Genomic DNA, 116,207 nt, shown 5'->3' on the forward strand with positions numbered 1-116,207 from the left:
TAGAAAAGAATGAATACTGTACATGCATATGTGTAACTGAATCACTTTGCTATACACCTGAAACTCACACAACATTGTAAATCAATTATATTCTGATGAAATTAAAATTAAAGAAGAATTGATAAAGAAGAAATTAATGAGCTGGAAAGCAGAACTAATAAATGAATACAAAAAGTGCGCCTTAAAAATGAATAAACTAGCAGCTAACTTAGTTAAGAAAAAGGTAAAGCACCAGCATACATAGAAAGAAATAACTTTTTATGAGAAACCATCACACATAAATAAGAAATTAAAATAATCATAACAGTCTACTCCACTCAACTCTATACAAATAAACTTGAAAATCCAGACTAAAAGTATAATTTTCTATGAATATATAATTTAATAAAATACCCCAGATGATATGATTGTTTATTTGAAAAAAAAAAAAATACAACTAACTGTAAAACCATGATAAGACATTTGGTAACATAGAGAGGTGCTGAATGCATATGTAGAAATCAACAACTTTCATATATGCAGATGATAAAGATCCAGAGTATAATAGAAGAAAAGAGTCCATTTTCAAGATCAAGAAAGTAGATAAAGTATCTGGAATAAACTTCATGAGAACTGTTTAAACATAAACAAAAATTAAACAATAAAGAAAAACATCAAATAAAATATTTTTATTGAACAAATGAAAAAACATTAATTTGTAAGTGTAACTAATATGAACCCAATTGGTAAATATACCAAAAGAGTTTTCTCCTTTTCTCTCTCTCTCTCTCTTTTCTTTTTTTCTTTTTTTAACTTAGGCTAATTATAAAGTTCACAAGGAGAAAAACAAAATTAGAAAAGTTAAGGAAGCTCTGTGAAAAGATGAGCAAATACCCCTATTAGACATTAAAACATAAGTCTCAATAATTTAAAAAGTGCTGCTTTGGTATATAGACTAATGGAACAGAATAGGAAGTCAAGAAATACATTAAAATACATACAGGAATTTAGATTATAATAAGAGCCATCCCAAATCAGCATAGGAAAAACAAGCTTTCCAAATAACAGCTTTGCCATCTGAATTCCAGATGGATCCAAGATTAAAGTGATTAAAAATAATTAATTAAAATACTAAAGGAAAATATGGAAAAATTCATTTATAGACCTGTTATTTAAAAAGGCCTTTTTCATTTGAAAACTAGAAGATTTAGAGAAGATTGATACATCCTGCTAAATAAAAATTAAAATCCTATAGGGAAAAAAAACTACAAAAATTAAAGCCATAACAAAGTCAAAGACAATGATAATTTGGGGAAAATCATTTACAACTCATGTCACAGAAAAAAACTGATCTCAACTCATAAAATACTCCTAGATTTTGATAAAATGAAAACAATCAACATAAAAGTACACCAGTCACAGAAAATAAAATACAAAAAAAGCAGCTCAATTTTATTCATAATCAGGGAAATATACATTAAAACTGTGCTGAGATAATATTTATCACTTTTGATTAGCAAAGATCTATAAATTTGACAGCACAATGTATATTTTCTGTTGCTATTGTGGCAAATTACACAAACTTGACTTGAGCAACACAAATTAATATCTTATGGTTTCATGGGTTAGTTTCATAGGTCCAGCATGGGTCTTACTGGGCTAAAATGAAGATGTCAGCAGGCTGCTTTTCTTTCTGGAGGCTCCAGGAAAGAATCCATTTTCTTGCTCTTTCCAGCTTCCAGAGCTGCCAACAGTCTTTGGCTGGTGGTCTCAAGTCAGGATCTGCAAAGCCAGCAACATTGTATCTCTTTCTGACTTTCTTCTCTGGCAGACTCTTCTGCCCCTCTCTTCTACTTTTAAGGTCCTTTGTGATTACATTAGACCCACCTAGATAATCCAGAAAAATTTCCCTATCTTGAGGTCTGCTAATTAACAACTTTATTCTTCTTTGTTACTTAACATAGTCATGGGTTCCAAGGATTATTTCTCTACTACACACACTACAATTAGAATGTGGGAAACAAGCACTCCCATAAACACTGGCAGAAGGAAAATTGGTACAAGAACTATGTAATTTGACAGTGTGTCTCGAGATTTAAAATGCATATAACCTTCTAATATATACACACATCAAATCATTATAGTGTATACCTTAGTTATAAAATGTAATATTCAAGGGAGGCGGTCCTAAGATGGGCAGAGGGATAGGACGGGGAGACCACTTTCTCCCCCACAAATTCATCAAAAGAACATTTGAACACTGAGTAAATTCCACAAAACAACTTCTGAATGCCGGCAGAGGACATCAGGCACCCAGAAAAGAAGTCCATTGTCTTCAAAAGAAGGTAGGAAAAAATATAAAAGATAAAAAGAGAGACAAAAGAGGTAGAGATGGAGATCCATCTGGGGAAGGGAGTCTTAAAAAAGAGAGAAGTTTCCAAACACCAGGAAACACTCTCACTGCCGAGTCTGTGGCGAGCCTTGGAACCACAGAGGGAAACATAACTGGGAGGAAAAATAAATAAATAATTAAAGCCCACAGATTACGTGCCCAACGGTAACTCCCCCAGCAGAGAAGTAGGGCAGACGCCTGCACCTGCCGCTAGCAAGCCGGGGCTGGGCAGGGAGACGCGGGCTGCATTGCTTAGAGTAAGGACTGGGCCTGAATGTCCCGAGGGCAATCTGAGGGAACTTACATGAGATAGCAAAGCAGACTGTGGGATAGCTACCCCACGAAAAGGCGAAAAGCCCTAACCTAAGACATCGCCAGGCCTGCTCACAGAACAAAGGACTGAATAGAGCTAGCCGGCTGCAGACTGGCCCATCCCCTGCCGGAGACAGGCAGGCAAGGGCAGCCAGAGCCAGGAGGGGGCAATCACAGCCCCAGAGAGGCATCCTCTACCAAACTGCAAGCAGGCTTCATTGCTAACCAAGACTTCTTGGGATTCTGGACGGTTGACATCCACCTGAGAAGGTGTGCCAGTTGTGCACCCAGAAATGGCAGGGGTGGGGGAGGTGATAAGTCTCAGTGACCACACTCGCCAAACACCTGGTCACCTGAGCTGCTCAGACCTGGGAAGGGCACAAAACGCAGGCCCAACCGAGTCTGTGCCTCTGAGGACTACCTGAGTACCTGAAACTGAGTGGCTTAGACCAGGGAAGTGCATACAACCCAAGGCTGGCCTCAGACAGTTCCTGGCAGAGCAACCTAAAGCCTAAGCAGTGTAGACAGGGAAAGCACACACGCCATGAGCGAGGGCAAACCCAGTGTGGCCGAGACACTGTGAGCACACAACAGTGTTATTTGTTTGCAACGTCCCTCCCTCCCCACAGCACGACTGAACAAGTGAGCCTAAAAAAGTGTCCACCACCACCCTCTTGTGCCAGGGTGGAAATTAGACACTGAAGAGACCAGCAAACAGAAGAAGCTAAAACAGAGGGAACTGCCTTCTAAGTGACAGATAGAGAAGTCTTGAGGCTACTGTAAGAACAAGACTGAAAACCAGAGACTGGAAGCTTAACTCCAAATCCTGAGAACACCAGAGAACTCCTAACTCCAGGGAACATTAATTGATAGGAACTCATCAAATGCCCCATACCTACATGGAAACCAAGGGTCAACAAGTTCCAGAGCAAGACATACCACACAAATTCTCCAGCAATACAGGAACATAGCCCTGAGCTTCAATATACAGGCTGCCCAAAGTCACTCCAAACCCACTGACATCTCATAACTCATTACTGGACACTTCACTGCACTCCAGAGAGAAGAAATCCAGCTCCACCCACCAGAACACCGACACAAGCTTCCCTAACAAGGAAACCTTTACAAACCACCCATCGAACCCCACCCACAGTGAGGAAATTCCACAATAAAGAGAACTCCACAAACTGCCAGAATACAGAAAGGCTACCCCAAACACAGCAATATAAGCAAGATGAACAGGCAGAGAAATACCCAGCAGGTAAAGGAACAGAATAAATGCCCAACAATCCAAACAAAAGAGGAAGAGATAGGGAATCTACCTGATAATGAATTCTGAATAATGATAGTGAAAATGATCCAAAATCTTGAAAGCAAAATGGACTTACAGATAAATAGCCTGGAGACAAGGATGAGAAGATGCAAGAAAGGTTTAACAAGGACATATGTGATCACTCACCTAGAGCCAGACATCCTGGAATGTGAAGTCAAGTGGGCCTTAGAAAGCATCACTACGAACAAAGCTAGTGGAGGTGATGGAATTCCAGTTGAGCTATTTCAAATCCTGAAAGATGATGCTGTGAAAGTACTGCACTCAATATGCCAGCAAATTGGGAAAACCCAGCAGTGGCCACAGGACTGGAAAAGGTCAGTTTTCATTCCAATCCCAAAGAAAGGCAATGCCAAAGAATGCTCAAACTACCACACAATTGCACTCATCTCACACGCTAGTAAAGTAATACTCAAAATTCTGCAGGCCAGGCTTTAGCAGTACATGAACCGTGAACTTCCAGATGTTCAAGCTGGTTTTAGAAAAAGCAGAGGAACCAGAGATCAAATTTCCAACATCCGCTGGATCATGGAAAAAGCAAGAGAGTTCCAGAAAAATATCTATTTCTGCTTTATTGACTATGCCAAAGCCTTTGACTGTGTGGATCACAATAAACTGTGGAAAATTCTGAAAGAGATGGGAATACCAGACCACCTGACTTGCCTCTTGAGAAACCTATATGCAGGTCAGGAAGCAACAGTTAGAACTGGACACGGAACAACAGACTGGTTCCAAATAGGAAAAGGAGTATGTCAAGGCTGTATATTGTCACCCTGCTTATTTAACTTATATGCAGAGTACATCATGAGAAACTCTGGGCTGGAAGAAGCACAAGCTGGAATCAACATTGTCAGAAGAAATATCAATAACCTCAGATATGCAGATGACATCACCCTTATGGCAGAAAGTGAAGAGGAACTCAAAAGCCTCTTGGTGAAAGTGAAAGAGGAGGGTGAAAAAGTTGGCTTAAAGCTCAACATTCAGAAAACGAAGATCATGGCATCCGGTCCCATCACTTCATGGGAAATAGATGGGGAAACAGTGGAAACAGTGTCAGACTTTATTTTGGGGGGCTCCAAAATCACTGCAGATGGTGATTGCAGCCATGAAATTAAAAGACGCTTACTCCTTGGAAGGAAAGTTATGACCAACCTAGATAGCATATTCAAAAGCAGAGACATTACTTTGTCATCAAAGGTCCATCTAGTCAAGGCTATGGTGGTCATGTATGGCTGTGAGAGCTGGACTGTGAAGAAAGCTGAGCACCGAAGAATTGATGCTTTTGAAATGTGGTGTTGGAGAAGACTCTTGAGAGTCCCTTAGACTGCAAGGAGATCCAACCAGTCCATTCTAAAGGAGATCAGTCCTGTGTTCTTTGGAAGGAATGATGCTAAAGCTGAAACTCCAGTACTTTGGCCACCTTATGCAAAGAGTTGACTCATTGGAGAAGACTCTGATGCTGGGAGGGATTGGGCAGGAGGAGAAGGGGAAAACAGAGGATGAGATGGCTGGATGGCATCACTGACTCGATGGATGAGTTTGAGTGAACTCCGGGAGTTGCTGATGGACAGGGAGGCCTGGCGTGCTGCAATTCATGGGGTCACAAAGAGTCAGACACGACTGAGTGATTGAACTGAACTGAACTGAGAATAAATAAAAAAGACTCAATATATAATAAATAATGCAATAAATGAGATCAGAAACACTCTGGAGGAAACAAATAGTTGAATAACAGAGGCAGAAGATAGGATTAGTGAGGTAGAAGATAGAATGGTAGAAATAAATGAATCAGAGAGGAAACAAGAAAAATGAATTAAAAGAAAAGAGGACAATCTCAGAGACCTCTGGGACAATGTTAAACGCCCCAACATTCAAATCATAGGAGTCCCAGAAGAAGAAGACAAAAAGAAAGACCATGAGAAAATACTTGAGGAGATAATAGTTGAAAACTTCCCTAAAATGGGGAAGGAAATAATCACCCAAGTCCAAGAAACCCAGAGAGTCCCAAACAGGATAAACCCAAGGCAAGATACCCCAAGACACATATTAATCAAATTAACAAAGATAAAGCATAAAGAGCAAATATTAAAAGCAGCAAGGGAAAACAACAAATAACACACAAGGGGATTCCCATCAGGATAACACCTGATCTTTCAATAGAAACTCTTCAGGCCAGGACAGAATGGCAGGACATACTTAAAGTGATGAAAGAAAATAACCTACAGCCCAGATTACTGTACCCAGCAAGGATCTCATTCAAATATGAAGGAGAAATCAAAGGCTTTACAGACAAGCAAAAGCTGAGGGAATTTAGCACCACCAAACCAGCTCTCCAACAAATGCTAAAGGATCTTCTCGAGACAGGAAACACAGAAAGGGTGTATAAACTTGAACCCAAAACAATAAAGTAAATGGCAAGGGGATCATACTTATCAATAATTACTTTAAATGTAAATGGGTTGAACACCCCAACCAAAAGACAAAGACTGGCTGAATGGATACAAAAACAAGACCCCTGTATATGTTGTCTACAAGAGACCCACCTTGAAACAGGGGACACATACAGACTGAAAGTGAAGGGCTGGAAAAAGATACTCCACGCAAATAGAGACCAAAAGAAAGCAGGAGTAGCAATACTCATATCAGATAAAATAGACTTTAAAACAAAGGCTTTGAAAAGAGACAAAGAAGGGCACTACATAATGATCAAAGGATCAATCCAAGAAGAAGATATAACAATTATAAATATATATGTGCCCAACATAGGAGCACTGGAATATGTAAGACAAATGCTAACAAGTATAAAAGGGGAAATTAACAATAACACAATAATAGTGGGAGACTTTAATACCCCACTCACACCTATGGATAGATCAACTAAACAGAAAATTAACAAGGAAACACAAACTTTAAATGATACAATAAACCAGTTAGACCTAATTGATATCTATAGGACATTTCACCCCAAAACAATGAATTTCACCTTTTTCTCAAGCACACATGGAACGTTCTCCAGGATAGATCACATCCTGGGCCATAAATCTAGCCTTAGTAAATTCAAAAAAATTGAAATCATTCCAAGAATCTTTTCTGACCACAATGCAGTAAGATTAGATCTCAATTACAGGAAAAAAACTATTAAAAATTCCAACATATGGAGGCTGAACATGCTGCTGAATAACAAATAAATCATAGAAGAAATCAAAAAAGAAATCAAAATATGCATAGAAATGAATGAACATGAAAACACAACAACCTAAAACCTGTGGGAAACTGTAAAAGCAGTGCTAAGGGAAGGTTCTTAGCAATACAGGCATACCTCAAGAAACAAGAAAAAAGTCAAATAAGTAACCTAACTCTACACCTAAAGCAACTAAAAAAGGAAGAAATGAAGAACCCCAGGGTTAGTAGAAGGAAAGAAATCTTAAAAATTAGGGAAGAAATAAATGCAAAAGAAACAAAAGAGACCATAGCAAAAGTCAACAAAGCCAAAAGCTGGTTCTTTGAGAAGATAAAATTGACAAACCACTAGCCAGACTCATCAAGAAACAAAGGGAGAAAAATAAAATCAATAAAATTAGAAATGAAAATGGAGAGATCACAACAGACAACACAGAAATACAAAGGATCATAAGAGACTACTATCAGCAATTATATGCCAATAAAATGGACAACTTGGAAGAAATGCACAAATTCTTAGAAAAGTACAACTATCCAAAACTGAACCAGGAAGAAATAGAAAATCTTAACGGACCCATCACAAGCACGGAAGTTGAAACTGTAATCAGAAATCTTCCAGCAAACAAAAGCCCAGGTCCAGACGGCTTCACAGCTGAGTTCTACCAAAAATTTAGAGAAAAGCTAACACCTGTCCTACTCAAACTCTTCCAGAAAATTGCAGAGGAAGATAAACTTCCAAACTCATTCTATGAGGCCACCATCACCCTAATACCAAAACCTGACAAAGATGCCACAAAAATAAATAAATAAATAAAACTACAGGCCCATATCACTGATGAACATAGAAGCAAAAATCCTTAACAAAATTCTAGCAAGCAGAATCCAACAACACATTAATAAGATCATACATCATGGGCTTTATCCCAGGGATGCAAGGATTATTCAATATCTGCAAATCAATCAATGTAATACACCACATTAACAAATTGAAAAATAAAAGCTGTATGATTATCTCAATCGATGCAGAGAAAGCCTTTGACAAAATTCAACATCCATTTATGATAAAAACCCTCCAGAAAGCAGGAATAGAAGGAACATACCTCAACATAATTAAAGCTATATATGACAAACCCACAGCAAACATTATCTTCAATGGTGAAAAATTGAAAGCATTTCCCCTAAAGTCAGGAACAAGACAAGAGTGCCCACTCTCACCACTACTATTCAACATAGTTTTGGAAGTTCACAGCAATCAAAGCAGAAAAAGAAATAAAAGGAATCCAAATTGGAAAAGAAGAAGTAAAACTCTCACTGTTTGCAGATGACATGAGCCTCTACATATAAAACCTTAAAGACTCCACCAGAAAATTACTAGAGCTAATCAATTAATATAGTAAAGTCGCAGGATATAAAATCAACGACAGAAATCCCTTGCATTCCTATACACTAATAATGAGAAAATAGAAAGAAAAATTAAGGAAACAATTCCATTCACCATTGCAACAAAAAGAATAAAATACTTAGGAATATATCTACATAAAGAAACAAAAGACCTATAGATAGAAAACTATAAAACACTGGTGAAAGAAATCAAAGAGGACACTAATAGATGGAGAGCTATACCGTGTTCATTGATCGGAAGAATCAATATAATGAAAATGAGTATACTATCCAAAGCAAACTATCAAGCTACCAATGGTATTCTTCACAGAGCTAGAAAAAATAATTTCACAATCTGTATGGAAATACAAAAAACCTCGAATAGCCAAAGCAATCTTGAGAAAGAACAATGGAACTGGAGGAATCAACCTACCTGACTTCAGGCTCTACTACAAAGCCACAGTCATCAAAACAGTATGGTACCGGCACAAAGATAGAAATATAGATCAATGGAACAAAATAGAAAGCCCAGAGATAAATCCATGCACTTATGGACACCTTATCTTCGACAAAGGAGGCAAGAATGTACAATGGAGAAAAGACAATCTCTTTAACAAGTGGTGCTGGGAAAACTGGTCAACCACGTATAAAAGAATGAAACCAGAACACTTTCTAACACCATACACAAAAATACACTCAAAATGGATTAAGGATCTAAATGTAAGACCAAAAACTATAAAACTCCTAGAGGAGAACATAGGCAAAACACTCTCTGACATAAATCACAGCAGGCTCCTCCATGACCCACCTCCCAGAATATTGAAAATAAAAGCAAAAATAAACAAATGAGACCTAATTAAAATTAAAAGCTTCTGCACAACAAAGGAAACTCTAAGCAAGGTGAAAAGACAGCCTTCAGAATGGGAGAAAATAATAGTGAATGAAGCAACTGACAAAGAATTAATCTCAAAAATACACAAGCAACTCCTGCAGCTCAATTCCAGAAAAATAAATGACCCAATCAAAAAATGGGCCAAAGAACTAAACAGACATTTCTCCAATGTCTAACAAACACATGAAAAGATGCTCAACATCACTCATTATCAGAGAAATGCAAATCAGAGCCACAATGAGGTACCATTTCACACCAGTCAGAATGGATGCGATCCAAAAGTCTACAAGCAATAAATGCTGGAGAGGATGTGGAGAAAAGGGAACCCTCTCACACTGTTGGTGGGAATGCCAACTAGTACAGCCACTATGGAGAACAGTGTGGAGATTACTTAAAAAACTGGAAATAGAACTGCCTTATGACCCAGCAATCCCACTGCTGGGCATACACACCGAGGAGACCAGAATTGAAAGAGACACGTGTACCCCAATGTTCATCACAGCACTGTTTATAATAGCCAGGACATGGAAGCAACCTAGATGTCCATCAGCAGATGAATGGATAAGAAAGCTGTGGTATATATACACAATGGAGTATTACTCAGCCATTAAAAAGAATACATTTGAATCAGTTCTAATAAGATGGAGGAAACTGGAGCCTATTATACAGAGTGAAGTAAGCCAGAAAGAAAAACACCAATACAGTATGCTAATACATATATACGGAATTTAGAAAGATGGTAATGATAACCCTGTATGCGAGACAGCAAAAGAGACACAGATGTATAGAACAGTCTTTTGGACTCTGTAGGAGAGGGTGAGGGTGGGATGATATTGGAGAATGGCATTAAAACATGTATATTTTCATATGTGAAATAAATCGTCAGTCCAGGTTCGATGCATGATACAGGATGCTCAGGGGTGGTGCACTGGGATGATCCAGAGGGATGATATGGGGAGGGATGTGGGAGGGGGTTCAAGATGGGGAACACATGTACACCCATGGCAGATCCATGTCAATGTATGGCAAAACCAATACAATATTGTAAAGTAATTAGCCTCCAATTAAAATAAATAAATTTTTAATAAATAAAATAGAACATAATATGCAAATTCTATTTTAATAAAACTGGAAAAAATTTTATAGAAGTAAAAATTTAAATAAATAAATAAATACACATTATCTGTGACCCAGCCATTCCACTTTGAGAATGTACTCTATAGATGTACTTGCATGCAGATGAAATCATGGATGTCCAAGATTATCTACACTACACTTGATCTTAGCCAAAAGGCCGAGAAACTACCACACAACTGCATTCATCTCACACGCTAGCAAAGTAATGCTCAAAATTCTCCAAGCGAGCCTCCAACAGTATGTGAATCATGAACTTCCGGATGTTCAAACTGGATTTAGAAAAGGCAGAGGAACCAGAAATCAAAGTTCCAACATCCATTGAATCATAAAAAAAGCAAAAGAGTTCCAGAAAAATACCTACCTCTGTTTTACTGATGCCAAAGCCTTTGACTGTGTGGATCACAATGGACATGAGTTTGAGCAAATTCTGGGAGATAGGAAAGGACAGGGAAGCCTAGCATGCTGCAGTCCATGGAGTGGCAAAGAATTAGACACAACTTGGTGACTAAACAGCAACAAAAAACAACAGCTCCTTTCCCTACTCACAACACTTCTGACACCAGATATGTGGGTTTTCAGACACCAAGCAATTTTCCAATTTTTGGCAGACACCTTCTGGATGTCCTAGAGTTTCATTCAGTTTTTAAACTAGCTTCCTGGAGTTCATGCAGACTCTGTAGGTTAAGGGCTCAGTCTCATTAGACTGCCCTCACTTCAGAGGCCCATCACAAGTCCCAGGTAGTCACCTGTACATCTGACCAACAGGTAATAAATCAAGAGTTACTATGAGCCCTTCTTGGATTTAATAATTTGCTAGAATGTCTCCTAGAACCCAGGGAAACAGGTGTAAAGGATTCAACTCAGGAACACCCAAATGGAAGAGATGCACAGAGCAAGGAGAAGGAAGTTCCCACACCTTCTTTGGGGCAGCACCCTCCTAACACTTCAATATGTTCACAACACTTAGGCTCTCTGGATCCTGTAGTTCAGGGGTTTTTATGGAAGCTTCATCACACGATCAGTCAGCAGCTCCTCTCCCCTCCCTAGAAGATTAGGAGTACGGCTGAAAGTTTTCACTCATGGATCAGTCTTTCTGATGACCAGCACCCATTCTGAAGTTATCCAAGAGCCCATCAAATGTCACTTCCTTAGAACAAAAGACAATCAGCATCCAGAAAATTTTAACAGATTTAGAAGTTCCGTGCCAGGAACCAGGGTCAAAGACCAAATATTAGAAAGAAAATTTGCTGGGCTTATAAATACAAGAAAAAAAAAATTCTCCTGGCACCCTGAACACTGAGGAAATCACAAAGATTTTAGAAGCTCTGTGTCAAGAATCAAGGACAGATGCCAAGTATATATTTACTATGTTGTGATGCTCATTCTTTTCTCCATTTAAGAGGCAGCTCACGTAGCACGTTTCACCTCTGCCTCCCCATAGAATCCTCTTCCTTTCCTCCTTCTCCTAGAGTAAGTGTGCCCCTGGCCCCCTGTGTACTGTGCAGTGGGGCTCAAACCACCAGGTGGCCTTAACTTCTCCTTGCAGCCCTCACTCATAAACAGACATGGAAATAAGAACGGCTTGGAGCAGAGTGTGCCATGCTTCCCACCTTGGCAGGCCTGCTCTGGGGTCCCTCCCACTTGCCTTCTGCACCCTCACCTCCACCCTGACCACCTTACAGCATGTTAGTCATTGAAGCCCCTGCCAAGTTGTCAGGAGATACCCAACCCATGCAGCAGGTGCCCAGTTCTGGAAAGAACGGGGAAGCTGATTTAGAAATGTTGTGGTTGGGAGTATCTGATGGGTGTTCCCCATACAAGATAAAGGAGACAAATACTCATGGTGCCTGTGTTATGTTGGTTTGTGTTTATTCTACCTAAACTTACCCTTGTTTTTCCCTTTCTTCTGAATGGGCTGCTCCAGACCATAAGCAGACCTTACTTCAGCCCAACAACCTGCATGACAGGACATGTGCCGTGTTTCTGAACCCACCAGCAACTGAAGCAAACACAGGCAAAAACCACATCCATCTGCAACAACCATCCACTCACATGTGCAGAAGACTTGTTTCCTTAGAGTAAGAAAACTGACAGTTGGGGATTTCTTTTTTTTTTTAATTAATTTTTTAATTGAAGGATAATTGCTGTACAGAATTTTTTGTCAAACCTCACAGCCATAGGTATACATATATGCCCTCCCTTTTGAAATTCCCTCCCATATCCCTCCCCATCCCGCCTCTCTAGATTGATACAGAGCCCCTGTTTGAGTTTCCTGAGATGTACAGCAAATTCCTATTGGCTATGTATTTTACATATGGTAATGTAAGTTTCCATGTTACTCTTTCCATACATCTCACCCTCCCCTCTCCTCTCCCAATGTCCATAAGTCTATTCTCTATGTCTGTTTCTCCATTGCTGCCCTGTAAATAAATTCTTCAGCACCATTTTTCTAGATTCTGTATATATGCGTTAGAATACAATATTTACCTTTCTCTTTCTGACTCACTTCACTATGTATAATAGGTTCTAGGTTCATCCACCTCATGAGAACTGACTCAAATGCATTCCCTTTTATGGCTGAGTAATATTCCACTGTGTATATGTACCACAACTTCTTTATCCATTCATCTGTCGATGGACATCTAGGTTACTTCCATGTTCTAGCTATTGAAAAAAGTGCAGCAATGAACAATAGGATACATGTGTCTTTTTCAATTTTGGTTTCCTTGGGGTATATGCCTAGGAGTGGGATTGCTGGGTCATATGGTGATTGTATTCCTAGTTTTTTTAACGAATCTCCATACCACCTTCCATAGTAGCTGTATCAATTCACATTCCCACCGACAGTGCAAGAACATTCCCTTTTCTCTACACCCTCTCCAGCATTTATTGTTTGTAAACTTTTGATGATGGCCATTCTGACTGGTGTGAGGAGATATCTTATGGTGGCTGTTTTTTCTTTTTTCTTTTTTCTTTGCATTTCTCTAATAATAAGCAATGTTGAGCATCTTTTCAAGTGTTTGTTAGCCATCTATATGTCTTCTTTGGAGAAATGTCTGTTTAGGTCTTTTTCCCACTTTTTTGATTGGGTTGTTTGTTTTTCTGGCATTGAGTTGTATGAGCTGCTTATATATTTTGGAAATTAATCCTTTGTCAGTTGTTTCATTTGCTATTATTTTCTCCCATTATGAAGGTTGTTTCCTTTGCTGTGCAGAAGCTTTTAAGTTTAATCAGGTCCCATTTGTTTACTCTTTTTATTTCCATTACTCTAGAAGGTGGGTCATAGAGGATCTTGCTTTAATTTATGTCATCGAGTGTTCTGCCTATATTTTTCTCTAAGAGTTTTATAGTTTCTGGTCTTACATTTAGGTCTTTAATCCATTTTGAGTTTATCTTTGTGTATGGTGTTAGGAAGTGTTCTAATTTCATTCTTTTACATGTAGCTGTCCAGTTTTCCCAGTACCATTTATTTAAGAGGCTGTTTTTGTCCCATTGTATATTCTTTCCTCCTTTGTAAAAATTAAGGTACCCATAAATGCATGGCTTTATTTCTGACTTTCTTTCTTGTTCCGTTGGTCTATATTTCTGTTTTAGTGCCACTACCATACTGTCTTGATGACTGTAGCTTTGTAGTATAGTCTGAAGTCAGGAAGGTTGATTCCTCCAGCTCCATTCTTCTTTCTCAAGACTGCTTGACTATTTGGGGTCTTCTGTGTTTCCATATGAATTGTGAAATTTTTTGTTCTAGTTCTGTGGAAAATGCCATTGGTAATTTGATAGGGATCGCATTAAATCTGTAGATTGCATTTGGTAGTATAGTCATTTTCACAATATTGATTCTTCCTACCCAGGAACATGGAATATCTCTCCATCTGTTTATGTCATCTTTGATTCCTTTCATTAGTGTCTTACAATTTTCTGTATACAGTTCTTTTGTCTCTTTAGGTAAGTTTATTCCAAATATTTAATGCTTTATGTTGCAATGGTGAATGGGATTGATTCCTTAATTTCTCTTTCTTATTTTTAACAGTTACTATATATGCAAGTGATTTCTGTGTATTGATTATTGTTATATAAATGCAAGTGATTTCTGTGTATTGATTTTGTAGCCTGTGATTTTGCTAAATTCACTGATTAGCTTTAGTAATTTTTTTATACTATCCTTAGAGTTTTCTATATACAGTATCATGTCATCTGCAAACAGTGAGAGCTTTACTTCTTTTCTGATCTGGATTCCTTTTATTCCTTTTTCTTCTCTGATTGTTGTAGCTACTTCTTCCAGGACTAGATTGAATAATAGTGGTGAAAGTGGACACGCTTGTCTTGTTCCTGATTAAAAGGGTAATATCTTCAGTTTTTCATCATTGAGAATAATGTTTGCTCTAGGCTTATCATATATGGCCTTTACTATGTTCAGGTAGGCTCCTTCTATGCCCATTTTTTGAAGAGTTTTAATCTTAAATGGGTGTTGAATTTGTCAAAGGTTTTTCTGCATCTACTGAGATTATCATATGGTTTTTATCTTTCAATTTGTTAATCTGATGTATCACATTGATTGATTTGCATATATTGAAGAATCCTTGCATTCCTGGAATAAACCCAACTCGATCGTGCTGTATGAGCTTTTTGATGTGTTGCTGAATTCTGTTTGTTAAAATTTTGTTGAGGATTTTTGCATCTATGTTCATCAGTGATATTGGCCTGTGGTTTTCTTTTTTTGTATTGTCTTTGTCTGCTTTTGGTATCAGAGTGATGGTGGCCTCATATAATGAGTTTGGAAGTGTTCCTTCCTCTGAAATTTTTTGAAAGAGTTTTAGAAGGATAGGCATTAACTCTTTGTTAAATGTTTGATGGAATTCTCCTGTGAAGCCACCTAGTCCTGGGCTTTTGTTTATTGGGAGATTTTTGATTACAGCTTCAATTTCAGTGCTTGATTGGGTTGTTCATAATTTCTATGTCTTCCTGGTTCACTCTTCAGAGATTGAACTTTTCCAAGAATCTGTCCATTTCTTCCAAGTTATCCATTGTATTGCCATATATTTGTTCATAATAGTCTCTTACACTCCTTTGTATTTATGCATTGCTTGTTGTAACCTCTCCTTTTTCATTTCTAATTTTGTTGATTTGATTCTTCTCCCTTTTTTTCTTGATGAGTCTGGCTAAAGGCTTGTCAGTTTTGTTTGTCATCTCAAAGAACCAGCTTTTAGTTTGATTAATCTTTACTCTTATTTCTTTCATTTATTTTTCATTTATTTTTGCTCAGATCTTTAAGATTTCTTTCCTTCTATCAATTTTGGGGGTTTTTTGTTCTCCTATTTCCAGTTGTTTTAGGTGTAAAGTTAGGTTGTCTATTCTATGGTTTTTTGTTTCTTGAGGTAGGATTGTATTGCTATAAACTTCCCTCTTAGAACCGTTTTTGCTGCATCCCATAGGTTTTGAGTTGTCATATTTTCATTGTCATTTGTTTCTATACATTTTTTTAATTTCCCTTTTGATTTCTTCAATAACCTGTTGGTTGTTTAGAAACGTGTTGCTTAATCTCCATGTGTCTGTGTGTTTTGTAGTTTTTTTCTTGTAGTTGATAACTAGTCTCATAGCATTGTTGTTAGAGAAGAGGCTTGATATGATTTCCATTTTCTTAAATTTACTGAGGTTTGATTTGTGACCCAAGATGTGGTCTATCTTGGAGAATGTTCCATGTGCACTTGAAAAGAAAGTGTATTCTTCTGCATTTGAATGGAATGTCCTGAAGATATCAATGAAATCCATCTTATCTAATGTATCATTTAAGACTCATGTTTCCCTACTAATTTTCTGTTTCCATGATCTGTCCATTGGTCTGAGTGGGATGTTAAAGTCTCCTACTATTATTATGTTACTGTCAATTTCTCCTTTTATGCCTATTAGTGTTTGTCTTATGCATTGAGGTACACCTATGTTGGGTGCACAGATATTTACAATTGTTGAGTCTTCCTCTTGGATTGATCCCTTGATCATTATGTAGTGTCCTTTCTTATCTCTTGTAATCTTCTTTATTTTAAGGTCTATCTTGTCTGATATGAGGATTGCTACTCCAGCTCTCTTGCTTCCCATTTGCATGGAATATATTTTTCCATCCTCTCACTTTCAGTCTATATTTGTCTTGAGGTCTGAAGTGGGCTTCTTGTAGGCAATATATATATAGGTCATGTTTTTGTACCTATTCAGCCAGTCTGTGTCTTTTGGTTAGAGCATTTAATCCATTTACACTTAAAGTAATTATTGATATATATGTTCCTATTGCCATTTTATTAATTGTTTGGGGTTTGTTTTTATAGATCATTTTCTTCTCTTGTATTTCTTGACTATATAAATCCCTTTAACATTTGTTGTAAAGCTGATTTGGTGGTACTGGATTCTCTTAACTTTTGCTTGCCTGAAAAGCTTTTAATGTCTCCATCAATTTTGAATGAGATCCTTGCTGGATACAGTAATTTTGGTTGTAGATTTTCCCCTTTCAGTACTTTAAATATATCCTGCCACTCCCTTCTGGTCTGCAGAATTTCTACTGAAAGATCAGCTGTTAAGCATATGGGGTTTCCCTTGTATGTTACTTGTTGCTTCTCACTTGCTGCTTTTAATATTCTTTCTTTGTGTTTACTCTATGTTAGTTTGATTAGCATCTTGGCTTCTTTCTGAAGAGTTTATCAGAAGACTTGTTTCTCAAGGGTCTATCATGAATGGGACTCTTTGTGCCTCTTGAGCTTGATTTACAATTTCCTTTTCCATATTGGGGAAATGTTCAGCTCTTCAAAATTTTTCTCATACCCTTTCTTTTTCTCTTCTTCTTCTGGGACCCCTATAATTTGAATATTGGTGCATTTGATCTTGTCCCAGAGGTCTCCAAGACTATCCTCAGTTCTTTTCATTCTTTTTTACTGTATTCTGCTCTTCAGAAGTTATTTCCACCATTTTATCTTCTAGCTCACTGATTCGTTCTTCTGCCTCAGATATTCTGCTATTGATTCCTTCTAGAGTATTTTTAATTTCAGTAATTGTATTGTTTGTCTCTGTATGTTTATTCTTTAATTCTTCCAGGTCTTGGTTCATTGATTCTTGCATTTTCTCCATTTTGTTTTCAAGGTTTTTGATCATCTTTACTATCATTATTCTGAATTCTTTTTCAGGTAGTTTGCTTATTTCCTCTTCATTTATTTTGGACTTCTGTGTTTCTAGTTTGCTCCTTCATTTGTGTAGTATTTCTCTGCATTTTCATTATTTTTTTTTAACTTATTGTGTTTGAGGTCTCCTTTTCCCAGGCTTCAAGATTGAATTCTTTCTTCCTTTTGGTTTCTGTCCTCCTAAGTTTGATCCAGTGGTTTGTGTAAACTTAATATAAGGTGAGATTTGTGCTGAGATTTTGTTTGTTTATTTGTTTTTCCTCTGATGGGCAAGGCTGAGTGAGGTGGTAATCCTATTTGTTGATGATTTTTTGTTGTTGTTGTTCTGTTTGTTGTTTAGATGAGGCGTTCTACACAGGGTGCTACTGATGGTTGGGTGATGCTGGGTCTTATATTCAAATGGCTTCCTTTGTGTGAGTTCTCACTACTTGATACTCCCTAGGGTTAGCTCTCTGGTAGTCTAGGGTCTTGGAGTCAGTGCTCCCACTCCAAAGGCTCAGGGCTTGACCTCTGGTCAAGAACGAAGATTCCAGAAGTGGTTTGTTATTGTATTGTGAGATTTAAACAAATATCCAGAAACAAGAAACAAAGATGAACCCCAGGCAAATGGATGTTACAAAATCAGACAAATAATAATTAAAATAATGGAATATATACATATACATCTATGAGCAAAGTCAAACTGTCCAACAAAAATAAAGTACAGTAGATTGACCAGGCAATCAAAGGAAATCAAAAATTATATTTACCAATTAAGAACAAAACTGACTAAAGCACAAACTGGAAAACAAAACTAGAGCAAGGTGCCAAGTGGGGAATAAAGCAATGAAAACAAAACTAACAAATATGTTGAGAGGAAAGGAAAGAAAGAAAGAATAGACAGAATAGACATGCAAAGTTAAATAGAAGTAGATGAAGAAGATTTATATACATTAAAGATTAACTGCAAGAGGGAAAAACATAAGGGAAGGCAAACAAAGGAATAAATGTAGAAAAAAATAATAGGTCTTTAAAAATTAAAAAAAGAGAAAAGAAAAAAAAATGGAAAAAGAAAGAAAAAAGGGGGGAAAAGGAAAACTCTACATAACTGCAAAAGCCCAATGTAGAGGTAGAGGTTTATAACAACAATGAAAAGTGTGACTGAATATACACATATACCCATAAGCAAAATCAAAACAGTCCAACAAAAATAAAATACAATAGATTGACCCAGCTAACAAAGGAAACCAAAAATGATATCTACCAGAACAAAACTAACTAAAGCAAAAACTGGAAAACAAAACTAAAGCAAGGTGCCTACTGGGGAATAAAGCAATGAAAATAAAACTAACAAATATATTGAGAGGAAAGAAAAGAAAGAAAGAATAGATAGGCAAAGTTAAATAGAGGTAGATAAAGAAGATTTATATACATTAAAGATTAACTGCAAGGGGAAAAGAACAGTAGGAAAAGAAAACAAAGGAATAAATGTAGAAAAATAATAATAGGTTTAAAAAATTTAAAAAAAGAAAAGAAAAAAGGGGGGACTCCACATAACTGCAAAAGTGGCAGAGGTTTATAACAACAATAAAAAATATGACTGAGGAAAATAAAAGCTCAAAAGCTTAATTAGATTTCATAGCGCCAATAAAATGAACAACTACAACAGAGTGGGAGGAAAGGAAGAAAAAGAAAAAAATCCAAAAGAATCTACAGAACAAGTCAAAACATAAGAATAACAAATGTTTTTCTAAGTCACTGCTGTCAGAGTCCTTTCCCTCCCTGGGAGTCACAGTACACCTTGCCTCCCTAGGATGCCCTCCAACACTGTGCTGATCTCTGGACCTGCTGTGGGGGCAGCTCAGATTCTAATCTGGTCCTATTCCTATGTGTTCTTGCCTCCAATGTCTACAGCTATCAAAAGTAGTGTGTTTTCTTTTGTGGGAGCTCTAAATAACCTTTTATATAACCCATAGACACAGAGTCTGGTGAGTTGGTTGTGTGGATTTAATCTGCAGCTTGCACAGCTGGTGGGAAGGTTTTAGATCTTCTTCCTTAGCCACACTGCCCCTGGTTTCAATTGTGGTTTTATATCCACCTCTGCATATGGGTCGTGCACTGGGTTTGCTCCTGAGGCTGCCCTGGAGGACTTGGGTTTGCCCCTGTGAGGGCCAGGTATGGAGGTGGTGCAGCTGCTTGGGTTGCAGGGGTTCTGGCAGCACGAGGTACTCAGGGGAGTTGGTGGCTAGGGTAGCAGGAAATACAGTGCTCTAGAAGGGTATGGAAACCACTATTGGCCAATATACTCCAGTATTCTTGCCTGGAGACCCCCCCTCCCTGACAGAGAAGCCTGGTGCGCCAGTCTACAGGGTCCCAAAGAGTTGGACACTATTGAAGTGACCCTGAGAGCATAGATGCAAGACTTTTTTAGCCTGTGGCAGCTCTGCCCCAGTGACAGTTGAGCGTTAAGATGGTGCAGCTGTTTGGTTTGTGGGGACTCTGGCAGCACCAAGTGTGCTGGGATATGGACTGCTTCTGCTGCAGGAGTTATGGTTCTCTCAGAGTCTTTTGTCAAGCCTCTTGTAGATGGCAATCAGAAGGCCTCTTTGGCCAGTCTTTCTCTGTAGCTCCACCCATTCAAGCACTTAGAGGGCCCCCTTGCCTGGGGTCCTACTCTGTAGTTCAGTGCACCAAGCACTTAAGGGAGCATCCTGGCTGGGGTCCTGTTCTGTAGTTCAGTGCATCAGGCATTTGATGAGCCAGCTTCTCTATTGTTCAGCTGCTGATGCTGGTGTGTGGGGAGAGAGAGGCTATGGTGATGGCTCCACCCCCTACATGTGACTCAACAGTATCACCTTGCTTCCATGGCTGCCTGGCTTTCCTCCACAGTCATTCCCACCACAGCCTCCTCCCTCATATCCTCTCAATTCATCTCTCTGCAGTCGACAGCAGCCCTCACCCTGGGATTGCTACACAATCCCTAAATTCTAGCTCCCAGCCACTGTGCCTTCCAGGGGACCTGCATCCCTGTCCAGGGTATGTATGGCTGTGGCGAGGACTGTCTGGTTCTCATTCCATTTAGGCTGCCACAGATCAGCTGTTACCCTCTCAGCCTTAAATGTTTCTCCTCTGACTCAGACAATTGCCCTGATGTGGGGATTGGATCCCTGCTTCAGTTCCGGGAGGGCAGGTCCAGTCCTACTAACACTTCTGTTTTTCCCCCTAGTTCCTTCATTCTACTGAGTTTTGCGTGGTTCTATATATTATTTTCCTCTGGTGAGGTACTCCTGTCCACTCTCAGCTGTTGTTCTGCATGCACTTCTGTGTCTGAAGGTGTATTCCTGATGTGCCAGTGGAGAGAGAAGTACTCCACGTTCACCTACTCTTCCGCCATCTTGTTCTCTCCAGGGGATTTCTTTTTAAATGTATCTAATTCTATGTAAACAATTCTGGAGTTCTATGCAAATACAGCAAGTGTACTACAGCGTACTTTTAAAGCTCAAGCTTGTATCGATTGCAAATCAATTTCTCAACTTCAGTGCATCTCAGGTCTCCCAATGATGTCTAATCTCTGAAATATTTCTGCAGTGTACTAGACATTTCTGCATTAAAATTCTAGAAAATCATCATGACTTTGAGCTATAGATGCAGGAGCAGCCTACAGGAAGATGGTTACAAACTCTTTGGTGCTGTGTTCAGTTGTGTTCAGTTTGTGGAAAGAGAAAGGTTATATAGGGTTGGCCAGAAACTTCATCCAGGTTTTTCTGCAACATCTTATGAACTTTCTGGCTAACTCAGTACTTGTGATAATGTTTCTCTACCATGAAAAATAATGGAATTCCCTCTGCTATGCTTTATTTCTTATTGCTACTTCTACCCAGTAACTGTCATCTCTGATGCATTCTGTAGCAGAGTTCAGCATGGCAGGCACTCGCTGGGGACTTCTAGGTGCACAGCACCATCAACACAGTTAAGAGCAGAATACAGAGCAGAAGGGAGAGGCATTCTGCCTGGGGATGGGGGGGTGGCTACGCCAAAACCATTGACCAGAATAGAAAGCAGCATGAAATCAGTGCCATTAGAGACTCAAGCAAGAAGCACCATGAAATGGGCCACTGAATCCATCTTGATGAGTATACAGGCAAATTGCCTGGAGAAGGTAGCATTTCTGCTGAATCTTGAAAACCACTGAGTGGTCAGTTCTAGCTAGAGCAAGCCTTAACCTTCAGTATTTATTAAGAACCACAATTATAATGTACAATGCAGATTATCTGACAGGATGGCCAGATTTATCCTAGATTCAGTAAATCTAAGATGGACTGCATTGATTGAGTGTTGCAGGTAATTCTGAGGCAGGTCAAGGCCCATACTGTGCACTGGGGTGGAGGTTGTGCTGGGGGAAGAAATGGTAGACAGGAAGAAAGATAGAATGGGCCAGACCATAGAAGTGCCATGCTGAGGAGGTTGAGCTCTTTTCTTTCAGCAGCGGGTGCTGTATGTATGTTTGTAAAAGGTTCCATTCTACTTGAAAGTTTTATAATGTTCCAGCTCTTTTAAAACTATAGCATTGAGAAGAATATACATGTTAAAGGATTGGCTGTGGCTTAAATTTTTATATTTTATTTTAATATAGAGCTATTGGTTCAAAGAGTAAGCAAGAATGAATTTGGATGCCCACCAGGGCACTCCTGCTTAAAATAGGGTCCAAATCACAGGCTCTAGGACCAATGTGGTTATCCTCTCTCTGTGTCCTCTCATTTGCTTAAAAGAGTAAAGAAAACAGGTGCAGGAAACTGGAAAACTGAAATAAATTTTGTCATTTTGGTTTTCTTATAGAAATGTGGAGACCACAAAGGGGTTTTCTATCAGTAAGAGAAACACAGACACAAGGTTCTTAAATCTACTGTGAGTTAGAACATTCCAGAAACTCATTTGAACTACAGATGTTCTTCCAGAGGAGAGTTTTCAAGCTATTCAGTCTCAGACCCCCTTACTTTTTTACACACTGTTGAGGACATCAACCAGCTTTTTATAGGACTTATAATCACATATATATACTACATTGTAAATTAAAACTCAGTTCAGTTCAGTTCACTCGCTCAGTCGTGTCCGACTCTTTGCAACCCCATGAATTGCAGCACGCCAGGCCTCCCTGTCCATCACCAACTCCCGGAGCTCACTCAGACTTACATCCATCGAGTCGGTGATGCCATCCAGCCATCTCATCCTCTGTTGTCCCCTTCTCCTCCTGCCCCCAATCCCTCCCAGCATCAGTCTTTTCCAATGAGTCAACTCTTCGCATGAGGTGGCCAAAGTACTGGAGTTTCAGCTTTAGCATCATTCCTTCCAGAGAACATCCAGGACTGATTTCCTTTAGAATGGACTGGTTGGATCTCCTTGCAGTCCAAGGGACTCTCAAGAGTCTTCTCCAGTTCAAAAGCATCAATTTTTCGGCACTCAGCTTTCTTCACAGTCCAACTCTCACAGCCATACATGACCACTGGAAAAACCATAGCCTTGACTAGACGGACCTTTGTTGGCAAAGTAGTGTCTCTGCTTTTTAATATGCTATCTAGGTTGGTCATAACTTTCCTTCCAAGGAGTAAGCGTCTTTTAATTTCATGGCTGCAATCACCATCTGCAGTGATTTTGGAGCCCCAAAAAATAAAGTCTGACACTGTTTCCACTGTTTCCCCATCTATTTCCCATGAAGTGATGGGACCGGATGCCATGATCTTCGTTTTCTGAATGTTGAGCTTTAAGCCAACTTTTTCGCTCTCCTCCTTCACTTTCATCAAGAGGCTTTTGAGTTCCTCTTCACTTTCTGCCATAAGGGTGGTGTCGTCTGCATATCTGAGGTTATTGATATTTCTTCCGACAATCTTGATTCCAGCTTGTGTTTCTTCCAGCCCAGTGTTTCTCATGATGTACTCTGCATAGAAGTTAAATAAGCTGGGTGACTATATACAGCCTTAACATACTCCTTTTCCTATTTGGAACCAGTCTTTTGTTCCATGTCCAGTTCTAACTGTTGCTTCCTGACCTGCATATAGGTTTCTCAAGAGGCAAGTCAGGTGGTCTGGTATTCCCATCTCTTTCAGAATTTTCCACAGTTTATTGTGATCCACACAGTCAAAGGCTTTGGCATAGTCAATAAAGCAGAAATAGATGTTTTTCTGGAACTCTCTTGCTTTTTTGATGATCCAGCAGATGTTGGCAATTTGATCTCTGGTTCCTCTGCCTTTTCTAAAACTAGCTTGAACATCTGGAAGTTCACGGTTCACGTATTGCTGAAGCTCGGCTTGGAGAATTTTGAGTATTACTTTACTAGCGTGTGAGATGAGAGCAATTATGCGGTAGTTTGAGCATTCTTTGGCATTGCCTATCTTTGGGATTGGAATGAAACTGACCTTTTCCAGTCCTGTGGCCACTGCTGAGTTTTCCAAATTTGCTGGCATATTGAGTGCAGCACTTTCACAGCATCATCTTTCAGGATTTGAAATAGCTCAACTGGAATTCCCTCACCACCACTAGCTTTGTTCATAGTGATGCTTTCTAAGGCCCACTTGTCTTCACACTCCAGGATGTCTGGCTCTAGGTGAGTGATCACACCATTGTGATTATCTTGGTCATGAAGATCTTTTCTGTACAGTTCTTCTGTGTATTCTTGCCACCTCTTCTTAATATCTTCTGCTTCTGTTAGGTCCATACCATTTCTGTCCTTTATTGAGCCCATCTTTGCATGAAAGTTTCCCTTGGTATCTCTAATTTTCTTGAAGCAATCTCTAGTCTTTCCCATTCTGTTGTTTTCCTCTATTTCTTTGCATTGATCACTGAAGAAGGCTTTCTTATCTCTCTTGCTATTCTTTGGAACTCTGCATTCAGATGCTTATATCTTTCCTTTTCTCCTTTGCTTTTTGCTTCTCTTCTTTTCACAGCTATTTGTAAGGCCTCCCCAGACAGCCATTTTGCTTTTTTGCATTTCTTTTCCATGGGGATGGTCTTGATCCCTGTCTCCTATACAATGTATAGTATTTAAAATATTTATTATTCATTTAAAATAGTTGTGATAAACCATAACATGTCAACATAAATAACTTTTAATTAAAATAGCTATGATTTCCAAACCGCAAACAAATTTATTGAAAAGGGTAAGCACTGCTTTACAATTTTACAAATGGCCTGACTGCCTGGCTTCACAAAAACAGCTGGACTCTATCTGCTTCTCCATTCAATATGCTATAGTATCACAGTTCATGTAGCTTCTAGAAAACTCCTCTGGGCAGTCATGAGAGAATGAGAGAATAAAGGGCAGCTAATTTTTTGTTTTTATTATGAAATCAATTTCAACTATGCTGATCTCCTGAACCAGTCTCCAGGACCTCGGAAGATGTCCAGAACACACTTTGACTAAAACACAACCACTGTTGTCTGGATTCCATCTGTCTGAAATGCACATGTGATGCAGAGCTGGAGAACCACTTGTTGTCACCTATTTGAAGGCATGAAGTGTTGGTCGCTTAGTCATGTCTGACTCTTTGCAATCCTATGGATCGTAGCCCTCCAGGCTCCTCTGTCCACGGGGATTCTCCAGGCAAGAATACTGGAGTGAGTTGCCAAGGCCTCTTCCAGGGGGTCTTCCTGACCCATGGATCAAATGCTGGTCTCCTGTATCGCAGGCAGATTCTTTACTGTCTGAGCTGCCAGGGAAGCCTGAAGTCTTGAAACACCAAGTGTTATACAAACCCAGAACAACCAGGAACTATCTTTGTCCAGGCCTGGGAGACCAAAATTAAGCTACAATAGTGGGTAAAAATAATGAAAATATCAGAAAGGACCTCAAATTTGGTTTCTTTAAATTTTGATCTAGAAGATTTTATGCTGACTGTGCATTAAAAAAAAAAAAAAAAAACTTTTTTAAACTCAAAAAAATTTGTTTCAAAATATAGCTCTCTGAGCCCTAGTTCAAATGATTCCGAATTAGAATTGGCTGTGTGGTTGGGCAAAAGTATTTTGTTGTTGTTGTTGTTTGTTTGTTTGTTTTGTTTTTGTTTTATTTTTAAACTTTACAATATTGTATTGGTTTTGCCATATATCAACATGAATCCGCCACAGGTATACATGTGGCGAAAGTATTTGTAAAAAGCTCCACTAGTGATTCTGTATTACTGCCAGGTTTTAGAAACCTCTAATATAGATATTTATGCTTTATATATAATAAAAAGGCTATCCCATTGTATTAAAGTGACATTCATTTTTCTTTTTATTCCTAAACAAAAACAACTTCCTTTCTGAATTCTATCTATATCTAAAAGATACCTAGCTTATAAACATCATGTATTCATAATTACAGAATTAACAGTATAATAACTATATTCCCTACTGGGAAATAGGTTTTTTTCATGTACAGTATTTTTCAAAACCGAACTCTATGTAAAAAGGATAAAAAATTCCACAGCTATTCATAAAACAAATAATAGATTCCTTGTTTCCATAATAAATGTTTAAGAGAGTTTGTTCCTAATGGAAACTCATTGTTACTGAATAAAAATCTACTTGGGGAGGGAAAAAGTACCTTCATATATAATCTACACAGGGGATGCAAATTGTAGAGAAACAGACACCAAAGGATTTGCATTTAATCAAATCTAAAGCAAGTCATTTCAGAAGCATCATTACCATGTACAGAAGCCTTTCCCATCAGAATCAGGCTGACCTTTCCAGAAGACTGGCTCCCTTGTCAAGGAAAATCCACCATTCACCTGAAATCCTACGTTGCCATTAAGAAAGAAATTTACCAGAACCATCCAGAATGGAAAGTGGTGAGTCAATATCGATTATCTAAAACTTTTTTTAAAACTTGAGAATCCTAGTGTTTATTTTTGACATCACAAAGCTGTAACAGAAAGCAAAGGACAAGAAGAAATATCCCTAACTCTAGCTAGAGCATGAAAAGCTATCAAAACACAGACCAGAGATCAACAACTTAAAACTCTTGATAATATTTTCACAATTCTGTTCACATTTAATTACTAATTGTCGGATTTATTTTGCTGTATCAAGTACATGAGAGTATGTTTTCTGAAAGATCAATTATGCTGAACATTACTTTTATAAAATAAGAACCTGGATATTAAAGCATTCTTTTCCAGTATAGCCATATAGTATATCAGATGTAACAACTTCTAGCAAGTTTTCAACTGTAAGGAAAATGAAGGAGAAGAATCCACATTTATGGACAGCTTGAAATATCTTTTATTCATGCATCTTGCTTTTAAGATTAAGGATGAAGGGCTTTCCACGTACACATGGTAAGGAAGAGCTGTTATTACACGAATTCAAGCTGTATATAGATCTTTCCCAGATTGTTCACTCTGAGGATACAGATATTAGTGTCAACATAACAGTATTAGTCTAATATTAGTGTCAAGTTTGTGTTTCAGACACAAACTTGAGATTTAAAAGTTAGCATTGTAAATGTTAATAAATGATAATAGAAGAAATATTCTCTAAACACTTTGTAAAGTAGCTTGAAAGAAAAATTAATATTTTTTTAAATTCTACTGCTCCTCAAAGACTGATCCCAAAAGATTTTTTAAAAGCCTTAAGAGCATCTGTCTCCTGCAGTACAGAACTGGTTATAAATGGAAGTTTTAAGTTTTTGGATCCAGTTCTGAGGCTTAAAAAGTGCCAGGGGGTGACTACTGGGAGGGGTTCGTGGGTGCCTACGGTAAAGGGTAAACCAAACTTCTACAAAATCCTCACATGTTAACTAATTTAGCTCCACTTCCTTAAAAGTTTTCATCTTTATTTCAGAGTGAAATTTCATAAGCAGTATATATAAATTAACATACTGAACATTTCCCGATTAGTTGCTGAACTTGTTTTTCCTTGTGTTCTCCTGGAGGCTTCCCATAATAAACTAGTATAGTATCATTTCCCCAGACCAGGAGCAGAACCACAGACACTGAGCCTTGAGTGGGCATGGAGGTAGCACTGTATTCCTACATGGGGATCTGCCTCCTCTTGGGGAGAGGGCTCTTGTCCTGAACAAGACAGGCTGAGGTTGGTGGGGACTGAGAGGGGTACCCACAGCCCCAGAACTGGCACCTGAGCCAGACTGTGGGCCCACTCACTGTATTGCCACTGGCCTGTCCAAGACCTCACTCTTGGCACTTCCCTGACAAGCAGAGAAATGGAACCACTGTGGATGCTGTTCACCAGTAATCCATCATTCAGGATGTTTATTCTGTTCTACTTGAGTGAGAGTGTACCTGCGTTTCATACCATCAGGAACTACAATTCAGAGAGACATCATCTCTTATCTTAACTTTACCATTGTCTAATGCTGTAACTCAAAATATGAATTGTCTTCTAAAGTTATGGAATGGTTTTTTGTTTCATCCTCATTTTGTTTCAAACTCTCTTTTTATTCCCTTACCTTATGTAACACACACCTGCTTAGAGACTCTAAAGAATTTAAAAGCAAGAAAATGTATTCCAGAGACTGTCATCAAAAGTAGTAAAATAAGGTGCTTCAAATGTCATAAATGTATTTTATATTTCATAACTAAAAACAATTGAGGAATATCCTACATTTTTAATAACAAGTTGCAGAATGTATGAGTTTGATTTGACAGGAAAAAAAACTTAAATTTTCAGAAACAATATTAAAGCAATAACATCATTAAATCTACTATGGACCAAGTTCTTCTTCAAAGTGAACAGGAATTAGGAAAAGGCGTGACTGAAACAATTTGCTAAGTATACATAGTCACAATAATAATGCAGAAATTTTTCCCCAAAATTCGAAAGGATGCATGGATTCTTATTAACAAATTTGCTTGTGCTTTCTCTCTGGAAACACGTCTTTGTTTTCTCAACAACTGATCTGAATGTATCTAGAATATTTGAATAAAAACTCTTCAGCATCTCCTGGTTTATACAGGTGTGCATTCTTTAAATAGACACAGTATACAAGGGGGAAATGATTTGGAAGTAGGAATATTGGCAATATTTTTAAACTCTAAATATCATTCCTCTTTTAAAAAGGATAGGGTAGGTTAAGGAACTTTCAGAATTCCCCAAAACAGGAAAAATAATCTAGGTAATAAGTTTAAAGAATTGTAAAGTTTCCATGTTTTAATAAGATGTATTTTAATTAACCTTTGTATCCCCTCAGAGCCTGGTTTATCCCCATTGTCCTTGTTTTCTTAACACCCATGCTCCAGATGAAACTGATCTGCCCCACATTCTAAAGATCTCCAGCCTTCTTTCTGTGCCCCCATTTTCCTGAGATTCTCTAAGGCATTTTATTTACTCCACAAATAGTTATTAAACACCTACCAAGTACTCTTGCCTGGAAAATCCCATGGATGGGGAAGCCTAGTAGGCTGCAGTCGATGGGGTTGCCAGGAGTTGGACACGACTGAGCAACTTCACTTTCACTTTTCACTTTCATGCATTGGAGAAGGAAATGGCAACCCACTCCAGTGTTCTTGCCTGGAGAATCCCAGGGACGGGTGAGCCTGGTGGGCTGTCGTCTATGGGGTCGCACAAAGTCAGACACGACTGAAGTGACTTAGCAGCAGCAGCAGCAGGTGCCAGATACTTGACACCACTGATTATTCCTCTTTCTCTACACTTCCTCTTTCCATCATGCCCCTGTTGCTACCATGCCACAGCATCACATACCTACATATCTGCCCTGTCCCCCACCCGCATCTGCCTTGACCATCCCCATCCCCTCCCTTTCCCTGGGCATCAGAACTATCACCTTTTCCCAGGGCTTGGATTTCTACTCCTTTTGCTAAAAAGTCTTCTTGAAGAACTTTATTTCCATAGTTCTAGTTAGCATAGTTTTAGAGAGGTTTCTTAGATATACAATTCTAACCCTGGTCAAAGTTCTCATCTATCCAAAGGATAATTTCACTTTATTAAGCCACCACAACCTCAGAGTCAGCATATTCAAAACGGAACTCTTTTTTCCATGTCAGAACCAATCTTCCCTGGCTTCTTGGGTTCTCTTCTTAATCATAGTAATATGTGTCTGTACATGTGTGTGTGTGTGTGTGTTCTTTTGAAAAAGACGTTTAAGATTCCTTAAACCTGCCCTTTCCTGTTCATTTCCAAAGTTTCTGGCTAGCCTGTCACTGTGTTATCATTTCCCATCCTCTCTGCATCTGCATCATAACCCATCCTGAGGTGTGCCCTTAGATTAATCTTCCCCCCAGAATTCCAATTCTTTCTAAATATGGTAAAGTCATAATACTCCCCTATTCAAAAGGATTAGTGATGTTCACCATCTACAACCTAAAGAATAGAATTTTACAGCCTGATTTTCAAGATATTCAATATTTCCATTATTCTCAACCAAAAAAATATATATATACTTTCAACAGATATTTACTGGAGGGCTACTAATTGCCTTTCCATTACTCTGCCTGGAGAATTCCGTGAACTGTATAGTCCATGGGATTGCAAAGAGTTTGACACAAATGAGCAACTTTCACTTTACTAAGTGCCAAGTACTGTTCTAGGCAATGGCACTTAAAATGTTCCAATGAGTTAAAACAAGCAAAGATTCCCATCCTTGCGGAACTTACACTTTAGCAAGGAAAAGGAAGACAATTAACAATAAACTTAATAAATAAGGAAAGTACATAGGATATTTAAAAAGTGACAAGTGCCACATAGAAAAAGTAGAAGAGGGTAATTGCAACTTTAAATTAAATATGTTCTCCTTGAGAAAATGACATTTGAGCCAAATCTTGGGGGAGACAAGGGCATTTAGTCATGTGGGTGATGGAGGGAAGAATATTCCAGCTAGAGGGGACAGCCTCTAATGCAAAGGTCCTAAGGCAGAAGTGGTGTGGTTGATGTGTTTCAGAAACTGTCTGGAGTACATATAGTATCAGGAGCTGAGATCAGAGGTGTGGGGGCACAAGTTTATGTTGGGCTATCGTGAGGACCTTGGCTTTTACTCTGAGTAAAATGGAGAGCCATTGTGTGGTTTTAAGAAGAGAACTGAGGCAACTGGAATTTGTTTTAGAAAGAATTACTTTGGCTGCTGTGTTGAGATAGACTGGGGATGGAGGAAGAATACAAGCAAAGAGATGGGTTGGAAGGCTACTGCCATATCTTTATGAGAGATGACAGTCACTTGTACCTGGATATTAGCAGCAGGTGGTGGCGGGGAGCCGGGGGAGGCACTTCCCTGTGGCTCAGATGGTAAAGAATCTGCCTGCAATGCAGGAGACCTGGGTTCAATCCCTGGATTAGAAGATCTCCTGGAGAAAGGAATGGCTAACCACACCAGTATTCTTGCCTGGAAAACTCCATGGACAGAGGAGCCTCATGGGCTCCATGGGGTTGCAAAGAGTCAGACACAACTGAGTGACTAACAAACAGATTACCAGTAGAGCTGGAGGAAAATCTGCAGATTCTGGTCTGTTTCATAGGTGGCACCATCAGAAACTCCTAAAGGATGGATTGTGGGCTATGAGAGAAAAGAGAGGAACCAAGAGTGATTCTATAGCTTCTGGGCAATCAGAAGAATGAAGTTGCCAATCAACTGAGATAGGAAGGGGTCTTCCCAGGTGGCACAGTGATGAAGAATCCACCTGCCAATGCAGAATATGCAAGAGATGCAGGTTTGATCCTGAGGTTGCAAAGAATCCCTGGAGTAGGAAATGGCAACCCACTCCAATATTCTTGCTTGGAAATTCCATGGACAGAGGAGCCTAACAGGCTACAGTCTATGGGGCTGCAAAGAGTCGGACACAACTGAGCCCAGCACCGCCACCACCACCGAGACAGGAAGGTTTCAGATAAGCAAATATAGAGGGAAGAACAAAGTTCAGAGGTGGGTATCTGGAGTTTGAAATGTCTACTATACATCTGAGAAAAGATGGACATCGAGGTCTAAAGTCCAGGATAGGTCTGGGCTAAGGGTACCCATTTGAACTTCATCTACATATTGATGGCATTTAAATCCATTAATTCCAGTGACCTTAGTTTGTTCCCTTTATTTCCACATGCCTTTCTCTTTCCCGCCTGCCTCTGTCTTTGCTCATGCCAAGTCTAATATACAAGACCCTTCTCCCTCCTCCTAACCTATCCACGTCAGTCTGAATCGAGCTTAAGTCCCACCCCTTCCCACAAAGTTTTCATCAACAAACCAAAACACACTCTTCCCCCTCCCTTAATCCCTCACAAGTGAATGTCTATTTCTCTCACTAAAATAAGATGTCTTTGAGGACATCTGTTATAAGTTCTAAATTTATTTTGCATCCCCTGTGGCATATAGCCCCATATTTTGCACTAAAGTCAGTGCCAACCAGCACATAAGACTGATTTTTTTATGGCAAAACTTCAGACGTTTTGATCTGTTTGTTTGTCATCTCGTGAATTTTATCCCTCTATTAGTCTCCATGTGGTTATTTGTTAAACTTATTTAGAGTAGGTATATTTCCTCTAGGCTTTTTGGCATACATATAAAACATAAATAAATAATTTAGATTGAACCCATCAATTAATCGCTTCTCGGCCTTTTGGCTAAGATCAAGTGTAGTATCTGAACCCATCAATTAAAAAGCCCTTCCCAAAAAAAGTAAAAACAAGACAGTCTGCAAACACACAAAGGGTCAGCCTCGACCTCTTCAACATTCACCCCAAACTTCTCAGACCCAAGTCCACACCTCCATCAATCAGCCAGACATTCCCCTTTTTTCTCAGCTGGGAATGCCTAGGTTAGAGCTGGCCCCCGCCTCCACAGAAAACTTATAAAACCCCTCCTGCTGCTGTTAAGTCGCTTCAGTCATGTCCGACTCTGTGAGATCCCACAGACAGCAGCCCACCAGGCTCCTCCATCCCTGGGATTCTCCAGGCAAGAACACTGGAGTGGATTGCCATTTCCTTCCCCAATGCAGGAAAGTGAAAAGTGAAAGTGAAGTCGTTCAGTCGTGCCCGACTCGTAGCGACCCCATGGACTGCAGCCCACCAGGCTCCTCCGTCCATGGGATTTTCCAGGCAAGAGTACTGGAGTGGGGTGCCATTGCCTTCTCCATAAAATCCGTACTCATTTGTATATCTTTGGTTCTCAGACTTCAGAGAACGTCAGAATCACCCGAAGGGCTTGTTAAAACACAATTGCTGGGCCCGCCCCTACAGTTTCTGATTCAGTATATCTGAAGCAGGACCTGAGAACCTGCATTTTTAACACATTCTTAGCTAATGCTACTGTTCCTGACCCAAGGTTCACACTCTGAGGATCACTGGTGTGTACTCTCACTTGGACTTCTCTGTCTTGCTTTGACTCCTGTTTTGTTCTCAATTTTAGTGCTTGAATCACTCTCATATACCAGGCTGCTAGATGGGCACCAGAGGCATCTTAGTTACTGACCACATGCTCCAACCACCACCCCTCCCCTGCCCTTCTTTATTCCAGGCTCAAAGATTGAAAGCCAGTTTGTGCCCTTGACCCCAATTTCTTGCTTCCTCTTGAAGATCTCCTTCCATCATTTTTCCCCTTTCCTAAATTTTCAGTCCCTCTCTCTTCCTGTTCAAATTCTCAAATATCTCCTATCCAGGAACTCACTAAATGGATAAAAAAACATACGCAAACCTCTCCTTGACCCTGTAGTTCTCTCCACTGATCATCCAACCTCTTGTTTCCCTTTCTACTTCAAACTTCAAGAAGTAGTCTCCCTGTCTCCCCCTCTGCCTCTGACATTAGTACCTGGCTTCTGGCGGCCTCACCCTCCCAAAACTGATCTTACTAAGTCAACACCAACCACTGGAGTGAAAGCAATGGATGTTTTGCAGTTCTTATCTTCCTGGACAATTCTTCTATATCTCATTCTTTTTCCTTCTTTCTCAAAATTCCTTCCCTCCAATTCTGTGACGTCTTATTCTCTTCTTGTTGTTGTTTTTCTGGTTCTTCTCTGACCATTTCTTTTTCACTAGGATCCCCTTCATCTCCTCTGACAACTCTTCAAATGTGGATATTCCCCAGGCTTCTATCTTTGATCATTTGGTCTACAGCTTCCCAAACAGTGTGTCAGGAATCATCATTGTAGGAGTTCCCAAAATAGTGATCCTCCTGAACACCTCTTCCACCTCCCTCCCCATCCCATCCCTCTGGTTGGCTGATTCATGTCATGAATGGTGCACATGTGCTAAACTGCTTCAGTCATGTCTGACTGTGACCTGTAGCCCTCCAGGCTCCTCTGTCCATGGGATTCTCCAGGCAAGAATATTGGCATGGATTGCCATGCCCTCCTCCAGGGGATCTTCCCTACCTAGGGATTGTCTCCTGCATTGGCAGCTGAGTTCTTTACCACTAGGGCCACCTGGGAAGCCCATGCACAATGGTATGGTTCTAATTTGCAAACACTCCAAGAAAGTTTATTCTCTTTCTTGGTTTCATTACTACTGGCATTATGATGGCTCTGAAGCTTGTATACCCAGACCAATCCCATGGTGGAAGCCTGAGAATCACCCTTGAATGTTCCCTACCCTTTCCCTCCTACATATAAATAATAATTTCCAAAGCTGTCCTCTCCTTGCCCTCCTATCAACCCTTACTCAGACCCCACAATCTCTTGGCTGAATTATCCTGGAGTCCTGCTGACTGTTCTTCCTGTGGCTCTGTGATTCTTAAATCTGAATCCACCCTTCATACAGCTGTTAGAAAAGTCTATCTCAAATGCAAATCTAACCACACTACCCCCATACTCAGAAGCCTCCAATGGCTCACTGCCGACAGGATGAAGCCCGAACTCCTTTACCCACGAGAAACTTTATGACTGAGGCCCATTCATTTCCTTTCCCCAACCTCATTTCTCCCTCCTTCTGGTCTTGCCTCCAGGCCTTTGTCCTGCTGCCCTCCATACCTGGATTGTTCTTGCCCATTATCATCATACCCACCTCTACTATCGCCTTGCCTTCCCTAAATCCGTCCCCATACTCATGAAGAACTGACACGCTCTGTTTTTCTGAGTATTCTGTTCGTGCATATTTCTGTACTTGTACTTAGCACATTTGCCTTATAATTGAGTATTTCCTGCCTCCCACAAGATAGCATGTTCTTTTGTATTCCCAGCTCTAACACAATGCCTGACACATAAAAAATACTCAATAAATTATTGATGAATAAATGTACCCTTAGAGTTTTCCCCCAAAATAAGGCCTCAGACACAATTCTAAGAGCAATACTTAGATTCCTTTGGAACAAACATAAAATCCTTAAGCTTTCAATTTGAGGCTGATTTGAAAGAGATACTTCAAGCCTCTTTAACTAATACAATTATGTAAATTTAAAAATTAAATAAAATTTAAAAAAAAAAGATACATAGACAAAATCCTGTCAAAATAAGACCCAAAGGATCAGTTAAATAACTTTGTTTTGCCAAAATCAGATTGCATGTGAACTTTATTTGAATTGAATGATAAATTGTCTTGGAACCTAGTTTTTTTTTTTTTTTTTTTTGTCTCCCTCATTGTGTACAGACATTTTGTATTTACTTTGGTACTTTTTGTAACATTTTCATACGCATATCTTATAAAATTTTGCAGTCAGTTTTAGAGAGATTATTATACCCATTATACAGATGAAAAAAAAACAGGGCTGAGAAATTGTAATTTTCCCAAGTCAGTGGCTCATACGAAGTCAGCAAGCACTGATCGCCAGGTCAGCAGCCTCTTTCACCCAACGGTCCACTCTACCTCTCATTTTGATTTGGGTTTCTTCTTTCTTTTCTTCTTTTTATTCTTTTTGTAATAAGATTTGACTCATAAGTCAATCCTAGACTAGAGAAGATTTTTTGGTTCTATGCCGTACAGACTAATGCGGAGTTCTGTGCCTGCTGAAAGTGCTGGTAAGCCAGCAACACCTCAACTAAAATGAATTGAAACCAACCAACCTACTATAGAACAAGGAGTTCAGAGTTAGAAAACATCTTGTAATTCCTGTAGTCCAACTGCTAATTCAGTGCTTAAACGCTTTCTATAACACTCCAGACGAAAGGTGCTTCTGTCCCTGCCTGACCACCCTCAGTGACAATGAAGTCACTGCTTACAGCAACAGTGGCGCCAATTTCAGAACATCGGGGGAATATTTTTGTCTATTGTCTGTTATCTCTCTGTCGTTTCATCGCGGTGAAAAGTGAAGATTTTTTGGTAATTCGAGCTACAATATGACCTAAATCTGGATCCTAGCTCAGTTTACTAGCAGCTATGAAGCCTTTCAAATAACTTAGCCCCAGACCTCAGTTTCTTCATCTGTGAAGTGAATCAAATGAAATAACACAAGTAGCCTTGTATTTAACTTCAGAAATTAAAAATACATTAAGTAGGGGACTTCCCTGGTTGTCCAGTGGCTAAAGCTCCACACTTCCTATGCAGGTGAGCCAAGGTTCGATCCCTGATCAGGGAAGTAGATCCCACAGGCTGCAACTAAGACTAGTTGCAACTAAATAAATAAATTAATTTGAAAAAATAAAAATACATTAAGGATTAGCACCGTGAAGAGATTAAAAATAACTTCCTTCTTTAGAACATTATTTTCTTAAAACAGTTCAATTGACCTGTTCACCCACATCAGGTAGGAAGATGATGCAGCAAGAATGTCACTCTATAATCTGAATTATGCAAATCCAACTTCTGCATCATATGCTAAGCATTATTTCAAGTTGCATCCAATCCCTGATCTTGTAATTAGAGCATAAATTATAATCTTTCAGGAGTAAATCTTGGCAAATTAAGAATACAAAAAAGAGGACACTTTGAGGAGCTGTTGTAAAAAGGAAGGAGAAGTGTTTCTTTCACTTAAGCAAATCTTGGATCGGTTTCTATCAGAGACCAGGCAATAGGACTAAATAAATGACCTCTGTTGAAACCACTTCAAATTCAAGTCTACCATTCTAATAAGAAAATAACATCACAAAAATTAGCCCTTGAATACATCCCTAGAGAGGTTAACCTAATTATACCATCTACATTTGATTCTTACTATTCCATTTGCTTAAGTCCCAGGAGACTACAGCAAACGAGTGTATCAAGGAGTGAGAGTGAAGCACACAGTGAAAGACCTACTGGCAGAAAAACGATCCAGGCAGACAAGTAACTCAAGATTTAATGTAAGTCTCAGTCAAATACGTTCTAAAGTCTTTGGGAACTAAGTCCTCTATTACGGTTAGTTATCTCCCCTTCCTTTTATCTTCTTCACACCAGTCTCTCACCTCCTGAGTCTGATATTCTCCATAGCAAGTGTTAGCCAGGGTTTCCCTGGTGACTCACAAGGTAAAGAATCTGCCTGTAATGCAGGTGACCTGGGTTCGATCCCTGGATCAGGAAGATTCCCTGGAAAAGGGAATGACTACCCACTCCAGTATTCTTGTCTGGAGAATTCCATGGACAGAGGAGCCTGGTGGGCTACAGTCCACGGGGTCTCCATTGAACTGGCACACACTATATAATGACTATTATTAACATTATGGCACATCTGTCAGTCTATGAGCAAAGAATCCAAGAGCTCTATGAATCTATAGGTTGCCCACTTCAGCTCATGGACATGAAAGGATGATGTATCCTGACATTTCCATTTACTCCAGTCAGGAACTAGCAAAGGTTCATTTGGTAGAAATAATGCTGACCTTCACCCACAGCAGGGGAAGTCACTCATTCGTGTCCAACTCTGCGACTTCATGGACTGTAGCCTGCCAGGTTCCTCCATCCATGGGATTTTACAGGCAAGAAGACTGGAGTGGGTTGCCATTTCCTTCTCCAGGGGATCTTCCTGACCCAGGGATTGAACCCAGGTCTCCCACACTGCAGGCAGACCTTCACCCCCATGTTATTCTAAATCTGATAGAGGCAACTTATGAACAAACAACTTCTCTGTAACATGCAAAATCAGATTTTAAAATCCTGGTAGGAATTGTCTTAAGTCTAAAATCTCTGTCTGTCACCCTTGTCTTCATAAATAGCTCTGCTCTATACCTACAGTGTTTAAGTTAGTTACACCCAAATCTCCAACAATGATTCTTGAATGGAGATAGCAGTTGGGTATATAATCACTCACCTTATTGGGTGAAACATAACAACATGAATATCAGACATCCCCCAGGGCATTGCTAGGGTCAGGACGTGGGAACAGATGACCAAGAATAAAGGAGGGTCCACATACAGCACCAAGCACAGGAGCTGAGACGCAGTGCAAACTGGTTCTTCCAGCGTGTTCTACTCCGAACATCAGCACCAGCTTCAACACTGCTGCAGAGTGAAACTTCTGGGACATGTTTCAAGTGAACTGACTCCAGATTCAATTTCCTGCCATCTAAGAACCCCTTTTATTTTGAGGTCTTCATTTCTTTGGAACCTCCTCTTATCTTCTAGTTCAACAAATGGAGCTTAGTTGATAAATAGAAATCTGAATAATTGGCTTCTCGTCTGCTCCTAGTACCATGTTTCTTCTAGAACTTCCTCAGGATCATCTGGGATGTGAGTTAAAAGTGTCCCTATGAATCAAGTCTTTTGAGAGACAGAGAGAATTCAGGGTCTACTCTGAGTGAACCACAGCTGCATGGATGCAATGTGGAGTGCTTGGCCACTGCTACCGCTAGGGTTGTGAAACTTGCTAAAGTCCCAGGTGCACGGTCAGTTGGGAAGATAAGAGTAAAATGAGCACGATGCCATAGACAAGGAGCTGATAGTGTGTCTACCCCGTGAGTCAGGGCATGACTCCCTCCTCGACATCGTCATGGATACACACACACAACGATAAGGCGCTGTACCAGACAGAATTATATAACAAGACAAAGAGGTTCCTATTCAAATGGTGGAGGTAAATATATTTTTATTTAAAAATTCCCTAACATGATTTTTTTAAGCTCTGTGACTGTGTTTTCTTCATTTTTTTTGATGCGTTAGCTTTTTTAAAAGACATAATATAAACAATAATAAGTCATATTATATTGTAATTTTAAAATTCAGACTCCTTGTCCTTGTACCATGTCTATGAACATAGAGTTATTACAGGGCTGGGGCCAGGGAATGGTCATTTTTAACAAGCTCCTTGAGTGATTTCTTTGCACATCACAGTATAAGAACTTCACCACAGAACAAAGGGCAACTATCAAACCCCCTCCCCCCAGCCAAGTTTCTTATCTCTACCCAGATAAGAATTTTCTGAGCTATTGTCACTGACCCGGTGACACTGTGAATGTTATACAGAAGTGGGTATAGGCACCATGTAATACATGGTCTGTGCCATTAAACATCAAATAACCTGGTGGAAAGGAAAAATGCGTATATATTTAAACAATATAAAACCATATAACCAAGCACTACACTGAATGCTCAAGACAGAAGATCAGGCAGCATGGCCACGTGATATGAAGACTGGGACACTATTTACATAAGCACAGTTTAAAGTGCACTTCCTGTGTGTTATCTTATTTGACAGACACACTAGCACTGCGAGACTGATATTGACGTGGTTTTCCATTTTATAGCTGAAAACGTTGAGGACAAAAGAAGGGAAGGGATTATTTGCAGGTTACAGTTAGCAAGTGGCAAATCTTCTGTTACTCAATTCCACACCATTTTTAAAGGGAAAAACCAATGTGGACTGGAGTAGAATCATTTCTGATTCATGAAGTTTTCATCCATTTGGACTGTCATCCCAAAATACCATAGATGAGATGGGGTAGCTTGTGTGCATATGTACTCAGTTGTGTCCAACACTTTGGAACCCCATGGACTGTAGCACACCAGGCTCCTCTGCCCAGGAGATTTTCCAGACAAGACTACTGGAGTGGGTTGCCATTTCCTCCTCCAAGGGACCATCCCAACCCAAGGATTGAACCTGAATCTCCTCATTGCAGGTAAATTCTTTACCACTGAGCCACCTGGGAAGCCAAGCTTATGAACAGAAAACATTTCTCACAGTTCTGGAGGCTGGAGGTCCAAGTTTTGGTTGCAGCATGGTCAGGCTCTGGTGAAGGCCCTATCCCTTTTCCGGGTTGCAGACTTCTCACTGTGTCCCCACTTGGTGGAAGAGCACAGGGAGCACTTTAGAGCCCTTTTATAAGGGCACTAATCCTATTCATAAGAGCTCCACCCTCATGACGAAGTCGCTTCCCAAAGGCCCCACCTCCTAATACAATACAATCACTTGGGACCTTAGGATTTCAAAGTGAGTTTGGGGAGGACACAAACATTCAGACCATAGCACATGCAAAGGAAATCAAAGCGTAAGAGAATATATCATATAGAAAGGACTGGAAAGGGGCAAAAACAGCTCTGACTCTGGTCATTCTTCTCAAGCATCAGGTACACAGGCATTATGAACTCAGCCCTAATTTCCTGTTGTCATATATTACTCAGTGTCTCACTGCTAGTAACTTACTCTCATCTTCATTTCAAAGATATTTTACATGTGGATAATTAAATGCACACAGTTCTAATATGTGACTATTTGGACTTTAGGTATCTCCATGAATTAATTTTACCATCTACTTGCTCACATTTCACCTCAACCACTCTTCCAAAATATCTGTATATTCCAAGAAAGATAGCATAATAATTAATCACCAACTCTTAACTTTTTCTGTCCCTGTGGTAAACACAACTCAATGAGCAGGAAACATGGAGAATCACATTACTGACAGCACCTATGGGGCTCTAATGGCTTGAGTAATACTGACACTCCATCCTCTTTTTCATCCCAGTTCACTAGGTGACAATGAGTCTGATATCTTAGATAAGTTCAGATAGGAAAGTCATCCTTACACGTGTTCAAAATTTGCTACTGATAATGTGGGTAATAACCAGTCAAAGGTTAACTTGAGGAGATCAGGGGCCCTACCATACTGTTTTTCTGTATATATCATCCAAGATCAAAAAACAGGGCTTTGCAGGTGTCAATAGTGGTAAAGAACCCACTTGCCAGTGCAGGCAATGTAAGAAATGTGGGTTTCATACCTGAATTGGGAAGATCCCCTGGATGAGGGCACAGCAACCCACACCAGTATTCTTGCATGCAGAATCCCATGGACAGAGGAGCCTGGTGAGTACAGCCCATAGGGTCGCAAAGAGTCAGATGTAACTGAAGTGACTTAGCACACATGCAGGCCAGAAGACAGACCCAAAAGATTCTACAGCAAATCCTGTGGAACCTGTGAATGCTCACTTAAGTGGCAAAATATGGGATTAAGCAAAGGATCTTGAGTGAAGGCACTTACCCTCTTAGGAAAGAGGTGATCCCTAAATGCAACCCCATGTACTCTACAGAAGGGAGATTTGCGAGGAACACACAGAAGAGAAGAGACACAGGAGAAGAAGTGGCTTGTGACCAAGTAGGCAGAGTTGGAGCCCTGTGATCACGTAGCAAGGAAGGCAGGCAGACACCAAAGCTGGAGGACCCAGAGTGGGTGCTCCCCTCGAGGCCCTGTAAGAAGCAAGTCCCACCAAGACCTCGATTTGGACTTCCGGCCCCCAGAGTATGAAAGAATAAATTTTGGTGTTTTTAAGCCACCCAGGTAGTGATAATCTGTTCCAGGAACTCTAGGAAACTAGTACACAGATACGAAAACTGTGTCCCTCAGATAAGTACTCTCTAGGAGGCATCTATTTGATGCCCAAATTGCTTTTCTGCTCTCTGTGACAGCCCTTGGATAAGTTCACATGGGTTATGTTGACTCATCTTTACCACAGTTTCCTTCACAAACATCTGTTTTTGATACCATGAAATATTTTCACATTTTTGCAGTAGGAATCAAAGAGGAAAAAAAATCTCTTGCCTCAAAAGAGACTTTCACCAAAGATTGAACTTAAAACCACTTCTGTTCATTTTAGCCATAATCCTGTGGTTTCATAACTATTATCATGTATATCTGTTTTTAAGTAATTGCTTCCTTTTTTTTTTTCCAAATTTTTTCTGGATTACTCCTTACTACACTACTAGATTTTCGACTAGAACACTCAAAATAGGAGCCACTCACCACCTCCTAGCACAAAGTTTATATTGCACTGTTTTCAATTACACTATTTCAATGACATTTCATAAAAACTGTTCATTGAAAATTTTTAACAATATCAACAAATTTCAGTAACTCTCAGTTATCATTAGTAAAATTTAAAAGAAGAAGAAGAATCAATAGATGAATGGATAAAGAAACTGTGGTACATATACACAATGGAATAATACTCAGCCATAATAATGAGGTGGATGAACCTAGAGACGATTATACAGAATGAAATGCCAGAAAGAGAAAAACAAATATAGTGTATTAATGCATATATATGGAATCTAGAAAGATGGCCCTGATGAACCTATGTGCAGGGCCAGAATAGAGATGCAGACAAAGAGAACCAACTGTGGACACAGCGGGGGAAGGAGAGGGGGAGACGAATTGAGAGAGCAACATGGAAACATATACATTACCATATTTAAATTAGAGAGCCAGTGGGGATTTGTTGTATGACACAGGAAGCTCAAACCTGTGCTCTGTGACAACCCAGAGGGGTAGGATGGGGTGGGAGGTGGGAGGGAGATTCATGAGCGTGCAGATATATGTATACCTATGGCTGATTCATGTTGATATATGCAGAAACCAACGCAACATTGCAAATAATTATCCTCCAATTAAAAATTAATCAAATTTTAAAAGTACACCTGGCTAAAATAAATAAATAAAACTAAAATAATCAAATATTTTTTAAAAAAGAAGAGGTAGTAAATCTAATAGCCACAATTTTTCATTTCATTTTGAACTCCGCTGAACAGTTTGCAGGCTATTGAACTGTCTAATCAATTTTTCCTCAAACTATGATTAGGATTCATTTAAAATTATTGAATATACAAAAGTTGCAAGAGGGGAAAAATTCTAAACTTGATAAGTAGGAAACGGAGCTCAGCTTGGAGTTAAACCTGAGTAGTGGAATGGGGGAATACGGTGCAGTATGGGGGTTTATGAATGGGCTTCGTAATCAGGGTCTGATGTTTACTCTATTTTATTGGTTTATGGACATCCTAGTAGTTATCCTGTTCTGCTCATTCATCAAAATGCTATAGTGATGAACAATAAGGAAATAGATATGAAAGTGATTTTAAGTTAATATTCTACATAAACCAGAGGAAAAACAAACGATGACTCCTGGTGGTTGTTAGAAGACCCAAACTGAGAAAAATGTTGAGGAGCTATATCCCAAGTGAGACAGATATTTGGATTAGACCAGCCTTGAATTATATATCATATACATATACAGACCAAAATCTATTTCCACTTGACATGATCCTTTTTATATTAAACTCAAGTATCTGCTTTCCAAATAGTAAGCATCAACAGTTACAGTTATTTTCTTTTTCTATATGTTCCTGAATCCTTACACTTAAATTAGCTGCTAAAATCTCTACATCAAGAACATACAGGATAAGGCTGCACTGTCAGCTGGGTATCTTGGTTAATCACCCTTTCCTGATTATTTTTGGAAGTAAAACATTGTAAACGCAAAAAGAAGCATGACAATAGTAGATACTGATGGAAAAAACTGGAAGAACAGAAGGTGAATGGAAGTCATATAATACGTTTATGACATAGATTATATGAAAGTGTTTGATCTTCCTTAAGAGGTCGGCGACCTCTAACTGTAGAACAGATGCACATTGTCCAGCTCCATCTGTAACAACTGTCTTTCCATCAGGACTGCTAGTTAGAGATTTGTTTTGTTCTATTCCCAGCTGCTGTTTTGTGGCACCAGTCACATGCGCATTTCGGTTACCACCAAATGTAAACATGATGTTCGTATCTGTGATTTGCATTTGAGTTTCTCATGAAGTATTAAAAAATGAAAATAGGCAATTAAAAATTGCATGTTATAGCATCTCAAAGTTTCTTTGATTTCCCTGAAACTTTGGAAAACACATCTGAGACTTCTCTTTGGTGTTAAACAAGAAATTGCTCCCTCCTAGGTCTGTTTGAATCCCCTCCTTCTGGCCATCAGTGGTCTCCAGGAATTCCTCTCTCCTCTCTGGGCCTCTGTCCTTGTCAATAAAAGCAGAATTTGGTTGGTCCTATTTCAGTATTCAATTTTAATACTCAAATTTTTAACAGTTTATCCCGTCCCCTTACTTCTTTACTATTTGTATTTCAAATGTTCCCATCTCGCTATGGTTTGAAATATATCTCAATCTCTGAGAACCAGCTCATATTCCAATTCCAGCATCCTTGAGCTGAAGTTTCAGATCACTCTGTCATCTGAGAACGCTCAGTGCTTAGATTCGCAGGGGTTTCTCATCTAAGGCACAGGCAGCATAGCATGATGAAGAGTTTGGACTCTGGATCCAGATGAGCTGAATGCAAATCCCAGCACTGCCATTTGCCAACTGTATGATGACTGTAAAAGTACTTTAATCTTAGTGTCAAAGGAAGATGATAATATCTGCCTCCCAAAGTTATTGTGTTAGATTTAACATGTGTCAAGGGCTTTGCACTTAGTATGTGTTCAATCAATGCTAGAGCATCAAATACTTCATCTAATGAACATTAGTATTCAAATGATATAAGAAATTCACTGAACTGAAGAAATGTACAGTCCAGCTTAGAGAAGGAATTACGCATGAAATAAGTGATTAAAAATTAAAAGACAGCTTTGGTATCCAAGTGCCAAACATGACAGTGACCATTGGAGAGCAGGACAGAGGTCGCAAAGAGGGCGAGCAAGCCATGGTCAGGGTAGGTGAAAGACTTCTTGGAGGAGCGTGAGCCTTGAGCTGAGCTGGGAGAGAAGAAAACTAGATAGGCAGTGAGGAGCGGCAGAGTTCAAAAGAACGCGAGGAGGGGTGACCATCCGGAGGGAGAGGAGAGACTCTGTGATATGCAGTGGGTGGACCCTCTTGGTCCAAATGGTGGAGAAGTGAAGTGGTGTGTGACCTTTCAAAATTTAGTTCTAGTCTTGCCTGCAGAGGTCTCCCAGACACTCCCCTCTATGCCCATAGCCTCTGGTTGGCTGGTACATGGTGCATGGTATGTTCTAAGTGCTCAGAAAATGGCAGCTTTTATGGTTTTCCTAGTATCTGGAGCATGGTAGCATTTGATAAATGTTATCTGTCATGTTAGTGTGCTGTGAAAAGGAAGATATCCATAGGTGGTGGTGAGCTCTGAACAGCAACCTGGGTGAATAGACACTTCTGTCATCATTCCTACAAATCCTAATACTGTATAAATAAACTGGCTACTAGAAAGGCCATGGGATGCCTTTTGTAGATTCGAAAAATTGATTCACTGTGAGCAAATGAAATGACAAAACAATGGAAGCAACAGTCAGCAACATTACTTTTATTCTGACTCAGCAACACCAGCCTTACACCACTCACTCCTCCCTTTTACATGTGCTTAGTCACTTAGCCATGTCTAGCTCTTTGTAACCCCATGAACTGCAGCCTACCAGGCTCCTCCATCCATGGGATTTTCCAGGCAAGAGTCTACAATTCCTCAATTACAAAGGATCATATAATCATATGAATGGTACGGGTGGGGAGGGGACCAGTACTCATAGTGTTTCTGATGTGTCCCCCTTCTCCCCACTGGGTATACAGCTGTTTATCTTTCTGCTTTGCTAGATTTTCCCAACCTCAGAATGTGTTCCACCCTACCCCCAACCTGATGGGTCTACCAAAGCCAAGCTGTAATCCCGTCTTTATTTTGAGAAAGATAAATCTCCTTTCTTCTAGTTCAGCTAGAGTTGCAAATTGAGTTTGCAAGGGAAATAGGCAATAGAAAAATCACATGAGGTGCAAGAACAATTACATGGAGTGCAAATGTTCTACACTAGCTTAAATATCTAGTCAAAGACTGGCATGGATAGAACAGTTGAGGTGACTTCTGGGCCTGAGTCCTCTTCTGTCCCCTCAATTTTTCTTTGGGGTAAATAAGAATTCTTAATAATAATAGCTAACATTTCTTCTAGGCTCCAAAGTAAAGACGTCACAAATATTTTAATTTATTCATTTTAGAGTAAATGTCACTTATCAACAAGGAGCACAATAGCTTTAAGAGGATGATGCTCATATCTATTTTTCAGATGAGGAAACTAAGAATGGGGTAGGAATCAGTGGAGCATAGATTTGAAACCAGGTTTGTTGGACTTCACAGTCTTTATTTTACCCACCATATTGCCTCCTTAAGTTTACATTTCTGGTCCAAGGAAGGACGAGCTTTGGGAATAAATAACCACTTTGCTTCGGATCCTCGCTCAGTCCTGCGCCCACCCTCCACACTCCACACAGGTCGTGGCCCATCGTGTCTTTTACCCCTTCTCAGCCACAAGTCTGTCTCCCGGCCTGTCCCTGCAGTGATTCTGTATACTGCTCAGATGATGCCATACCCAGTCCAAACCAGAGCCAGGACCTTCCTCTCCTTTGACACCCAGACATCTTGGAAGAAACCGGACTTAATTTCCTGATAGAACCTATCTCTAGCTGCATCCCAGAACCTGCTACCCGAGTGTCATTCCTCTCAGCCATCCCCCACCTCTCCTGGACTCTTGTTCCCCTGGGCTCCGCATGGCACCTGGCCCTCCCTGTAAAAGAGGAAAGCATTTCCGGAGCCAGAGTCCAAGAACACCACACAGACCTCACAGAAGCCTCTCTCCAGCTCTTCTTGAGCTCTCTAGGTCTGCCTCAGCCAACCCATTTCACTCTGACCTCCTCTTCTTGCCTGAAGCTTGCTTCTCTGCTCTGCCTTCAGCTGAAGTCTGATTTTTTTCTGAAAGTTGCTGACCTGACCTGAGAGGCTGGTAGCACATGACTCGCTCCTGGGACAAGATGTAATATGCCACTCTCCCACCCAAGGAGGAGGAGACCCATCTCAGCTCCTTTCTGAAGGCTGGAAGAGACCCCAGGCTCAGGGAAATGCTGAGCTTACCAGTTCACTCTGGTCATCCACCTCTTAGATGCTCTCCCAACCTACATGGTGTTCCAGCACTCTCTCACAGTTGTACACACTCAAGAATCATATGCATATGCTGAATAAATAAAATAGCTAGTAAGGAAAGGGGAGGGTAATTTCCTTCTGCTCTTATCTTCTTATGAATATATGGTAAAAGATGGAGAGAGACAGACTACCAAGAATCTCATTTCCTGCGTGGGTCTTAGAATTCCATGCTAAAGACAGATATAATCAAGATATAATTTCCCAACTTTTCTAAAACTTGGGCAATTTATATATATTGTGCTATTTCTCTTTGATATTCTAATGGTAGTATTAAATAACAATGAAAATTCTAAGTGAAAGGAAGAGACAGAGTGTGAATAAGCCCACAAACTGATTTGTGCATGTAGGCTAAGTCTCTTCAGTCCTGTCCGAGTCTGTATGACCCTATGGACTGCAGCCCTTAAGGCTCCTCTATCCATGGGGTTCTCCAGACAGGAATATTGGGTTGCCATGCCCACCTATCCTCCTCCATGCTTTAAATATAAATTTAAATTTATAAATTCAAGGAAGACACCACAGCCATTATCTGGACAAGTGCTATTACAAGAAATCTTCATGCTCTTCTATGATTTCTAAAAATTTACCGTAAAAATTAGTTTTCATCTCTTCAACTCTTATAAACCCATCCTATAATGTAGTCTGGCTTTAGTAAGAATTTCCTGCTTCCCTGGGCACTGCAATTGGTCATCAGATGGCCCAGTGTGTATCTTCCTGCTTTGCTAATGTTTTATTTTTCTTACTTAAAAAAAAAAAACAATTTAGAAGTACCTGTTCTTGTCATGTTTGAATATTAAATTCTTAGGGGAAAATATGATTTTTTTTCCTTAAGGAGTACATCTCACTTGCCCTTGTTACTTTTTTCTGAGTTGCCCGCGGAAGGATCCATTCATTTGTAATGTTTGTATGGTTATCGATAAAGGGAATCAGTGTCTACCCTGGGAATGCTCCCCCACACCTTTCGCTCACTCTCATAGCACAGTGCTTTGCATATTGCTTGTTAACATTGCCAACTAACCCCCTTCTGAGCCCAGAAAGAATTTAAAAAGAAAGAAAGAAACATTTTCGGAGCAGGCAATGCCTGCCCTGTAAACTCAAAACGCCAATGTTTGAATATAGAAGTACGTATTATATCCCTGGCATTCATTTGAATGAATGTTTTATCTAAAGATTACAAAATGGCCCATTGTCTGACTTTAATTAGCCCACAGTCCTGCCTGTTCGGAGAACTGAACCAGATTTCCAGGGTTGTCCATGTTCCCCACCCAACCACCTGCTCTTTCACAATTGCAGAAACTTTTTAAAAAATAATATTAATAAAGGCCAACTTCTTGCAAGCACCTTATTTTTTTCAGCTGTCTTATTGGTTCTGTAGTGGTTGTTTTTAATGTCATGAAATTTAAAATATTTCCGGGTGGTGAATTCTTTTACTCAGCTTGAAAAGTAATCAAGTTTTTCAGTGAAACAGCCATGGCAAGTCCATCTGGCAGAGCTGAAGTTCTGCACATTTCGTTCTGGCCAAAATGTACGATACCATTTATTAATGTGCATCCCAGTAGCTCCTGTCATTCTAACTTAGCTATCGATCTACATAAATACAAATAGCATTCCAAAGGCGCGCCAAGACCCACGGGTGAAAAAAAAATGTGTTTCATTTTGTAACTCAGGCAACAGAAATAACTTTCTCACAGAGGCAGCCTGGACATAATTTTGTGCCAAGCAGGAAAGTTTTAACAGTAAAATTTTAAGAAACTGTCAGAAGTTTGGAATTCTATAACAGTGTTACTTTCCAAAGGGCATAAAATAGTTCATAGACCAGAAATGTAAGACAGTTGGAACCACAGATTTTTTTTTTAATTTTGAAATCTACAATAAAGATATAAGAAGACCTAAATTCTGGTTTTTAATTTATATTAACTAGTTTCAATTACAAAAATAACCCATGGTAAAATTTCAAGCTTAATAAAACTGTATAAATTTTTTTTAAGTCTACTGACCTTCCCTTCCTACTTGTTCTACTTCCCAGGGTCATGTGCAATCTTCCAGAATTTCTCTATGACATTTTATTATAAAGAAATTAAGTTGTTGCACCAAGGTAATCAATATCAAAATCTATGTTATTTACATGCACTATTACAAAAATACATGGTGTGCTCGTGGTGAACTCCCTTCTCCCAAGAGAAAATTTAAACAGGTCTCTTTTAGTCTTCATTTTACCTCTCTATGTTTGAAGGCATCAGTCAAAGCACTTCATACTATCATATCTCCATCTTATATCAATCACATAGTCCCTACTTCCACCTGAGATGGTGATATTGGAGCTAAGGTGCCCCAAATCAACTCTTTCTTTGTGAAATAAATACTCTATAATCTAGGCTTTATAGAAGCAAGCCAAATGTTTTTAAAGATATATGTTTCAATATTGCTTCCTCACAAATTCTTACAGGCTTTAGGATTGAACCTATACAATGACCTCTTAAATCATTTAAGGACATAGGGTTTTTTTCCTTTGTAAATAGGGCCTTATGAGGGAGACATGCCAGGCCCCTCTTTACACATGGGTATCAATGAGGAGGCTGGCGATAAAGAAGAAAAGAGAGAAGGAGCCCTGGGAATCGGTACAACCAGGACAGGTGGCCAGCAGCCCTTAGTACCCACAGGGCAGGTATCAGCCTTCACCAGGCTCCAACACAAAGCCAAATAGAGGTGGATATAAATGTCACCTGCTAGCCTCCCCAACCCCACCCCACCGAGAGCCCATCAGACCTGTATCGTGGATCTGGGAAGCTCCAGCAGCCCATACACTCACCACACCAGCCATTTCTGACCATCATTTTCAGCCCCTGATTAAATTTCCTAGAATGCCACTTTTAATACATCTACACTGCTAATAGCCATCTAAAGAACCACTTCCTGTTAGTGGACAAAGTCCAGGTTCCTTCAGCCTGGCTCAAAAAATGCTCTTTATAACCTGGCCCTTGCTCCTTCCTCCAGCTTTCCTGTCTGCATATTTCCACATCTGTGACATGCTGTCCACACATTTGAGCCTTTGCTTTGCCTCTCAACGACGAGACCCCTTATCCTATCTGCTTACTGATTTCCTGTCATCCTTCAAAACAGGACTCCTATATCGCCTCCAGCGTGATGTGTTCAGTCACCTTCCTCAGGACAGCAGCTCATGGCCACTGCTACTCTCATCCTTACCCCAACCTCCCCTCTCTACGTGCACAGCCCGAGCAGGTCTAGTAGAATCCGGCCTCGTCACTCACTAGTTCTGTGACCTTGACAGTCTTTACACTGCCTATAAATTTTCTGATCTGTAATCTAAAGATAATTACTTACAGCAGTCTATTTCATTGGTTAATGGCAAGGCTTTAGTGGAACAATGTGAATCACTTAGCATTATGTAGAGTATAAAAAGTACACAAATGTTAATTACTAAAAGTGATGAAACATACTAATACATATACAGTGCATGGCACAGAGTCTGGCATGAAGCAGGTATTCATAAAATGCTAGTCCACATTCTACTAGCCAAATCAAGTCACAAAACCATCCCAGATTCAAGACGGTAGAAGTATGCTGCTGCTGCTGCTGCTGCTGCTAAGTCGCTTCAGTTGTGTCCGACTCCGTGTGACCCCATAAACAGCAGCCCACCAGGCTCTGCCGTCCCTGGGATTCTCCAGGCAAGAACACTGGAGTGGGTTGCCATTTCCTTCTCCAATGCATGGAAAGTGAAAAGTGAAAGTGAAGTCGCTCAGTCGTGTCCTACTCTTCACAACCCCATGGACTGCAGCCTACCAAGCTCCTAGGTCCATGGGATTTTCCAGGCAAGACTACTGGAGTGGGGTGCCATTCCCTTCTCCGAGGTAGAAGTATAGATGCCACTTATTGATGGGAAGAGCTGCAAAGTAATTGTGGCCATATTTAATCTATAGCAAATGGCTTATGTCCCTAAGTAGATCCTAATCTAAGCCCTTTGGTTGCATTTTTTCTAGCACCTGAGACATTCAACATTGTGCCTAGCACATCAGAGATGCCAGTAGATATCTTTGGCTTGATGGAAGGGCTAGGGCACAGAACCTACTGGTTATGTCACTGAGAGCTTGAGGGGGAATAAATCTTAGAGTCAGAGAGTTTGGGTTTAAATCCTAGTCCTGCAATTTATAAGATAGACAATTTGGGACACATCACTTAACTTCTCTGATGCTTGGTTTCCTCTTTTATAAACTTGAGGTGATAATATCTACTTTATAATAAGATAGCATTACATAAAGCATCTGGCACATGGTAGATGCTTAGAACTCTAGTTCCTATTCATTATGGAGCATTTCTCTTATCCATATTTATGACTGAATTACTAGGTAACTCAGATAACTGGTCCATAAATTAAAACCTTTTTCAAACTTTGCAAAATGAATAAGACTTATTAGAACAGGTTTGTTATAGCTGAGTCACTGCATAAGAGTTCACACCAATCAGAATGCCCCAGTTCTACTATATACTTGTCACATTAGCTAAGCATCTAATTCTCTATGCCCATTTTCTTGTGGAGGAAGAAGGTATTCCATCCTAACACAGGTACCTATTTAAAGGATAACAACATTATACCTGGCACTGACTTTACATTCATTTCAAAGTTGGAAGAAAATTGTTTGACTAATGGTTGTTCTCAATTCAGATATTAAAACATGGTTTTAAAATGTTCAGTATATCATCATCTCCACCTCTCTCCCAATCTTAGATATGATGACAGTGAGAAATTAAATATGCTGTGAATTCCTTGAAAAGGAATCCCAGCCATTCAGAAGGGGCTATGATTTTTATTTAAGCATTAGCAGCAATATCTTCAAGTTTAAAGGGACACTTTCAGACTATATAGTTGGAATTTTTTAAATATATCATGAAAAATCTTACACTCCTTGCAGTCCTCTTCTTTAGTACACTTCACATGGTCTTTCAGTTTTCAGGCTGGCACCTAAAAATATTATAGGGTCATAAAAATGACAATAAATGTAGTGAAGGGAAACTCCTGATCTTATCACTTTACTATCATGGTGACCTATTAGTTCAAATTAACTCATTTTCATGGAGGGGCTTTCGGGGCAGCTGTGAGGCTGCTGTGTTAGCTACAGGAAGTTGCACACTGGCAAATTTCATTCAAATGTAAACCTCTAAATTTGGCTACCTGGCATTGCAAGATCCTGTTGTTTGCTGTATGCAAAATAAAAATTATATACCATCTTGTTTGGTCAAAAGTTATGGGCTTTTCAATATTAATTTCAATATTATTTCTAAAGAATTCATATGGTGAGATGCAACTGAATGAATATAATGTCTTGAACAAGGTAAAAAGAAATGTGTTTTCCCTTCACATGAGCAAAGATACTTAGTGCGCATGTTGAAGGCTCATGTCTTAGGTTGTTCTTTCTCAACATATGAATCTGGTATACCAGCTCTGAAATCAGTCCAGTGAAACCCCTCCTGGTCCCAGAATAGGCCTTTTAGAACTCTTCTATGTTCTGTGAGATGAACAGAAGTTGTGTGCTATCATTGCCTTTTATATGACTTATCCAATCTAAATATTTCCCAGGTCACCATAAGCACTGATTATAGCTATAAATAATTAATTATGTGGAAATGTTTTATATCACAATGGGGGAGATCACGTAGGAGTTTTTTGAAATGGTCAAAATTGATCAAATTATATGCTTACAAGTTGGAAATTGTATTGTACATAAATTATGCTTTATCAAATTTGAACCTCCTCCCCCCAAAATGGAATACTTACTGAAGGCTAAAAATGTATAGATATATACATATAGATATGGAAGTATATATATACACACACACACACACACACACACACACACACACACAGGGAAATATACCTCCCACTGAATCTTCTTTGTGAGCATTTATTTAATTATATGGTTTTTCTGAATGTCGTCAGTTCAGTTCAGTTCAGTCACTCAGTTGTTTCCGATTCTTTGCAACCCCGTAGACTGCAGCACCGGAGAAGGCAATGGCACCCCACTCCAGTATTCTTGCCTGGAAAATCCCATGGATGGAGGAGCCTGGTAGGCTGCAGTCCATGGGGTCTCGAAGAGTGACTTCACTTTCACTTTTCACTTTCATGCATTGGAGAAGGAAATGGCAACCCACTCCAGTGTTCTTGCCTGGAGAATCCCAGGGACGGGGGAGCCTGGTGGGCTGCCGTCTATGGGTCTCATAGAGTCGGACACGACTGAAGCGACTTAGCAGCAGCAGCAGCAGCAGCAGACTGCAGCACACCAGGCTTCCGTGTCCATCACCAGCTCCCAGAGCTTGCTCAAACTCAGGTCCACTGAGTCAGTAATGCTGAATATCCTAAGTCTCCTTTTTTACTAAATTTTTAAACTATGACGTTTTCCCACTTTTATTTTCAAGGTATTAAAACTCTTGGAAGGCAGTCTGGTGTGGTAGTTATGAGATAAGTTTTGAACAGAAGTAGAGTCACAGATGTAGAAAACAAACTTACAGTTCACAGGGGATGGGGGAGGGATAAATTGGGAGATTGGGATTGACATATACATACTACAAATATAAAATAGATAACTAATAAGAACATACTGTATAGCACAAGGAATTCTACTCAATACTCCATAATGGCCTATATGAGAAAAGAATCTTAAAAAGAGTGGATATATGTATATCTATAACTGATTCCCTTTGCTGTATACCTGAAAGTAACAAACATTATAAATCAACTACACTCCAATAAAAATTTTTTTAAAAAATAAAAGAAACAGACCCTGAAATCACACCATTACCACCAGCAACAACCCTACCTGCAGAGAAACCTGAGTTGTTCTCTATTTCAATTTCCTCATCATTAAGATGAAAATAATATTACTTACCTTCTGGGGTGGTTTGATAATTAATGAGATAGCAATATAACATATTTGGTCATGTGCCTAATAGTGTGCTTATAAAATTTCTACAAGTATGTGACTATGAATTTTATTATAATTCATATCTCTGCTGGAACATGTTGGAAGTCATAGAAAAAAAATTTTTTAATCTGGTGTTTGAAAGACAGGACAGCATATACTCCTATTTCTAATCCTTGGGGATGTGATTTTGTTTCAGGCAGAGTCAATGGTCTGGAGGTAGGGAGATTATACCCATAACAAAACTGGATCCTGCATAAAAATTTTTTTGCTGATTTGTTGAGCTGGTAGGATGTAAGGGAAATCAATAAAGCTAGGCGGTTTGGTGGGGTGATTTGAGGGGTGACATGGAAGGGAGGGGAAATGTTTGAGCAGAAGTAAAGACACTGAATGATGAGAAGATGATCACCCCAGAAAGGCAGATTCCCCTAAGGACAGGGGTCCAAACTAGCTTTCTATGTGAAGACTGACTGGTCCTTGAGCTAGTTTTGCTAAGTTTGGGGTAGCTCAACCTGGGACTGGGGAACCTGGAAGGGAGCTGCTTCCCAAAAATATAAGCATAAATCTTCAGGAGAAACACAACGTTAGGAACTCAGATTTTCACAGGTTAAGATCAACCCAGATACATGTTTCAATCAGAGATCACCAAATGCATAAGGAAACAAATAACTAGGAATGAGAGTCCTAGCATGAACAATAAAGTTAAATTCCCAGGACTTTCGGGAATTTTGGTATTAGCATAACCAAATACAAAATTTTTAAAAATAACAATAATAATAAAAATAAATAGTGTACACTCAACAAAAGACCAACCAATATTTTTTTTTGTTTTTGTTTTTGTTTTTTCTAATTTTATTTTATTTTTAAACTTTACATAATTGTATTAGTTTTGCCAAATATCAAAATGAATCTGCCACAGGTATACATGTGTTCCCCATCCCAAACCCTCCTCCCTCCTCCCTCCCCATACCATCCCTCTGGGCCGTCCCAGTGCACCAGCCCCAAGCATCCAGCATCGTGCATCGAACCTGGACTGGCAACTCGTTTCCGACATGATATTTTACATGTTTCATTGCCATTCTCCAAAATCTTCCCACCCTCTCCCTCTCCCACAGAGTCCATAAGACTGTTCTATACATCAGTGTCTCTTTTGCTGTCTCGTACACCAGGTTATTGTTACCATCTTTCTAAATTCCATATATATGCGTTAGTATACTGTATTTATGTTTTTCCTTCTGGCTTACTTCACTCTGTATAATAGGCTCCAGTTTCATCCACCTCATTAGAACTGATTCAAATGTATTCTTATAGATCAAACAGAATTTATAGGACTGAGAAAATATCTAATCATTGATACTAAAAAAAAAAAAAAATCAATGCATGAGTTAAATAGCAAATAAGCTACAGTTGAAGAAGGAATTAGTGAACTGGATGTAGAGCTGAAGAAATCTATACCAATCTGTTCCAAAATATAGAACACAGAATCATGGATAGAGGAAAAGTAACAAGAAGTTGAGAATTTATTGGGGATAAAAGTAAAAGATTTAACAAATATCAAAGACTCAGAAGGAGAGAATTCAGATAATACAGCCAAGATAATATTTAAGAAAAAGATGGTTGAAACTTTTCCAAAAGACATGCATCCCCAGTCACATGAAGTACATCCTATACAAGCTGAATACATTTTAAAAATCTATCTCAAGATAAAAGGAGGTGAAGCTGAAAACTCTTAAAGCCAAAAGGAGTATACTTTAAAGGGTAGTCAGAAAAGAAAGAAAGATTGTTGTATAGAATATCTGTAAGTTTAATAGCAAACTTCTCAACAGCAATCATGGAAGCCACAAGACAGTGAAATGAAATCTTTAAAGTGCTGAGAGAAGAATACCTATAAAATTACAATTATGAATCCAGAAATAGTATCTTTTAAGTACAAAGGCAAAAGGAATTATATTTTCATTTACATAAAAGCTAGAAATTGCCACCAACACCGACTTCCCAGGTGACTCATTCAGTAAAGAACTCGCCTGCAATGCAAGAGACGTGGGTTCGATCCTTGGGTTGGGAAGATCCCCTGGGGAAGGAAATGGCAACCCACTCCAGTATTCTTGCTTGAGAAATCTCATGGATAGAGGAGCCTGGTGGGCTGCAGTCCATAGGGTCACAAAGAGTCAGACACAACTTAGCAGCTAAACCACCGCCTACAGGAAAGGAATTTTCTAAAGGGTTCTTTCAGAAGGAGGAAAATGAACCTAGAAAAAAGTTTGGAGGACAGATAAGAAAAGAAAATGATAAACATGTAGTAAGTCTAATACATATTTACTTGGCAAAATGATGATGAAAATAATCATGATGTTTAATTTGTGGAGGTTTAAGCTAAAATTCAAGAAAATACATACTCATGTAAATTAGTGAGGTCGCTCAGCCATGTCCGACTCTTTGTGACCCCGTGTTCTGTAGTCTACCTGGCTCCTCCATCCATGGGATTTTCCAGGCAAGAGTACTGGAGTGGGTTGCCATTTCCTTCTCCAGGGGATCTTCCCAACCCAGGGATCAAACCCAGGTCTCCCACATTGCGGCAGACTCTTTACCGCCTGAGCCACCAGGGAAGCCCTGATGTAAATTAGGAGAGGAGCAAAAAGAGTTAACGTCCTAAGGGTCGTGTCTGTCAGTGGGAGGCTTAAGATACTCTTTGTAGGCTTTGTTAAATACGCAAGGTAAAATTTTATGACTAATCATAAAGCATGGAAATAGAGTGTTTAATTTCCACAGCAGGTAAAGGGCAAAATTATACAGGGGAAATGAACACAAGAGGCTTCTTTTCATCAAATAACAAATAAAATCAACTAGCCTAGTCATTATGAAAGTTCCTCAGGTATTAAAACTGGATTGGGAGTACAGGGCTGGCAATTCCACAGTAATAAGTAAAAGTGGGCAGAAGGAAAAGGAACGGAAGAAGATTGTTGGTGGCCCTGGTGGTGGCAGACTCTGCAGGGACTGTGTGAGCCCAGAGTAACCTTTGCTCATGCTTCAGGCAGAGGCCAGGGAGGGCCGGGCCAGCTGATGAACCGGTGCATTACGGAGAGATGCTCATAATTCTGTCTGTCCAGCTGGACGTGCACCCTGCCTTTCACAGGAAGCCTCACTCCAGGCTCCAGCCTTGGCCAGAGCAGTTAAAGAGGAGCAAGCAGAGAAAAGGAGGCAAGAGGGCAACAGGACACCCCCCAAGGCAGCGCCAGGGATGGCCACCACCCTGCCACACTCTGCTTCCCCAGGGAAGGAGGCTGAGGCAAGAGGCAGGGGGAATGGGCCCTGGCACAGGCCTTTGAAGAAAGAGATGGAAAGCAGAGGGGAACACTAGATACCATGGGCCCTGGCAACATGGGAAAATGTGCCTGAACACAAGCTCTTCTCTAATTAATCATTACCTCCTTTGCTTCCCGTACAAGACATCACAGCATCCTGACCTTGGACCCCACACACACTGTTTACCTACTAAGAAGTTTAGGATTAACAGAGGCAAACCACTATAAGTAGAATGGATGTTTTGTAAAAATAAAAAAAAAAATCCTACTGTATAGCACAGGGAATCATATTCAGTATCCTGTAATAAACCATAACGGAAAAGAATATGAAAAAGAATGTGTATAACTGAATCATTTTGCTCTATAGCAGAAACTAACACAACATTGTAAATCAACTATACATCAGTAAAATAATTTTTTAAAGAATTTTAACATCAAACACAGTGACATGTTTATAGGAATAAACCATGGACTTTAAGAAATGTAAAAATGCACCTGAGTGATAATAGCTAATACTTATGCCCTCCTTACTCAAAACTAGGAACTATTCTCAGTGCATGACATATAAGATCATATTTAATCTTCATGTGCCTAAGATCACACAGCAAACAAGAAGCAGAGCTGGGATTCAAATATAGACACTCATTCCAGAGTCTTCTCTTTCAAATACCGTGCTACCTCTGAGTGGCTGTTGTTCAGTCGCTAAGCCATGTCTGATGCTCAGTCACGTCCCACTCTTTGAGACCCCATGGACTGCAGCACGCCAGGCTTCCCTGTCCTCCACTATCTCCCACAGTTTGCTCAAACTCATGTCCATTGAGTCAGTGATGCCATCCAACCATCTCATTCTCTGTTGTCCCCTTCTCCTGCCTTCAATCTTTCCCAGCAACAGGGTCTTTTCCAATGAGTCAGTTCTTCGCATCAGGTGGCCAAAAAATTGGAGCTTCAGCTTCAGTCCTTCCAACAAACATTCAGGGGTGATTTCTTTTTTAGTATTGGTTGGTTGGATCTCCTTGCAGTCCAAGGGACTCTCAAGATTCTTCTCCAGCACCAGAGTTCAAAATTCTTCGGTGCTCAGCTTTCTTTATAGTCCAACTCTCACATCCATACATGACTACTGGAAAAACCATAGTTTTGGCTATCCAGACCTTTGTTGGCAAAGTGGTGTCTCTGCTTTTTAATATGCTGTCTAGGTTTCTCATAGCTTTCCTTCCAAGGAGGAAGTATCTTTTAGTTTCATGGCTGCAATCACTATTCTCGGGGATTTTGGAGCCCCCAAAACTAAAATCTGCCAATTGGTGGATATTTCCCTAGAGAAGATAGAATTCCAATTTAGTCCTATGGATGGAAAGTTTGTATACCTCACCTACTTCTTTTGTAATTCATATGTTAAAGCCTTGGTCCCAGTATGATGGTATTTTAAGTTGGGGCCTTTGGGGTGGTAATGAAGTCATTAGAGTTAAGTCATATGAATGGGACTGGTGCTCCCATAAGAAGAGACATATGGAAAAGATGATCTCTCTTTGTGCCGCATGAAGACACTGCAAGGAAACAGCCATCTGCAAGTCAAGATGAAAGCCCCTCAAAGGACCCAACCATGCTGGCACCCTGATTTCAAACTTCCAGCCTCCATAACTGGGAGAAATGTTTTTTGTTTAAGCCACCAAGTCTATGGTATTTGTAATATCAGCCCAGTCTGATTAAGACAGTTGGGAAATGATGGGTTACTCTCAGATATTTGAAGAGCTATTTATGGAAGAAGGGTTTAACTTATTCAGCATAGACCAAGGAGATTAGAAATAAGTACATTTGTAACAGAGGTTGCCAAAGAATAAATTGGCTTTCTCAGAGAGTGCAGAGTTCTCCATCACTAGAAGCTGAATGCACCCAGGGTTAATAACACTGGAGAGGATTTCAGCATTGAGTGCTGGTTGAATAAGACTCTATAAAATCCCTCCAACTCTTGAGAGTCTGTAGGATTATCAGGGTCAGGACAGAACTAAGAACTCAATCCGAAAACGTGGATGTTGATACCTCTTCACTTTTACAACAGCTACATTTTCCACTTAGTTTGTTCCTGGGCCTCTTGGAGTCAGAATTTGCATTTTAAGACTCAACACACCTGGATACCCTTCCTTCAGCGGTCAGCTTGAGCATCTCCTCTTCCAGGATGTGTTCCCCACCCCATCCTTAATGGGGGGACACCAGCTTAGGTCCACCTCACCCCATCTTACTACTACAGTGCCACTTCCCACACTGAGGTGAATTCTGTTTCATCATCAATCACACTCTGTATTAGGGCATGTCCTAAGGCTGCAGTAACAAATTACCGCAAACAAGCAGCTTAAAATAATTATTTATTTTCTTACAGATCTGGAGGCTAGAAGTCCAAAATCGAGTTGTCAGGAGAGCCAGGTTCTCTGAAGGCTTTAGGGGTACCCCCTTCTTTGCCTCTTCCTAGCTTCTGGCATAGGTGCGTGCGTGCCTAGTTGCTTCAGTCGTGTCCAACTCTTTGAGACCCCATGGACTGTAGCCCACCAGGCTCCTCTCTCCATGGAATTCTCCAGGCAAGAATACTAGAGTGGGTTTTCATGCCCTCCTCCAGGGGATCTTCCCAACCCAGGGATCAAACCTGCATCTCCCATGTCCTTCACATTGGCAGGTGGGTTGTTTACCACTAGCGCCACCTGGGAAGCCCATAACCCATTTATATAAATCACTAATACATATTTGAAAAAGGATATTGTGGCTCAGCTGGTAAAGAATCCGCCTTCAATGTGGGAGACCTGGGTTCAATCCCTGGGTTGGGAAGATCCTCTGGAGAAGGGAAAGGCTACCCACTCCAGTATCCTGGCCTGGAGAATTCCATAAACTGTATAGTCCATAGGGTTGCAAAGAGTTGGACATGACTAAGCAGCTTTCACTTTCATTAACACAAACAGTAGAGGGAAAAAAAAGGGGGAAGGAGGAGAGAGGAGGGTTCGGAGGGAGGGTACACGTGTATGCCTATGGCTGATTCATTCTCACATATGGCAAAAACCATCACAATATTGTGAAGCAATTATCCACCAATTAAAAATTTTTTAAAAGAGTAAAACACGCATGCCTCTTTATCTTTCAGGGCAGTGTCGGTTCCGCTCAGTCTCCATTTGGCCCAGTGCCAGGTAAGTATTGCAGTTCACAGGGGTCGATTCCTTCACTTTTGAAGTAAATCAGGCATTTAGGCTTCCATTCTTTCAAAGATGCCTTAGAAGACTTTGAACGTTTTGCTGCTTTAAAATACTTGTTTTTAAAAAGTAAAATCAGTAAAGGCAGACCTTATGCAGCCGTTCCTGAATTTGGAATGCATTCTGTCTAGTATAAGCTTATTGGGCAAAAGCAAGAGCAATTAGGCCCTTCATACAGTTTTTACAGCTTCCCCGGTGACTCAGATGGTAAAGAATCTGCCTGCAATGCAGGAGACCCCTGTTCAAACCCTGGGTTGGGAAGATCCCCTGGAGAAGGGAATGGCAACCCATTCTAGTATTCTTGCCTGGAGAATTCCACTTCCAAGCTCAGAAGCGGCATAGGTTTTCCCAGTAATTTGGGTCATCTTCAGAGCTGGATAAGGGAAAGAAATTAGAGCAGAAGAAGATCCCCAACGTCTGAATGTCTCTATACCGTGTTTCCCAATCACATTTACTGTCATTGGAATTTGCCTGTATCTGCTCCATTCTACAGAAGAAAATTTCTGCAGCCTCTCTCATCATCTGGAATGGCTCTTCCTCTTTTTAAATAGAAAAAATACATGTTTAAACACCAAAGGATTTTTTCTCTGTGTTTTTTTATTTGGAAATTGGAAATGCAGACAGGAGAGCCTGGTAGCCTTTTTTACTTAGTCTCCTTGCTGTTTGTAGCCTTAACCACTACGACAGATACAGATTCATGGCATGAAACAAAACCTTATTTGTTGATATTGATTTTCACGGGCACAGATATTTTTTTCTAGAGAAGTATGCTTATGACGAAACCTCTAACTGCAGCTTTCAAATTCATGAGCAGATTAGAATTCAGGGGCTACAGAATTTAAGATGGAAATGGAGTGAGTGGAATTGTGCTGTTAAGTTTCTGCGAGGAATTTTGATTTGAATGAATGAATAAATTTACATGAATTGTTGCACATAGTATTATACTACTGGGTTTACAGAAAATGTATAAGATGTAAGTTCTGCCCACGTAGGGCTGGTGGGTCAACTGGAAAGAGGACTACGCTCAGATGAGAGAGTGTTGAGCACAATGCAATGTGCCGCCTTGGGTAGCAGGGGTCTAAGCGCTGTGTCTGGACAGTGGTGTAAGACTGAGTCAGGGTAACAGGGAGGAGGGTCTTGATGAGTCTGTCTTCTCTCCCAGAGAGCAGGCAGGGTGGGCAGGGACAAAGCTCAAAAGCAGTGCACTGCGGTTGTGGAAAGTAAGAAAGACAAGCACCTGCAACTTCCTCTCAGATCAACTCTTTTGTGACTAAGAGAGTAGGTCTGAGCTAACTGGATCACACCCAACACCAGCTGGAGGGGAAAAAAAAAAAAAATCTGTTTTACAGTCCTCGAGTCTGTGCTCCTGAACACGTTCTAAATGATACAGGGTTCCCTGATACAATTGAACTGCAAGTTCAGAAAACGTTTAGCAAACACATCTCTTCTCGTCTGGGACTATTTCGCTGGGCCTTACCTTAAATGAGATTCTTAGTTTCAGCCTCTCCAGGTTTCCACCAAGGGGGCTTTCTGTGCCAGGTTTTCCCTTCTCAAGCTTGCAGGGCCCAGGGGAGCTGAGTGGGGACTCAAATTGGCCACGAGAGGGCAGCAAATAACACCAGACTCTTCAAAGCCAAGAAAACCTTTATCGTGGTCCTCTAACTTGGCTTCCCAGAAGCAAAGCAAGGCAAACCATTTTCGGTTGCCTGCTAGGTGCAAGTCACCGTCAGTGTACAAAAATTAAAAGAAGAGTACAACTTGCCGCTGATTCCGGGTGAGGTCACCTTATCTAGAGAAACTGAATCTCACATAGCATGCCCCAGAAGCAGCCTCTTAATCTATGGGGGCAAGGCTTAGAAGCTGTGAAAAAGATGCTTCATTAGATAACAGCAAATGCCAGGGGATTCTTATCCTGTCCTCTTTAGCCCAGCCCCTTCCTAGTAGAGCGCCTCACATACAGAAGGTGTACAAAAAAAATGTGTATGTGAGAGGCACTGGGCAGTAATAACTCCATGTAAAGCGAGCTCATTACCTAAGGCAGCTCGACCTTAAACATACCACTTTGGGGGACCAGAGTAGTTAAAAGCCATAATGCCACCCTACTGAATGCTTTTCAAGCCATCTATCTATTTAAATTTGGCCTTGGCGTCAGGCCTGCGTTAGAAACACCATGTCACACGTGGAAAGACCGGGCTGCCATAGACATGCCTTGACTTCCTCCGAGGAGACATTTGTCCGTCTGTTTTCCCTTTGGCAACAGGCTCACCGGTGATGTCAGGTTACTATGGTGTCAGGAGAGCCTTCCTCTCCGACCCGGACTTTCACAACACCAAGCAGTTTGCCAACGACGCCTGCACGTCAAGCGCGGCCAAGCCCTTTGCCTGCGAGTCCTCAGCAGGGCAGGGCCACGCGGCCCTGCTGGACCCCTACTTCCCGGAGCCTTACGGGGACCACCGCCCCACGGCCCTGACCCCCAACAGCGGCACCCTGTTCAGCGCCTCGGCCCTGCCGCCGCTCCTGCCGCCGCCCTTCCCCAGCGACCCCGCACACTTCGCGCTGGTGAGTACTCAGAGGCTTAGTTTAGGGGGGGTCACCGAGGTCGGGTTCCCGCAGCCCTGGACAGCCCGTGCGCCCAGCAGCCAAGGGTCTACTCGCCCAGGGAGAAGCCAGAATCCACGTTCAGAGAGCCTTCCTCGGGGCTTCGGGCCAGCCACGCGGGAGGAGGCTCTGTGTATCCAGGGGTTGAGGCGGGACGACTGAATAGGACGGGACGTACAGCCATTGTGTTAACACTCTAGATTTTGCCAGATGGTCCCCCATCATTCCGCCAGCGCTTAAGGAAAGAGCACTGTCTTACCTCGCAGACCCAGCGAGGCCGTCCCCGGGGCATATCCATCAGGAAGCCTCTGACCTTCCCCTTCGTTCCTCTTTCCCCGACGGTATTTCTACCCTTTAGAACCTGCTTCTCTCGCAGTCCTTCCGGAGATGAGTTCATAAGAAAGAGCACGAATAACCTTTTTATACAAAACTGTAAAGCCCGCGACCACAAAGGAATAAGTCTGTGGACATGGGGTTTTAGACCAAACAGGCCTCAAGAGATTGGGAATTACCTGTACATGTTCATTTAATACTGGCAACAACTCAGGGTATAGTTATTAAAGCCCCATTTGACAGAAGAACAAAGTGAGGCACTCAGAGTTAGGAAGCTAGTAAGTGGCCTAGCATTGAATCAAACCTAAACCTTTCCAGCCCCCAACCTATGAGGCTCCAGGTCTTTGCTCCCTGTGGGGCAGGGTAGCCGTCCCAGCCCACTTAGAAGCCCACCCTGTAATTTAGAGGCTTCTCCTTCCAGGAGTAGATGAAACGCTGCCTAAATGTTCATTTTATCATTTTCACATTTACTCATTTAAAGTTTTCTGGGGAAAGGACTCTATTTACACACACGCACGCACACACACACGCACACACACACACCCAATTCTAGACTGAGAAAGGCACTAAAACGTTCAGTGTCCAACAGCAGAGGAGAGAGCCGCCTGTAAGGAGGCGCTGGACAGCACAGGGAGGACCCCAAGCCTGCTTTGGAAGACACGGGCCCCTGTGTCGGGAAGGAAATGTGTCCCCATCAGACCATCACCTAGTGACTAACCCCAGTGACCTTTCCATCCTCCTCAGAGGGACTCGTGGGAGCAGACGGTGCCCGAAGGCCTCAGCCAGCCAGACCCCGTGCCGGCAGACACCCTGCAGAGCTTGGCACCCAGCACCGGCTCCCTCTCGCAGCTGGAGTCGGGCGGTGCGGCCCAGCACAGGAGCGCCGGCTGGGGGGGCCCCCTCACCGGGGTTCAGTCCTACTCGCTGCATGCGCTGGAGGATTTGTACCACACACAGGGGTACCCCACCCCAGCCCCCTACCCTTTCACCTCTTTCATGACGATGTCCAATGACCCACCGCCCAAGGTGGGGCCCTTCTCCCAGGACGAGGGGGCAGACACCTCTGCCCTCCAGGACACTTCTCCGTGGACCAAAGAAGACGGGAGCCTGGCGTGGGGGACATACGAATGCCGCAGAGCCTACTGAGGGCACCGGAGGACTTCTGTGCTTTAAGTCAGTTCTCTGTATTCACAGACTCTTGTGGTGTGGCAGTTCTTTCAGAAGTGGGTTTTCAGGACAAGTCGTTGTCCTGAAAAGACAAGACGACGGCATTTATTTGTGATCCACCCACCATAACCCCACTGAAACACACCACAATGTGAATTCAGTGTGCCAGGGATAGACAGCCTGACAGTGAGGTTTTGGGGCCTAATAACCCATTATGTTTTGAATCTTTTGTTATCTTTGAAGTATCATTTTAAGACTGGTAGTTTTGCTTAAATTACATTAAAAACTTTATGCAGCTCATAAAACATACTAATTTTCCTGTCTAATTTTTCTTAGTTATGTACTATGTGTGTTCCTCAATAAAAGAGAATGTATAGGGTATAAAATAAATTAGGGCACAAAAAACAAAATGCACTTTATAGCATGTGACTTTATAAAGTGTGAAGTATTACATACATTTCTCACCTTACAGGGACTTACAAATAATAACTTGCAAGTAATAAATGTGATGCCATTAAAAAAAATGCTTTATTGTCATTAAAGTAGGATGAAGCCAGGACACTATTGGCTTCATAACTACATGGTTTTGACTCTGCACTAAAGCCCAAGATGTCCAAAAATTAGGCTAATCCAAAAAACAATAAAGGCCAAAAACTGTCTTTGACCAATGCCCTCTTTGAGCAATTAAGCTAGATATTGTTTCTCTGATGGAATACACCAACAGTTCTCAGAGTGGATTAGTAAAATGGACATTCTATAATCAAATAAGAATGCATGCATTATAAGGAAAACACAGACAGCAGGCCTGGACTGTCGGCAAGAACACCAGAAGCAAAGGGGCTCTGAAGAAGGACAGTGTCAGGTATACACACACCTCCTATTTAAAGAGAGACCTTGCTGGTGGCTCATTGGTCAGAAATAAATAGGTCTTACTTTGTATAAATGAAGAAACGGACATTTGAAGCCTCAATCTGTCTCATATAAGTCTGATTGGTTTGGATTCCTTTGCCAGTTAAGCTCTCACAGTAATTCCCACCATGTACCATGCCTGTCTGCAGGCCAAGCCCATCATAAACACCCTGCACACACTTTAACTTGGCAAAGCCTGTCTCAAGCTCCACAGGTTACACCCAGAATCTTCCTTTTGTCTTCTTACCATCTTCTTTATTCCCTTCATCACATTTTTCTAACCCTTCTGGTTTATCCTAATCCAATGTTTTTTCCCTGCATCTCCATCTCCTAGGGGCCCAAAGCCACTCAAAACAGTTTCCATCGCATCCTCTGTGACAGGGTCCCATGCTCTGTTTAGAAGTCTAGAAAGTCAAAAACAGATATTAGTTCACACTTAGAAGTGAATAACTGATGTTCCTCCTTCTCTGGGCATTCAAGAGTATATTCTGGTTGAGCAAACACACTCTTAATTTGCGGCGTCCCCACAGAAATGCTTGAATAGGAGCCTCTTTTACTCACACTCTTCACCCCACTCCTGGGAGAGCATCCTCAGAGGACCAGGCACTGATGGAAGGAGCACTGGTGGTCATTAGCTGCTGGACTGCACTCTCCCAGGTCCCCTGGCTACTCCTTCCTCCCACACTCCTTCCCACAGCCTAATCTTTACTTTGCTCAGTATTCACTTTGAGCCACTGTGGAAGGGGGTAGCTTCTACAATGGGAGAGGGAGCTGCCCTTCTGCAGTCTGATCAAACTGGAGAACTTAGTCCTGATTACCAGTATCTTTGGCAGAGCCATCTGTCATCCAGCCTCACTCATACCTGGACGACAAGCCCCTCATCAGGAGAAGATCTGGCCATCCCTGGAGGTACAGGAGCCTTCACAAGGAAGGGTCTTAAAGTCACTTTTCTAGATCGACTGTATAAAATTGATAATAATTACAGTCATCTACTGCTTATGTGTGTTACCAAGTATCACGCAACACAGATATTATACATGTATGTGTACATCATAAATATATGTTCCTGTAACTTTAATTTTGATTTGATTATAACACTAAATATTAGGCATGCTTATTTCTCTTGGTTTGCTGCTTTCTGCTCACCTGTCATGTTCTTCTTCTCACAACCTGGCTCTCAGATAAGTAGAGCTCAGTGACCAGTGGTGTCTACATCCTTCTTAGAGCACACAAGTCCTTTCATAGTGTTTGGGAAATTTAATTTATAAAAAAGGAGACACGCACCAGCCCATAGGCTGCTTAGTGTCCTTTTCAGTTCCCCAGTCTAAAAGGCCAAGTGGAGTGGGGAATGGCAGTAATAATTCCAAACAGTAAATAATTTTTAAGAATCCTATTTAGCTTGACAGTGCATTGCTATACTGCATATATTTTCATTTAATTCTGTTTTATTGCTCTGGGAATTTACAATACTTGTTAAAAAGTGAAACCAAGATATAAACTTATGTCAGGGAAGTTAATTCTATTGCCCTATTCCATTTCCCATTCAAGTACTCTCTGTTTCCTAGAGCACTCCAGAGACTAACTGTGCTTTCTGTAATAATGCACAATGTCAAAAAAAAAAAAATACACCTTCTCCTTTTCCTCTCCTTATTAGACCTGCTCTTCTCAGACTCACAGCTTTCCTGGGGAAGTGAGAGAAAATTTAAGAGCTTAGGTTCAAAACACCATCCCTTTTAGGTCCCTTAAGATGTGAAATAAGCAGAGATTAGAGGGATTGACATATACACCCTACTATATATAAAATGAATAACTAATAGGAACTTGCTGTATAGCAGAGGAAACTCTACTCCATACTCTGTAATGACCTATTGGGAAAATAATCTAAAAAAGAGTACATATATGTATATGTATAACTGGTTCACTTTGCTGTACACCTGAAACTAACACAATGATGTAAATAAATTATACCCCAATAACAATTTAAAATAAACAAAGTAAGCAGAGATGGTGGTATCAAGTTCAAGCTAAGAAATCTCCCTAGAAGGATAATGTCCGCAAAAAAATGGAAAGCAAACTTTGCCCATGCAAAAACTAAAATAGAGGCGATTGCCTATAAATCACTAAATACAGATATTATAGTATGTAGTTGAAAGTGTTTGTATTTCTCTTATAATACTATACAAATCCCAAAGAATGAGAGAAGAAAACAATAGCTTTACCTCATTTATTTAATAACTTCTTGTAAATGAGCATTATGACTTGCTACAGCTCAGTTAATATTTAATACAATATGATGGCACTATAGTAGAAAAGGCGGAGATTTTAGTACTAGAGTACTGTAAGAAAATTCCACAAAGGCAAAAGAATTACTAACCCCAATAGTAAAATAAATATTTGCATGTATATTTATATGTGTGTGTGTGTATAAAGCTATTAGTAGTTTCTCTGTGATCCATTTTTACTATGTAAATCTAAATAATACATTCATAAAAATAAAACATTAGTTATATTTAAAGAACTGAAATAACAATTGGTGTCCAGGGTTTAAGTCACATTACATTACAGTCACTCTACACAAAAAAAAAATTACTAAAATTATCCTCTTTTTAAAATTTTTTTATTTACTCCTTCACTTTATTTTGGCTCCACTGAGTCTTCCTAGCTGCGTGTGGGCTTTCTCTAGGTGCAGCAAGTGGGGCTGCTCTAGCTGTGTTGCATGGGCTTCCCATTGCAAAGGCTTTTCTTGTTGCGGAGCCTGGGCTCTAGGCGTGCCGGCTCAGTTGTGGCACCCTGGCTTAGTTGCCCAGCAGCATATGGGATCTTAGTTCCCTGGCCAGGGATCAAACACATGTCCCTTGCATGGCAAAGTGAATTCTTAACCATTGGATCGCCAAGGAAGTCCCTATACTCATGCTTTATATTCTGTCTCTAAGTTCTTTATCAGGTAGCCCTTCTGTTGAAAACAATATTACCCTGTTCCTCTTATATACCATATTCGATAAATGCTGACTCTTGAGGGGTTAAGTGCAAAATTGTACCCTCTGGCTAAAGAGGCTTCTCTAACTAGACTCATCAAGGAAAAGACCCCTGATTGTTTCAATTCTGTGTCCTCAGAAGCTGACTTAGCGTCCAACGGGCTGTAGGTGTTTCGTTAGTCTTTGTTAAATTGAGCAAAAATGATACCACAAAGATGAATAACAACTTAGATCCCAACACCGTGGATGACAGTTCTGATGTATAAGAAAATCCTCACCAGGTTTAATGTTTAACTTAGTCATACTCTTTGCAAATCCAGGCAGTACTGGATATTGAGTTTTACTGGTAATATATTTAAGATGATTGATTTTGTATTTTTAAATGTCTTTAACAAGGAAAATTACTGAACCTTTGAAGTAGCACAGATAATGTTTTATGAATTCATTTAGGATCTATGTAGACTATAAATATTACTGAGAATTCTTAGAAATAAAAGTTACTCAATGTTTGGTATTATATCTGGTGTGATTAAAACAAATATGATAAATAGATTAAGAATTAGAATCCCTAAAGATCAGATTAAATAAATAAGAAAATCTTTTATACTTATTTGTAAATGATGAGACGTATTTGATCTTTGATATTAAAGTGTCCTTTATTCATAATTTCTGATAAATAAGATATGTGGGTTTGCAATATGCAATTGTCAGTATATTACAAGGAAAAGAGGTAAAAAATGTCCAAGTTCTGAAAGGAAAAAATGTGGATAAAACAAATAATATCTAAGAATTAGCTCTTCACCTTAGGAAAATCGATAGCCTTCTCTCAATCAAATATCTTAGGTGGAAAAATCCAAAAAATTAAACATAAATGAGTGATTACTTATTTCTTAGCCTTGATAATATTTCTTAACCTTGATAATATATTCATAGGCTTTTATCGTGGTAATCTCAATGCTTTTGTATGTCTTAAATGTTGCGTAATAAAAATGTTTTAAGTAAAAGATGAGCTTTTCAAGAAGAATTTGATGGTATCTTCCTAAATGATAAACTATCCAATGCTCATCCCCATGGAAGTCTCTTAAAGTAAAAACTTTGAATCTCTTTTATGGAAAGAGTTTGACTTACCACAGATCATTAAATAACCTTCGTATAATAGTTTTCCTGGTCATTTTCATACAGACCAAGCATTCACACTGGTCCCAGTAAGTACTTGTTTCCTCCACATTTCTGGAACTTGATACTACCCACAGGTTTGGTAACAGTGTTCCTCAGTAAGAATGACAAAAGAACTTTGCATTAATAAAGAGAATTTACAGCCATAGTCAAATTTAGAGGGAATAAACTCCTTCTTTTTCTTATACTGAAAGTCTTTCCATATCCATGTGTCAAATGTGTGTAATTTAATAAAATCTCCTACTTTGGGGGGAAAATATAATGCTTTACAGTGTCATTTGCATACAAAAGCCTGCAAAACTTTTCAGTTAAAATATTCAGCTTAAAACTTTAAAAAGAAATGTATGCTATTCCCATTATTTTGGTGCTACAGGACTTCAAGACAGTCAAGGACCAACTAAGAGTTTCTAAGATCAGTGGCTCAGAGATCTGAAATATTGCAATACATGAAGACTTAGAGAAACTATGGATGGTGAACCTCAAAAAGAAAAGGTTTGCAGTAGGAGTGGAAGAAGTGTGATAACTTCTTCAGGCTTAGCTCTGGGCCTGGTCAAAGCAGGTCATCATTATACACTTGTTGAATGAATGAATGAACCAATGAATGTACTGGACAGACCCATAATGAAGGAGCAGCAGTGTGGAAGTGGGAGAACAGGTAATCCACATTACTCACCAAGCAGTTGATGGCAGAAAGCAGGACTATCTGTCTTTGTATTCCTGGTGCTTGATACCAGGCCAAGCATGTAGATGGTGCTCGACTAACACAACACATTGGATTTTGCTCAGCCAGTGATCATTATATTTACAGCAGTGGAACAGGCTGCCTGACATGCAGTGAGCTCCCATTTCCTTAAGACTCATTTACAGGCCTACAGCTGACCCCAAGAGCTAGGCCAGACGACCACCAGCAGGGATGTTTGAAAAACACGCCAAGTCTGTCTCAGTACCTCAGAGATCCCTTTAAACATCAAAACATCAGGACCCTGTGTTACATTTTGAGGCAAGAGAAACTGTTAAAGTCCACAACATTTTATTTTTCAGTCTTTTACTAAAAACTCCAAAGGGATGATCAGGACCTCAGGGCAGACACTTAGCAGGTAACCATAAGGGTAGCTCAGTGGGTAAAGAATCCATCTGCAATGAAGGAGACCCCAGTTCAATTCCTGGGTTGGTAAGTTCCCCTGGAGAAGCAATAGTCTACCCACTCCAGTATTCTTGGGCTTCCCTGGTGGCTCAGATGGTAAAGAATCCACCTGCAGTGTGGGACACCTGAGTTTGATCCCTGGGTTGGGAAGATCCCCTGGAGGAGGGCATGGCAACTTATTCCAGTATTCTTGCCTAGAGAATCCCCATGGACAGAGGAGCCTGGAGGGCTACAGTCCATGGGGTCACACACAGTTGGACACGACTGAATGACTAAGCACAGCACATGCCCCCAGCAAGAAAGAAGTTCCCAGTCCGAGGCACACAAGCTGTCATTAGCATAATTAGCAGCTCCTCCTCCCCTCCAGGCAGCCTCTTCTCGGGTTCCGGTGACCCCAGTGTTTACAGACCACTCTCCAGTCAGTATCTGCACTGCCCCAGCCTCCCCACACATGCCAACAGCACAGCAGACAGCACACACACTGTCCACACGCAACAGCATGTGCTGTTCAAAGCTCTGACCAGTGGGTCTGCATGTCTCACAGCCAGTATTTTCCAATGTTAGTCACAACTCATCAGCAGATCATTATATTATCTCAGCGACTCCCAATCAACATAGATTTTTCCTAAATAATATGAGATGGAAAAGATGAAACAGAAAATTTCAGAACATCTTACATGCATAGGTGTACATTGTTCCACGAAAATTTATTCTATAAACATATAAATACTGTTATAGTTTGTGAACATGTAAGATGAATTTCTTAGTCGTAGGTTGAAGTCTAAAAAGTTTGAAAGCGTCTGCTATAAAAGATCAGGGAGATAACTATAATAGTTAAGAGTAAGGGATTTATGAAACTTTGATTCCTAATCCTACATGTACCTGCTCAGTAATCTTGACCATGTTGCTCATCCCTCTGACCCTGTTTCCTCGTCTTGGATCTGGGGAGGTTCTACCATTTAGTGCGTAACATGCAACAAACACTCAGTGAAGAACAAACTCTAAAAAGTCCATGAGGAACATTGAAGGCTATGGGGTCTCAGAACCGAGCTCACTGCTCCAGGCCACAAGACTCACATGGCCCCACAAGGAGAATTTACGAACGCAAGTTAGAAAGAACGCTCCCTCACCTCTACAGGCGTGGTATCTGGCTCTTAAGTATCTGTGCTAGGGTTTTGCAATTATAGAAACAGTGGAAACCAAACTCCTTAATGTCAGGCTACAAACTGAGGCGGGAGGGGGGCCTTGTTTCTCAAATCAAGGCTCCAGCCTAAGGAAATCAGTTTTCCAAAGCTGCTAGCCAGCCACAGCACTGGAACATCCATCACTTCAGCTAGGGGCCAACGCAGAAGCCCCCAGAATTGCTGCTCTGGTTTGCGCAGAGGCTTCTGGAGGAAGGGACAGAGAAGTCTCTGCTGTCCCTACAGAGCCTGTGGCCTCCACACCACTCACCTCTCACCCAGCCCTGCCTGCCTTCTCCAAAGGGCAACCAGTCACCACCATCAGTTTCCATGATGTCGCTAAGGGCACTCTATGGCTCCTGCCATCCCCGCCCATCTCCACATAAAAGGAGAAATTAGGAAGGCGACTAAGCCTGAAAAACTGAGACAGCACCCCAGAACACGGGAAAACAGACACACACACAAAGCCCAGGAGAAAAACAGCAATGCAGATCAGGAATGGAGGAAAGTGATGACAAAAAGAGAGATGGAAAAAAAAGAAACCCAGACAAAAAATAATAACACAAAGGTGCAAGAGAAGATTTTATTTAAAGCAAGCCAAAAGAAAATAAGTATAAAATAAAAAGGGGGGCAAAAAAGAAGTCATGGAAGAAGCTAGATGGACAAGAGACTGTCCCTAATTCTACGCTGCTTGACTCACTGTTTCCTGAGAAGGGCTATGCCCATGCACAACAGGGCATGGAGAAAGGAAACAGGGGCTCTCCTCTCTAAACTCCCGGTGGCTTTCCCCTCCTCACCAGGCTGGTCCTGAGGTCCATCAGGAAAACACAGGCTCAGTGCCTTTGGAGAAAGAAGCTCCAGAGCTGACGGATTCCGGGTGGACTCGTGACAAATGTACTGCCAGGGGCCACCTCAAGGGTCCCCAGCCCTGATCTCCTCCTGGAGACATGGCTCCACTTGTCAGGCAACTTACCCATCACACTCTTGGTGTCTTGTCACTCTTAGAGAACTCCTTTCTCCACTCTGTGTGCTCCACCCTGCAACCAACACATCCCAGAGCATCTGGGTATTTTTATGCTCAAATCCACTTTATGCATTTCAGAGAATAAAGAACAGGAGCCTATAAGTGTTGCCTGTCCTGGCAACATGGAAATGTCTTGGCTTACCCGGAAAGGGAACTCCACTCTGCCTCCCCTTGGGGGCTAGGAGAGGATCTGGCCTGGCACCCACTCGCTCTCTGGGCCACTCATATCTTCTCAAGCTTCCAAATCACAGAGAAAAGGTACAGCAGGTGGTTGGAGAACATAACCCAGCGCAATCTCAGGTCATTTGTGAGGGGATTAGGCTGGGACCGAAGGGGCAGCTGACCTCAAAGCCCTCCCACCTCTCACCCAAAGTGTGAAGGCCTGAACCCAAATCCATATCCTTTCAGCTAAAGTGAGCAGAAGCCAAGCTTATCATCCTTTCTCAACACACGCTCCTGTGGCCAAAAGGCAGGGGTGGTTCCAGAGGGGAAAAAGGAGAGGAAAAAAAACAAAAAGGGAACTTCATAGTGAAAAACCACCAGACTCAGACACTCTCCAGAGGGTGAGGCCCCAGAGGCATCCCCAGCTCTGTGGGGAGGAGCAAAGGGTCTTAATGTGCAGGTATTCTGAACTGAAACCCCAGTGTCTGGGGCACAGACAGAGAGCGGGGGAAAAGGGGAGGGAAGCCGGCACGTGGCCAGGCGGGGCCAGAAGGAGATGAGGCACAGAGCGAAGGCCTCTGCAGGCCTCCAGCCTGCAACCTGGGCACAGAGTGACTCCTTGCCAGGCCATACCTACTGGCTGCCATGTTCACTCCCCAAAACCTGAGATTTTCCCTTAAAACAGAGACTGAGGAGATGGAAACCAGTCAGCCCAGTCAGTCTGGCTCAGGTGGACATGAAGGGCAGCCTAGGTCACTCATGGATCCCAGAGCTCCCTTTGAGGCAGAAACACAGAGCATCTTTGAGGATTCCTGCTCTCTCTGTGGGGAGGTGGGCAAAATGCTCAAAATACAGTAAAAGCAAGGGTCAGGACCCAAAGGGGTCTCACTCCCTGTTTCTCTGGACTCTCCCTGGGGTGCCTGTGTGCAGGATTTCTGCAGAAGATAGTCCATTTTGTTAAGCCTTTGAATATTCAAATTGAAAGTATCGCGCAATCATTGATTGTCAAATCATGGGTTTCTAGAGGTTTTAAATACTTGGCATGAGGGGGAAAAAACTCAAACCTATACCCGAAGGTATAAAACATTAATTCTGTTTGTCTCCTGCTCCAGGAACCTGGGTGCAGCTGGATGCTTTGTGAAACTTTAAAAATGTTGCATCTCTGCTTCTCCCCCTGCACAGGAGCCCTCCTCCACGCTGAGTCCCTGCAGCTGCAGCATCCAGCCACCGCCTCAGCTTCTGCTGACCACGATGTCGGGTAACTCGACTGCTTCTTCTGGGGTAGGGTCACGAGGGCGAGGGGCGTTTTGATACGGGTGTATTTCCACGACTTTTCCTGCATGGAACAGAGAGGCACAAAGTCAGGGCATGCAAGTAGGAGCCCGGGATCTGCAGAGGGCACGGGCCACGCTGTGGCCGCTCCCACTCGGCGCCTGGTCCCCAGGGCAGAGGCCCAGAGACCGAGTTGGCCGCCGTGGCGGTCCGCGTCCCGCGGTCCACCACCGGCCCTCTCACTTGGCCACAGATGTGACCCTGGGACTTGTCGGCTGAGCGAACTCTGCGCGCGCAGCAGCGGCGGCGGGGGGAGCTAGAGGCTCGCGATGAGCCCGGGACGCGCGCCGGCCGCCCAGAGCCGGGCCGTGGCGGTTCCTGCGCGGACCCCGGGCCGCACTCGCTGCCCCTGGGGCCGCGGACCCGGGGAGGAAGTCTCCGGGAGACGGTGGATGGCGGCAAGGGTGCGGCACCCAGCCCCGCGGGCCAGATGCGGATCCCCTGGGTCTGGGCGACGAACTCAGGACCTCCTTTTCCGGGGGGAGACGTCTAGCCCCCGGGGCCGGGTCCCGGGGGCTCCCACCAGTCCTGCGGCGGTCTCAGCAGTGACCAGGCGAGGCGCTGGCGGCCCGACACGGTCGCGGGCGCTCCGGCCGATTGCGCGGCCCGGCCCCTCCCCGCGCGCCTGTCCCGCGCTCGCGCACTCCGGGGTCGAGGTCAGGGCCGGGGTCGCGCCCGGACTCCCTCGCCCACCTCCCCGCGAACGCTCGCCCGGCCCGACCAACTCACCGCGGCTCCGAGTCCCCCCACCCGCCACTCGGGGCCGCGGCTGCCCCGAGCTCCCGGCGCGCAGGACGCCCTCCCCGCCGACCCCTCGGGCGCTCGGCCTCTCCCGGCAGCCGGGCAGCCCCGGGCGGCCCCTTCTAGAGGGCGGCTTCCCTGCCGAGAGCGCGCGGTCCTGGGCCGCCCCGCACGCTTCCCCAGGGCTCGCGCTGCGCGGACTCGACTTGGAGTCTGGGCGCCGCAGGGAAATGCCAGCCTCAGAAAGGGAGGGGGTGGGGAGAGACGGGAAAAGGGGCGAGCAGGAGCGGGGCCTAAGGAGGGAGGCGGGAAAGAGGCGAAGGCGCAGAAAGGGGGCAAGGAGAGAGGAGGCAGGAGAAAAAGACGGGAGGGAGGGGGGCAGTTCTCAAGCCTGGTCCCTTTACTGGGCTCAGCCTAATGAGCTCCTCGCCGATCCAAGGGCCCAGGGTCGGCCAAACCCCACCCGCTCGCTGCTTGCCCCAGGGCTGGCTTCCAGACCAGGGGCACACTGAAGTCAGAGGCTCCCCAGAAGCCACGACTGGTCCCGTGGGAAAGGAAGGGACTCGGAACTTCCACTGGAGTGGGAGTCGGGTGGGCTAGGTCAGTGCTGATGCATCCAGCCCCTCCCCCGGTCTCTCTTTCAGACCAGAACCCTGGGTTTCCCTAACTGAGCCAAGGAGGAGAGCTTCCCTAGACTGGTCTCCACGTTCCTGAGCAGAAAAACCTGTGCCCAGCCTGGGGCGGGTGGGCCCACAGATTTCCATAGGTTCTGTTTCCACTGGGGCCCTGAAACCTGCCCATGGTAATCTCTTCATCCTTTCAAGTTTGAGGAATTTGAGTTTCTTTCCCATCTGCCTTTTAGCATTCTCTTTGTGTTATCCAGTCCTAGAGATCTGGCGTTAGATGCCATAGTTTATAAAGACCCCTACACCCTTGCCTGACACTGCAGACCTTACCCTTGACCACTGACTCAGTTGCCTTTCCCCAGAAAAACCTAAGGTGTATCAAGGTGTCCGGGTGAAGATCACAGTGAAGGAGCTGCTGCAGCAGAGAAGGGCACACCAGGCAGCCTCAGGGGGAACCGTAAGCATAAACCCTTCACTTGTTCCCAAATGGTGTTCTGCTTCATTCTGCCCTGTGTCTGGGAAAGTGTAGGAGGCCTCCCTGGGCCCATCACCATCCCCAGACCTGGCCTTCTTTAGCTGATCTTACAACATCTGTGCCCACCTTCATCCCACTTCACCACAGAGAACAGACATGTTGTAGGGCTCAGGACCTGGGGGAGTCCAGCCCTCACTGATCATAGTCGATCGTGTTGGTCCAATGCAGGGAGAGAAGCAGCCAGTAGGTAAGTAGGTTCTTATTCTGTAGGAAGATAGTGTATGTGCCCTCACATAGGCAAAGGAAATCTCTCCCAGAAATGTCCTTTTAGGAAGCCCTTCATGGGGCGATTCTCCATGGAACCTCCCCCCCCCCCCCCACCGCACTCTCTGTCCTCATTTTTCTGATCCCAAGCACTGAAATTACCTAGCTGAAAGGGGCTGTGTAGCCTCAGAGGAGACAGCTTGGGATATAGAACCACCTCCTTATATGTGATGAAGCCTTAAGCAGTTCCGGGTTATGAGATAGACCTGGGCAGTCATAAGGGTACCTACCACTTTATGTGCATCCTAAAGCAGAAGATACTAGCAAGAATGTTCAGCAGCAGAACCAAATAAATAGGGTGGTTCCCCCAAGAGAGGGCAATTAGAGCCCTTGATCACACAGTTGCCTTTGGGTTGGTTTGGGTGTAGATTCAGATATGAAGGATGGGCCCATATTGCCAGTGTTAAGACTGGTCCTGTCTTCAGCTTATTGGCATCTGTCCCACAACAGTGTTTGTGTCCAGTGCTGTTTGTGTGCAATGCCTGAGTTCATAAAATGGGCCTTTTAGGGAAGATGCAGATGCTGTAGCGGTGGTGAACACAGGTTCTGAAACCAGTGAACTGGGTTCAGACCTCAGTTCCTCCATTGTGTGAAGGCTTGAGCAAGTTACTCAGTCTCTCATGTCTCGGTTTCCTCATCTTTAAGCTGGAGATAATGGGTTTTTTTGAGGAGTAAATGGGTTATTACACATAAACACTTAGAAGAACACTTTCCACTTAGAAAGTGCTCAATACATGTTAGCTGTCATTATTATTATTTGTGAAAAGTAGCTAAAATAAAATTAGAATCAGAAGTTAAAAGCCAGATATTCACTAGTGTTCACTCACACCCTTTGCTCAGAGTTTAGAGGTTGCTGTGATATGGCATGGGCAGCACAAATTTTATATTTGCTGGATGTCAAGTCAGTGGGCTTCCCAGGTAGCTCAGTGGTAAAAAAAAAAAAAAAAATCCACCTGCCAATGTAAGAGACACGGGAGATGTAGATTCAATCCCTGGATCAAGAAGATCCCCTGGAGGAGGAAATAGCAACCCACTCCAGTATTCTTGCCTGGATAATCCCATGGACAGAGGAGCCTGCGGGTTGCGAAGTCCGTGGGGTTGCAAAGAGTCAGACACTTCTGAGCCAGTGAGCATGCATGCAAAGTCAGTACCTCCATATGTAGAACTTCAGCTCATGCTAAAGTTTTAAACTTTCTTCCATTTGTAGAGGGCTTTCCAGTGGTTCTTTTAAAGCACTTTTGCACACTCACTATTTCTTTTAGTTCTTATAATAACCAGGAGAGGTGAGTGGATCAGGGATCTGTATGCCTCTATTACAGCTAAAGTTCAAAGCCTTACAGTTGCTAATGGTAGAGCAAAAAGTGGGACCAAGACCTGCTTATTCTTTGGAAAAAAAAAAAAAAACTTTCCCACCTGTTGGCTCCCTAAATTCATCTTCCTGCAGATCCAGCTGTACTGAGCAGGAGTCTTGTAGCCTTAACTACCAACTCCTTTATTTCAGAGATTATTTTAAAATTAATAAAACCAGGAACAAAGGAACTAGGATATACTAGTGGTGCCAAAAAAGAAAAAAAAAATCATCAGGATGTTCCTAACAAAATGTAATCTTTCATTAGGGGGCTTTGGGACCTTGTACAGTTCTGCTCCAGCTGCAACCTGGAGAAGCACCACTTGCACATGGCTACTGTATTATTCTTGGCCACTTCGGGGTTGGTTTGGCCACTGTTTCCCTGTTAGCTAGCTGCTGGAATGAAAGCAAGGCTGAAACATTTCATTTGTGTATCTGACCAGTATCTATTCCCTAGAGCAGTTTGACTTATCTAAATTTTTCTGAATTCCTCTCTGAAAAATAATCAAGCAGTACTTCTAAACCAGTGCCTTGCAGGAACATGCAGGGCAAAGCTGGCCCCAACTTTGTTTTCTGGAAGATGATATCCACCCAGGTCCTCACAGGCATGGAGGAGTAACACAGAGATGATTTAACTATGAGAGTCAGATGTAAAATTCCTCACTGGGAACCAGCAGAAGGATCTGGGATTCTAGGAAGCCTAGGAGGTATAGTCAGTAGACATGGATGGCACATAGAAGGGGATAGTGTATATCTGCCTGCTTCTGGTTTAACAGAGATCATCTCCAATTTGTTCAGTGGTTGAAGGAGACCTTTGGGAAGCATAAAGCCAAGGAAAGAGTTGATTTTTTTATCAAATATGTAAAGCAGGAAGAAATTTATCATAATTTGTTGTAAAAACAGAGTAGTATCCACAATTTGAAATTTTAAGAAGGCAATCCTGGATGGAAGTTATAGATTGAGACAAATGTTAAGGTATCCAGTAGTGCCAGGAGACACACATGCATGTCAGATTTGTCGATTTCAAAAACTTACTTCAGCAGAATCCGTTTACAAACAGCCCTACACACATATACACACACACACATACACACACACACACACACACACACACACACACATAACTCTCTCACCTACAGGATAAAGAGAAACTTGAATTAGTACTTACCAAAAAACATAATTTACCCTTTTCTACTATTAATTTTTTTAAACAGATGATGTGTTTTTATAAATCATAGATTGTGGATTTTTGCGCTGTTTGAAATCTAGGGAAAGGAGACTGTCTTTGTTTTCTTGGAGCAGAGTAGAAAGTGAACCCATGACTAGCGAGATAATATCACGTAGGATATTGTAAACATACCTGAGGGAGATAACCTGGGGAGGTCTACAAAGGGACCATTCCGGGGGAGGAATGGGGTTAACGAGAGCTCTACAATGAAGCCGAGTTTTTAAAACCCACTCCTTCCAAGTGCTTGAGCTCAAGCTGCAGCCAAATATTTGCATAAAGAGCTGGTGAAGGATTCCAGCTTCCTGGTTCATGACATTACAGCATGGATCATTTTCAAAATTAACACCACCTCCTATTTCAGCAGCGACTGAGTGTGCAGGCTCCCAGGGGCTCAGTGTACAGCTGTGAGTGTACCCCGCGAGACAGGAGACAGGCATGCGGAGCTCTGCTTCCTGGCACAGACTCTCGGAGCAAGGCTGGCTGGTCCCTTTAAACTTTAAAGCCACCACCTGAAACCTAAAATAAAAAAGTCCTAAATTACTCGATTAGTACAGTTATTAATTTAACCAGAAGACACAGGCTGCTTTACTTTGAATAGTTAAAAGGAACAGACTCGTAAACTTCAGGTATCTATTGTAGTGAAAAAAAGCAAATTTTATAGAAGATAGCATAAAAAGTCCAGAGAAGTAAAATATTTCCCAACCATTAACTACAATGTAGATAAGCTACAGGTTACTGACTACAACTTTAAGAAAATATTTCTGTTATATCATAGCTAGGAAGAACATGTGACTACTTTAAGCTATCCAAGATTAAGCCAACAGATAGTGTAAGAAAATTTTGAGGAAAATGATTGACTGAGTTATAGCTAGTTGGGATTAAATAAATGTTAGTCCTTATTAATTTTAAATTAAATAGTTTAATAGACTCTCTACTGAGTTTTCTTGAATTGTTCATTTATGTAATATAAAAATAATTTAAATTAATTTTTATCAAAATTAATAAAAATTTAATGGGAGACATTAGAAAAAAATCCCCAAGCAAAAATAAAAGTTAAATATGAATACGATATAACATCGGTTGTATTTCACAACGGCAAGTTTTTTTAGAAGAAAGGATCTGGCTTACCTTAAAGTAGAAGGCAACATAGTTCATGTCAAAATGTTTTAGCTTTCCCTTTAAAGAACTCTTATTTCACTTTGCTTTGTGGTCATCTTGCTTTGGCAGCAGTCCGGAGGCAACAGTGTCCACCTTTCAGACCCAGTCCCACCATCTTCTGCAGGTCAGTACAGCCAGCCTTACAATTCCCTCAAAAACACTTGCAAAAGTCCATCTCGAAAGGCTTTTAGTACTTGATTCAGGGGTTAAGATAGGCACCACCATTTAATTGGAATCCAACCAATCAGAAGGTGAAAAAAAAGGCATGGTGACTCCAAATATAAGCCCAGCAAGGAAACAGGTGCAACATTTTGTCCTCATTTCTGAACTGTATTCTCTGCTATCTACTCTGTCCCAAGAGCTTGTTCCTCACATTAGTTCCAGGTCCTCATTTCCAAGTAACTAATCTTGATTAAAAGATCAGAATTGCTTTCTGAAACCTGTTATCTTTTAAGTGTACTATTAGGTGGAAAACCGGACATCCCGAGGTCCTAGAATAATGCCTTTGCTCTTGTTTCACTTAGTTTCTAGCCGACAGGGGCTTCCCTCCCCTCCTTTACTCTCTTCCCAGAAAGCAGTTCAAACAAGTGTGTTTTCTCAGCCCATTACGAATAACGCTATTACATAAACACTCCTACCCATGCCACTTGCAGCTCAGAGTTGAGGGAGGTCATCTATAAGGAAACCTGCGCTATGGGAACTCCCCACTGAATGTGCCACTTTAACTTAACCTTAAAGGAGCCTTGAGACTTCAAAACCTCCAGTGTTCCGTCATTCCTCTAAGCCTATCTTCTTTGAGCATTTCAGGATAATAATCAGAATTGGGGCCTATTAATACTAAAATGGAAAAGGAGTCATGTTTTTGGAGCTATTCTTGTTTTGTATTTAAGCACTTAGATTAATTCCTTGATCACGTGTAACGTAATGTGTTCACTAAGGAAACATTTTTGCCTTTTGTAATATAAAACAATACTAGTTTGTATTCTGTATTCCTGGTTTCTCCCTTTTATGATTTGTGTTGCCATTTATAATACTCCTCAAAATATAAGTTCAGTTCAGTTCAGTTCGTCACTCAGTGTGAAAACTTTTAGAAAACAATTAACCCTAGATCAAGAGGATTATTTGCCATGGCATCAGTTTTCTTAAAGCCTCAAGCAACTCTACAGTTTACTTTTGAGAGATGAGGTTCATGTGGACTGCAGATAGGGGCTGGATGTTGGTGCTTATAGTCCAAGAAAGTGGACAGTGAAAGTTTGAGCTTGGCTGTGACAGTTGGACAAAAATTGGATCACCGTTCTTTTCTTTTCACCTTCTGAATAAATCTCCAAGTTATTAATCAGATTCATTCCACTGGGCTTGAATTAACTAAGGCAACTTTAAAAATCCAAATTGCCTGCCTATTTACTTTTCTCAAACTTTCCCCTTTTCCCTCTAGATGTAGGAAATATTCAGAATATAGACTAGAACTCCATTCAAATATGTAACTGCGGTTTTTAAACCAAAACCTCTCCTGTTCCTTTTTCTTCTAGGACTGTATTTTGAGCCTGAACCAATTCCTTCCACACCCAATTATTTCCAACCCCGAGAATTTTCCAGTTGTGTTTCTTGTGAAGAAAACCCAGGCTTTCTGGACCAGATATTTGATTCCTACCTTCAGCCAGAGACACACCCGGATCCTTCGCTCAGTTCCATGCAAAGTACTCCACACTATTTCCCAGACAGCTTCCAAGCTGCCCCTTTCTGCTTTAACCAGAGCCTGGTAATTTATCTCTGTTCTTTACAAAACCTGTTATTGCCTACTATGGGGCAGAGAGTTTGTATCATCTCGTGAGAAATCATACAAACGCTATCAACAAGGAAATCATCCAGGAAGCCAGCAAAGACTGATGTAAAACCCAACAGAGGTAGAAATAGCCACATATTGAAGGGCAAAAACCTGTGGAAACACGTGTAATCACGATTTCCTGAGTCAGCTATGCCCAGAGTACATTGGTGTGTGGCCATAAAAAGGTTTCCTGGCAATATTCATTTAATGTTTTTAAACTGTAAAATTCAGACTTCTCTCTGTTGGAAATTACTGATTTAAACAATGGCCCTTGGATTTTTGAGTCCTAGAAAATGGAATTAAGGCTGTGTCAACAAGGCAAACTGTCATCTGATAAGGAGCTATTTCTGTTTTATTTTGACACTTAATTGGCTCTCCTAACTGGTCATATTGGTCTGGTACAGGCATAAGAGCCCATTTTAGTCTGAGATGGTTGGTAAAAAATGAAGCCCTAATAGTTGAAAACATTTACATTGTCTGTTCATATCAGACCTTAAATTATTGAAAATGTGTTATCAGTTTAAATGGAGTGAGGCTTCCATTGGCAGTTACCAGTTGTTGAAGATGTCTTTTAGATACTGTTAAAAACCTTAAAAACAGGTTTTTTTTAATGTAAATTCTTTCTTGCTTTTGGTTTGTCAAAAGTCCATGTAAGTAAGTGAATTTTAAGGGGATAAGAAATTAACCCTACAGGATATACACACAGGGCCCCCCAAATATCCACTTCTCTTCCAGCTCCCAAGTTAGGCTTTCTCAGTAACAATCGTGGACCCGCTTAAGAGGGAGCAGAAAGTACCTTTTTCCACAGAGGACAAGACTTTAGTGCCTATAACAGGAGTTTGGAGTCTTGGAGCCTCCCAGACACTGGCTCTGTGAGGATCCCAGCTCTCCCTGTGTATTCACCTTCTTCTCCACAGTCAAGGGTGTGGAGAAACATCCAGGGTGCCACCTGCCCCTTACATCAAGGCACAAGCAATATTTGATGTGCAGGTGACCACGCACAATGGGATTTTGTGGTTTCAAGAACAAAGCATCCTGTAAAGTATGCTTATAACAAAGAAAGCCAGTGAAGCAGGGCAGTTTATTGTTGGGAAAGAAATAGGTAAATAGAGAATGTGGTGTCATGAAATCACACAGCCAGCAAATAAAATTACTTCTGCAGATTTGGGTTGGGTCGGATGGTTTTGTTATGCTTTTTTTTTTTTCACCCCTAATGTTCTTTTACTCTGAGTTAATAAATCCGCTCTATTCAGTTCTTTTAATCCTGTCTAATTTATCACGCTTTTTGGTCCTTGGTTTTCATCTCTTTAGACGCCAGAATCGCCTTCGGATTCCTCCACTCTCTCTGGCTCCTTAGACTACAATTACTGTCCTGCTCAGCTGCCTTCATACACCGCGGAGAGCCACACCGCTCTCCCGCAGCTGGACACCAGGAACTGCGGCCACCCGTCGGAAGATTACACCTACTCTCACCCGCCCGCGCACGCCCAGTATGACAGCTTCTCCCCCGCCTCCATCTGCTGCTGTGCCTCCTGTGAGGCCGAACGCTTGGACGCCTTCAGAGCCTCAGACTGCTTTTCCTACCCCAGCACAGACTATGTGAATTTCGCTCCCTCCGCAGCAGCAAGCAGTGATTTGTATAAGAGGGAAACAAATTGGGACATTTGCTACAGTTAATAGAAATGACGCCTATTTGGAACATGACGTGTACATCTTTTTTTTTTTTTTTTTTCTTTTTTGACCACCTCTAGATGACAACTCAAAATATACAACCTGCTAACAAAATATCACAGGTGCAGTTTACATGTCACCGTTTTTGGTTTTCTGACACTAATTGAGGCATCAAGACAGAGTCCTTAGGCTCAGTCATACTGCCACTCCTACTTTGTATGCTTAACGGTTAAATATTTGTAGGGAACATTCGGTTGTTTTACTTTTTTGTGTGTAACGAACAAATGATAATTTTTTAACTAATAAATAATTTTGTATTACTAAAAGTTGGCTTGTTTTTTAAATTTTCCACTAGTCATTCCCCAACTGATATGAATAATATCAAGTTATTCTGGAAATCAAGAATTACTCTTTAGTATTTAATCCCACTTGTTCACAGATTGAAAATTATTTTAATGTGGTGAGGTGCCTTGGCTCCCGTGGGCATGGAGGGTAGACACAGCTGTGATGGCTGAAACGGGACATTCAGCCTCCACTGCTAGACGAGTGTATACATCTTGGGGTAACATCAGAGAAAGACGTGTATGAATCATTAGTTCCTCACGTGTATCAGTGGTCAATGGAAGGTTAAGATGCCTCAAAAGCACATCATACCTACAGCAGGGTTAAATTGTAGATAATTCTTTTCATACCCCAAATCCTGTTTTGTAAACTTCGAGGGCAAATACTTAATCTTTCTCTTGAGAGCTGCCATGCAGTTGATGTACCACAAAGGTTAGAATTCTTTGTTACTTTCTATTTCTGAATTTCTGCTTTAGGTCTTTAAATATGCATCACTTATTTACAGATTGATTTATAGAATTGACCATGTTATTTACAATTGAACTTCCTCTGATTAATCTGTTTGAACAAGGCCAACTGCCTTTCAAGGTGAAGAGGAGCTACTAAAGCTATCTGTCCTAAACTATACTGTTGAATCTTGTTTGTTGAGGGCATGAAGGCACAGGACTTCATCTTCACAGTGAGGTCTGGGGGCATTTTCCATGTCCTGAGGTTCAGCACAATGGAAGCAATACTGGTACCACTGGTACTGGCCACAGCTACCATTTTCCGAGCCCTTCCTATGTGCCAGAATTGTCTATTGATCTTCTCACACATCATCTCAATCTTCACAATAACATTGATAGCAAAATGAGAAGTCTGAGGTTCAGAGAAGTTAAGCCACCTGCCCACTGTCACGCAGCCAATAAGTGGCTGCGCTTGGGTCTGAAAAATACCAAGAAGTGCTCCCTACTCTCCACTGGTGAAACGTTTGAGCTGCCATTTGTGAAAGACTGCTCAGGAGCCTGAGGAATCATTCTCCATTAAACCCCAACCTCCCTGTTGACACAAAACTGTGTTCCCAGCTGCCTACAAATAGTCAGAGCTTTCCAGCTGGGTCGGACTGTCCACAGGAAAAAAGACGCCAAGCACAAGAGCTGGAAGATGGAGGGGAAGAAGGTGACAAGCCTGCACCTCAGTGGGTTTCTTTTCATCAGGAGACACATTTGCTTTCAAACTGACACCATCTGACTGTCCCTTCCCTGGGGACTCTACTAAGGCTTGGGCAAACAGGACGAGTTACAACCTGCCTCTGGGATAGATGTGCCAGAGGAACAGAACAATCACTGCCTTTCTGAGACACCAATAAAAATAAAATTTTAATAGTTTCAAACCAAACTGAAACTGGTCTATTGTCAACAAATGTCTGTGCACACAGCCCAAAGCCCCTGCACACCTTGTACCCACCCCCAGCAGCTGCCCCAAAGAGACAAAGAGCAAAGAACACACAGATGTCCAGTGGTTGGCACCAAAATCTCTTTCCTGGATGCCATTCTTTTTTTCATTCCCCACTTCTATCCTCTGCTTTCTGAATCGGTGACCTTGCAGCGTTGAGAGCACTTCCTGCTTCCTTGTATCTGGTTCTTTCTTCACATGTCCTTTAATTTTTCCCCTAAATCTGACATGGAAAAAGATTCATTTTTTAAAAATGTGAGACAAGAGCTAAAATCTCTACTGTGTATTATGATGAATAACTCCAACTTTAAAATGGACTTCACAGGTGGTGCTAGTGGATAAATATCCGCCTGCCAATGCAGGAGATGCAAGAGATGCAGGTTCAATCCCCTGGGTTGGGAAGATCCCCTGGAATAGAAAATGGCACCCCACTCCAGTATTCTTACCTGGAAAATCCCATGGGCAGAGGAGCCTGGCAGACTATATACAGTCCATGGGTTTGCAAAGAGTCAGACATGACTGAGCACAAAGCATATAAAATGGTCCTTAAGATCTTTGCAAAAATTTGGGGCCACAGAACACCTGACACGCTACAAAGTCAATGGACACAGTCCACCTAGCCTCTTACCCACTGCAGCTCACACAGTGACATGGGAGCTGCACAGCAGCTCTGAGACAGCCCAGAACGCTTCTCATCAATAGATGCCTAAGAAGCTGGATAAAATACAGGTGCCCAGGAAAAGGTCAGTTTTCATTCCAATCCCAAAGACAATACCAATGAATGCTCAAATTACTGTACAATTGCACTCATTTCACAATTGTTATCAAAATTATGTTCAAAACCCTTAAAGCTAGGCTTCAGCAGTATTTGAACTGAGAAATTCTAGATGTTCAAGCAGGATTTAGAAAAGGCAGAGAACCAGAGATCAAATTGCCCACATCCGTTGGATCATAAAAAAAAATCAAGAGAATTCCAGAAAAACATCTACTTCTGCTTCATTGATTATGCTAAAGCCTTTGACTGTGTGGATCACAACAAACTGTGGAAAATTCTTACAGAAATGGAAGTACCAGACCATATTACCTGTCTCCTGAAAAGTCTGTATGCAGGTTAAGAATCACTAACGCATATATATGGAATTTAGAAAGATGGTAACAATAACCCGGTGTACGAGACAGCAAAGGAGACACTGATGTATAGAACAGTCTTATGGACTCTGTGGGAGAGGGAGAGGGTGGGAAGATTTGGGAGAATGGCATTGAAACATGTAAAATGTCATGTAAGAGATGAGTTTCCAGTACAGGTTCGATGCACGATGCTGGATGCTTGGGGCTAGAGCACTGGGACGACCCAGAGGGATGGTATGGGGAGGGAGGAGGGAGGAGGGTTCAGGATGGGGAACACATGTATACCTGTGGCAGATTCATTTTGATGTTTGGCAAAACTAATACAATTATGTAAAGTTTAAAAATAAAATAAAATTAGAAAAAAATAAAAAATTAAAATTAAAAAAAAAAAAAAAAAAAAAAAGAAGAAGCAACAGTTAGAACCGGACATGGAACAACAGATTGGTTCAAAATTGGGAAAGGAGTACGTCAAGGCTTGTTTAACCTGTCACCCTGCTTGTTTAACTTCTGTGCAGAGTACAGGCTGGATGAAGCACAAACTGGAATCAAGATTGCCAGGAGAAATATCAATAACCTCAGATATGCAGATGACACCACCCTTATGGCAGAAAACAAAGAGGAACTAAAGAGCCTCTTGATGAAGGTGAAAGAGGAGAGTGAAAAAGCTGGCTTGAAACTCAACATTCAAAAAACGAAGATCTGGCATCCACCCCCATCACTTCATGGCAAATTGATGGGAAAAAGTGGAAACAGTGACAGACTCTATTTTGGGGGGCTCCAAAATCACTGTGGATGTGATTGCAGCCACGAAATTAAAGGACACCTGCTCCTTGCTATGACACACCTAGACGGGGTATTAAAAAACAGAGACGTCATCTTGCCAACAAAGGTCCACGTGGTCAAAGCTATGGTTTTTCCAATAGTCACTCACATACAGTTGTGAGAGTTGGACAATAAAGAAGGCTGAGCACCGAAGAATTGATGCTTTCAAAATGTGGTGCTAGAGAAAACTGTTGCGAGCCCCTTGAGACAGCAAGATTAAACCAGTCAGTCCTAAAGGAAATCAACTCTGAATATTCAATGGAAAGACTGATGTTGAAGCTAAAGCTCCAATACTTTGGTCACCTGATGTGAAGACTCTTTGGAAAAGGCCCTGATACTGAGAAAGATTGAGGACAAGAGGAGAAGAGGGCAACAGAGAATGAGATGGTTGGATGGCATCACTGACTCAATGGAAATAAATTTGAGCAAGCTCAAGGAGATAATGAAGGACAGGGAAGTTTGGCGTGCTACAGTCCATGGTGTCGAAAAGGTTTGGGCAGGACTGAGTGACTGAACAATAGCACCTCGGTGTGAGAAAGCATGATCAGTAAGTCAGTGGTAGGGCCCAGGCATCTGCCTGTTTAAATGTATCTAAGTTGATTCTTTTTTTTTTTCATTCAGTAAGTCGTTGGTTGATTCTGATTTAGGTGGTCCTCTGTCTACACTTAAAACACTGATATGGATGTATGGCAGAAACCAATGTTGTAAAGTAATTATCCTCCAATTAAAAATAAAACGAAATAACACTGATGTTCCGTGTCTGGATTGTTCCCTTGTAACTTGGAAGAACTCAGAAGCTTTAATAATAGCTTATATGGACTGAGTTCTTTCTGTGGGCCAACGCAGTGGGCCCTATCTCGTTTAATCTTCAAACAACCACACAAGATAGACACTATAATGGTCTCATTTTTCTCAATGATAAAATTGCTGTTTTGAGAGATGAAATAACTTGCCCATGGTCACACAACCTATAAATCAAGACAGAGTCCTCAAATTCTGTTTATCTGATGCCACAGTCAGACCTTCTAATAGTCTCAGCATGCATTCCATGCATTAGACGTGGAGGAATAATCTATTTGGAATTTGATCTTTGCCCTAAAAGTTGCATGTGTATCTGGACACGAATATTTGTATCCAGTTCCTCATACCACAGAGACATTTAATAAGGTTACAAATATAAGTTCAAATGAATGAATAATTTTGTTATTCAGAACCCTTGAAAGTGAAAATGAAGTCACTCAGCTGTGTCCGACCCTTTGCGACCCCATGGACTATAGCCTACCAGGTTCCTCCGTCCATGAGATTTTCCAGGCAAGAATACTGGAGTGGGTTGCCATTTCCTACTGCAGGAGATCTTCCCAACCCAGGGGTTGAACCCGAGTCTCCCACATTGTAGGCAGATGCTTTACCGTCTGAGCCACCAGGAAAGTCCATTCAGAACCATTAGGTACATTAATAAAGCAAAATATTGATTAAGTGCTTATCATGTGCAAGACTGATTACATGCCTTCAAAATTCAGTCAAAAATTTAAAAGAGAGACGTAGAGAATGGACTAGTGGGCACAGAGAGGCAGAAGCATTGACATGTATACACTCTGATGTGTAAAACAGATAGCTAGTTGGAAACCACTATGTAACACAGGGAGCCCAGTTTGGCACTCTGTAATGATCTAGAGGTGCAAAATCGTGGTGAAGGCTTAAGAGGGAAGGGCATATAAATATGATAATTGATTTGCACTGATGTACATCAGAGACCTCCACAACATTGTAAAGCAATTATCCTCTAATAAAAATTTTTAATTAAATTTAAAAACACACAAGAAATAAGGATGTGATTTTTAAAATTTAAAACTGGGAGGATGGGCATGGACTGATTTTCAGATTTTTAGGAAATTTATATTAGGGTCAAACCTTAAAGCCTGAGAGAGATGAGATAAAGTTTAAAGTAGTAAACATTTGGAAACCATTACCTCGATCAATGGCCCAGAGCAGTGACATTTGTCAGCTGGCCTAAGACTGCAAGTAGACATCAGAGAGCAAGGTACAATTAAAGATAACTGGAATGATGGAGCCAGGCAGAGCTGAGGAGAGGGGCCATGCAGTGCCTCTTTTCAGTAGAAAATGGTTTTTAAAGTGATTATTCATTCTAGAAAGATGAAGGTTAAATAAATTAGAATCAAAGCCAATGAAAACTCTGACTATTATAGATTAAAATAAACATGGACTTACAACGATTTTTAAATCCTCAAACCCTCTGTGATGCCTGCACAACGTTGGCATGGCTGCTCAAGAAAATTAACCTTCACACTTCCTCGCTTCTTCATATGGATGAAGAATACAGATGCCCTGCTGAAGAAACAAGAGTTGGTCAGGGGCAGGGTATCACAAAGCCCTAAAGACTAGAGTTTAGTGCAGCAAGACAGGGGTGCAGGGTATTCAGGGCTAGGCGGCTCTGTGCTTTAAAAGGCAGGGAACATAACCCATTTCTTACTCCCAGTAGGCCTCTGGGCAAGATGTAGGAGCTGGAAGATGAACAAATCTGAGAGGAGATAGGTTCGCACAATAATAAAGTTCTAAACTCATTGAGGGCAGGAATCTGTGTCCATTCAGAAAACAGTTTCTCTTGCTTAATATGGATAGAGAACGTGCACTTGGTCCCTGGAAAATATGTGTATGTGAGAGAGAGAGAGAGACATCTGTTTATTTACACCTGGGTGATCAGGAGCAAAGAGAAAACATTCGCCTTTAGCCTGTCAGGACTAGACCTGTCAAAGCCCACAGAGATCTGTCGTAGCGAAGCCCACATCTCTCCCATGCTGTGTAACTCGAGGTTGAATAAGCCAGATTTTGAGAAGAGCTCTTCTGGGCGTTACTCAATTACTAGGATTGCCCTATAACTGAAAGAGATAAATTTGTACGTGGATGACACCTTCCCTAAAGGTGGATAGGGTAACAATTTCACTGTGGTTGTGCAAAAAATGTGTGTTCTCTGAAAAGACTGTTCATCAGAGGACAGGGGATTTAGCATTAGAACAGGGGCAAATCCTCAAGTGGACTCCCTGTGAGAGATTTAACTTTGAGGTGCTTTTGTTTCTTTTTCAAATGCCAAGCACAGTCCCATTCAGCATTAGGTTTGAATCTTTCATTTCCCATGTTATAATTCCTATTGATTAACCTCAATGGTTCAGGAAAGTCTGGTTCCCCATAGAGGTTTGGGTGGAAGTACAGAGAATAAAGTAAAGAGAATTTAAATGGAGGCCTGCCTAATTCACCCTTATCTGGTGAGACCTGTGCAGAGCTGGCCACATCTAAGCAGGGGCTTGTGGTCTAGGGTGAATGAGAAATGAACTGCTGCCCATGAATGTCAACCATGGCAGAGGCAAGAAACCTGGGGAAAGGACATCAATTAGAAGCAGCAGTTCCAAGATCCAGCTAGAGGATGATAGTGCTTGAGAATGAAAGTGTAGGTCACTCAGACAAGGGGTAACTTTAGGACAAATTAAAGAACACCTTTATGCAGTGGGTAATAAACTTAAAAATAAAAATGACCCCTACACGTTGAACATATAAATAGTTTGAGGAAGGGTTGAGATTAATTTGGCTGATAATATTTTAGGGCTGGAAAGGATTCCAGATATCATCTATTTCAGGAGCTCTGAACCCTGTGGCTGCATATTACAGTCACCAAGGAGGTTTTGAAAAACACTGATATCCAAGCCCTGGACAAATGAATCATAATCTCTGGGGTGGAATTTGGGCATTAGGAATTTTTTCAACTCTGTATTTTCAAAGTACAAGAAGTTGCAAAAATAATACTAAATACTTGGAGTCCTATACACCCTTCACCTAGCTTCTGTCAATGGTGACTGACATCTTTTTATTACAGTACAATAGCAAAATCAGGAAGGTGATATTGGTACAATGCTGTTAACTAAACTACAAATCTTATGCCGCTTTCACCCTTTATACATGTGTGCATTTATGTGTCATGGTGTATGGGTATCTATGAAGTAAGCATTCAGATGTTCTCGGGACTCCTCCCAAGAAGATACTAATGCAGAGTCAGTGTTGAGAACCAGTGGTTTTGTCCAATCAACCCTCATTCCACAGGCGAGGAAACTGAGTCCAGAGCAGCAAAGTTACTTGTCCCAGGACAGGACTGTCTTCTGGCAGAGAAGTTCTTTATTGCACAAAAAGCCATTACAGGTCAACAAGGAGCTACTGAGGAAGAGACGACTTGGGGGGCAGGAGCGGTCGGGGAGCAAGAGGCAGAAGGGACATGGGCCTAATTGTTTAGTTCCCCTTAAAGGACAAATAGAAAATCCAGCCTTTGGTAGCCCTTCAAAACTCCTAAGGTTATTGAAAAGCACTTTTTAAAGTTTCATAAAAAGCACAGATCCTGGCCAACAGTAAACATCTCCCACTCTGGTTGATACTATCAGAGAATTCCGACCCAGAAGGAATCTGGGCCTGACATTATGTGAACACTTATTTCCTTTGAACTTCTCTCTGTGTGGCTCCTTGCTTCATGTTGCAAAAAGACTTTCGGTGGCTGGGACATGCAATCAGACTTGTTCAGATGACCTCCTGCCATGCTCTGTCTGGGTAACCTTCCTCGCGTCTCCACTGAGGCACTGAACCAGGCGGTGGGAACACCCACCTACTCTCTGTGGGGCTCTGGGTCTCTATTTCATGTACATTTGGGCCTGAGGAAGCCACAGGAATGTTTCTTCTTTCTGCGGTAGCCTGCTCCTACACCGCAAGCCTCCAACTGCTCCAACAGCCCAGCAAGGGGAGGGCATAGAGAGTGGCCCCATCAAGTGAGAGGGCTCCAGCCTGAGCATCTCCCTAGCCTGAGTAAACCGCTCTGTCTGCCACCCTCGACCTGAAACAGAAAGACACCACAAGGACATCCTTCTAACCTTTCACTGGAGTCCGGGCCCAGGGCAGTGCAGTGGGTTGAGGACCTGCAGAAGGGTGTGGCAGGTGAGAGCCGTGGGGCTCCTGATCCCAATCTCCTCCCTCCAGCGCAGCACACATTGGCTGCAGCCAGTCTGAGCTGGGTCTGAGGAGCCAGGCTCGTCTGAGCCACTTGTTTCTGCCACGGGCTTAGCAAGCAGAGCTAGACTCAGATGGTGGCAGAGGGGGTGGGGAGTGTCCTCCCTGTGGCCTCTCTAAAGGTCTCCTCCACAAGTTTTTAAGCTCTCACTCACCGAGCTTTGTGAATACGAAAATGAAAAGGCTGAGGTTTTCTGTGTTCCCAGTGTTTTGCAGGAAGGATCAAAGCTACAATGGGCTTGGTTGTCCTTCCCTGAGGCTTCCTCTCCATGAGATGGGAATGGCTGGAGGAGGAACTCCCCCAATCTACCCCCTCCATCCTATTCCCTCCCTGTTCCAAGAGGGGCTGGGGGTGGGGGGTGGGGTGCAGGGATGCTGGCTGATTGCCTGGAGGAGGCCACCTGGGCAGGACAGAACTGAGCCTGCTGATCTGGGTAGCCATGCGGAGCGTGAGCCTCCGTGTTCCCTCCCACCTGTGCAAGGGAAGAAAGGAGATTGCCATCTGTCTTCTTCCTGCAGGAGGAGGAGGGGAGTGGGAATCCCGTTTCCCAGACCCCACTCCATACAGCCCAGACTTACGACCTCTGGAGCAGACCGACCTAGGCTTGATTCCTGCTTCTACCGACTATTTGCTCTGAGATATTGGACAAGTGCCTTGACCCCTCTGGGCTTCAGTGACCCAAGCACACAAACCAATGGAGTAAAACCTACTCGTTCAGAAAAACTCTTCAAAATTGGTTTTGTCCTGGGAACAACTTGTGGAATGCTTTTTTTTTTTTTGAGTTGATCAAAAGGAGCTCATATTTGTCACCAGGACAACGTGAGAAATATAGTCAATAACCCTGCAATAACTTTGTATGGTGACTAGACTTCCTGTAGTGATCATCGTGTAATGTACAGAAATATAGACTCACTGTTTGTACACCTGGGACTGGCAGCATAATAAGTCAATTATACTTCAATTAAAAATTTTAAAAAAGGCTCAGGAAGTCCGGTCACATTGCATGACCAGAGCATCCAAGATCTTTGCAAATGCCCTAAGACACTGAGACAAGAGGCCATCCATTCTCTTGGAGAGAATGGGGATTGTGAGAGCTTTGTCATTGCTGCCAGGGTCTGAGAAGAGTTTTATCCATTCCTTTGGGAAAGACTTTTCTAACTATCTGGTTTTTCTGTTCTCTCTCTTCTTTAGGGGAAAATCATGGTCTTGCTGACTTCAGCTGGTCATTGTGCAGATGGAGCTCCCCAGTTATTTTGTGCCTGCTAGGCTACCTACCTGCCACTAGCTCATTTGGTCCCCCAAACCAGCCACTAAGTTAGTATCCCATTTTCGAAGAAGGCAATAGCACCCCACTCCAGTACTCCTGCCTGGAAAATCCCATGGACAGAGGAGCCTGGAAGGCTGCAGTCCATGGGGTCGCTAAGAGTCGGACACGACTGAGCAACTTCACTTTCACTTTTCACTTTCATGCATTGGAGAAGGAAATGGCAATCCACTCCAGTGTTCTTGCCTGGAGAATCCCAGGGATGGCGGAGCCTGGTGGGCTGCCATCTATGGGGTCACACAGAGTCAGACACGACTGAAGTGACTTAGCAGCAGCGGTATCCCATTTTATAGATGAGAAAACTAAAGTTCAGAAAGTTTGAGTCAAATACCAGGTCAGGAAGTTAGAGGAACATAATTCAAACCTAAATCTGTCTAAGCCCATAGTCTATGACCCCCTTGCCCTAGGAAAGGCCTTAGAACAGAGTTCTGGAACAGAGTTCTCCTGAGGTTCATACCACTAACCCACTCTTCATCCATGGACACAGCATCAGCAGAATGAAAGCATCTCTGACTGACAAAAATAAAAGGCTGAAATGAAAAGCTGTGGTTAAAACTTGATGCAGAACAGAAAGGGAACAAAGAGAATTTGGTCAGCTATTGTCATGGTTCTCTGCGAGGAAACTGCTCCAGTAGAGCTCTGTTTCAAATGATACCATGGAATTACTTTTAATGTCTTAAAGAAAAATCAAAAGGCCTCTTTAAGAAACGTCCTTAGGAGGAGCTTGGAGTTGCTGGACTGTCCTTTATTTTTTAAAAATGCTTACTGTGCAACTTCTCTATATAAAATTCTGTACCCAGCACTCTTCAGGTAGAAGGATGACTAAGATAGTCCCTGCCAATAAAACCTCACAATTTTATATGAAATTCTCTTCTACAAAATAAACCAGAAGAGATGCAAAAGTTGAGGTCCCATGCCACCCCTAAAAATAATAGGATTACAAATAACGCACTATAGACCCCCAGTAGAAAGTACTCAGTAAGTGGTAATTATCCTTATTCTTTTCTCTAATAGTGTGCGCAGCTGGCTAAAATGAGCCACTTTCAAGGACTTCTTCCTGTCGAGTGACTCAGAAGTTGTTAGAAAGAGAGCAGGTGATGTTCAGTGAATGAGGTACTTGAGGTATGCCCAGGTATTTGGATTCAGGTAAACTCCACTGTTTAACAGAAATGTTTTTAAATGGTTAGTTTTTATGAGCTAGTCAGGGTTATCAGTTACATCAGAAGTGGCTTAATATTTTTTAAATAATAAAATGTTGTGCTCCTTTGGAAAACTGGGTGGACTGAATCATAAATCAACTAGCTCTGTCTTCAACTGCGTAGGTAACCCCCACAGGGCAAAGCTGTGAGCCCAGCTCACCCCGTGTGCATATGGGCCCCTGGGGGCTCCTAGAGTGGAGATTGTGCTTGGGCAGGTCTGGGGTGGGGTTTGAGACCCTGCATTTCTAGCAGGCTCCCAGCTGAGGCTGACAATTCTGGTCTTTCAAGCACACTCTGAGTAGCAAGGGACTGAGATGTTGATTCATCTGTGGCAGCTACACAAACCATAGTAATAGTGTCTAAAAGTAAAAACAGTATACTTTTTAGGGCTAGTCTAATAGACCCAAACATATAAACATCTACAGAGGCAAACATGATGATTTATTCATCTGAGAGCTCATTATGGATTGGATTGTCTCACTCCAGGGCCTGATTCCTGAAAGCTTTCCAAACTTGATACTGTGCTTGCTTTTGGAGGTAGTACCATATAGTGGCTATGAACGTAAGCACCAACCCGAGTCACCCCAGATTTAAATCTCTAGGCACATTACTTTGGATAAACTGCTTAACTCTTCCTAAGCTTCAGTAGTTGGTGTCTAAGATGGGCAAAAAAATTAGCACTCACTTGCCTCCTAGGATTGCTGGAGGACTCAGTGAAAAGGCACATGAAGCAGCTAACCAGATGCCTGGCAATGAGCTGTTTACCTTAGGGTTTCAACTAAACCATCTGTGGAGACTTTCTGACTGCCACTGCTACTCACCTTCTGCATTTTGGCCTCAGTCTCCATCAGTCTCCAGCCATGAAAAGCCAAGATTTCACTGTTAAAGCTGGATAATGATATATGTTTGTCTACAATAGTATCTTATAAGTAGAGTTCAACAAATTCAGTTTTTATTTTGTTTGCATTATTTTTTCAGACAGGCTGGGTCAGATCTTTTTTAGTGTTCCTAGTCACTGAGAATTCTTGTTGCCAGCAGAGGAATAAAGAAATGGCAGAGAATGGGGAACTTCAGCCTTGCCTAGTCGCTGTCCAAGAGCTCGTCGGCTGCTGAAAGGGGTCTGTGCAGCGGAGACCAGCAGCTGGCAATGGAAATGGGGCTGAGGATAGGACAGGCCAGCCAAGGCAGAGGCAAGCCCCTGTCAGCTACTGAAGCTGCCCCAGAGGAGCCACAGCCCAGGAAAGCAGTCCAGGAGGGCTTGGAGAGGGAAGGAAGTACTCCGAAGTGGAGTCACAGGCCAGGAGGAACACAGACTCACTGAGAACCACCCTGACAATTGGTTCAAGAGGGTCTCTCCATATGCCGGATAGGATGCAAGTTCAAGTCGTGGTCCTTGGCCTCAGGGAGCCCCTAGTTCTGTTAAGGAGGCAAGACTGTCAGGGGTAGGAAGCAAAATCAACACATCAAAACAAGGAAGGAGAAAGGGCTGGGGAAAGAGAATAAAGAAGAAGAGGGACAGAGGTTAAAGGAAGAGGACAAAGACAGCAACCGATGAGAGTGAGGGGAGGAGAGGGAGAGGAGAAGACAAGGACCCTATTCCAAGACTGAAAAAGAGACAAGAGTGAGGATATTAGAACATCCCCTGTGGGATGCCTCTTGGAAAAGGGACAACCCACCGCCTAAGCCAGGAAGGAGAGGTAGACACTCAAAGAGAGACTGATGGGTTCGTCAGCTTGAGGGACTGGGAAGGGCAAAACTCGGCCACCTTTGCTTCAAGGAACACTTTGAGGAGTACTCCTGATCCTCTGGTTCCCTTCACTTACATTCCATGAAGTGTGTGTGGGGGGAGAATGGTACCCATCTAGGGGCCAGAGGGCTGAAGCTAAGAGGTCAGCCAGCTCCCAGGTTACAGTCTCAAAACCTGCCAATCACACCACTGTGCCTCCAGTCTCGGCCTAACTCACGCAGCCATTAGCTGCCTCTTTTGCCAACCTCATCTCCTCGTGTGGAGTCGGGATTGTCTGCCCCTGTCTCTCCAAGCTGGGAGCTGAGCAAGTTCAGATCGAGCAGAGGTCTCAGAGTCACCTCCCGATAAGTGCAGTCCATCCTGCGGCTCCTCTTCCTCCCCACTCCCGCTCAGCTGCCCTGCCGTGAGCTCCTGCTGACCAGGGTAGGGCCCAGGTGGAGAAAATGGTGCTAAGGCTGCACCCACAAAAAGCACAGAATCTCCGGCTGCTGTGAATTGTTTGTTTCCTGGAGGAAAATGAAATTTATGTTTAATTCGTGGGTCTGCCGCCTAAGGGGTCATTCGACTTATTAAAACTCAGAAGATAAGCCTAAATCTACCCGAACTACCTCCAAACTCTCACCAAAAGTGCCTTGAGTTCACATGACTGGGACTTCAGGGCTGTAGGCTGATCGGCCATGTTTTTGAGAATAAAGCTGATTTCATACTGAACTGATTGGAATCAAAACCCCAGGTCAACCTGCACTATTCTTAGTGACTCCATAAAGCTGGACTTTCCCTCCCCAAAAATGTCTCTGTTAGAACCACCGTGCAGTCCATTTTAGAAATTTTTTTTGGCAATAGCCATCCAGAGAATTTTTACAACCCCCGAAAATAGTCAGTCTGCCCTATCTGTTCCATGCTGCAGGCTTGGCAGCGCCTTATAATTAACCAACTTCTCATAAAATGACAGGGTTTGGGCCTGAGATTGTTCTCAAAGATACACTATGCAAACAGCCAGTTAGTGTTACCAGAGAAGAGGAATTTCATTCGGAAAAGCACAGTGATTAAGATGCCAAAGGAAGGACTAAAGGTTTCAAACTGGACCACTGGCCCAGAACTTCTTCCAGAGGATCCCGGGGAATCTGGATAAAGTTTTCAACACGAAGCTCAAGCCTGGTGCAACACCTTGTTTTCACTCTGGGTTTCTTACAGGAGTGCTTGGGCAAGTCACTAAGTGACCCAAGTTTGATTGTTCACTAACAGTGGGCTTCCCAGGTGGCTCAGCGGTAAAGAATCCACCTGCCAGTCCACAGGACACATGGGCGACGCGGGTTGGATCCCTGAGTTGGGAAGATCCCCTGGAGAAGGAGGCGATAACCCACTCCAGTATCCTTGCCTGGAGAATCCCAGGGACAGAGGAGCCTGGCAGGATACAGTCCATGGGGTCACACAGAATCTGACATGACCGAGCACACGTGCGCACACACGCACACACAAACCATCATCATAATGCTGACCTCGCAAGGCTCTTGTAAATGCCGAGGACGAGAGAGGGCAGAGGACCTCCTGACGTGAGAAGGGGACTAAAAGAAGTGGAGGAACATGCCCTGGGTCACCCGATGGCAAGCCACAGTTGAAACCCCAGTGCTCTGACACCTACAGTGCTCTCTCTCCACTGAGCCCCAGATATGACAGATGAGAAGTGGGCATTTGCCCATTATGATCGCTAGAGCACCCTGTTGGGTGATGCCTTCGAGCTAAACTCTCCTCAAGACACATGTCAGCCCAATACAGACTTTGTAGGGGCAAAGTTTTATTACAGTCACACAATCTTCCTGAGCAATCTGCTGGAGCGCAGGATTTCCACAGGCTCAAATTCCTTCTCCCATTTAAGGATTAGAAGCTGGGTCTCTACCAAGTCTGCACAAGAAAGACACAGAGGCAGCCTCATACCACATACTTGTATTAATCCCTTCTGAGCACTATTTTAGAGCTCAGAGCTCTCAATATTCCAGAGGCAATGATTATCGTTAAAAATGATTATTAATTTTATGGAGCACCTAGCAAGATAGGTCAAGCTCCTTATAATATTTGATACTCAAAATGAAACTGAGAGTGGGTATTTTTTTTTTTTACCATTTCCATTTTATGGCAAAGGAAGGTGAGGCCTAAAGGGGTGAGGTGATCTGCTCCAGCTTGTACAATCAAGAAAGGTGGGCAGGATTCAAAGCCTGGTCCTCTCTACCAGAACCACACTTGTCCCAGGATGCCAGATGCCTCAGTCACACTAATGACAGCAGTCAAGGCAGCACACCCCCAATGCCAGCCCCCACATCACCAGGCCAGACTCTCAAAAATGCTAACCTTGCAGGACAGGCAGCAATGGGAATCCACACACAGCCGGAAGTAGACCTACCCTGACCGGCAACCCAGGTGGTCACTTGGTCAAGGAATGTGCCCAGCCTGATAAGAAGGCAAATGCCCAGCACCTTGTGGAGCCAAGATGCGTGTCGGGTTTCACTGCTGGGCTGTGGCACAGTAGGAGCCGTATGTGGTCTCCACCAGCCAGCACCGGCTGGCACCAATGCCCACAGCCTGCCCGGCATGGCTAGACCAGCAGTGGGCCCCAGGCAGCACTTCTCATGTCTTTCTAGGGGGCAGGGCACAGCTTCAGGGGAGCAACCAAGGAATAAGGCAGCAAACCGAGGAATAGAGATCCCCTTCAACCTCTGCCTCTCTGCACCCCACCCCTCTCTCCAGGTCAGCTCAGGTCCACTCTCCATCATCCAGACTCCAGTGCCAACTCCAGCCAATTCTACCTGGAAGTGGGCTATTTCGTGTGTCTGAGCCTCAGTGTCCCTTGGTGAGTAAAATAGGGTCCAGTTGTGTGAAGCCAGCACATAGTAAGTGCTCAATAAATGCTGGGCACCTCCTTGCTTCTATAGAGGCCTCCTTCCCTGAATTTCAACTTCTCCCATCACTAAGGTTCATTCAGCTTAGCATTTTATTAGACACTGGCTTAGCTGTTTAGCTCATGATTTTCTATTCTTGTATAAGTCTTGTCTCTCCTAGAGCTCCTTAGAGCCAAGAAATGAGGCTGATCTTTCTCTTGTCTCCCCACAGAGCACTCAGCACCATTTGGGGTCACAACAGGACCCATGACTTGTTGGTGGGTTGGAGCTCCCAAGTTGGTTAATAATACATGAAACCAAGAAGGAAACATTCTGTGAGGGAGTTTTTAAGTATCATGTGCTGTACTGTATGCGTTACCTAATGAATGTATTTCACCCTGGCAAAATGAAGCAGATGCTGGTTTTATTTCCATTTTACAGGTATAAGCCTTAGGGTGGTTAAATGAAGTACCCAGAGCCACAAGAACAGGTAGTGGGAAAAGTCAGGATTTGAATCCACAAATTCCATCCCAGAAGCTCATGCTTTTAATCACTATCTTAATTCCAGTTACTCAGCCAAGGTCTGTTCTGTAGGGTCAGATGGTCCTTCCAGCCCCCCACCCCCCACCACACATACAAAACCATGAGAACTTAAAGAAAAAGGAAAGTGTGACGAGAAAGGATCAAAACAAGTCCTAGGGGAAGGCCCGGAGTTGCCTGGCATCTTCCTCTCTGATCCAGGATGGACACCCTGCCATGCAGACCACAGCCCCTAACCCGCTCCTGCTAAACCAACACAGGAAACAATGCGCCATAACCCAACGCAAGGAGAATCTTCCTTTTTCTTAGAAGCTTCTCATTAAATGTTTTCCTCAACACCACAGCCTAGAGAAATCATAGGACAGAAGAGGCCAAAAAATATTCTATAAACTGAAAGAATCATCTTGCTTTTCAGAGATCATATGGCAGGAATCAAAAAAGTGCTGGCTTTCTAGAGTCAATTCCACCTGTCTGTTACACCTCAAATTAAAACCATTTGCATATTGCCTAGAGGGCTTTGAAATTTTGAAATTCATGTGCTATATCTTGAAAGTCAAAAAAAAAAAAAATCAACCAAAACCAGCCAGGACTTGTTCCCAGGAGATATAACTGAAATGTACAAGAATCCACCCCAGCAGCGTGGGGTGCTCTCCCTGCAGGGAGACTGTCACCACTGTCTGGGTCCCAGCCAATTTGGTCCCCCTTTCAGGAATCCAGCCTGGGTTTGTCCATCACTCTAAACCTAGGCTCCAAGCATGGGGCCAGCCAAAGGTGCTATGAGCCCTTCTTGATGCTTCTAGACTCAAAGAATACAAAGCAGATAGTCAGAGAAGGTGGCCCCAGAGCAGCGTTTTAAGCAGATGAGGAGTGATTCCAAGCAGAGACAACAGAGGAGCCCAGGCCCTTTGACACGTGTGAGCCCTTGTAACTGAAACAACCAGTTCAGAGATCAGTCATATTACCCCTACTTTAGAGAAGAGTCTAAGGCTTTAGACAGGTCAATTGGCTTGACCAGTGTCACAAAGGTAGTAAATGGAGTCAAGATCTGAGCCCAGACTTGCTGGCGCCAGAGCTCACCTCTGTGCCTTGGGTGGCTTCCCCTCCAAGTCTGCACGACAGCTTGCAGATGGGAGCATAAATGTTACCTGCACATACCACAGCCAGCAGTTCAATCATTTCATCCTGAGTCTCAGGTCAAACGGACCGATAACTGGGGTGGAAGGTCAGGTGAGGTGGCCTTATGGATCACCATCTGACCAGTTCTACATTCTACCAATGAACACGGTGTCTGGCAGCAGAGACCAGGCTGGGCGCATACCAAGGCCACAGCCCCGGACAAAGGGCAGGCTCCCAAAGGGCCCTGAAGCCACCTGGCCCCTCTCTCCCTGCTGGCTGCAGGGCCCTGGGCTTTACAAACTGCCTCACACCCTGTTATCTTTCTCCAGGCTCCTGGCTAGTTGAGGGCTTGGCCCTGCTCTGGTTTAAAGACACACAGAAGAATGCAGGTCACTGACTCAGCAGCCCCGCGGCCTCCAGCCATCCAACATCATAAGCACGTGTAATGCACATGCGCCCCTGGCTAAAAACCCACTCCTCAGCGGAGCTGAGCCTTTTGAGTCTAATAGCAATAGTAACCAGACTATCTGTGGCCACCTGCCTCATTTTGTGCAACAGAAAAGTTCAGGGAGAAGGCCAGTAACAAGTATTGAGACTCTCCTTTCTGCCAGTCACCAAGTACATAATGTATGTATTTTAATCCTCCCAAGAACTCAGCAAGGTAATAGTTACAATCATAGCCCCATATTACAAAGGCCATTTACAATAGTAATTAGGGGCTTAGGCTCTGAAGGAAAAACTGCCTGGGTTCAAATGTTGGCTCCTCTCCTTACTGCTGTGTGCCCTTGGGCAAGTCACTTCACCTCTCTGTGCCTCACTTTCCAAGCTCATCAGTTCTTTCCTGGACTCCAGCCTTCTGCTCCATGCGGCCCCCTCCTTACAGGTTTTGGATTTCCCAGTCTCCTTAATCATGAGAGCCAATTCCTTAAGGCAAATCTCTCCAGTAGATAGATAGACAGGTAGATAGACAGACAGACAAATAGATGTCTGTTCTGTTTCTCTGGGGAACTCTGACTAATACAGATAATAATAATAATGCCTGATAGCACAAATAATAATAACACTCATGAGATTGCTGTGAGGGATAATGAGTTAAGATATGGAAAGTTCTTAGCACTTTTCCTGGCACCTGATGAGAGCACAATATGTGTCATTTTAAGCTGTACAGATGAGAATACCTGGTCAAGTAACTTCTCCAAGGGTCGAAATCCAGGACTGTCTGACTCGAGTGGGTGATGGAGATGAGACTGAGCAGGTACAGAGGAGAGAAAGAAACCAAGCCCGTGGGTAAGAAAAGCAAGGTCCAGTGCTAGACTCCAGTGGGTCAGAGCCAAGGGCAAGTGGGTTTGAACTTAGCCCAAGGCCAAAGGCAGAAGGGTCCTGCCCTAGGCCTCTAGGAGGCGAGCATGGGGAAGAGTCAGGGTGACCAATCTGATGCGTTTTGCCCGTCTTTCCCAATTTTACCACTCAAAAAATTGTATGGCAAAACCAATACAATATTGTAAAGTAATTAGCCTCCAATTAAAATAAATGAATCTATATTTAAAAAAATAAAAATTAAAAAAAAAATTGCCTGGGTTCAAATTTTGGCTCTTCTTACTGCTGTGTGGCCTTGGGCAAGTCACTTCACCTCTCTGTGCCTCACTTTTCATGTTCTCATTTTTCCTCTGGCCTCTAGCCTGTTGCATCCCCGACACCCTCCTGGGACTCCTTTAGTCCTGGGAAAACTGGGACAGCTAGGCACCCTAGAAACAGTTCCCCTGAGAAGACAGAGGTCTGGAAACCCAGACGCTCCTCACACTGTATGAGACCCTCAGACTCACTCGCTTTGTGTTAGGACCTCTGAGGAGGTCAGTTTTGTGCAAAGAGAGTTCTATTTGTCAATTTTACCAAGGAAGAGACACGCCTCCTCTGCTGAAGCTGGTTCACTGCCTTCAACCTCACCCACTGTGGGGCAACCACCTCCCCACTCAGCCAGCCCTTCACTCCACTGAGAAGAAAACTGAAGCTCAGCACCAAAGAGACCTGCCCAGGGTCACCGACTATCGAAGCTAGTCTTGGGGCTCCCAATCCTGTGCTCAGTCAGCCATACCCTGGGCCAGAACTCTGGGCTGAATTTGAAGGGGACAGCTCCCAGGCATACCCCCACCAGAAATGGGTTTCCTTTCAAGATGGCGATGAGCCAAGAGCTGTTGGACATGACCGTGAAAGGGCCCTGGGATGTCTGGTTTCCTACAGATAAAGAGCCTCTAAAGCCCAGAGAGACCCACGTTCCTGCGACCAGCTCCCCCCATGTCCTGCTCGCTCAGGGAACAGGAGTTTCCAGGAGGCACCTGAACATGCAGAGCTCCCACATGAGCTGCTAGTTTGCCCAATGAGGACAGTAAGACATCTGTCACCTCCCGAGAAGGGAGTTCATGGTCCCAGGGCGATGGGTGGACAACTGAGTCACCAGGGTGGGGATGGTCACCAAGCAAAGCATATAGACTTCTTCAGAAGCCCCTTCTTTCTCTGTCTCCATCTCTCTTTGGCTCCAAGCATAGGCTTGTCCTCATAGCGCAAGTCTCCAAACTTCACCACCACACCTGACCTCTGGCGTGCCCTCACGGGCCTGTTCTCAGCACTCCTGTCTGACGGGAAGCCAGTTCTGATGGGCTCCAAGGCGCCCAGATGCTGAGGTACAGCTCCTCCTGTGGTATTCCCCCTGCCACTTGGGTTTCAGAGGTTCAGAAGCTGGAAAAAGGGGGACTGGGCTCGGCATTGCTGCTTTGGCATCTGGAGTTTGGTGTAGGGAAAGATGGAGAAGGGAGATGGTGGTTTAAGAAGCTTAAGATGGGGCTTTCCTGGTGGTTAAGTGGTGAAGAGTCCACGTGCCCATGCAGGGGTTTGATCCCTGGTCTAGGAAGTTTCCCCATGCCTTAGGGCAACTAAGCCAGCACACCACCATCACTGAGCCAGTGCTCTAGAGCCCAACTACCAAAGCCCACACACCCTAGAGCCTGTCCTCTGCAGCTAGAGAGTAGCCCCCACAGCACTGAAGACCCAGAACAGCCAAAAATAAATAGACAGATAGGAAGCTCAAGATGGTTCAAGAGCTCTGGTTTCAATCCCAATGAAGGTTTCCAAGAAGCAGGTCAGGAGTGCGTGACAACCTTTGCTTCCTCTCAAGCCAAGAACTGCCTCTCACCTACCAGACCCAAGAGAAGACTACACCCCAAGAGACCTGGGCCCAGCCTGGCACTTGGGCTCAGTTAATGATAGTGGATTTGAACCCAGATTTGCCTCGTGGGACCACCACCTACTTCTACTCATTGTGAGCATTAAATTAGATAATAACCCAGTAACACACATTAAGTGATTAATTAGCATGATGTCTGGTACATTTTAAGTGTTCCATAAAAAGCATTAGCTTTTCTTATAAACAGTATTATCATGCAGTTATTCAAAGGATTGGGACTTAAAATGTTTGCACAACTTTCTCAGGGTTACCCATCCCAAGTGAAGGTCAGAGCCAAGCTGATTATGCCATGCTGATAGGAAAATAAAACTCACCAAATAAAGCATTATTACTTTACTAACATTGTCGTGATGGACTAAAATCCTGAATATTTGCCACACAGAATATCAAGGAAGTTAGGATTTAAAAGTCAAGATATTTCAAGGGCAAAAACATCAAAAGCATTTCCCATGAATTTGTAATTTTTATAAGAAGGTAATGAATGTTCATGCTGCATGGTCTTCAACCATTCCTGGGCCTGTCAAGCTCAAGGTCATGGCTTGTGGCCTTTAGCTCTACTTTTAAATTGGCTGAGCATCAGTGCACTGTCACCTAATTTTCTGTCTCAAGGGAATAGCTCCTGGGTCCAGCCCAGACATAAGCTTACTGTCCTTAAAGATTTTCTAGAAAAAGACAGTCCTGATCCTCCTCCATTCTCTTTTCCTTCCCCTGAAGCTAATAATAACTACATTAGCTTATCAAGTATGTGTACAGTCATACCTGATGAATTTTTCATGTATCATCTCAAGTAATCCTCACAATAGCCCTCTGAGTTACTGAAATCACTGTTTCCATTTTGCAGATGTGAAGACTGAGGCTCAAAGAAATTGTCACCTGCCCAACTAGAAGTCTGTGAAGTCACATCACTCACCGCCTGTTACCTGTGTGTGTGTCCTATTACTGTTTAAGCCCATTTTCTCTTGTGCAGTCCTCACTGGAGAGACAGTATTTTTCCTTCAACTTGTGTGTAACAACTGTTGAAGTTATCTATTGGCACAGCCACTGTGGAGGATCATTAGCTTGTATCTATTGAAATTTAAAATTTTCAAACTCTATCACACAGCAATCCCACTTCCTGTGCCCTAAAAAAATACTCACAAAATTGAACAAGGAGCTATGTCCAAGGATCTTGGTTGAAACATTATGATAATGGAAATTTGATAACAACTCAAATGTTCACTGATTGGGGAATGACCAACAAAACAGAAAACTATGATATATACACATAACATGAAATTTTAGGCTGTGACAGGAATGAATGAATCTGCTACATTTAACATGGAAAGAGAATCAAGACCTGTTATGAAAAAAAAGCAGCTCCAGAATGGTGCTTGTAAGCATGATTCCATGAGTTGTTGAAAAGCAAGTGTTGCTGATGTTTTCTATGCACATATTTGTTTTTGTTTGTTGTTTTTAATCACTAAGTCATGCCTGACTCTTTGCAGCCCCAAGGACTATAGCCCACCAGGCTCATCTACCCTTAGGATTTCCCACTCAAGAATACTGGAGTGGGTTACCATTTCCTTCTCCAGGGGATCTTCCCAACCCAGGTATCACCTTCATTGGCAGGTGGATTCTTTACCACTGAGCCACCTGAGAAGCTCAAGCATATATCTAGATATATGTAAATATATAGGAAAAGGTCTGAAATTATATTAGCCAAACAGAATAATTATCCACCGAATGAGGGAAAGTAACAAAAAATAGGGGATTTGATCAAAGAGGATTCCAGCTCTATCTAGGCAGTTTTAATTTTCCACAAGAATAACATTCATGTGTTACTGTGCAATTATAGTAAATTTAATATAAACTTGGTTTAAATATTTACATTTAAAAATTATAGCATGTGGTGGTAAAGGGTGCAGTAGACACAGACAGATCTGGGCTTCTATCCTGGCTTGACAACTCAGTAGCTCTGTGACCTTAAATAAGTTATTTGAGGTCTTTCTGTGTGTCTTTATCCTCAGCTATAAAATGAAGTTGATAATCACACTTAGCTTAGAAGGTGTAGTGAAGGATTAAATGAGGTCATGAATAAAGCTCTTAACCCTGTGCATACATAGTGATTAACCACTAAAGGCAATTTTTGTTGCTCGTAAAGATATGTGATCCTTCCTCAGTGATCAGTGCAAAGAAATAGAGGAAAACAATAGAATGGGAAAGACTAGAGATCTCTTCAAGAAAATTAGAGATACCAAGGGGACATTTCATGCAAAGATGGGCTCAATAAAGGACAGAAATGGTATGGACCTAACAGAAGCAGGAGATATTAAGAAGAGGTGGCAAGAATACACAGAAGAACTATACAAAAAAGATCTTCACTACCCAGATAATCACGATGGTGTGATCACTCACCTAGAACCAGACATCCTGGAATGTGAAGTCAAGTGGGCCTTGGGAAGCATCACTACAAACAAAGCTAGTGGAGGTGATGGAATTCCAGTTGAGCTATTTCAAATCTTAAAAGATGATGCTATTAAAGTGGTGCACTCAATATGCCAGCAAATTTGGAAAACTCAGCAGTGGCCACAGGACTGGAAAGGGTGTTTTCATTCCAATCCCAAAGAAAGATAATGCCAAAGAATGCTCAAACTACCACACAATTGCACTCATCTCACACGCTAGTCCCCACTCCAGTACTCTTGCCTGGAAAATCCCATGGGTGGAGGAGCCTGGTGCACGACTGAAGCAACTTAGCAGCAGCAGCAGCACACGCTAATAAGTAATGCTCAAAATTCTCCAAGCCAGGCTTCAATAGTATGTGAACAATGAACTTGCAGATGTTCAAGCTAGTTTTATAAAAGGCAGAGGAACCAAAGATCAAATTGCCAAACATCCATTGGATTATCAAAAAAGCAAGAGAGTTCCAGAAAACTATGCCAAAGCCTTTGACTGTGTGGATCACCACAAACTGTGGTAAGTTCTTAAAGAGATGGGAATACCAAACCACCTGACCTGATTCCTGAGAAATCTGTATGCAGGTCAGTAAGCAACAGTTAGAACTGGACATGGAACAACAAGCTGGTTCCAAATAGGAAAAGGAGTACGTCAAGGCTGTATACTGTCACCCTGCTTATTTAACTTATATGCAGAGTACATCATCAGAAATGCTGGGCTGGAGGAAGCACAAGCTGGAATCAAGATTTCTGGGAGAAATATCAATAACCTCAGATATGCAGATGACACCACCCTTATGGCAGAAAACAAAGAGGAACTAAAGAGCCTCTTGATGAAAGTGAAAGTGGAGAGTGAAAAATTTGGCTTGAAGCTCAACATTCAGAAAACTAAGGTCATGGCATCTGGACCCATCACTTCATGGCAAATAGATGGGGAAACAGTGGAAACAGTGACAAACTTTATTTTGGGGGGCTCCAAAATCAATGCAGATGGTGACTGCAGCCATGAAATAAAAAGACACTTGCTCCTTGGAAGAAAAGCTATGACCAACCTAGACAACATATTAAAAAGCAGAGACATTACTTTGCCAACAAAGGTCCGTCTAGTCAAGCTATGGTTTTTCCAGTAGTCATGTATGGATGTGAGAGTTGGACCATAAGGAAAGCTGAGTGCCAAAGAATTGATGCTTTTGAACTCTGGTGTTGGAGAAGACTCTTGAGAGTCCCTTGGATAGCAAGGAGATCCAACTAGTCCATCCTAAAGAAAATCAGTCCTAGATATTCATTGGAAGGACTGATGTTGAAGCTGAAATTCCAATACTTTAGCCACCTGCTGCAAAGAACTGACTCATTTGAAAAGACCCTGATGCTGGGAAAGATTGAAGGTGGGAGGAGAAGGGGATGACACAGGATGAGATGATTGGATGGCATCACCGACTAAATGGACATGAGTTTGAGTAAACTCTGGGAGTTGGTGATGGACAGGGAGGCCTGGCGTACTGCAGTCCATGATGTTGCAAAGAGTCAGACACAACTGAGCGACTGAGCTGAACTAAAAGATCTGTGAGGAGCTGTGATTTACACCTTGGAGTTGGCAGAGATCCGCTGCTGCTGCTGCTAAGTCACTTCAGTCATGTCCCACTCTGTGTGACCCCATAGACGGCAGCCCACGAGGCTCCCCCATCCCTGGAATTCTCCAGGCAAGAACACTGGAGTGGGTTGCCATTTCCTTCTCCAATGCATGAAAGTGAAAAGTGAAAGTGAAGTCGCTCAGTCGTGTCCGACTCTTAGCGACCCCATGGACTGCAGCGTACCAGGCTCCTCTATCCATGGGATTTTCCAGGCAAAGTACTGGAGTGGGGTGCCATTGCCTTCTCCACAGAGATCCGCTAGCAAGTAATAATACCTCATCAAGAGTCCAGATTTCTAAGGGAAACAGCGAGAGCTCATGCCCCTCCCCTCCCCTGCTCACAGGCACACGCAGGGACACACACCCTGTGGGAGAAGAAATGGGAGGGCAAGCGATAGCCAAGAGGAGAGTTAGGAGGAGAACAGGTGAACGCATTTGTTTGTTGAGATCAGCTGATGCTGATGGAAGCAGGGTGGCACCCAAGGGCTCAGCCGCAGGGCATCCACCGTCCTATCCCTGACTTCACGGAGGCTCCTGTCCCTCTGAAGACAGGAGTTCACCACCAAGGAAACCAAATCCCTAGAATAAGTCATTTGGAAAGAGCATCCAAAAGTCTACAAGCAATAAATGCTGGAGAGGATGTGAAGAAAAGGGAACCCTCTCACACTGTTGGTGGGAATGCCAACTAGTACAGCCACTATGGAGAACAGTGTGGAGATTCCTTAAAAAACTGGAAATAGACCTGCCTTATGATCCAGCAATCCCAATGCTGGGCATACACACTGAGGAAACCAGAAGGGAAAGAGACACGTGTACCCCAGTGTTCATCGTAGCACTGTTTATAATAGCCAGGACATGGAAGCAACCTAGATGCCCATCAGCAGATGAATGGATAAGAAAGCAGTGGTACATATACACAATGGAGTATTACTCAGCCATTAAAAAGAATACATTTGAATCAGTTCTAATGAGGTGGATGAAACCGGAGCCTGTTATACAGAGTGAAGTAAGCCAGAAAGAAAAACACCAATACAGTATACTAACGCATATATATGGAATTTAGAAAGATGCTAACAGTAACTCTGTGTACAAGACAGCAAAAGAGACACTGATGTATAGAACAGTCTTATGGACTCTGTTGCAGAGGGAGAGGGTGGGAAGATTTGGGAGAATGGCATTGAAACATGTATAATATCATGTATGAAACGAGTTGCCAGTCCAGGTTCGATGCACGATACTGGATGCTTGGGGCTAGTGCACTGGGACGACCCAGAGGGATGGTATGGGGAGGGAGGAGGGAGGAGGGTTCAGGATGGGGAACACATGTATACCTGTGGCAGATTCATTTTGATATTTGGCAAAACTAATACAATTTGTAAAGTTTAAAAATAAAATAAAATTTAAAAAAAAAGGAGCATCAAATAGAAAAACTTAAAGACAGCATTTCTTCCTTTCTGCAAGGCGACCACGCGGTTGACCACACTCAGCACTGGCTGAGCAGAGAAAGTCAACTGGGCCGGTGGGGGCAATCCATGGGGCCGAGAAAGGTCCGGTTAGGAGGAGAGGGCTCAGTCCCTCCCAGCCTGGCCCTGCAGAGAATCCCAGCGTGGCTTTGACGAGGTAGGGGTCTGAGGCTGCTATGCCGGATGGCGTATTCATCTGAATTCCTGCCGCTGACTTTGGGAGAAAGAACTCTGTAATCTTGCCGTAAATGCGCAGGAAGGACTAATACTTTCCTGGCACTTAGAGACTGCAAACAGAAGTCGTAAGTGTGGCCTTTGCAGAGCTGAATCCGTGTACCCTGATTAAATATTAACCGAAACTCTACCTGCCTTATCTCTTTTCCGTGAAAAGGCCATCCCGGAGAAGGAGCGCACAAGACGGAATTCGGCTCCCACGCCACGCGCCCACTAGCATCTCTCCTGAGCCATCTCCGCAAAGGAGACGCTTCAGGATATACAAAATCAGAATCCACCCTCCTCGGGAAAAGAAGTTCTCCGAACTCTTAAATCCTAAAAGGAAAGTCTCCTTCAGCCATCTGAGTATGGGGGCGAATAGCAGGAGTGTCATCTGTGGGACTTAATAAATCACTCATTAACTTCTACAGTGCCATACCCTGCAGGTGTTGGCAGAGGACTGGGGAGGAGTGAAGGGCGGAGAGCTGAGCCCTGCCTGAGGTGGGGGACCAAATCCAGGTTTAAATCTTGGCTGTCCAACCCGGGACCAGCAGGCTCTGCTGCTCTGAGGGCGTCCAAAAGTCCCAGACTTAGCCTGAAGTAAAGTCTCGAAGGGGCAGTGGTATCCTTGTCCAGGGTGCCAAGTCCTCCTGGTCACATGGGGCCCTTCAGACTCTTCCGTGCCATCCAGGGCCCTGGCCTATTTATTGAGTCTTCCCTGGGGACACCCCAATTCCATGCTCAAGATTCTTGTCCTGATCCCTGACCCCCTTTAAGAGGCAAGAATAGAAAACAGTCCCTTGGAGATGAGAAGAAGGTGAGCCCACATCCTAGGTCTCCTTGTTCACAGAGACCAGCAGGGTCTCCCTGCTTCCTGCTTCTGATGGCAAGGATCCTACAGATAGATAAAAGAAGGCTAGATATTGACAAGGGCAGAGAGTTTAGGTTCTTGTAACTCCCTGGGATGGAGCCCTGCTGGCAGGTGTGAGCTGGGGGAGTTTCTGCTCATCCTGGCAGAGAAGTGACTCTGATCAGAGCACAAGTCACAGGGCTGAGTTTTCTGTTTGTACAGTGTCCTAAGACTCTTCTGGTGGGATTTCCGACTCAGTGTCATCCTTTGCTGCCTTTCACCCCTCAACAAACAGCAGATCATCAGAGTGGATGAGGGCCCCCCTGAAGGAGGGACTCCTAGCCACCTCCTATTGAGCTGAGAGTTTAGTGAGAGGGGGCCACCTGTCTTTTGCTATTGTTGTTCAGTCACTCAATCGTGTCCAACTCTTTGCAACCCCATGGACTGCAGCACTAAGGCTTCTGCATCCTTCACCATCTCCCAGAATTTCTCAAACTCATGTTCATTGAGCTGATGATGCTATCCAACCATCTCATCCTCTTTTGCCCCCTTCTTCTCTTGCCCTCAATCTTTCCAAGCATCAGGGTCTTTTCCAACAAGTTGGCTCTTCACATCAGATGGTCAAAGTATTGGAGCTTCAGCATCAGTCCTTCCAGTAAATATTCAGGATTGATTTCCTCTAGAATTGACTGATTTGATCTCCTTCCTATCCAAGGGACTCTCAAGAATCTTCTGCTGTCTCTAGAACACTGCAGATGGTCTTCTATGCAGGGTGAACATCAGATCTCATAGCAGGCTTCAGGGAGAAATCTCTGAGAGTACTTTTCTTCCTTATCTTCACAGCCATGAATCACTCAAGACTTCAGACCCTAGGCTAAGTACTTTGCATTATATTATATTATTTCATCCAATCCTCATGGCAATACTTTGAGGACCCATTTTATAGATGGAGAAACTGGGGCAGAGGGGAACCAAGCAACTAGACCTTGGTCACATGGCCACTAAGCGACAGAAGCAGGATTTGAAACCAGGCCTGTCTAATCCCATAGGCCAAGCTCTCAGACAGTCTCCTGAGCCTGACTGCTGATGTTACTATAAGATGAAGTGAGCAGAGAATCACCTTGTGCATAACTCCAACCCTAGACAAATGAAGTTCTGTCTGTACTTTGATCTCCCTGGGGCTGGATGGGAAAGGGTGATCTCCTGCAAGGGCTCCCAGCAACAGTCCAAACAGCCCCCCAAGCCTCAGAGGTTAATACAGCTGCAGTTCGTTTGCATTGGGATTGCAGGGCACTGCATTGTCCAGGAGATAAGTCTGCATTATGCAAATTACTTGTGCCAGGATTCTCCAGAAATTACCAAGCCTCTGGGGAATTGCCTGGCTGCTTAACCCTTTCTATCCATCTGCAGAGAACGGACACCACTGATCAATGAAAGAGGTTCCCTAGGACATAACAACCTGATGAGCAGAGGGTGACCTCTCCAGGCTGGTGTGACAGGTACACAACTCATCCCTCGGGTTTGTCCTTACCGTGGGTCTGAAGCCCAACCCCTGTTTCCTCACATGTCTCGAAGGGGAAAGTGTTTCCTTGGGAGGATCCTTGGGGCTCACTGGAGATGGAAGAATTTCTTCAGTGGGGCTTGAGAACTCAGAATCATTTACTCTGACCAAATGGTGAGGGTTTCTCAGAGAAGGTGGTATTTGAACTGAGTATGGGAGGTGAATCAACAGCAGAGAAAGGGCATGTCAAGGACACAGAGGCAAGAAAGTCCACAGCTCATTTTAGGAGCAGCAAGTGATTGAAGTGGACAAACAAAGGCAAAATGCATCTTTTTTTTTTGGTTAGAAAAATCACTATAACAAAGCTGGGTGTATTTTTGGACTTCCCTGGTGGTCCAGTGGTTAAGAATCTGCCTATCAGTGCAGAGGACACAGTTTTGGCCCAGGAAGATCCCACATGCCATGGGGGCACCTAACCTCACATGCCACAACCACTGAACCTGTGCACTAGAGCACCCAAGCCACAACTACTGACCCCGTGAGTCACAATTACCAAGTTCACACACCTAGAGCCCATGACCTGTCACAAGAGAGGCCACCACAGCAAGGAGCCCTCATACCCCACCTGCTACAGCTAGACAAAGCCACACACAGCAGCAAAAGCCCAGCACAGTCAGAATTCAATAAATAAATAAGGATATCTATAATAAATAAATAAAACATTTTTAAAAAACAAAGCTAGGCATATTTTTTTAATCATAAATTCACGTCTTTGAGATACAAAATTCACCACTTAAGCAAAAACCAAACAAACAACAAGCTAAAACACCCACACATATACACAAAAACACTACCGTCCAAATCCCCTAGACAGATTCCTTCTGGTGGGCTTCAGAGGTTTGAAAGCAAAAGGTGAGTTCAACACAAATACAAACTCATAATTGGTATTTGCATAGCTGAGCTCCTGGGTCCAGCTGGAGCAGCCCAGCCCCGTGGGGTCCAACAGATTGGCCACCTGGGGCTTAGACTGCCAGGTGAGAATTAGGGAAGGGCTCCTTCAGGGAAGGTCAATTTCTCTCAGTGAGAGGCACTTCAGACCTCAAGTTCTCCTGTGGTTTTCATAAGAAGGAGTCATGGAATCTTTGGGCAGGAGCCAACAGATCGCCTTATCTAACCCTCTGCCGCCAGGCCAAATCTACTACACACAACACAGTGAAGACAAGTCGCTGGTGATCATCAAATGTGTAACAATGATGTTCACAGCCCAGTCGCTCCTCTGATACTCAGAGATCTCCATGACTCTATTGACCATGTGATAACAATGTCTCACCACATTTACAACCAAAAGCGTTTTCTCCAGACTCAATCTTGAGCCTAGAAGTATAAGCATTCATGGATTTAGATGATAGAAAATGAGTACCCTTCTCTGCATATGCTTCCTACATTTGCCCTAACTGATCCCCTGATACACCACACTGAATCCCTCCAATTCTCCTTCCACTCCGTCTATGAAAAAACCATACCATAATAAGATCCGGGCATTGAATAAAAACAGAAACCAGTCTCTAGTACTCACAAATTGCCGTGTTATTGGGAAAGTCACTCAATTCCTATAGACTCAGTTCCGTCGCTGTAAAGTATACATAACAGCATCACTTTTCTGTAAGATTGCTGTGAAGATCAAAGGAGAGTATAGAAGGTAAGTCTCTTTATAAGTAATGCACTATATAAATATAAAATATTATAGTATTTCTGCTTACAAAGGAACACCAATACCACTGAGCAAACAGTAAGCATAAGAAGGCTAAAGTAGCTATATTAACATCAAATAAAGTAGACTTCAAAACAAACAGTATGAACAGAGATAAAGAGAGCCATTTCATAATGATAAAAGGACCTATTTATCGTGAAGGGATAACAACCATAAGTGTGTATATACCCAATAACAGAGATTCAAAACATGGATCAAAAGTCAACAAGATTAAATGGAGAAATAAACTCAGAATCATAGGTAGAGATATTACTACCTCTTTCAGCCACTGAGAATAACTAGACAAAACTAATCAGGAGGACTTCCCTGGTGGTCCAGTGGTTAAGAATCTGCCTGCCAATTCAGAGTACATGGGTTCAATCCCTCGTCTGGAATGATTCCACATGCCGTGGACAATTAAGCCCGTGTGCCACAACTAGAGTAGCCCCCACACGCTGCAACCAGAGAAAATCCACTCACAGAAACAAAGACCCAGTGCAAGCATAAATAATGAATAATAATAATCAGCAAATGCATAAAAATCTGAAGCAACACTATCAACCAGCTTAGATGAATTAATGTTTATGGAATACTATATCCAACAATTACAGAATTGTTTTTTCAAGGGAACATGGTATCAGTTCAATTCAGTCGCTCAGTCGTATCCGAATCTTTGCGGCCCCATGAATCGCAGCACGCCAGGCCTCCCTGTCCATCACCAAAGCCCAGAATTCACTCAGACTCACATCCATCGAGTCAGTGATGCCATCCAGCCATCTATCTCATCCTCTGTCATCCCCTTCTCCTCCTGCCCCCAATCCCTCCCAGCATCAGAGTCTTTGCCAATGAGTCAACTCTTCTCATAAGGTGGCCAAAGTACTGGAGTTTCAGCTTTAGCATCATTCCTTCCAAAGAAATCCCAGGGCTAATCTCCTTCAGAATGGACTGGTTGGATCTACTTGCAGTCCAAAGGCCTCTCAAGAGTCTTCTCCAACACCACAGTTCAAAAGCATCAATTCGTGGGTGCTCAGCCTTCTTCACAGTCCAACTCTCACATCCATATGTGACTACTGGAAAAACCATAGCCTTGACTAGATGAACCTTTGTTGGCTAGTAATGTCTCTGCTTTTGAATATGCTATCTAGGTTGGTCATAACTTTCCTTCCAAGGAGTAAGCATCTTTTTTTTTTTTAATTTTTTAATTAATTTTATTTTATTTTTAAACTTTACATAATTGTATTAGTTTTGCCAAATATCAAAATGAATTCCCCATCCTGAACCCTCCTCCCTCCTCCCTCTCCACACCATCCCTCTGGGTCGTCCCAGTGCACCAGCCCCAAGCATCCAGTATCGTGCATCGAACCTGGACTGGCGTCTCGTTTCATACATGATATTATACATGTTTCAATGCCATTCTCCCAAATCTTCCCACCCTCTCCCTCTCCCACAGAGTCCATAAGACTGTTCTATACATCAGTGTCTCTTTTGCTGTCTTGTACACAGGGTTATTGTTACCATCTTTCTAAATTCCATATATATGCATTAGTATACTGTATTGGTGTTTTTCCTTCTGGCTTACTTCACTCTGTATAATAGGCTCCAGTTTCGTCCACCTCATTAGAATTGATTCAAATGTATTCTTTTTAATGGCTGAGTAATACTCCATTGTGTATATGTACCACAGCTTTCTTATCCATTCATCTGCTGATGGACATCTAGGTTGCTTCCATGTCCTGGCTGTTATAAACAGTGCTGCGATGAACATTGGGGTACACGTGTCTCTTTCCCTTCTGGTTTCCTCAGTGTGTATGCCCAGCAGCGGGATTGCTGGATCATAAGGCAGGTCTATTCCCAGTTTTTTAAGGAATCTCCACACTTTTCTCCATAGTGGCTGTACTAGTTTGCATTCCCACCAACAGTGTAAGAGGGTTCCCTTTTCTCCACACCCTC

General features: G+C 42.4%; 2 protein-coding genes, 1 long non-coding RNA gene and 1 pseudogene across 3 annotated transcripts; 3 read left to right on the top strand and 1 right to left on the bottom strand.

Moving 5' to 3' along the window:
- The first annotated feature begins 26,425 nt into the window (after positions 1–26,425).
- On the top strand, positions 26,426–64,632 carry POU2AF2 (POU class 2 homeobox associating factor 2). Its single transcript, XM_024975737.2, has 5 exons — positions 26,426–26,563; positions 36,771–36,880; positions 60,091–60,133; positions 62,457–62,755; positions 63,872–64,632. Exons 1-5 carry the CDS (start codon positions 26,554–26,556, stop codon positions 64,271–64,273), a joined length of 864 nt encoding a protein of 287 aa, XP_024831505.2. The 5' UTR covers positions 26,426–26,553; the 3' UTR covers positions 64,274–64,632.
- Positions 32,278–32,342, top strand: LOC112441680 (uncharacterized; annotated as a pseudogene).
- Positions 64,633–74,116: 9,484 nt separating the features above from the next.
- POU2AF3 (POU class 2 homeobox associating factor 3) lies at positions 74,117–83,919 on the top strand. Its single transcript, XM_059875192.1, has 6 exons — positions 74,117–74,123; positions 74,404–74,601; positions 75,927–76,021; positions 80,167–80,221; positions 81,627–81,856; positions 83,234–83,919. Exons 1-6 carry the CDS (start codon positions 74,117–74,119, stop codon positions 83,597–83,599), a joined length of 951 nt encoding a protein of 316 aa, XP_059731175.1. The 3' UTR covers positions 83,600–83,919.
- A 1,172-nt stretch (positions 83,920–85,091) lies between these two features.
- Positions 85,092–92,341, bottom strand: LOC112441564 (uncharacterized). The gene is made up of 4 exons (XR_003029380.2): positions 92,242–92,341; positions 89,549–89,668; positions 89,290–89,465; positions 85,092–85,592 (listed from the first exon to the last, which is right to left on the bottom strand). It is a non-coding gene; the product is annotated as an uncharacterized lncRNA (long non-coding RNA).
- Positions 92,342–116,207: the final 23,866 nt, after the last annotated feature.

Source organism: Bos taurus, chromosome 15 (genome assembly GCF_002263795.3).
Source record: "Bos taurus isolate L1 Dominette 01449 registration number 42190680 breed Hereford chromosome 15, ARS-UCD2.0, whole genome shotgun sequence".
Lineage (NCBI taxonomy): Eukaryota > Metazoa > Chordata > Mammalia > Artiodactyla > Bovidae > Bos > Bos taurus.

Coding starts and splice junctions, on each gene's coding strand:
- POU2AF3 (XM_059875192.1), top strand. Junction 76,022..80,166: donor AGGCAGCCTCAGGGGGAACC/GTAAGCATAAAC, acceptor TTGCTTTGGCAG/CAGTCCGGAGGCAACAGTGT. Junction 80,222..81,626: donor AGTCCCACCATCTTCTGCAG/GTCAGTACAGCC, acceptor TTTTTCTTCTAG/GACTGTATTTTGAGCCTGAA.
- POU2AF2 (XM_024975737.2), top strand. Junction 36,881..60,090: donor CAAGTAACTCAAGATTTAAT/GTAAGTCTCAGT, acceptor TTTATCTTTCAG/GGCAGTGTCGGTTCCGCTCA. Junction 62,756..63,871: donor ACCCCGCACACTTCGCGCTG/GTGAGTACTCAG, acceptor CATCCTCCTCAG/AGGGACTCGTGGGAGCAGAC.